Source organism: Chelmon rostratus, chromosome 22 (assembly GCF_017976325.1).
Source record: "Chelmon rostratus isolate fCheRos1 chromosome 22, fCheRos1.pri, whole genome shotgun sequence".
Lineage (NCBI taxonomy): Eukaryota > Metazoa > Chordata > Actinopteri > Chaetodontiformes > Chaetodontidae > Chelmon > Chelmon rostratus.
Window position 1 is genome coordinate 15,414,250 of NC_055679.1, and position 143,216 is coordinate 15,557,465.

General features: G+C 44.3%; 7 protein-coding genes across 9 annotated transcripts in view; 4 read left to right on the top strand and 3 right to left on the bottom strand.

Moving 5' to 3' along the window:
* Positions 1-36,378: 36,378 nt before the first annotated feature.
* chrm2a (cholinergic receptor, muscarinic 2a) lies at positions 36,379-37,887 on the top strand. The gene has a single exon (XM_041964201.1). The coding sequence runs from the start codon at positions 36,379-36,381 to the stop codon at positions 37,885-37,887; it is 1,509 nt and encodes a 502-aa protein (XP_041820135.1).
* Positions 37,888-45,657: 7,770 nt separating this feature from the next.
* Positions 45,658-87,215, bottom strand: ptn (pleiotrophin). Its single transcript, XM_041964144.1, has 5 exons — positions 87,126-87,215; positions 58,925-59,019; positions 57,653-57,826; positions 54,413-54,574; positions 45,658-46,501 (listed from the first exon to the last, which is right to left on the bottom strand). The coding sequence occupies exons 2-5, from the start codon at positions 59,016-59,018 to the stop codon at positions 46,446-46,448; spliced, it is 486 nt and encodes a 161-aa protein (XP_041820078.1). The 5' UTR covers position 59,019; positions 87,126-87,215; the 3' UTR covers positions 45,658-46,445.
* A 21,316-nt stretch (positions 87,216-108,531) lies between these two features.
* Positions 108,532-111,270, top strand: LOC121625630 (E3 ubiquitin-protein ligase TRIM35-like). 2 transcript variants are annotated; one of them, XM_041963792.1, is made up of 7 exons: positions 108,532-108,620; positions 108,806-109,238; positions 109,399-109,494; positions 109,575-109,805; positions 109,893-109,915; positions 110,003-110,121; positions 110,215-111,270. In XM_041963792.1, the coding sequence occupies exons 2-7, from the start codon at positions 108,819-108,821 to the stop codon at positions 110,757-110,759; spliced, it is 1,434 nt and encodes a 477-aa protein (XP_041819726.1). In that variant the 5' UTR covers positions 108,532-108,620; positions 108,806-108,818; the 3' UTR covers positions 110,760-111,270. The 2 variants fall into 2 exon arrangements, with proteins under 2 accessions (XP_041819726.1, XP_041819727.1); XM_041963793.1 differs by having other exon boundaries at positions 108,572-108,620; positions 108,774-109,238.
* Positions 111,271-113,350: 2,080 nt separating this feature from the next.
* LOC121626096 (protein mono-ADP-ribosyltransferase TIPARP-like) lies at positions 113,351-116,419 on the top strand. Its single transcript, XM_041964457.1, has 5 exons — positions 113,351-114,201; positions 114,372-114,540; positions 114,687-114,874; positions 115,087-115,344; positions 115,972-116,419. The coding sequence occupies exons 1-5, from the start codon at positions 113,351-113,353 to the stop codon at positions 116,417-116,419; spliced, it is 1,914 nt and encodes a 637-aa protein (XP_041820391.1).
* Positions 116,420-116,635: 216 nt separating this feature from the next.
* zmp:0000000711 (tubby-related protein 3) lies at positions 116,636-136,816 on the bottom strand. 2 transcript variants are annotated; one of them, XM_041964305.1, is made up of 12 exons: positions 136,736-136,816; positions 130,240-130,281; positions 128,405-128,456; positions 124,047-124,209; positions 123,560-123,760; positions 120,264-120,397; positions 119,962-120,153; positions 119,723-119,835; positions 119,271-119,388; positions 119,085-119,183; positions 118,740-118,911; positions 116,636-118,643 (listed from the first exon to the last, which is right to left on the bottom strand). In XM_041964305.1, the coding sequence occupies exons 1-12, from the start codon at positions 136,753-136,755 to the stop codon at positions 118,510-118,512; spliced, it is 1,440 nt and encodes a 479-aa protein (XP_041820239.1). In that variant the 5' UTR covers positions 136,756-136,816; the 3' UTR covers positions 116,636-118,509. The 2 variants fall into 2 exon arrangements, with proteins under 2 accessions (XP_041820239.1, XP_041820238.1); XM_041964304.1 differs by lacking the exon at positions 136,736-136,816 and adding an exon at positions 132,594-132,749.
* Positions 136,817-137,355: 539 nt separating this feature from the next.
* rhno1 (RAD9-HUS1-RAD1 interacting nuclear orphan 1) lies at positions 137,356-139,490 on the bottom strand. Its single transcript, XM_041964306.1, has 3 exons — positions 139,361-139,490; positions 139,020-139,199; positions 137,356-138,794 (listed from the first exon to the last, which is right to left on the bottom strand). Exons 2-3 carry the CDS (start codon positions 139,182-139,184, stop codon positions 138,054-138,056), a joined length of 906 nt encoding a protein of 301 aa, XP_041820240.1. The 5' UTR covers positions 139,185-139,199; positions 139,361-139,490; the 3' UTR covers positions 137,356-138,053.
* Positions 139,491-139,627: 137 nt separating this feature from the next.
* foxm1 (forkhead box M1) overlaps positions 139,628-143,216 on the top strand; it is a 6,498-nt gene continuing 2,909 nt past the window's right edge. Inside the window, exons 1-6 of the mRNA XM_041963694.1 lie at positions 139,628-139,775; positions 140,920-141,411; positions 141,564-141,712; positions 142,199-142,390; positions 142,493-142,621; positions 143,127-143,186. Coding sequence (XP_041819628.1) covers positions 140,958-141,411; positions 141,564-141,712; positions 142,199-142,390; positions 142,493-142,621; positions 143,127-143,186 — 984 coding nt within the window. The 5' untranslated portion in view covers positions 139,628-139,775; positions 140,920-140,957. The remainder of the gene's footprint in view (positions 139,776-140,919; positions 141,412-141,563; positions 141,713-142,198; positions 142,391-142,492; positions 142,622-143,126; positions 143,187-143,216) is intronic.

Here is a 143,216-nt window from a genome sequence, read left to right on the forward strand (position 1 = left end):
GAAGTGTCAAATATGCATGAGGGAGTGGAGGTCTCTGTCTCATAATCCTCCAGGCAATTAATACAATCGTTTCCGGGGCCGAGCACCCAGATGCACATATCAAACCTCTCTCTGGGCTTGTTGAATTTTTTAGGTTGACTAATTCACAGGTACATTGACCAGAGGCTTGCTTTTATGGATTGGAGCCGTCTGGAAGGCGACAGCAGGCCATACATTGAGAATTGTCCAGGGTGATGTATGGGGCTGTGGGGGGGCGACCCAGTCACAGTGGAAAATACTGCTGGAAAAACTGTGCTCGAAGATTAAAAAAAAGCTCTCCATTCTGCACTAATTGAGCAGCGATGTGGCGTTGTTGTTTTTTTTGCGACGCTCAGTCCTGCGAGCGCGCTGCAGCTTTCACAGAAACGTCGGAAAGATTTCAGCATGTGTAGGCTCGACTGTCATAGACAACTGCATTTCTTTCTATCCAACGCATCCAATGTTTTCATCGTATTCCTGCTCCTCCTCAGTATACCACAAAGCATTTAATTCAGCCTCGCTTTTTGTTGTTGCTTCTGCAGATGTTTTTAGCCTCCAGTCAGATATTGATTGAAATGTTCAGCCTAGTGTGAGGAGAGGGGGGAGCTGGTATTCAGAGGTGCTGGGGTTCGGTGGGGAAGCAGTATTGATTGCACTTAAAGTGACAAGATTGAGGAGGCCCACTTTGACACGTTATCCCCATTGCCGCCAACAGACAAAGTGCGGGCCAGAGGAGCGGCGCGGATTGATTTCTGTGATCATGAATGGCCTGAGACCTATGAATCAGTCGTGCGAGCTATGCTGCTTGACAATAAGTCAACAATTTTTCATAGGGGCTGGGGTAATGTATGGACTGACGGCCTGTTTGATTTAGGAGGACAGGTAAATACTATGGTAATGAATAGGCTCGTGCACATTCTGACAAAGTCCTCGCAGCCCTGGCGATAATACCCGAGCGTGTAAAGCAGACTGGTAGTATATTTGAGGAGGCAGGTATTGCCGTGCAGCCGGTTTGGGCATCGAAGGGATTTTGTTGTGCATAATTCACTGGCGAGGCATGAAGCTGATACAGCCTCTCCCCCTCTTATGACCATCCATCAGGTGAAATTGCTTTCTTCTAACATTAGGCTGTCAAAGAGAAATAACAAATGTAGCCATGCAGAGCAACACATGATTACAGGGTAATAATGCCCCGAGGTCAGAGGAATGTGACCTCATTCAGAGGCGTTTGTCGAAGGGAGCGAGCGAAGTGCCCGTCGCGCTGGTGGATGAGTCACCGGGGAGCGGCTCACGCTCATCGGAGGTGGCCGCTGTCAGGCGGCCCGCTCTTCTCTGGCGTCCGTTCTCTTTTAATCATTGCAACTACATGTTTCACGTAATTGAAAATCAAGAAAGATTGGCTGCGAGGCTCGGGGAAGGGTTCGAAAGCATGCGGGGAACGTGACGGAAAGCGTTTACGTCACCCATCGTTTCTGGTGGGCTCTTTGACCGCCGCTCCAAAACATCTCTCGCCGCCGCTGCCGGTGGAGGGCTTTCCAGGACCCACCCTCGCTTTGATTGATAATGTGTAAATCCATTACGATAATCTTCCAGGAAATTGCACAGGCGTTTCCAGAGGTCTAATCGAGACAGACTTGAGTGGGAGTGAGGATGAGGAGGAGAATTAAGGAGGAGCAAGACAGATGGAGGAAGACCTGCATGGCTAAAACAGATATTCTGAAATGTGAAAAATCTGAAAATGCATGTAGAGACGGTCGACTCGAGCAGCACGGAATTAATAAGTGAAGAAGAAGAAGACAGAGTGGCTGGACGGGGGGAAGAAATGTCTGACATGCTTCAGTGATCTCAGTTTCTTCCATCCCAGTGTTCCCCTTCCTCTGTGTCGCCTGCAGGTCTCTGGTTCCATGTGCTGCATAGCCAATTACCCATGAAAATGAGAGAGAGAAAGCCGGTTGCGAGTGATTAACGCACACTAAACAGCGAGCGCCTCCTGGATTCACAAATGTGGACGCGCACACGGAAAGACGAACGTTCTTTATCGTAAAAGAATTTCCGCGATGAAGCTCAGTGCTGCATCTGTATTAGCGCCGTATTAGAGCATTTAATCAAAGCGCTGCGTTTTTGCCCTCATGTTGTGCCAAGTGAGAGAATATGAGGACAAACTGGGGAACCGGTTTATTGGATTTTTTTTCTTCCTTCTTTATTTAACATACAGTGTCGTAACAGGAGGCTCCACACAAGCGTATCACCACAGCAAGTGTTTGCGCATGTGGTTGCTGGGCTCTCTGTAACTGGATTGTGAGGTGTAGATGGTGTTGTCCGTCGCAGGGAGGGACTCAAAGGACGATTTAATGAATGCAGCTTGGGGAATGCGTTGTTGTGGCAGAGGGAGGGATGTATGCTGCGTTTCTGATGCGGAGATCTGTGCGCCGATAGCACGGCTAACGCCATTTCAGTGCGGTTAAGTGCACTTATTTTCGCACCTGATGCGTATTTATTTATGCGTTTCATGCTCTCTGCACAAAAAAAACACACGTCCTTCACCCTGACGACCAGAGCTCAGCTTATTGCCACCGTTGCCTGCGAGACTGAAAGAAGTGGCTGAGAGGCATGTTCCTACATGATAAGTTAGATGTGACAGCCGACTCCGCTCAGCCTTGGGTAGCTTAGCGTGCACGTGTTTGTGAACAAATAATGCGAAGATGTGCAAATAATATCAACACGGTTCCATTTTTTTTATTTGTTACCTACGTTTTTCTCTAAGCTCCTAATCAAAGCGCAGGAGGGGGAATTATGTGCATATATGCATCTTTAATATCAGGAGTGTGAATTTCTCTGACATGGTAACATATTTTAATCATCTGAGGATTTCGGTGGTTCAAATGAGTGGGGTTTCCAGCCGGGTGGGATTAGCGACGCTCGGCTAACCGCGTGTAGTCGCTTAACGGCGTGCAGGATCATGTCGTGTGCAAACGCTCGCATACTTGTGTGAAACCACCTTCCTGGTTTTAATTAGCTTGTAAATGTCAACATATGAACCAGCCTCGTCCGCCGTGTTGAGCGTGTGTGCAGTGTTTGCTTTGCCGGACGAGGGGCGGCTGTTCCGTCTTTTGTCGCATGTTGACTCGGCGGACAATCGGAGAATGTGAATGATTCAAAGGCAGGGCCAAGAATAGCTGCCAGAGGCGCCTCTCCCCTCCTGACCTCCATTCTTCCCAATGTGCATCACGACAGAAGCAGGAGATACGAGTCCTGGCAACCACCAATTAAGGCCACATATCCTTCACATGAGGGGTATTGCTTAATCAAAGCTCTGAGAATAATGAGCTAAAGTAAACAGTAATTACTGGAAGCAGGTCATTGATTACGGTTCTGTCTCTGACTGGCCCCGTGGGATTTCCAGGGAGGGGAACATCAACAAATATCCAGTTGATAGCAACATGCGACCTTATGGCCATCAATGAAACCCATTCATCTAGCTGATCTTACATCAAGTATAATTCATCCCCACGTGTTGCTAAATCCAAATGTATTCAGACACAGAGACTGATGACGACTCCTCCCCACTAAACACACACTCACGCGTTATTATTCAGCGTGTGATGATAAATCCATCCATTGTGCCCGCGCCGGCAGCGTGAATTATGCATGTCATATAGATTTGCCCTCTGTATGAAAAGGTGGAGAACGACCTGAGTGCGCAAGCTGCCACCGCATTAGTGAGAGATGAGCATGGATTTGAGAATAGCTGGTTAGTGGAAGGTGTATCAATCTAGGACTCACTTTAACTATAATTCAAGAGTGAGAGGTCAATAACAGCGGGTTAACGATACGGGTCAACAGCACAGACAATAAGGTTTTTCTTTTGAAGGTTATTAGCTTGTAGGAGACTCGCCACAACTGAAAAATAGCAGCATTTCATGTTACTTCCTGTGTTTGTGTGTCATGAGCAACCTCCTGGGTTGTCTTACCTGTTTGCCGACAGCAGCTTTATGAAGCCTTTCTGAGCCCCTGCAGTAACATCCCTTATCCAACCATGTGTTCACAAAGTGGTGAACCTCGCTCCATCCTCGCTTGTGAGCGACTGAGTCTTTCCAGGATGCTCCTTTCATACCCAATCATGACACTATCACCTGTTACCAATCAACCTGTTTACCTGTGGAATGATCCAAACAGGTGTTTTTGGAGCGTTCCACATCTTTCCCAGTCTTTTGTTGCTCCTGTCCCAACTTGTTTGAAACATATTGCTTCATCAAATTCAGAATAAGCAGATATTTACAAAAATCAATGCATCCCAAACTTGTTTTGGAATCAGTGTCGTTGCATTGGTCTTGGCACATTCAGGAATGGGGGGGACTCTAACAGAGCTGCTAATTTAACTGCACAAGGGAGACACTGCAGTCTCTTGATTGTCTCTGGGGGGAGAAGCGCAATGTTAAAGCTACCAGAGAGGGACATTAGTAGTGTGTCAATCCAAATGGCGTTCTGGTCGTACTGTAATGACAAAAGGTATTGAGTTATCTGTGCATGCTGTTTGTCTGCAGGGGTGGGGGAGGGGTGGAGGTGGTTAAGGGCCATTGTACAGGGTGGCAGGTTGTCTGCGCATTAGCAGTGGGAACACAATGCGGCCGGTCTTTCACATCATTACCATTCATCATGGCTATTATCATCAGAATAGATACTCATAAAATCTGCACATTACCTCTCACTGCAGACACACTATGGACTGCACATAATCTTCCATTACAAGCCATATTGCCTCCCTGCTAAATCAGCGATGGAGAGATTTTCGGGCGCCGAAATTTGCATACATGTTACGGCCTGTGTGTGGGTAACATGAAAAATGCAATTTTCTGGGTGACTTCTCACTCTTCGAGATGGCAGCTGAGAGAGAGAGAGAGAGAGAGAGAGAGAGACTGCTGCTGACATTTCTCATGATTTTGACTGCTGGTGCAAAAGGCTGAAAGTTTGTTATTGAAAGGGATCTTCCCTCAGTAAAAAAGAAATACTTCGCCATCCATAAAGTTTTTGCATCAGTCATCACTCATAGCCTGGAGTGCTGGACAGTAAAGCGTTCACATCAGTTGTAAAAAAATAAAAAATAAAGAAATAAAAAAAGGCCTTCAAAAGCGGCGGCTTCAGAGAGAGACTGACGATAACTGGAGACGTTTTTACAACAGCAAAATAAAAATCAAAATGCTCATAAAAATGACATAATCTTGGTCATTTTCTCGAGGTTATGGGCTGTGTCACTGGAGGCGCAGCTTCCCTTGTTGTTCACACTGGACACACCTCAGGATTACATCCAGTGCAGCAGTAAGCTGTATGTGTAGCGAGGTGAGAGTATTGGCGTCTTTGTGGCGGATGAGTGTGTGGCGCGTGATTTTTATGCAGGAAACCTCCTGTGACAGACCTGCAGTTAAGGGTTTTTTTTAAGCTAACTTTATTTTATGTATTTATTTATTTGAAAGGGACAATGTACATTAATGAACATCAGTATGTGAGTACATGTGTAAATGTGTCGGAGTTAGCAAGCCTGCTAATTTACATCCGTAGTCCCTTGGCAGGTGACAGACACATAGGAGGTAGACGAGTAGAGAAAAGAAGGAATATATTAAAAAAAACAGTACACAAACCACCATCTTTCCCAACCTTCAAGTGTTTTAGTTACTGTGCAATGCAAAAAGCAAAGTCTATGTAAGAAAAAATACATCAATCTATACTCTACCAAATCTTAGCCATATACTAGTTTCCCTAAGTTCTCCCTAACTTTAAATCTAAGGTATAACGTACTTGCCATACTCGGATATTGTAGAAATGCAAATTTAAGAACATTGCCGTTGGACGTATAAATGCTGTCATTAAATGTAAACCCTGGTTTTGCAGAATTTCCAATATAAACATGCTTGTCTAGTGGTTGAGTGGCATCGGGATGGCAGTGGACAATAAGGATTTTCAGGAGGGTTTTAGTGAGAGAACAACAGGGTATGGTTGAGATTTGGATTGTCTTGTGTGTTTTTCATGTGCTCTTACAGTGGGACTAAATGATTCATAGTTATGTGTTAAAGGCTTACGGTGCAGCTTCAGAGCGTGTAGCCGCTGTAGATACGCTGCATGGTTGCAGAGACATGGAATTACATTGTAGGAACCGCGGTTTGGCCTGCTGAGACCAGGCCAAATACAAGCTACATGGGTGTAACTCCAGTTCTAGAAGTAGATGCCCGCAGATGCTCTACCACCACAAAGTAAATGAATGAATGTACACACAGTTACTGTGTCGTTAGGCGATGCATCTGTCTCGTGTTGTGGTGAAGCCATCAACAGATGGACTCTAATGCTGATAATTCTAAATTTACAGGCAGTTCCTGTGTTTGCTATTGGCTACCAGGTTTGTAGAAACCAGGTTTCTTTGTTGAATTAACTCGGAAATTCCAGGCTCATCTTTTGAAGCACTCCAACGAAACAACAGTTCTGGGTGAAAACTTTCGTGTGCAACCGAGAAATCTTTGGACTCTGTAAATCTCTGAAGAGTTCAGATCCCCTGGAGGTGATTCCATTTTAAATGTCCTGCAGTGACTTCTCCCACAAAACAACCAACCAACCATATGCAAAACATCCCTTTTCTCTGACAGTAGAGGGGAAATGTTCCAGGGTCACATCTGGCTCCCTGATATTTTGTGGCTAGATATTCATCCATCTGAAAAATGCAAGTCCTCCAAAGGGTCCCATGATCAAGCACAGGAGTTAAAGCACCCCCGAGGCTGAATCAAACACATCGGTGACAGACTTTTCCTCAGTTTTTTTGCTCTACATTGGCGAACCTTTGATTCCCCGCATTAGATTAATGTTTTGACATGAATGCAGCTCCGCGGAGAGTATCAGCAGCGCCCAAGATGTTCGATTTATGACAACCCTCGCTCCGGTGAGGGTTTCGATTCAGCACATCAATAGCACTCAGTAATTTCTAAACAGAATGAATGAGTGGTCAGCGGGGAGTCTAGGAGGAGAGACAACCGGCTCCGCCACAGGAAGCTCGTTCTCCCTGTCCTGCTGAATTTACAGTGACGGGATTATTCCCAGCACGGTGACACACAGTAAATGCAACAGCCTCTCCGCCTCTGCTCCCTGCGAGGGGGCAGCCTCTAAGAGCACCCCTGCAGCACGTTTGCGAGAATGAAACTGTAATGATGTGGCCGAGGCACAGGAGTTTCAGCACGCTGCTTTTTGGATTTCCAGTGGACGGCCTCTGCTCTTTCCACGCGGTGGTCTTTCGACATGGCTCCGGCACAATCCTCCAGCTGTCAGATATTGGCGCACGACAACCAAAAGGGTTTGAATCTGCTTCCAGGCAGCCTCAGCAGGACAATAAACAGATTTTGGGCAGGGAGAAAAGGCTGCATGTCTCAGTCCTGAATGTGAGGTGTCAGCATTTGATTAATGCCTGACATCATTGTGCGTTTCGACTTGGGCAGGCTGATAAACTGAGAGAAATTGCTGATGGATGGCCACCTTCCTGCGAGATAAGGCTCATTTCTCTCCTTGGGATACAGGCAATGCAGAAACTGGAGGTTTCTATTCTGACATTGAAGACCTTCTGCGTATCACACTGGCGATCTTATTACCTGTTGGACCACTGCAACAAGATGGCCTTGGCTCTGTGCACTCTCTCATGAAATGGCTTGGACACAGGTAGATGCGTGCAGCGTTCGAGACACTGTTTTTTTTGTGTGTGTGCCAAATGATAAGAAGCCAGATAGGGAAGCACACGTGACAGCTCGTCTCAGCGGCAACCTAGTGTGCAGTGAGACCTCAAAGATGCCACATGGGCACATTAATGATTAATCAGTTTGTTTGTGTCACATTAAACACTGGTTCATTTAACATTGAGGTGTCAAGATTAATTTCCTCTCATCATAGCATGACTTAAGGGTAAACTAAGGCAAAAAAAAAAAAAAAATAGAGCATGAGACATGAATAACAGCATGAAATTTGACAGCAGTCTCAACAGTGTGGATTCCAAGTATGAAATATGCATTGTACAACATGAGCTGGAAGAAAACAACTCCAAAAGCATGTCAGTTTCATAAACACGTCTACCCAGAAGAATTACTTCCTAGTTTAGACGTAGATGTTAGCTAAATCACAGCTTTCAGCTGTATCGTATTCATATAACCTAATCAATACTTTGGATGGATGATGATTAGGACAGCCTGAGCAGGTGGACTGCTGATCAATTACATGTCCATCAGGTTCAAGCAGATAAAGCGTCCAGAAACCAGATGTGTCCTAAATGACTTCTCATGTCCTAATTCACTGGCTTTGCAATCACACGGACATTTTCATGTTTCATTAAAGGAAATGTCTGACCATCAGAACAACTCAACATCTTCTGGGTTGTAACACTTTCATTTACCCTGAGGGCAGTCCTGTTAGGGAGATTTACCGCATCTTCAGCTGCCTGCAATTGATTTGAGGTGAATCCCAGGGGAGTCGAGTAAATGAAATGTCAACATCTGCGTGACATGTGATGGAAATTAATGGTATCCCACATGGGAGAGGAGACAGCGAGGAGGTAAAAGTAAGCAGTCGACCATCACGTTCGGTGAGACGAGACTTTTTCATCCAAGTATTCATCTTGAGACGCTCTTTAAATGGTCAGTTCACCCAAATCACAAACATGTGTCCTAACTTAACGGCTGATGCTATCTGAAGTGAAAGGATTGTCAGCCGTGCTAGCTGCGTTGCTTTTAGGGATGGCAGCGTTGGTCAGTATGCCACTCTAGTCCAGACTCAAATATCTCCACGATCGTCGGATGGATTTCAATTTTTTTTTTATTTTATTTTTTAAGTCCCGATGTTCGTGTTCTCCTGAGGATGAATCCAACTGACTTTGACCATGAGAGTCGTATTGGTGGTTTTGAGTGAAATGTCTTAACTATTGGTTGTGTTGCCATGAAATATGGTTCACGTCCATGTCCTTGTCAGGAAAAATTGTAATCTGATTGGTGGTCCTGTAGCATTTAATTTAGCGCAATTATCAGGCCAAAGTTTTAATTTGTCCGATGCTTCGGTTTATGTGCTAATTAGCACATGTTAGCATGTAAGTGCTAACTGCTAACTAATGGTAATGGTATGGTAAACATACTTAAATACTTTCATCGAATCAGCGTGTTAGCATTGTCATTGAGAGCATATTAATATGCTGAAGTATTTATCTTAAGCGGTGCTGCACCAAAGTAGTGGGATGTAGAAGCTTTGTCTTGTTTATGGTGCCAAAACCACTTAAACTGGCATTTCAAAATCTCTCTCCAGGACATTGTTTCTTCTAATAATCCCTAAACCTCACTGGTCCCTGGTTCCAGTGTAAAATGATTTGGTTGAACTGGCCCGCTAACTGAAAGCCCGCTGAGTTTCATGCCCCAAGAGGGATAGAACATGCAGTATATGCTTGGCCTGTGTCTACTTTCTGAAACACACAGTACACATTGTGAAAACTCATCAAATTAAGCAACACGGTTGTAAACCCACTGAGGACGTTTTGAGCCGGGCGGAGGCATATTTTGTATGGCTCACTGGAGTTCACCTTTTCTAATCTCTGTCATACACCTTCCTCATCTTCTCACTGTAATTACGGGCTACATTCACCACGGTTGATTTGGCCGCCCTGGTAATCGTATTAAGTAATCCCACTACTGAATGGTAGCAACAGGACATTGTTCAAGAACTTTTTCTAAGATGCTTAGGCTGGCAACCTGCCAGACATGACTCTATTCCACCGCTGTAATTTTCTCTTTCTTGCTGCTGAATGTCAGTTCACCTTGATCTGGTCTGTTGTTGTCAGCTTGAGTCACAATGTGTAGCTGTTCTAGGAGCTGAGCGCAGGGCAGTAAAAAAGACAAATCCACACAAAAATACTATCGATAGCTTTTTTCCTTTAATGCTCCATGTGTGCCTGGGCCAAGTTTTATTGGTTAGTTGTCTTTTAGTCATACTGGTCTTTGCCAAATGTCATCTGCATCATGGCAAGTACATTTCCACTGCAGCTGCTGTGGAGCTGATAGCAGCAGTGGCTAAATTGAAAAAGAGAGAGACATTTAATGTTGCAGAATACAACAATGCCTCATATTGCATTTGGATATTGAGTGATCAATTGTAAAATGTATAACAATAGAGATAGCCACGGAGAAAGACTTGGGACTCCATCAAAGTGAAGCGTCCTCATTATGTGCAGTGGTTCGCAGAGGCTGAGCCGTGTTTGTCTTCTGTGGTGTGGCAGTCAGGGAAAAAGTTATAGTGCAGCCGGGGAGGAGTCGCTCACAGAGAGCACAAAAACAGACTGGACTCTGGATTTTAAGCGTTTGATCCATTGCAGACAGTGAAAATTTTCAGTCTGTGTTAGACTTTCCTCAGTGCAAAATGAAGCACACGTGAGGCACCCTGGGTGTGGATTACTCTGCAGGTGCACCTCATCAATCATTTAAGGCTTGATTGAACACACATGAAGCCAAGCACCAGCAGGTCAAGTCATTACAAACACACCAGAACAATACAACTCCGTAGCATGGACACACTGTCATACATGTACAAATGTTAGCTTGTTTACTGAGTATTATGCAAGCTACACTCTAGTTTATTCTCTTACTGGTACAGAAAGACAAGCTAGGATGTAGCTTGTGCCCATAGCAGTGCTTTATGTCAGGAGTAAGAACTGTTTAACATGCAGAAAATTAGTTTTCCAAAATAATTTCAGGCGTATCAACCAGGAAGCCGGTTGGAGGAATGTTCTCAAGCATCAAGGAAAGACCCTGAAGCACAGAACCAGTAAAACAACCATAGAGACCAGGAGAAGTTCACCACTGTTCATCACCTCAGAAAGTTGAGCAATGAAGTCGTCCGTGTCTTTAAGATATGAAGGGAGCTCGTCAACTGATGGTCTGATGTGATATTCAGCAAAATTAATACAGGTGGACAACAGTCTCACAGTTGAATCTTCTGGAACGAGTTGATCATGGTGGCAATGGAAGGTGACTTACAGTAGCTGCTCATTGGTTTATGGAATACATGCAGGAAGATGATTGGCCAGATATGACGTCGGAATGTGTGAATGCCAGGGAATATTGAAGCAGGGGGAAATAGCAGGGATTCACCAATAGAGTGATAAATGCAAAACATGCTCCGGTCAACTCAGGAATATCTATGCTGGGTTTTCAAACTACAATGATGCTCTTCTAGCCACCAGTGGACGAGGTCCAGTAGGTCTTAGTAGCTTCAACAATTCCTGGCAACAAGCCAAAAAGTCTGTAGTTCCTAGTTCACCTATTCTGCAGTACAGCATTATTCTTCAACTCCGTAAAACCTCCATCAGACTGCCAGTCTCCCAGGCAGTCCATTCCCTGGAGCCCACTGCAGCACACTGACCGGACTGCTGGAGGTAACTGAGGTGTTTCCAGAAAATCACTGAGCTTGTTCATGAGTCATTTGGGTTTGTTTTTGTTGGCCAACTTTTGACTTCCAAGTATTTTTCTGTTTACTCGCTGGGATCCTGAAGAGGAGTTTTTTGTGGAGATATGGACTCTTGCTGCTATCTGAACTGAGATAAGGCCTCATTCATTGCAGCTGAGCTGTGGGTTTTATATTGAGCACAGATTGTATAATACACTGAGGTGAACTTCAAATCCTTGTCTGCTGGTGCCTTTGAGATGTCTGTTGTTAGTTATTGTTATTCCAAGGGTACTGAAAGACATTGTTCCATCGTAGGGCTGACTGGTACATAACTAAAGAACATGATCTTTGTTAGACCTTACAGCGATGCACCACAGCTCCCAGTCAAAATGCTTCAATGTGAATAAACTTTCTGCAGCAGCATTTCTATTTTGAAGCAACGCTTGCTGCTGTAGAGTGCATAGGGAGCTCCAGCATGCAAGCTTACAGTGCAAGACACCTATCAATGCCAGTTCTGTCAGCACAGCAGCAGCTGTGCTTTTAAGCCCCAAGTAGCACTCTCTTCTCGCAGAGGACCATGACCAAAAGAAAAGGTTGAGCTGAACTGAACACCAAAAAATGACAATTTAAATCCACAACGCAACAAGATCCGCTTTGAGAATGAGAGCTGTTGTTTTAGGAGTCCTTGTCTCTTGGCTGACTTTGCTGCTTAAGGAAGTTTTTTGTTCAGTGCAGGCAGGGCTGAATTCATTAAATGTGATCAACGTCAGCCCACTTTGGTAATTTCTCAGACGCCCCCCCGCCCCTCCTCCCGTCTCTTCGGCTCTGGCATAATGGAAAATCACTGTTTCGCCCCACAGCCCCATGCGTCCCAGCCAATCACAGAGGAAAAATCTTCTATTTGATCAATATTCCAAGAAGCATATAAAAATTGGTCACTTTGACACTTTTCATTTAGCGTTATCAATAACCATTCTTGTTTACTTCAGGATTAATTGTTCAGATATTTAAATCATTACACATTTCTTTGGAAGCGATGCTTAGTGGGATTTATAACACACACCGGTCGTAATCTTGGCCTGTTGACAAGAGTACAGCAGATTTCTCATGTGTTTGTGTCACCAATAGCTCGGATACTGTATATTTTACTGTCAGCCGACTGGGATGTTTGAATATGGAGGCAAACCTTTAAGGCTTCCCCGTTTCTGGGAGTAATGGAGCTGTGTGTAATGGTGAATTATTCAAACGACACGCTGATGGGTGACTTTAATCACTCTTTGGCTGTCAAATGAGAATCAGAGGCCACAGACAGAATCATAACTTCATAACCACCACATAATTACAAATTACAGTTCTGAATGGGACTGTAAAATTGCCTTCTGCCTCTGACAAAATGGTGCCAAAGGGAGTAAAGTATTATTAGAAGTAATAAATCATTTTCATTTTTTCTTTTTTTTTTTTGGGGGGGGGGGGGGGGGGGGGGTCTTGACACAGCAGCAGTGAGGGAGTAATCCCTGTAGCGGGGCCATATACTCACATGTTTAATTCATATCTGTGTAAGTTAAAAAAAACAATCATGAATGTTCAAATGTGACCAAGCCAGAGATGCAAAGGAACGTAAATACTTGTGAGCTTGTGTACAATAAATACACGTAAGTTACAAAAATCTGGCTTTGCAAATACATGTGCTGAAATCATGAAAAGGCAACTCAATATACAAAAGGTTTTCTCAGTCCCTGTTTACAGTATACAGCCACACTGCAGCACTCACATTTTTCTTTATCAGGTTGGATATAATGTCCATTCAGTTTTAAAAAATAAAAAATAAAAAATCACATGTCACCGAGTGCTTGCTCATGAGGGAACTGTTGGCTCTCTGTAGATATCGAGTTTGCTCTGTACCAGCTCTATATGGAAAGTGTTCCTTCCAACTGCTGTTCTGATTTGGCGCTATATAAATAAAACTGAATCGAATTTTACGGCTGTCTCCAAGAATTTCAACAGTTTCAACAAATTAATTTCCCACAAACTTCATTTCAAGCCATCAGCGGTATCTTCAGATGCCGCACCAATTTGTCTCCACACTGAGCGACTCACAAAATGTGCACTTCTGAACTTCTAGCAATTACATCTGCACTGAGAAAAACCATCCTCGGATGACGGAAGCTGGCACAGGAAAAGGCGCTGAGGAGCTCTCATGCTACGAGTGTGCAGTCACCCATTGCTCGAGTCTGGCCTCTCTGGCTGTTCCTGTTCCCTCCCCAGTCTAACATGTGCAAAGTCGCTGCTTTTATTACTGCAGGGGTCATTGATAATAGCCCTTTCATGACTGTTTCTGAGAGCAGAGAGCTCTCGGTGCTCATGGACCATGTGGTTGTTCATTTCCATACGCGCACAGGAGGGATCTGATGTGCAGGACGGTGCTTCTGCACATACACGGGCTCTTAGTTGAAATTTAACATGCACGTTTTGCTCAAGGCCTTCCTCATTCCCTAAGAGCATCTCTCCATATGCACAAGAGGATGACAACCTCCAGCCTCCGATGCAGCTGCTAATCTGGGGCTATAAATCAAATTGGCAAAGCCACTCCCTCTCAGCCTCAGCCACACAAAGGCGGCGGAGCTGAGTGCAGCATGCTGATGCCAGTCCCTGGAGTCTAGCTGGGGCCGTCCAGCTGGACTGACGCCTGGCAGCGCTTCTGCTCGCTTCTTGCCATCGCAGGCGCACGGCGCTTAGCAGTGGTTTATCGAGCCCACCGCGCCATGAAAACATGACAGCGTGAGGCCCGCAGATTAAAACCACTCAGTGCTCCGTCATCACAAGACGAAACGAGCGGCGCTCCGTAACAAAAGATGTGGCAAAAGTCATAGCTCTGGGTCGCAGCCAGATGGAGTTATCGTTTCCTTTCCATTCGCCTCTGCTAAAAAAAAAAACCAAAACAATATTTGCTCCCAAAACACTGACAGCTCATCCAAATTTGCAGAGTTTGGTCCCAGCTGTTTGATCTTGCTGTCCCTGTTTCAACAGTGACACTCATCCATTCATAACATACTCAAGCAGTGCAAATCCAGATGGTCTCAGTATAATAGTGATAAAGATTTTTGCAATGGCAAATCCTCAACAGTTATTTCCTTTGCATTAAAATGTACCAAGTGAACATTTCTCAACAGAGCGTTCCTACAGCGGCACAGCTTTACTTTAACAAACCAGAAGGCAGCAGAAGAAATGAAGCCGTTACGCAACAACTGCAGCTCTTTTAGCTCCTGTGTGTTGGCTAACTCCTACGAGCCCTGCCGGCTCATGAGGGAGTAAACAGATCAATAGGCCCACCTGAGAGATGGATGCTCACCTCCTCCGAGCAATGGTGATCAAGCAGATTCTGCAAATCCCTCCTTTCAGCTGCAGCCTAATGACGCTAATGGGCAGCAATGCTCTCAGAGACCCTTTATTACACTGATTAGGCCAACAACCTCAATATAATGTCCTAATCTGATTAAGAGATGGACACAGCTGAGCACGGCGGGGACAGAATAGACAGAGAGAGGACTCAGATGGGTTTTTGTTGTTTATGCATCTAATATGCAAAGAACTGGCAGTGCCTGCATGCTGATGTATGTTAAAATGTCGTCTGTGTGAGGTTTATGGTCATGTGTTGTAGAAAAATTCTGCTGACGCTGACAGGCAGCTGTCTGCAAGTGACAGGAGTCCTGGCTGTTGTCAGCTGTAGACATCCTGTACTGGATCTGCAGTTGTTTTGTAGAGCTTCATGGATTAAATTGTTCTCAAATTTAGGTCACTGTGACAACACATCCTCTTTTCTCCAGCCCAAGTTAGCTCAGACCTTAAACGATGCCCTGTGGAGGAGTTGTTTACCTTCGGCTTCCCACCAAAATGCATTGTGTGCACATCCTCGAGGTACAACAAATAAGACGGAAATGCATTCAGCGCAACACATTTGCATATTTTAAACCGTGAATTGTTTACATCCATGTTTGCAAGCTTGCAGCTTCTTCTTCTTCACCGTCTTTGCCACCGCTGGTTAGCAAACATAGATGGAAACCAGGAGCAGAACACATGCATGCACGCACAATACAAACCAAACAGGGACACACTAAAAAAATTTGCTCCATAGCTCCTGCTAGTGGGCAAAAATATCCAAAAGCATACTTTTTTATGTCAGCTCTTAAATGTGGACTCCTCCTACAGCCTGATGGTCATGCAGAGTGTGATTCAGCCTGTGGAAACAGTCGTGTTTTGCTGCTCTGAGGGAGGTTTGTCACGTCTTAAGGAAATAACCCTAGTGATGTCATCAGGGTCATCTGAGACTGGAGATAAATCTTTAGCAGAAAGCTTACATACAGTGAGAGTCTAATGTAGAGACAGGGAATGTAGAGAGGGAATTGTAGGATCCAGCATTTTTGAAGCTTTAGCCATACTAAGGATTAAAAATCAGCATTGCTCACCTTCTTTTAACCATTTTTTTATGTCTCTTGTGTGAAATACTAAAAATCATCCCCATTACCTTTTTATTTTTGGCTTTGCTGGAGCAACTGTCCATCAGATTAACTAGCAAACACAGGCTGGCTGCTAGTTATTGGCCTGCAGTGGCTCATTAGCAAATCGCAGTCAAAAAGCTGACCATTAAGATACTATACTTAGCCATCCAAACACTAAATCAAGCTGCAGAGTACAATCAATTCTGTCCAGCTCAAAGTTCAGTTGAGACCCTACACTTCCACGTTCAGTGGGGTCAAATTCGGCCACAGCAAAGTCTGTTGCGTCATGTGAAACCTCCTGTTCAGATAATGGGTTGCACCATTTTTCATGCCTTCAGACTGCTTCAAATCCAAAAACGCACAATGATGCACCTCAGCTGTGAAATTTATCATGTGATCCGGCCAACCCAAAATCAGTCATTTCCTCTGGGATGAAACCTGCAGTGATGGATATCGCCCCCCCCGTTCGATGTGAGACAAGAGTGCCACTTTAGGTGTGTGTGTGTGTGTGTGGACTACACTTCATTTAGCACTGCTCCACAGGGGAGCCAGGGGAAATCACACAGAGACGCAAAGAGAGAATAAACAAACAAATCAAAAGCATTAAACCAACGTAGGAGGCTTTTTTAAGGACCGTTAAACCTCCATTATCCACCTCAAATTAAATGTCTTCTTTGGTAGACTCCTCTCATTCTGTGGGGAGGTACGAGCATGGTAAGCACAGGTTGCAGACGAGAATAAACAAACTGGCTGCCAGGAGCGGCGGCTTAAAACAGATAAACTGGATATTGACCAGAATCTGATCACACTTCGCCTCATTTTTAGCGTGAATGGAGAAAATGTGTTGAATTTCCTCAATATTTGCTCCAAAACTCCATTTTTCCAGCAAAAAAAGAGCAGAAATACTTCCACTTTGAGCTTTCTTCAGCGTGCAGATGCATCTCAGCGAGTGCGTGCTGATGTCTCACCTCCTCCAGTCTATATTTATGTGACCCCACCCACCATCCTACAGCTGCAGGCACTCAGTCGTTAGATGATCCAATTAGATGATACAAGCTATCTGCAGAGCTCAGAGCAGGTACAAATCTACTAGATCTACTGGTACTACAAGCGATCAGTGAGGGGACACACACACAGCAAACACAGATGATAATACACAAGCACAAATACATACAGATAGAAAAATAAAGATGTATAGCCGTATGTAGCATGTTTTCCTACTTTTGCTGGGAAATTAGTAGTTTTAGTTTTAAAGAAATACTCTTGATTTAAGGGAATAGTTTAACATTTTGGGAAATATGCTTATTCTCTTTCTTGTAGAGGGTTACATAAGAAGATGGCTATGACTTTCACGTCATGGTGGATATGAATCTGTAGCTGCTTAGTTTAGCGAAGCTAACCATAAAGATTTGAAAAACCTAGCTAAAAGTGAATAAAAATCCACCTACCAGCAACCACGAAGACCACTGATTGACACGCTAAATCGCATTTGTTTAAAACACTGCAGTGAAGCAACGACAACGTTCAGGGCCAGTAACTTCCTGGAGTCTCTGCTTGTTGCCAGGCAACTGGTCCTGGCTAAGCTAAACCCAGCTAAGCTAACCAGCTACTGGCTTGAGCTTCATTTTTACCGTGCAGGCACGAGAGTGGTATCGATCTTCTCGTCAAACTCTCAGGAAGGAAGTAAATAAGCGTATTTGCCAAAATGTCAAACTATTTCTTTAAACCAGTTGGCTGTTTGAGCTTAAAACTTGTGAATCCGACAAGATTCTGATTGCAAAATAATCTTGTTGATGTGAGGTGAATATTTCCTTTCCACTGGTTTATGTTTGTAAAATGTTCTATAATATTGCACAGTTTGTAAACGCCTGAAATTTTGCACTAAATGAAAATCACAAGATCTTGAGTTTTGCAATTATATGACTCAACTGGTCCATTAGGACTGATGAATCTCTGCAATTTGATACATGAGATCAGTATCTGTCCACATTATCCAGAAAGGAAAAAAAATGCATGTTAATGCAAGGTGTAAATGCGCCATCTGGCTCGCATTGTGTTCTTCTGTAGGTGTAAACACAATCCGTACAACATGCTGGCATCTGTACACAACATAACATTAAAACAGATTTTTTTGTTTTGGCTAACAGAATATAGGTCATTGTTCAAATTTAGAGAGAAAGCAGCACGCAAGAGAGACTGGCCTCTAATTATTGATTCTTTTCCTCAACAAATGACAAAAAAACTGATTTTTTTAAGGGAGTCTGGTGCTGATTTTGCAACCACCTCAAATTACTCACATGCAGGACAGAGATCCGATCCCACTTAGAATATGAGCATGTTAAAAATACCAGATGTGAACACAAAGGTTAGATGTGATCGTTTATTATCCGGATAACGTCTCCGTTCACAGATCCCATTTTAATACCAGCGGTAAATGGGGCGTTAAAACCACAATAAGTCGGCCTCAGCTACGTTGATTTTAACCACTTTTTGGAATTCTGTATCTCTTGGTTTATCTTTCCAGACATTAAATCAAGCAATCGTTCTGTCTGTGGTTATTCATACGCAAGAAGAGCAATGTGCTAGTCTTGTATGATGGTTGTGAGTAATGGATTGGAAAGTTTTGTTACCGTCATAAAAGGCCACACAGTAACGTACGTCGTGTTTCTTTTCTCTGCAATTAGTCACAGCTAAGAGCTTTTTCTCCCATTATATCTGAACGTATTCAGTGCTTAAATAAGCCATGTAGGAAAATGTGCAACTCTAATTGCAAATGTGATTCAGCTCTTAGACTGACTGATAGAACTGTATTGGTCCTGTCAGTAAGTTTATAATACACTCTTTTAATGAGGGGTATTCATGCATGGTGAGGACAGTAAGTTTACCTAAATATTGTTCTGGATCTTTTCGAATCATGAAGAGATTCAACACTAAATCACACCTGCTATTATAACTTGGCTGAAGAAACACAGTGTCTGTACTGTAAGCTGATTATCTTTGTTTAAACAACCCAACCATCGAGGAGATCTACTGCATTTCGGCTCTCTGTGGCTCGCTCACTCTAACTGGATCACCTGATGGCTGAGTGGCTTCAGCAGTGGGTTGGCTGATGGGGTCAGGCAGGGTGTTGACACGGAACATGTGGATCCGCTTTGGGAGTCCAGGCCGCGTCTTCTGCTTTGAGACAGTTCAGTGATCTCAGCTGAAAACACCTGACACAAGGACTTTCTGAGCTTGGTCGTCCCCTCCAGTCCTGTGATTCTCCTATACTGCTCCAAGAGAACCATATCCACCTATAACAAGCTCCTCTGAAACTCAGAGTTTATGTTGGCATGTGCATTATGGGGCTCAATCGGGAAATCTCTTTTAGTGCAGGTAGATACAAAGCTCCAGGTTGACATTTCAATTGAATGGATAGAAATGGCTATAGAAATTGTGAAGGTTACAGTCTAAAAATAGGCAAGAAAAGTCTTCAGTGCTTCTGGGTGTTGTATAGAAACTGAGAATAGGTTGTGGAAAAGAGATAATACGGATCACAAAATCGACAGGTTCTATTGTATCTAGCAATTGTCACCAGAAGTAAGAACTCAGTAAATATAACCTTTGCATGACTCTTTTTATTGCATTATGCTTGAATTTGAAGTGTAAACAATGATTAAAAGAACAGTGCAAGCCTCACTTTCCCAGAACTTCATCATTTATTTTGCTGCAAACAACTTTTCTCTTTTAAACCAACCAAAGAACCGACCATGCTATGCTAATAGCCTTTAGCGTTGCTTTTGCATGGAGCCTGCAGCACTCACTGCAGTGTGCTGTCTGCAGCCCTCACCCTCTTATTGCTTATTGGTAAAGTCAATATGCAGATTATGCAATTTGTTGACATGACGTACGGGTGAACATGCAGCGAGTGAACGTTAAACAAGATGAAAACAGGTGATATTTTCCCTCTGATCATCGTGTGATCAGTTTTGGCATGGACTAGTTTACTGTGGCTCTCTCCTGCTCTCCTACTTTCACCTTCTCCATTTGATTGACACCATGATTGCAGCATAATGATGAGCTGAGACAGATTCGAATCTATTCTTCCGAGACAAGGATGTCCTCGCCCTTTCACGCCGGCCAATTATCCTTTTTTGTGTAATCGGTCGTCATCTGAATCAAATTACAACAAAGGGGATCAAAATCAGCCCTTTTTCCCTGTAAATTATAGACCGTGACAGAGTTTGAGCAGAAACGTCGGATGAATCCATTGGAATTAATCTGAATTCGTCATTGTCGCATTTGCGTAGGCGCTCAAACACTCAAAAGCTGTGCTCAATCTGTGTTAGAAGCGAAGTTTGAAGAGGCTCCCTTTGGGTTTTCTTTATAGGTCAGATTTACTCTGCTGGGCCGGGAACAGGAAAAAGCTTTATCCCATTTGTAAAACAGAATCACTTAGAACCAAAACACTTTTTAGTGCCGATTATTAATGCAGAGGTTTCTGATCCGTCCTGTTCCACAACGCCTCGCCTTAATGTCTTCATTAAAAAGTTTTCCATTATAAAGAATCGTCCACTGAGGAACAACTTGTCCCAGCTTTTAAATAATTAATGAGTGTAAATGGTAATTATTTAATGTTTAGCATCGATAACACCCTGATCAGTACAATGACAATTAAAACAACAATGAAGTAAGAATTTGACCACACGTATACAAATACATATATATATATGTGTGTGTATATCTTTATATGGATATAGTCAAAATAAGGGTTTCAGTTCTTTTAACCAAACGGTAATGACTTGAGTTAATGACATTGTTTCCCAAATGCTACAGTTGTGCACACGGTCACACAAAAACCTGACTTTTGTTTTTTTAAACCTGCATTTTGGAAGGCCTCTTTACAAATCTCTTAGTCTTAATGACCTAAAGCGCAGTTAAGAACGAGAGACCAACGCGCAGAGGGAAAAAGTTCATTTTACAAAATATGCATATACGTGGCGTCGAGGCGTGGAGCAGCCGCGGTGCGTGAAGTGATCTGTGCGTCACGGATCAGCTGCGAGCCGCTGTGGTTTGCACAGATAAGTGTCCTCGTTGATCTGTTGCAAAGCCTCATTTACTTGTGAGTGTGTGTGTGATCATTGTCTGTTTACTTGCGCTGTCTTGCTCTGTATAACTTAATGATTGTTACCTGTTGGTGATTACAGAAATGTTTATTTCCCAGCTTGTTGGCAAATAATCCCTCCAATATATCCTCACCCGCTTCATTAACTTCCACATTTCCAATCAAGATAAGGGAAATTACACTGAGCGAACAAAACAATACAAACAAACATAGGAGCAGTGCAAGCAAAGCCCCTGCTCTTGCATTTCAGTTATCAGTGTGTAAACTTATCATATACCAATTAAGTTTTTATGACCATGAGCACCTTCGTGAAATCTCCAGTCAAGATGAAATAAAGCAGGAACGATATTTTTATTTATCTAAATAAAGAAACTGCCATTATATTAAAGGGATACGAGAATCTGGAGACCTTTGATGCTTCAAATTTGATCCTTATTTTTATCTTGTTTTTATTACTATTATTATCAAGTGGGTTTTATTCGCTATCTTATTTTACATTAATTTTCTATCCGTGTTTTTATGTTAATTCTTTGTCTTTTTTATGTGAAGCACTTTGAGCTGCAATTCTGAGAGGTGTTATACATTAAGTTTATTATTATTATTAATATTATGAGATAGCATCAGTCTCTCTGTAACGGTGTACATAAGCCCAAATTCTCCGGTGTGCAAGCAAACAGGAACTGAGGGGTGATTGCCATTTGTTGTGACTGTGTTGGATGGGTGTGGGCGTAGCAGCAACGGTGGAAATCTGGTAAGAAAAGAGCAGCAAATCTAAATCTGGCAGCACAAATCCTGAACATCAGAAAGCGTTTTGTTGAACTCCAGATCGGCTGAATTTCAGAGCGCCCCTCCGCTTCCTGCGGTGCAGACGACGTCACGTCGGCCGCAGCCTGAATAATGTGTGAACGCCGCGTTGCGCGCGAGACAGCTCGTCAAGATGAGCGACAAGTGCTGGGGCAGGAGCTTGATTAACGGACAGGGAAGCGCGGATGCTGCTCTCTTTGCCGACTTGAGGAGAAAACTACTGTAGCTCTAATGCCGAGGCTCAGCCACCAGCTGCGCTCAACCTCTGCACCACCTTTGAGATTTGACATGTAGGTTTGAAAAGGAGACGCGGCCGTACGGGGGTCCTGGTGTTGTTGGGTTGTCGGCGTGTATTAACAGCATATCATGTCGAGTAATGTGCCGTAATCTTGTTGGGAACACAAGTGCCAAAAAATTAATTCACCGAGAGCTGAAAGGCACTGAAACACTCAGTGACTGACTCTATTAACATCATTTGGGTGAATATGGGCATAATTCTCTAAATTACTATGGAACCACTGGTGTGTGTGCGTGCATGTGCCACCACCGTGTCAGCGTGAACGTGTTTAGCTGCTTCGTTGGGAGTAGCTGCATTCCTGGTGTTCGACCCAATCCAATAAAACAGACGCTAATCACAACTAAGTCCAAAAGTCAAACACTTCGAGCGTCTGCACGCGTTTACGAATTCAAAGCACTGAAGAAAGCTGATGCATTGAAAAAGACAAACTCGTTTAATCTGATTAATCGCTGAAAATATGAAGACAGTAAACCTCAATAGAAGCTTCGAGCATAAAAATATGTGATTCAGACCTTTTAATTGGTCTGAGCCAGACCTTTATGAAGTACAGCCATCAGCTCATGTAGGCATTCCTGAGGCCTTGTGGTGGAGCGTATGAGTGACAATCATCAAGGACCAAGGCAGAGTACTTAAGGTACTCCACTCTTAAAGTGTTTTTTTTTTTTTTTTTTGTCTAAGAACTCCTGTTCAATTGGAAAATGGTCTGCTTTGTATCATCTTATACCACAGAGCACGTACGGTCCAAAGATATAAATGTCTTCGTGTTCACACGATTTTATAATCTCTCCTGTTAAAGATGCGTTCAAATGCATCACGCAGCTCCTGCTACCATCCAGTTTCATTAAGCCGGCTGTCGATCGCACACCTGTCAGATGCGCATTCCTGCTGACAAGTACAAGACTCTATGAACTAGTACTGTTTTATTAAACATAATGTTTGCAGTAGGTTTCAGAGCAGGCGGCTGTTTGAGGGCTGTAATGTCAGTGGGGAATGACCAGGCACAGGAAAACGACAGGTAGTCATCACACTGATAGAGACGCAGATTTACAGAGAGGCAGCTGGGCCTTGATGCCTTGAGGCAACATGCAAATTACAACATGGAACAAAAAGGAATACAAACACAGGGTTTTTAAAAGGATAATGTGTCGCAGTGGAAGTTTTGACCAAATGTGCTGTGCATCAACTTTAACTGCAAATTCTTACATATTTAGCCTATAAGTGTATTAAATCTAGCAAACACCACAGTCAATGAAAGATGTTTTAATGTGTGAAAATGGGTCAAAGATTGGCCTTTCAATGGATTTTGGCTACAGGCGACACAACATCAAAATCGACCAATTAACAGACTCCGAAATGACAGCAAGTTTCCTCGGGCTGATCTCCTTTGCGTGCCGTAATGTCAGCAGAATGGCCGTCATCAGTGTCAGGTCTGCTAATGAGTGTTTAGTTGGAGGGATTTGATTGGCTCTAGGCACAATGTGTTGATGAGATGTGAGGTGCGCTGCGCTGCCGTTGCTCCCGCAAATGTGAAACACCAATTAGCCATAACTGAACGGCGGTGAGTGGCTTTTGAGCACGAGCGTCCAGCGGCACGCTCCCCCTGAAATCTGAAGCTGTCAGTCAGAGCGCAACGGGGACGAGATACTGAAAGCAAGGGGAGGACAGACGAACAAGGGCTAATTGCATAGTGACACCTCTAGCCTTCAGACATCCTTTTGCATTCTTTTTCTCCCACATTTCCCACAGTAATTTCACAACAACCGCTTTGTTTGGGTGCGCATCGCTGTGCCAGCATGTGTTTTCGCCTATTATTTTTAGGACGTGGCTCGATTAGATGGACGGGAATGATGTGACATATGCAGCGAGCGAACCACAATGTTGGCAGTTTGTGCTATCCCTGTTGCAGCACTGAGAACAGTGCTTGTCAGCGCCATCAATCCCACGTGTCAAGACCCACTAGAAAGACAGATGGCTTAAATAAATCAAACATGATGCAGGAGCATGCCTCTTGTCTCTCGCAATGCTTCATGCATCCACCAGCAGCGGAATCAAAATGCCTCTCACGGCGCGGCCCGCAGCGCTTCCTGCGCGGTCCGGTTTTCAGAAAACCAAACCCTGTGATCATTATTTATCTTTTTAAACTTCACAAACAGCATTTAACTAAGCAGTCACCATTATGGATGGTTATTCCAGGCGGGACGGCCTCTCGAGGCAATGCAAATAAGCGGAGGGCAGATAGTGAAGCTGCAGTATTTAATATACAACATGTATAATTGATGACAACGGCTGTGAAATATAGTGTGGATTCAAAGGGTGGAAAGCTTATTATATTTTTACTCTTGAAAGAAGCTGTGGCCTTCAATAATGTTTCATTTGGAGCGTTTGCACAAATTCAGTTATGTGAAAAACGTAAAAAAAAAAAAAAAAAGCTAGATCCCCTCTAGAAAAGGCATTGCCAAAAACTGCCAGTCAGTTATCACGTTAATCCACCTCTAATCTCTTTTCATCAGCGAACAAATGAGAGGCAGCGACAAGGTAATCAATTTGCGAAAGCCACATAAACGGGCGCTGTCAGAGCGGCCTGTCTGCGTGACAGCATTGCTTGACAGGCCATCAGGTTTGAGTTTGAGCTTCGTTCACGGGGCATCCGTTATTTGGATCAGGGTTGACTTCCGTGGATTAGCATCTGCCAGCTGCATCGAGAGCGCCACGGCTCGGCTTCGGAGCGCAGGTCTCCGGCGAGGATGCCGACGGCCACTTGTGACTGGCCGTGGCGCGTCGTGTTCCTGTCTTATCAGACTTCGCTGAAGTTTCCCCTTCTACAAGTGTTGAGACAGATCCCTCTGCAAGTGAGCAGCCGAGGAGAGCCTTCATGCATCGGTGGGTCGTGGACCGCGAGTCCCATAACGCTCCGCTGAAACAGACAGTTTGTTAGTCTCCTGGCTTTTGGTTCGGCTGTTGCATTCAAAGAACACAGGAAAGTCGAGCTTGGAGATGAGAAAACGCTCTGAACCTGTAGCACATACAGTGCTTTGCTCCCGTCAAAGCCTCGCATTATCCTCCCTGAATGCCGCTCTAGATTAATGTATACTGTGATGGAAATCATATGTGAGACTAGAACAGGTACTGTAAATAAAGCAAGCTGTCCAAGGGCAACATAGCGGTGCTTTTTATCACTCAACCCACAATCACAGGAGAAAGACAGTGTACAGGGGGGGAAGGGCAGTGAAATACAGAAACAATGAAGTGGAACAAATCCAACAGGCACACGCTTTATCTCCTTCCCTTCGCCTTCCCTGCCTTTTTTCCATTTTTGCTATCTTTCTCTATCTTAATGAGCACAGCAGCTTTCTATCGAGGGACGGTGCCGGCGCGATGCATCGCAGGCAGGACGCGTGCAGGGGAACGAGGACAGGACGGTGGCGGGGGTGACGGCGATGCTGCTGATTCAGAGCGCGAGCGAAAGAGCAGCATCACGCTCGTGGGAGCGCCACCCGCCGTCTCCTCGAGAGGAAAGCGTTGGAGGCTCCAGGCCCAGTTGAGTGTGCGTGAAAAAATGAGCCCGAGTCAGGACAAATAGCAGAGAAAACTGAACATTTAGACCGAAGGAGCAAAAATAATGATTGGAAAGTAAGATCTACCTTTAATAGACAGATAGCGTTCTTTGTTGATCCCTGAAGGGAAATTGTAGTGTTGGGGGAGCAGGTCACACATCACAAAACACACATAACTTACACTTAGCTGACCTGAGGTAAGCAAGAAAAACACTTTTTTAAAGATATGTACACACGTGCATAGAAACTACTGTACTGGATAGAAAATGAAATACAATAAGATGGAGCCCCAAAGTGTAAATTAAAGTTGAATATGCAGAACATAAGGCATGTCTCCTTGCACAGAGGGGAGTCATCATACAGAATTATGGGAGCGGGTAGGAATACTAATCAGTGCATTAAAGTTTTGAGCACATATTTAAGTACATAGACTACGTGCACTTCCTTTTTTTGGCATTGTGCAGCTGCCATATCAAAACTGACACCTGAATGCATGCTGCGACCACATTCCCACCATAAACCGTGCTCAGGGAAAGTGAGATGAATGGGCTGAAAGCAGCAAATAGACAGCACCGCGAGCATAATTTGAAAGAGGCTCCGACTGCATAAAAATCAAACACAAAAATTGCGCATATAGTGGATTCAAATGTGCTCCTACAAGTGGACAAACAATCCATATTTGTCAATTAAACAACCTATTTTTCAAAGGGGAGGAAAATGTGAGGTGGACTTCCCGTAGCAGATACTTCCAGTGTCCACGTCAGAACCATAATGAGACTCAAGTTGAACAGCATTTGTAACATCACATGACTTTTCCTGACTGATCCCCAGCCACTGAATACCAACTGTGTGCTGGACACCTTTTGGGAGGCTGTTAAACCTTTACGAGTGTCACACTGAGAGTGACATTAACAGGCTTATGCTCTTCTCGCTGAGCACACTCCAGTCAAAGGCTAAGTTCTAATTGCTCGTCGGCCTCAGTTAAAACGTCTGGTCATGAAGTCGGTCTGCGCCGAGAGCCCGGCGGCACGATCACAACCGCTCCGCTGTGCGAAGTCTGAGAGCTCACTTGTATAACACCGCCTCATTATTCAAAGGCAGCGTTGATAGAAGGTGACCTTTCCGTTTGTTTGCAACAGACGCTGCCTCACATTTTATTTTTACTCCTCTTAGCCCCGCTGTCTCGAACTCTTCAGCAAATCAAAATTGAAGTGCATATTCCTGTAACACTTATGCATCCTCTCCCTCTGAATTTCCATACGCTGTACTGTGACACCGCACGCTTGTTCCGCGGTGGCAGCTAAGGGCAGGGTTTAATTGAACAAAGCCTGCGAGAGGAAGCCCCAGAGCGGCACCGGCGGGGGCTCTGCTTCACCTGCGTGAGACGATTTACTAAGCCGCTACATACTTGCGGTGGCTCGGTGGAGGGTGCATCCATGTCTGTGCTCCATGTGAAATCAGTAATGAGCCAGCAACTGCCAGGAGAGACTAGCAGGCCAGCTCATTGCCATGCATCGTATGAAGAAGCAGGGACAGCAGGGGAGTCCCAGAGGCAATATAGAAAAGGAAACAGCCTATATTGTCATCCCAGTGGTAGAGTACATTACTTGGGAGATGCTCTTTGCTGATAGCAACGATAGCGTAAGACTCCATATTGCCACATATAATGTGGTACATGATGGCGTCCCTGGCCTAGCGAAGCTCATCTGTGGCTCCGTTTCTTGGATTTATGTGAATCAGAGCCTGAAAATGCAGCAGGTCTGTCTGTCGGTAGATGGGCCGTGGAGGAAGGCGAGCGCCGTATCGCGCGGGAACGATCATCGATGTTCTATTTTTGCCCGCGTGAGACACAGTTTAGATAATCAAAAATGGGCATATTTTTATCGGAGGAGAAATGGAAATGTCAATACACTTATTCGAGCTCAGAAGGCGGCGTTAGATCACCGCGCACAATTTATATTATTCCATCCGCAGCACTGGCCGTGCCCAAATACTGTGCAGGCTGTCTGTCGCTGGCGATGTCCTGCGGCGGTTCACCGGAGAGACGACTTGCCTGCCAGATGTTGCTTAATATGCCTGTCTGTTGATTATAGCTTGTTTCAGGGCTGCTGTCCTTGGTGCTCAGGGAAAATTGTTTGTCATGTACCAGCTAACGGGGACACCTGGGACCATTTCCACGAGGAAGAAGTCAAAGAGGCTATGTTTACATGCTCACTGTTATTCTGAATAAGACAATATTCCAGATTTGTTACTGGTCATGTAAACAGCATATTCCATTTATGCCACTATTATTCAGGTTGTAGGAGCATTCTTTGGATATGTATACAGCACATTTGAAATATGCGTCTAAATTGTGGTTTTTGCCTCAGTTTGCGCAGATCTGTGCGTTACCTGGCTGCAGCAGAGATGCATGCACGAAAGAAAAGCCCACATTTGTGGTCGGAAGAAGAAACAAACCTACCTTTAAATACTCTGAAAGACTTGGATATCAACAGGTTTTTTTTTATATGTGCAAATAACGCAACACAGATCTCTCAAAAAGGTGCCTGAACGAATTAAAGAGGGAGGCTGTGTTCGTTAAGCGTGCACAGCTGCATGTAAACGGGGACATTAGTTAGTAGGTATGTTGCTTTGTTTTCAGAATACGGGCAAAAAACTGAATGTTTGTGCATGTAAACATAATCAGTCTCCTTTAAACTCTCGTGCTTTTCCTGATCTGTATGATGGTTTTAGCTAACATGGATTTTTTTGTAGGTCAGACAGCGATAATGGTATTTTTAGATCAAGGTTGCTGATAATAGTGGACATTTGTGCTGATATTGGAAGCACAGCTGATGTTACTTAAACTATAATAAGACACTAAAACTCTCCACTGAGATTCAGACTAATGAAATTGTACCGGGCTCGGATCGCAGCTTATACCACTGCTTTTACTCCTGAGAAGCAATTATGATTAGAAATATGGAAATCTGCTAATTAAAGCCAAATCAACAGAGGATACACGGTGCGGGGTTTTTCAGTCACGGGTAAATTATTTGTATGAAATCAAACGTTTAATGTGAAGTGAGGGGCGAGATAGCGAGCGCTGGAGTAAGTAGCGTGACGGTGTTTGGGAAGCCGTCGCCGCTGCAGGGTCTCTCTGTATGACAGGTGAAAATTGACTCGTCTCTCTTACCTTGCTTGAGAACTTTTTTTCTTCCGTCGCTGGCTGAGTTCCAGCGTTTCTGCATCCCAGAAGGCTTGTGATATTTTCCAGACTGTGTGGCTTCTGAACTGACAACCACGGTTAGAACAGGAAAAGATCTTTCCATTGACCTGCATCTGTTCACAATACATTGATTTGGCTCTTATGGGCTGTTTTACTCTTTGCTCAGCAGAAGGCTAAAACATGCTTCCAGGACTTTTATCTTCAAAATGCGCATCTAACAGATTTTGGGGCTGAATATGGCAGTGAAGCTGAGTTTCTGGCTGGGCTGCCTGGCAGAACAGCAGAGGTCGTGTGTGACACTGTCATTTTTCACAGATGGTGTGGAGGCTGCCATAGCAAAGTAGCAGGAATATCAATAGGCTGATCTCAGAGCATCCTCTGACAAGGTAAGGAGGGGGTGTAGCCGGATAGAGGGCACCTTAAAATGACATTCCTGCAGCGCTGGAGATAACTTGCTGTAAATCAGTGTGGATATAATTTCTATGAAGTGGCATCTAAAGGTCACAGTGAAAGAATTATGAGCCTCTTGCTGTCAAGTCTCAAGACAATTCATCAACGGAAATAAAGAGGGAGTGGAGCAGTCGCTTGGTCTTGATTTGCTTGGCAGCGTTATGACTGAAAGAGTCCGGCCAAGAGCTGTATTCATGCACCCCCTCGCCGTATTCTTAAGCAAAATACGTGCACAGACAAAGACATGCAAATTCTCTAGTGGACGTTTTGATCTCATTCCCCTCACGCAGCGCACAGCGACACACGGCCACCTACAGGTTCTCTGGGGGATCTCCGGGTAGTTGACTGTTTGCAGATTATCACAGCTTGTTTTTCCACCCGCTTGGATGCCATTTCCTGCTCGTTAACTCTCCATTACTGACTCTCGCTTCGTGTCCACTTAACACAAGCGCTGCCGGAGAGGTCTGGGTTTGAGGGGCTCCGTCACACCTGCGAGGAAGAGGTTTCGCCTGTAATTGCATCCTCTCGTGCATAATGCCAGTGTCAAGTTATTCCATAAGGGTTTTGATAGATGCTCCCTCAATTAATCGGAGAGTTATCTTACTGGAGACGCTGTGTGCCCCCGTGACCCCGTGAGTTGTCAGGGGGCAAAAGCACCTGGTGGGATCTCCCAAGACGAATTAGCTCAGAAGGATGGAAAATATAGCACGTTATTGCAAGACCCACTTGAATCAGATTTAATAGGGGGAGCGTGACCTCCACAGAAAAGGTGGGAAGCCCCCTCCTAGGAGGAGGATGGGAACTAGATGCAGTTGGGCTCATCTCCACGCACAGCACGTGCTCTGGAGACAGTGCATGGACAGGGCCCGACTTCTTCAGCACTGCCAGTGGAGAAAAACAGCGGCCAAGTGTTTAGATGCTCCGCTGGGATCCGCTGTGTTGGAGCAGGGAGTGTGGCATCGCTACGAGCCTTCTGCCGCTTGTACAACCAGAGTGGGACCGATGTATGTGATCCTGGCAGCAGAGAAGCTCAGCATGGTTGGTGGAAACATGAGGGTTCCCGTGTGGTCGGTTTGGGACATGCCAGAAAAAGGAAACACCCACTTTATACAGTAAGGAAAGTAAGCAGTAAGCATGTTTTATGCAATTTCTGTCACTTTTCACATGCACAATGGAGCTCAAGACTCTGAATACCATCCAAATACCAAAAAAAGTCTGAAAATATTAAAATGATCATTGTGTTTCAGGTGTCTCTATGAAGGCTCACCCTTCCTTTAAGAGTTAAGAACAAGTATAAACACTTCTCATTTTTAGTATAGTGAGCCAACATGTACAAACCAGTTCTTTTCTGGCATAACCTGGCCCTAAGATAAGAGCGTGAGCCTGGCGGGCAGATGCAGGCAGTGTAATGGACTGTTTAGGTTAGGCGCTTTAGAGCTGAGATCTCATTTTACCTGGTGATGTACTTTCCTGGCATCCGGGTAATAACAGAAAGAGTGAAGTTGTGGATGGCTTTCTTCAGAGTGTGTCTGGGCTCAGCTGTAAGGGCCTACAGGGACATGGTTAAAAGCTCAGACATCCGGGGGGAGCTTCAAGTAGAACCCTTGTTCCTTTTAGTTCAAATGGAGTCAGTTTGACCGGAATGCCTCTCAATGGGGTATTCCCTGCGGTGGTATCCCCCTGGGCCTCCTCCCATGTGGAGATCCAGGAGGATATTTCATGCCAAGATTAAACAGCTAGGGCTGGAGGCTAAGGCTGGGGGAAGAGGACCTCTGGCCTACTTTGTTTAGCCCACTGCCACCGCGATCCAGCACCCAAACAAATGGCTGAAAATGGATGGATAAATGGCTTTGATCATCCCCTGTATAAATATTTACACCGAGTCTCTGCAGGCATCTGTCCGGCACCTGATACCTCTGAGATAGTGGAGAGACCTTGAGGAAATGAATGCAAATTTGTAATTATACCTCAGCCGCTCAAGATTTGAATTGGTCTGTAGCTCTGTTTCATCGGGACACGGGGCTGGTGTCTTGGTTTGATGGTTATCGGAAGCTTTTTCATTTCCTGCTAAACATTTCCTCAAATATTTGTACACATTTGTGTGTCTCTGTGTATCTCAGTGCTTTGTCAGTTTCCCTGTCTCAGTGACAGCCCGGCTGGAGAGTAGTTTCCACTCGCTTGGGATGAAATGAGTCAATATTTACCTAAGCAGGAACTTAACCTGAGAGTAGAGTCCAAAAAGATGTAGGAAATTGTCTCAGTGGAAAAAAAAACACTTCCACTTTATGTTTCCCAGCCACCGTTGATATGAACCAGTTCAAACCTCCCCACGTTGTCGTATTTCACCTCTTTTAACACCAGAAGCTGTCATCTGTGCTCGTCTGCGATAGGGAAGCCTTGAGCTTTGGATGAGCAAGTGAAGTGCAGATTTTTTTTAAAAAAACTTGCTCATATCCATTAACTGCAATACCGTTGGGAGGAGTGCTGAATGGATCTGCACCCCCTGTGGAGCCGCTGTACTGCAGCAATGATAGCTTTTGCATTCCAGTCATGCTTCTCTGCAAACAGAAAGTAAACGAAAGCCTAACCCTGCACGCTCCATGGAGAGGGCCAGCGATGAAAATGCATGTAATCATTGGAGGCAGGGGGCAGGTGCCCTGGGTTTTACCTTGGATCAGTGCTCAAAGATGGGGAATGGGAATCTGGACACTAGGGAGGCAGCCAAATGCATCGGTTTAAGAGCAGCTATGCAGCCGCCACATTTGGAAACGATGTTTCCTGCATTTATGCTTGAAGCTACACTAAGAGAAAGCTGGAACCTGTTGCCTGTCCCTGACAAAACCAGTGACCTGCATAAGCGGTTATTTAGCTTGAAAAATAAGGCAAAGCAGGAATTGTCTAATAAAAAAAAAAAAAAAAAGGCAGCGAGTGTTTCTTACGTCAGTGCGGTTACTTGAGTTTACTCCGCAGTCATCTGACCATCCTGAAGTCCACTGCGAGAGACAGCGAGGACAGAAGTTGTGGAGGAAGGCTGAGGTTGGCCCTCGCTGCTTCCCAGAGGGTATAAGCAATTTTCAGCTCTAGTGAGCCAGCTCCAGGAATACCTAAGTCCTGACCACAGAACAATACTCAAACTCATTTATTCATGTCCCCCCCATGGCAGCAACTGACTTGTCTCACTTTTTTTTTTCTATTCCACTAAAGAAAAAAGGGAAAATTTAAGATTGTGGAATCCACTGATATTCATTTAACTGCAGAAGCTAAAGGACGATGAAGATAAACCATGGCGCCGAGCTTATGCCGTACTTTACTTCAAGTATGTTAATCCATTAAAAAGTGATACACCAGAAAATTCTGAATATTCATCTCCCTCGGGATCGTAATGGATGTGTCACTCATGTTCTGATTGGGCTCTGTCAGATGCGCTGGCACCGACTGCAGCAGTGCTGAGACTTGCAGGTAAGCTCTGTGATTGATAGCTATGCTAAGAGTGCCACTGCTGCTCTCCCCAGGCGATGGCAACTGCACTCATGCTCAGCGGGCTGGGATGCCAGCACTTTCACCAGTCAACGCGACAGCGAAGGCGTCCCCCGTCTGCTCGGCGCGGCTTCCTCGCGACTGTGTGCTGTTTCTCGGGGAGGCGAGGTGTATGTGAGCATGAATCCTGCGGGCGAAAATCTGGCAAACAGATGGGTGAAATAAAGCGCTGCACCTTGTATCTTTTTCGCAGTAGGTTGATGAATCATGACTCACAATATGTGGATGGAAGCTTTAAAACAAAGGCTCCCCGCGAGACCTTTTCAGAGAACCACGGCTGTCCACGTTGAGCCAAGAAGGATTTGTGCATCTTTAGTCGCCCTGGCTGGAGTCAGAGATTTCAGGTGTGGGACGAGGCTTATGGCAGCTGGAGGTGGACAAAGAGCAGCTCGGGGAGTTGACTGCCTCCACTGTGCTATGACCATCTATACTGATCCACTTTACTCCTCTAATCCACTTGTCTCAAGCAAGCCACAAGTGTGTCCCATTTGTATTGTTGGTGTTTTTGAATATAAATCGGCGGACTTAAACATTTTATGGGGATTAGGCCAGCTTAGCTCCATGCCTAATGCAATGATTAGGGATTTCTGGCACAGCCGATATGTGAATGTTCACTAGCTACTCAGCAACTGCGCCCAAGACCTGAGGCCAAAATGGCAACGTCTCGGACAAGACGGCTTTCTGGCTGCAGCAGTGCGTCACCCATAACGCTTCATTAGCTCTGGCAGCGGGGTGACACGCCCTTTTCAAGTTGCTTCGCTTCATCAGGTGGTCTGTCTGATCTGTCGTCGCCATCCAGCTCAAACCGAGTGAGTGACTCACGTGCAGCATGTTGAGGCAGAGGTGTAATCTGAGGTACAAGAATTACAGAAGAAAAGCGAGCAGAGAAAAATAACTTTTGCAACAGAGCCTTACCTTGAAGGAAAATATCCTCAAAGTGTATGTGCAAACTTTTCATATTTACCATTTATCTCTCTGAACAAGCAGTTCTTGCTTCTTGATTAAACTCAAGATGTTGTCTGAACGATGATAAATGTATGTGGCTTTCCTCACGGGTGTATAAGTCAAATTGCTGAAATTTGTATTCCCTGCGATGTCGAGAAACTCATTGGACAACATATTGATCTGTCTTTTAAGTCACCACAGAACGGTGCTTTCAGAGAGCGTTTGAGGCTGAGCACCACAGGCTGCACAAAGTTTGATTAGTTCTTTCACGAAACAAACAAACAAACAAACAAACAAAAAGAAGCCCGAAGAAGAAGTTGAACCACTTCTCCAGCCTGATGATGTTGATGTCAAACTGAGGAGCGATAAGCCACCAAGTGCGCCATAAAATCTGACCCACGGCTCCAAGAGCTGTGGTCCAGCTCCAGACGCCGAGCAGGCGAACCACATAACTCCTCATATCAAAGGTTTGTGAGACGCAGGAGTGAGCGGTGTATAAATCAAAGCAAGGTCTCCGACACAGGCAAATGTTTAAGGTTAAAAGCGAGAACTAGTGGGTCACTTGAGGATCAAAAGAATTTTATAGTGCTGTATGAAGAGAATTTTTAAGCGAAAGTTGGAAATGGACCTTTGAAGATAAAATGCCAGCGCCAATTTTGTCAATAATTCCTTTTAAAGTTTTTATTGAACTCTTGGTAATATGGCCGGTGTGTGTGTGGTGTATAATTACGCTTTTCCTCCCTCTGCTTTTAAAGCATGTGCGTGCTAACATTGCATAGTTTAAAAAGCTATTACATCCAGCGCAAATGTAGAGGTTTGGGAGCACATTCAGAAGAGAGAAGAAATGAAAAGACAGTAATTGAAGCCATTAGTAATTCGTAGTCATTAGGCATTGTGTGGTTGAAAATGTATCCATCGAAGCGGGTAGGCAGACAAAAGCCTGGGGGGGAAAAAAACAGCTTTGGGTGCTCTGCATGAAACAATAAACATGAAGCCAATAACAGTACAGATGCACGCGCTTTGACGGGACATGCAGCATCACATGGACATTGAATAAACTCAGTTGTGCAGTCAGTAAACAACCTCCACCTTCGACTGACTGAGCTGCACAGTCTTTTCAGTGGTGGAGGAAGTATTCAGATCCTTTACTTAAGTAAAAACACTAATTCTACACTGTAAAAATACTTCACTACAAGTAGAAGTACTAGTGCAGAAAAATGTCCCCTGTGGCTGTTGTACTATGATGGATTGTACATCATCATTAGCTCTGCATTAACGTAAGAGCAGGAGCTCATTTTTAATTTGCAGTAGGACTGCAACCCATAATTACGCTCATCGTGGATAAATCTGCAGATTATATTCTCCATTGATCCATTGATTCTGTATTATAGAATGTATAGATACACTCATTTGAACTAGTCGCAATTAGTGGCTAAAGTTCAACATGACGCCTTGAAAATAATTCAGTTTACTGTCTTGAAAGACAAGAAAACAGGAAATTGTCACATCTGAGAAGCTGAAATGATAAAATGTTACATTTCTGCATGAGAAATGATGATTGATCGGTCAAAACAGTCACCTGACTGACAAATTAATCAACTAATTGATTCATGGAATAATGGTTTAAAATCAATCTGAATACATTTTTGCATAGTTTCATGTTTTTTCACAATGCATCAAGTCTTAAAAGCTCTTAAAAGTCATGAAATACAAGCACAAAGTAGCAAAGAATGGAAATGCAGTTTTGAGGTACTTGTACTTGAGTAAATGTACTTAGTTACTTTCCAGCACCGTGGGCTCGATGCCAAACGTTGCGCCGCCGTGCTGAGGCGTCATTGTGAGATCCTCGTTTGACTTGTTGCCTCATTTCCACCCATCTCATTCTTCATCAGCCGCTCATGCGCAGCCCCTCTTTAGTCTTCTCTCAATAATGAAGCAGGTGTCTAATGGGGGGATGTTATTTACGCAGTGATTATGAAAAATATCCGTGCCAGATATCCACGCTTCTAATTACCAATTTAATTGGCGTACAGCCCAAATTGTCACTGTTACTTGATGAATTGTTTTCGGACGAGCCAAAAGCTGTAACACGGAAAAGGTCACGCAGCTCATACAGATGTTCAGAGAGATGTATGGATCATATTTATTGATCTACCTCTGGATCACACTGTGACACTGATGATGGTGCATCTTTGGTGGCATATTTATGCTGAATATGACTGTAATTAATAACTGCATGTTATGTGTTAAAGTGCTGCTTCTTTAGATAAGATAATGAATTACATATATATTATACTTCTATGCTGCTTAATTGAAAAGAAAGGCTTGAGAGTGCTCCTGAATAAATAAAGCTTAATAGCATAATATAACCTGTGACCCTGCTGTCTGTATGTGCCATTCAAAAGTCTTCAAATGACTAAGACTCAGTCATCACTTGTATCTCACTGCAAACCTTCTTCTCTCATCTGTTCTCCTTTGCAGGTTCCATCTGAGTAGGAGGTGGCGACAAAAGACCAAATGCCATGGATGTATTCAATTTCACCTACTGGAATGCCTCTGAAGGCAATGACACAGAAGTCGTGGCAGAGAGCGACAGCGCCTACAAGACAGTGGAGGTGGTGTTCATCGTGTTGGTGGCCGGTTCCCTCAGCTTGGTTACAGTCATTGGAAACATCCTGGTCATGCTTTCCATCAAAGTTAATAGGAACTTACAGACTGTCAACAACTATTTTTTATTCAGCCTTGCATGTGCTGACCTAATTATTGGACTGTGCTCTATGAACTTGTACACGGTCTACATAGTAATCGGGTATTGGCCACTGGGGCCGGTGGTGTGTGACCTGTGGTTAGCCTTGGACTATGTTGTCAGCAATGCATCTGTCATGAATCTTCTCATCATAAGCTTTGACAGATATTTCTGTGTCACCAAGCCCCTCAGCTACCCTGTCAAAAGGACCACCAAGATGGCAGGCATGATGATTGCCGCAGCCTGGGTCCTGTCTTTCATCCTCTGGGCGCCAGCCATTCTCTTCTGGCAGTTCATCGTCGGTGGGCGGACGGTGCCTGAGAAGGAGTGCTACATCCAGTTCTTCTCTAATGCCGCAGTCACTTTTGGCACCGCCATTGCCGCCTTTTACCTGCCCGTCATCATCATGATTCAGCTGTACTGGCAGATCTCCAGAGCGAGCAAGAGCCGCGTGAAGAAGGACAACCGCAAGCCGTCAGGAGCCAATCCAGAGCCCCTGTCGCCCGGCCAGAGGAGGAACAACACGCCAAAACCCAACAATAACAACGTGCCGGGGGAGGACACAGGACGTTCCCAGAGCCAGAATGCTGATGATGGAGCTAACCAGCATGACGGAAAGCTGCAAAACGGCAAAGGGCCGTCCTCGACCACTGCCGAGGGAGACACCGAAGGTGACGACGTGGCGAGGGAGAACTGCGCTCCTGCAGAAGAGAAGGAGAGCTCCAATGATTCAACATCCGGCAGCGTGGCTGCGTCCAATCAGAAGGACGAAGAGGCGGTGCCCTCTACCGCTAACTCCAGCGCAGAGGCGAGCCAGCCACTCCCGCGTCAGCGAGCCAAGGCGGGCGGCTCCAAGCTGACCTGCATCAAGATCAAGACCAAATCACCCAAGGGGGACTGCTACACACCGTCCAACGCCACCGTCGAGATCGTCCCGGCCACGGAGCGGCAGAATCACGTGGCGCGGAAGATTGTGAAGATGACGAAGCAACCCCCCAACAAGAAGAAGAAAGCGGCGCCATCACGGGAGAAAAAAGTGACCCGCACCATAATGGCCATCCTGGTAGCTTTCGTGGCCACCTGGACTCCTTACAACGTGATGGTGCTTATTAACACCTTCTGCTCCAGCTGCATCCCCAACACAGTGTGGACTATTGGCTACTGGCTGTGCTACATCAACAGCACCATCAACCCGGCCTGCTACGCCCTGTGCAATGTCACATTCAAAAAGACATTCAAGCATCTTCTCCTCTGCCAGTATAAGAACATTAGGTCAGCCAGATAAATATGGGCCACCTGGGAGAAAGAGATGAAGTGTGAGTTGCCTGTGTGAGAGTGTACCATCCGTGTGTGTGTGTGTGTGTGTGTGTGTGTGAAAGAGGTTTAAGAGCATGATAAAGACTGCGAGAGCACATTCGAAATTACTTTCATTCATTAAATCTTTTTTTTTTCTTTTTCAATTTCTCTCTCAATAACCGGTTGTAGCACTTTACGCAAATTCAACTGACGCCAGTTGCGTTGAGATGTGTCGTGCAGAAGCAGCACAGATAAGGAGGGTTGTGAAAAATTCACGTTCATTCAGTGTCGTAAGCTCAAGGGGGGGGGGGGGGGGGGGGGGGGGGGAAGAAAAGAAAAGAAAACAAGGGCACGTAAAGCAGGGAGTGACACTGAGCTGATGAAAAATGAAAAGCGACGAAGAGCGGAGGAAGATCTGCGCTGTACGAAAAAACACAAGACAACTTCAAAATGGGAAAATAGGGCTGACTGAATTTACAAACCTCAGAAGTTTGAAGTTCGGTGAAGATACCTGTAGATAACTGTACATATCAGTGTATACTCAGTATTTATGTGAGCGCATATGTGGGTGTGCGCCAGCTGGGGGTGTGTGTGTACACCCATGTGTGCCCCCTCTGCCTGCCTTCTTTCTATCTGTCTGCGATCCTCGTCATGGCACTTCCGACCAGCAACATGTAGAATAAAGTGGGGCAGCTCGTGTAGATTGCCTCTGACATGGACACATCAGGGCTGGAAGCCATCCCATCTACCAGTCAACCCCCAGTGGGAACGAGTTGCCATTAATACATAATAGATATATAAATATATTAACGCCGCACTTGTCATCTTGCCAACCAGTGGCTATAAATAATTTCAAACTTAAAGGGTCGGTTCAGGCAAATCACAGGAAAGCATTTTCTCACTTACCTCTGCTGGTGGTGTTTAACCATGCAGCTGCCGGCTAGGTTGCTTTTATTGGGCCGGCTGATACAACATGCTGTGGATACTAATATGATTTTAAATAATTCAGCATCAGTCTTGTTCCTGGTTACACTGTCCGCACGTCCATCACAACTGCTTTCTAATGAAGACTTAGTCCCTGTAAGTGAGAAAACTCGCCATAAAATATAAAAATATACGTATCTAATGGACGGACACATACTAATCAGACGAATCAGTGGTCCGACTAGAAAATTAACCTCCAATTTGATTTGAATCAGTTTTGGGATATATACTCATTTGCTGTCTTGCTGAAGCCAAGGCAGTTAGCTTAGTTTAGCATAAAGACTGGGAGCATCTAACAAGTTATATCTTCTTTGTTTTATGCAAACAAGCAACAAGACCAAGTTGCGGTGTCAAGAAGTTTATGCATGGGACCGTTTTTGTCCGTTAGAAGTCAAAATTTTGGTTCATTTACGTAAAGCGATGGTGGTATAAGCTACGTTAGCATGGCTATGATAAACAGAGTAGAAGAAGAAGAGTGTTGAAGAGAAAAACCGAGAGGTCTGCAGAAATTTGTTTAGTTTGAGCAAGTTGTGGCATTGGACATGCTTTAACGTACCTGTTGTTACCTGTGCGTTATGAGAATATCCTGGAGGACGCGACGGCGGAAACAGCTTCTTCTTCTTCTTCTTCTTTGGGTTTTATAGTATAAAAAAATCATGTGAGCTATGTATGCTAAAGGTGTTTCCTTCTCCCATTTAGCCCTTTAAGACTTTTTCAAAAAAAGGCAAAAACCACCTAAAGTCAGAGTAAAAACCTTTTTTTGCAAAATTGAGCAAGTTTTTTGGGGGGAATTTTCAAAATGCATATAAACACCTTGATGGAAACAGGACCGCTGTGAGGAAGTCACTGCACCCGGCCAATAAAAAGACCCTCCCATAACCCCTGCAAAACCATGACTTGACGCTTTATCAAAGAAAATTCACTAAACGGAACCCACAATGTGCTGTGACACAGAAAAACCAGATAGAACAAGTCTAACAAGGAAAAAAAAGTGGCATGAGATTGTTCAGCGGCACTCTTTGATTTGCCAGCCGTTCATATCACATCATGTCAGCTTTTACACCCGCTGACAGGACGTTTGATGTGTGTTCTGTGGCAGTTATTAAGATGTTTATGTTTGCTATTTCACCGCGGCGAGGCACCTCCCCGCTCTGAGTGAAACAGGTGGCTGGAGCTCAGAGCTGTGGCTTATTTACGTCTGTAGGAAGGCAGTGCGTGGTGTGTTTTTATGTGTGTGTGTGTGTGTGTGTGTGTGAGACGTCATTTGCTGATTGGTGGATTGAAGTCACAGTCTCTTCTGTAACGCACTGCACTGATGATGATTGTGCAGACCTCTGTGTGTGTGTGTGTGTGTGTGTGTGTTTGCTCCAGGAGTGGAGTTTATTTCTGATCACAGGTCGCGACCTTGTGATTTAAATAAGGGCTAATTCCACGTCTTCACTGCACGTCTCTCCTTCTCGCCGTCTCCTTTTTTTTTTATTAACACTCCATGTGAATCATTATATTCTCGAAATTAAACGTAATAAATAGTTGTGCTTACTTTAATTATAAAAGAAATCAGAAAATATTAATTTTCTGTGAGACATGTTCTGTGCATTCATGCGTGTCATCCATCATTTCAGCCTGTTAGACAATTCTCAGTTACATTAATGTATGCTCACCAGTAGGACTGATGAATATGCATGAACGCTTGCCATCAGGAGGCTGCCACGGCGGCTGGTGGGGGGGCTGAGCGCAGAATTACGCCTGCGCTGAATACTTCCTCAAGGCTGTCTCCTTAAAGAGAGATCTGGGACAGATCCCATAATGAAAACTCACCATGAGGCTGATCAGATTACGGGACGATGTGGAACACCTACATTTGAGATTAAAGATTGCCCATTACACGCTCAGCTTCTGCTTGAATGCCACGCGCCCATGCCCCACTTCGTGCTCCACTCAGCCCTGATCCTGTTATAGTCTCTACCTCGTATGTGAGGTCATGAATGTAATGTAAATATCACATGTGCATTCATTAGCTTGCTCTGTCATTAATTCGCCTCCACTCATTCTCGCCTTCCTTCCTGCTGCATTACATTGTGTACGTTGCGTACGTATGTGTACAGCCAGCGCAGGATCAACGTTCTTGCAGCTGCATTCACATTTCAAAGTTGTTGTCACAGATATTAACACAATTTTGCATGAAGCTAACGTGCTAACATTTACATTTCTTTGCCGGCAACTTACAGCAAAATGGTAAATGCTATGTTAAAATAGCAGAAGCAAGAAGTTTTCGGATCCTTTCCTCAAATTAATATTATCAAATACTCCAACACTACAGACTAAAACATTTTAAACTCTCAAAAATTCAAATCTTTGGTCTTTCTTCATTAAATAAAACTGTAAAACCGTCACAAACTCAGCTGCTCTGTTTCATCGTGTCCGTGTGGATGTGGTTTGATCAGATTTGATTGGCGGGCGCCTGGCCAACATGTGCAAACAACCCAACGAGCCGCCAACAGTCATCAGATTTGATTCACATGTTGCTCAATTCCGAAACAATCACAACTCTGCTAACTTTAGCTGATTTGACCCCATGAATCCCACATAAGGACAAGTACCTGATTGAGAAAAAGTGTCGTCTGGGCCTTTAAGGTCTTGTTCACCACCTGCGCTAACATGCGACTTGGCGGTTTCAACACCACGGAAGCCGTGAACGCAGCACTGCCGACCTTCTCTCCAGCATGACGGCTAACTGTTAGCATACGGACAGCTTCTATCAAATGAGCTGAAAGCACAATAGCCTATAGCGCTTGCCTATGACTCACAGGCAGTAACAGCCTTGACAGTGACACAATGATTGATTGACACACATGCAGACAAATCAGTGTCGGAGTCAGACGCGTGGTGCAGTGTTGGGTTAGTAATAAAGAGTGGGACAGAACAAAATAAGCACTGACGACAAATATAATATTATAATTGTTAGTTTAACTGTGAAAACCGGGACAATTTGGTAGTGAATGTTGAAGAGTTGGGACCAGAGCTTGATACCAGACAATCCCAGACAAACCGGGACGTCTGGTGATTGCATGCTTGCATATAGTGTGACCAATACAAGGGACTGACAGCTTGTGAGCCCTCCAGAACTACGAAAGTGTAGACCTGAAGCGATGCATTATTGATCAATTAGTTGGCAATCATTTTTAAAATTTAAGCCAGCATGCTGGAAATTCATTGACTCCACCTCCTTAAATTAGAATTTTTGTTTCTTTTCTCTGTTTTATGTAATGTGAACTGAATATCTCTGGACTGTTTGTTGGACATAAGACATTTGAAGACAGTGAAGTACAAAAACTGAATATTAACAGCTAAATGTATTCACTATTGGGTCATTACAGCTGTCAAACTGAGTAAAAACTACATTATAATTGAAATGTGGCATTGACGAAGTGTAAAGTAGCAGGAAATGTCAAATTTAAGCACCAGTAGCTTAAAATTGTACTTCATAGCATTTGAGTGAATGTCGTTTCCACCACTGCTGCACAAACATGGATGGTCCTCCACGTTGATCTGTCTGAGCAGCTTCAGCAGGAACTGAGGCATCCACCCAGGTTCAACATCCGACCATCCGTCACGGTGATAAATGGAGCCGCGTCTGTCTGACATCTGTCACACATCTCAGTAGTGGGTAAAGAGCCTTCCAGAATATCTGATTAATCTTGGCTAAGCTGTCGTTTGAGTGATACCAGCAGGGGAGTAAGTGGCTCACAGCTCGAGCGGAGGTCCGGGGGTCCCAGTTTGAGCAGCTGCTTGGGTGTTTGATGGAAGGTGATGGCAGTTTATCACCTCCCGGAGCGGGAGAAGGCCATGATGCATCTTAAAAAACCCCCAAAAAACCCACAAACCTGCTTGCTGTGGTTATCTGCACGCCGTGCACTCCAAACATCAGGAGCAAAGTTCTCTTACACCACCCTCCCTTCCTCCTCCTGCTCCTGTTGCTGTTGTTGAGCAGATGAGAACAAAACACCATTCCTGTATCAGGCGTTGTCTTGTGTTGGAAAGTGAAACGGGGGGGTGGGGGGGGGGTGGATGATGAAGAGAGAGCGAGGAGAACGTGAAAGCGTTGTCGGGTGACAGCGGCTGTCATGCATGTGAGGGGAGAGGCGGCTGATAGCCCCTGAGGTGTACGCTCTGTGTACGTGTGAAACAGATAAGCTCGCCTTTGCCTGGGGGTGGGGGGGTGCAGGAGGGGGGCTGTCAGTGACAAAATCCATGGCTACAGGATCACACTGCATGTGGACCATGTTTGGAGAAGTCACAGCCGTGCTGGGCAGGTCAGCCAAGGGTTTGGCTGCAGGAATCTGAGAGTCCCAGACGAAACCTGCCGCCTGGTGTAAACACAGTGTGATACGCCGCTGTTTACCATCCCTCCTGCGCTTTTATTGCGCTTCATTCTGACGTTAAGAATCCACACAGTTCTTGCTTCGTGGTGATTGTGACCTTCACGTGTCCATAAATCCATTCTAATGCATATATTCTGATGTCCATCTGTCTACTACGCCTAGAATAAACATTGTCTCTGTTGTAAACAACGGATCATAATGTGCCGTCAGAGCTAGCTGGGCTCCTCTTCATACGGCTTATGTCAAAGGGCTACACTCCTTTTTACGGAGTACACACGACATGCGACGACTTTGAATTTACGGTTTCACTCTCGGGGCCGTCGCTGAGAACGGCCTTGTGCAGCCGTGCACGAGCGAAAACGCGGCAGCCTGCGCGTTTTATTGGGGAAAACATATATCGCCAGATTGTACAGAGCAATTTGAAGTGCCTTATCCGGAGCGACATGACCGAATTGCTCTTTTATCCTAAAATCCCTGTCGTGTCTTTGGTTGCGTCTGTGCTGAAAGTTGTGAATGGTGCTGCAGTGAGGTGCGAGCATGTCATCCGGCCTGCGTTTTTTTTGGTGAAGATATTGTGTTTCTCAGCTCTGAGCTCCCATTATTATAATTTCCATCTTAACAGCCGCTGCCTGATTGCAGAAGCAATGAAAGTTTGCGCTGAACAATCTAATATCGTCATGCCCTCCGAAATAATCAATGAAGAACTGTACAGTACACAGTCACAGCAGTGACATATTTCAATACTATCCTGGAGGCACAGCGGGCTATTTGGGTTGATTTTCCATCCAATATGTGTGTGTCTGGTGTGTGTGTGTGTGTGTGTGTGTGTGTGTGTGTGTGTGTGTGTGCTTTCACAATTGTCAGATGGGAAATTGTGCTTTGCTGTGTGAACCCTGTGTGTCTGTCATTATACCAGGATCAGTGCTGTCATTTGTGTGTGTGTGTGTGCGTGCGTGCAGCTCGCTGTGTGGTGTTTTATTTTTTCTAAATGGCATCCTCAGCATGAAGACATCAGATTGGGCAAAATATCATGGCACACATCAGGGAAGATGCACACAGTGTCTATTTCTGTCATCACTCCTTCCTCTTTAAACAGTCTTTCAATAGCAACAGGCTTCCAAAGACTCACTTCGACACAGCTTTGCGTGGTACTGGAATACATATGAATACATTATATTGTACATTTTATATCACATTTTCTATAGATCTGTTTATCATTGTACAAAGTACAGATGTAGTATTGCAAATTAGAATATGATAAGTGTACAGTATCTTTTTTTTGTTTTAAAATTAAAAATGTTGGTTAAAATCTATAAAGATATGAATATATTGGGTTATGGAGGCGTTGAAGTGTGAAGTGGAGGGTTTAAATGTATTTTGGGGGGCATGATATCCCAAGAAATGGATTCCTGGCCTGCAAAACGAACGGCTGGATCCAAGCTTTTAAACTTCGGTGCAGCGTTTCAGGGGATTTCAAGAGTGACTTTTGCAGCCAGAAAGGAAAAAAAAAAAATGGAGAGAGCAAACCTGGAAACCCAGAGGAGGACAAACGCTAAAACTAGTTTCAATGTGACCCAAAGGCCCAGAGGCAAGGGCTTCATTTTGACTTCACCTGTAAATTTGCAAGGCTTCACACTCCGCGCGGGAGGAAGCCAGGCGTCTGCTGTAAAACCGGACACACTTTCTAACTTTTGCAGTTTTAACGTGCTGGGGAAAAGGTGTTTTTCGTGGAGCGACCAAAGTGTCGTGGGTCGACCCCATCTGAACTTCAAGGGTCGCGATTAATGTGGATTTAAAACAAAAATCAGCAAACGGAAAAAAGAGAACGAAAAAAAAAAGAAAAATTAGTCGCCTGCTGCAAGTGTTAAATGTACATACAAGTGTTCATTTTTCATTTGCTTCTGTATGTAGATGTTCATTGTGTACTCACTCACTGTGGCTTGTGGCTTCTCTTGCAATAGGAAGATTTAAGAGTCTATTGTTTGCATTGTACATATCTATATGATAAGACATTATATGTAATTCGGATGTGGTACATTTGAAATGTACAGACACGTCTTTAATAGCTACTATCTGAATGTTTTCCCCTCCCAAGAATCCCTCATTTATCCTCCTCCCCCACTATGATACTTCTTGTACAGTAAAAATGTTATTGATTTCCTTTTTGATGCATTCTTGATTGATTATTTGTTCTGGACAATGAAGTGTTACTATCACTGGCCACCTACGACACTGTAAGATTAACTGCATCAAGTGGTTACATTGTGCCATATTCTCTCAGAATGAAATTCAAATAAAAATATATCAAAATGTGTTTGAAATTTCTTGCGTTTCTGACTGTCAGGAGGGAGAAGAGAGGACGCTTTTATTTTTTATTTATTTTTTATTTTTGGAAGTGTAACAGGAAACAAAAGGGGGGTGTTAACTCCAACTGAGGACTACAATAGTCAAGACTTTAATTTTTTACAGCCGAGAGCTGGAGAGTAAAAATCAGTGGGTATAAATTGAGGTAAAACAGAGCAGCAGAAGGAAAACAAACTAAAAACAGTTGGCACAGTTGTACAATAGCTATTTCATGCAGCCTCCAGAAAGAACAAGTTTATGTTTATTCTTACCGGAAATAAAAGAAAAATATCATATAGCACAGAGGAACGGGGGAAAGTGTTACCATTGAGCCATTTGAAAAACTGCAAATGCACAACTTTTATTTATTTATTCATTTTTGTTGCTCAAATTAATTAAGTGAAGATGTTTAGAGCTCCACTTCGAGCAAACTGCTTCGTTAAGTCGGGGCACGGAACAAAAGAGTTCTCCAAATTAGAGTTAGGCTATGCAACTGGAAAACAAATCCTATCCAATTTGTTCTTAAGAAAACAATCCTAGAAATAACATCATTAGGTGAGAACGCTAGAAAACAAATCTCGTCCAAATTCATTATTCATCCCTACCGCTGAGTATTAAATCTTCTATCGCGACATACAAGTTGTTTCTTATCAGGTGCTAAAAAGAAGAAAAAAGCAAAACATATTGTCACTAAAAGTCATATTTCCACTGGTTTTGTCAAAGCTCTATAGGCTCCTACTGCCAACCTACAGGACACATGAAGAGGAACCGTGTTGGAACAGGGCAGTGAACGTCTTTCCACCCTCTTCTTCCTTCCTCGCCGGGACAAACAACCTCATCAGTCCATTTGGGCGCGCTCTCGCTTCTTGCCTTCCTTCTTTTGCTTCTTTGCATCTGCGAGCACACAGAGACACGACAAAGTTAGAGGCCGCTGTGTACTGCAGACAGTTCCTCTGCCAGAGGTGACGTGCTTGGAAATAAACAAATCCCGTTGTGTCCGTGAAGAGCACAGATGCTCCGCTTCACTTTGTAATAATCAACCGTATGAGTTTTTAATTAGTTTTTTCTTTTTTTTTTGCCAGAGTGCAGGTTTAATGGCGTGACACTGCACGCGGCCCCTCCCCCGGCTCCCTCCAGGGGACTGATTTGGTGGCTCTGTGTGCGCCCCGTGAAAAACCCGCTTTATCAACTTCCTGCAACAGTGGATCGGTAGCTGGCAGACATGACAGAAGCCACAGTCCGTGGCTGCCTTTCCTGCTTTGCGGCCTCTCCGCTCTGGTGAACTGGAAGAGAGCACAACCTGCAGCGGTTTGGCTAGCTAGCTCCTGGCTAGCTGTTTGTTGGACTGTCAATCAGCGGTGCTGTTTGTGTGTGTGTGTGTGTGTGTGTGCTGGTCCGTATGCACGTGTGTGTGTGTCTTTTTATTCTCCGAACACGTGCCTGTCGCAGCTATGAGTCACATACTGCACCTAAATCAACATTTTTTCAGAGACATTTCGTAGTGAAATAAGACGATCCCTTCCCAATAGGACTATTTCATAGCCTATTTCATCAGGTCCAGTTTTCTATGATATGAATTTATTATTCTGGAACAAAATTATATTAAAATTATATTAAACACATATATTATACACTTCAAAGAAGGAGTAGGAAACATCATGTTTTGACTCATGTTTCTGAATCAGCCTCCAGATCAACAGAACAATGTCCTTCTGGGCTTATAACTGTTTCAGATTTCATGTAAATTATGCTAATAACTTAATAAAATGCCTCATCTGATCATTTAAGGATCAGTGCTCTCAAAATTGTTCACAATGGAACCATCAAACTACTGCTGCAACCCAGAGAAAGCTAACTGAGCTAGTTGTAAGCTAGCTAACGCTGTAGGCAACTTTGCTAGTGCAAGATGGCTACCTTTCCAGTATCTTTGCTAGTTGGTAGTTAGCTAATGCTGTATGTAATTTTGTGTCTACTCTGTGTTTTTACAGGTAGCCAAAAGTTAATGGTAAGCTTATTCACAAATACTGTAAACAGCTAGCCCGACACCGTACAGAAGTGACACCTGTTTTCAGTCCTTGCGCTAAGCTAAGTTAGCTGCAGAACGAAGCTTCATATTCGGATACTGACAGAGTGGAGGCATCACTCGTATCATGTAACTGTCAGGAAGAAAGCAAATAATCAATTTCCCCAAATGTGAACACTAACAGCTGTGCTTTTCCTACAATAACAAGTCAGAAAAAAGAGAAATATTGAATGAGAAAATGTACGGTGTGCCTGCAACCTCTGTGCTTTTTCAAAATACATGCTTCTGTTTGTATTTCTTAGATGCTCGGCACCACTAATCTTCCTCCTCGTTCCCACTAAGCGGTGTTTTCTAGCAAGCTTTTCAGATTATGACATGTTGAACAGAGATATCAGCCCGTATAATCCACACCCTTTTGTTTAGACCATGGACTGAATCCAGAGCAAGTTCCTAATGCGGCACTTGACACTAAATTTAGATCCTCCCACATCGCTTTTGTTTAGATTCACAACTCAACCGGCTTTATGGTATGAATGAAAGACGTGTCATACGTGAAGTAAACATCGGAGGCGAAATTAGCAGAAGTCGCATAAAAAAGCAGATTTGATTAACATGCCTGAAAATCCAGCAAAAGGAAATAAATATATGAAATAAAGCATCTTGGTGTATGTCAAAAGTATGAGAATATATGAAAAGACTATCAATACTTAAACCCTGAATTAATTTTTGTATGAATGGATTATCTTGAAAGGACACCTCCGAAACTCACAAATCCTCTATAATGACATGCCGGCAAGCGGTTCAGAGCAACGACAAGGTGTGCTTCGTCAATGAGATGACAACTGAGTTTCCACCCTTTAACATTCTGGACGAGCACCATGTGGAAATCTTCTTGGAAATCTGTTCTTGTCACCCCGGTTGCAAACTTCCACGGGCGTTCAGATTTTGACGTGCAAAGCGTTCTCACCCATGCAAATAAGGAAATTGCTCTTCCATCCCTTTTGTTTGCTTGTTTTCATTTGTTTGAAGATTTTCTCTCTTTCTTTTCTTTTTTCTCCTCTCCCCCCCCCTGTTGTTTTTGTCAGCATATTCGGCTCTCCGGGGAGAGAGATGGAGAACGGGATTCACTCTCGCTCTATCTGCTCCACATATGAGACGGGGACTCTCATATTTTTCTTTCTGCTGCATTTGCACATGGCGCCGCTCGCTCTCCTCGCTGCTTCTGACACAGACTCATAATCAGTTCTGTTTCTGCCCCTTTTAGCTCAAGAACAGAATCTGGCTTTTCGGCATTTGCTGTCGAATGTATTTGTCACCTCGAGCAACTTTGCATATTGACATTTTAAGTGCGAAACACTAAATCACATTATAAAAATGATGCACTGTTACAGATAAGACTACCAAACAGTGCAAAATGTAGTTAAAATTAGCTCCATCTTGACTAGCAGCAACATAAAATGCTGCAGAGCACATGGTTGCATTAATAACCCAATAATATAAGATAATCCAACAATGAAAAGGGCCTCTGACACATAATGAGCTCTTGTCTGGGTGATAATTAATGCAGAATTTTAGTTGTAATTTAGTATTTCACTGCTTTTTATTTGAGTGAAAGATCTAATGCTTCTTCCATCACTGCATATATTCAACCATTAAAAAATAATATTATGCTATAGTGATGTGTCATTTCCCAGCAGCCCAGGTGGCCTAAGGGTGAAGCCATGGACCATGAACCACAACATCCCTGGTCAGCATCTAGCTCGGGGGCTGCTGTTGCATGTTTTTCCTCCCTTCCTTTACTGTCGTTTCTCTACCATTATCTACTGTATGTTAAGAAGTAATACCTGAAAAATACCTTCTTTCATGTTTTTTTTAAGGAAGTATGGTGTAGCTGTCAGAGGGAGACAGCTAATGCAAGATAGGTGTTTTAATTACAGATTCATTTCTTATACTAACACTGTAAGTTCAAATTGACAAACAATGAGTTTTCTTTCCACGTTGCCATAAGATCCAGAGGCAGAATGTGGTGGCTGCCTTTGGACAATTTCACAGAGGTCACATCGTCACATAACTGATGGTCTGTCAGTTACATTTTAAGCAGTAAAATCAAGCTAAAAGCTCAAAAAAAAAAAAAAGAGAAGAAGCTGAAATTAAGCTATTACAAGCATCTGTTACAAAACTTCAAACCCTCTGTTCTTAACTTCAGAGTTTCTGAAGTTTCTCTCTGCCTTCGTCTGGCAGAAATATTGACTGAGTGTCATAATTCTATTCTCTGTGACTTGAATTAAAACCAGAACACCACCTGTCCGTCCAAAAAAAAAAATGCCACAAACAAAAAGGCTCCAAACAAACGCAGACATGCCAGAAATATCTCCACAAAGCCTTTTGTTTAACCTGAAAGCGACTCTGGCGTCCAAACGCTCCCTCTCGCGCGACTCGCTCCTGTTCTGCTGAAAGCGAAGGCGGGGACCTTGAGGCTTCTACAGGCATTCATAATGTTTCATTCCTGTCACTCTTTCTTCTCTCGTTCGCTCCGCAGGGTCTGCGCTTCACCTGGGCTCGACAGCAAAGACACGCAACTCTGAATCTCGGCGCGCTCCCAAGGCGCCTCTTAGCATTGTCTCCTCCAGAATCTGCAAATGACAGATGCTACCTCCATCGCAGCGACCTGCTGCAGTCAGGGGAAACCTATCTCCCAAACCCAAGGTGGCTGTTCAGACTTGCAGATTTGGCAGGGCAGATCTCTGCTCCCAGCTGGGGGGGGGGGGGTTAGATAGCCTCTCCTCTCTCCATCTAAGTCACTCCGAAGCCAAACCTTTCTGCTTTTTTTTTTTTTTCATAAGCCCTCTGATCCCGCTGCTGTGGACTGTATCTCTGCCATCCCCTGACACACACAGAAAAGCAGACATAATTCCCCTTCCTGTACACACCTCATTGTGCACAGCACCTCCTCTTTTTTCCTCCCAGTAACCTCTCTGCTTCCCAGGGCTTATCTTCCAACTGGCAGACATGGGAAATCGCAGCGCACATCGCGCACAACGCTGCTCAGAGAGCGAGGTCTCTCTTCCCGACCGCCTCCCTTCATCTCGGCCACTGTCATCCTCGCTCCGCTTCTCGGTTGCCCACAGCTCTCACGCCTCTCAGGCTGTCACTCCGCATCCGCACATCTGGCCTTCATTAGAATTGATGCGCGCAGGTACGCCACGCTGCACACATGGCTGCAAAACACGTTTCCACTCGAATGCGCATCGGCACTGTGTGAATATCTGCAAATTCATTTGCATTTTTTTGCATGAAAAGTTCATGATCTACATTGATGTTCCTGCATAATAAAACATGAGGAATTGCATTTGGAAAGCAGAATTATCAGTCTAATGTGGATGCATTCATGCAGCCTGGAAAGGTGTTGAAACCTGGACTTCGCACTTTCGTTTAGGATTTTCTTGCCATATATTATTAGCAACTAAAAGGGTGTGAATTCATTGGTTATGGCATATGGTTCTTTATATTACCAATTTTGCATAAGGTCTGTATTCCCAATACAAAGTCAGACATGTTTTCAGAAGATGCTGGACTCTGCTAAGATTCTCTCTGATCCTGTTTGTTATATCCACAAGCAGGATCTCAAGGTGTGGTGAGGACAGCGTCCGGATTGAAAACCTCAGCATCGCATCTCTGCTCTTTGCAGATGATGTGGTTCTGTTGGCTACATCAGACCATGACCTTCAGCACGTGGTGTGGTGGTTTTCAGCCGAGTGTGAAGCAACCAGATTGAGAGTCAGCACCTCCAAGCCTGAGGCCACGGTTCTCTGTCAGAAAACAGTGGATTGCTCTCTCTGGGTTGGGAGTGAGATGCTGCCCCAAGCGAATGAGTTTGAGTATTTCGGGATCTTGTTCACGAGTGACCGTAACATGGAGCATGATATTGATAGGTGGATCAGTGCAGCGTCAGCAGCAATGTGCGCCTTGTGCCAGACTGTTGAGCACTGTGCCATCAGGCAAAGCGCTCGATTTTCCAGTCGATCCACGTTCAAACCCTCACCTATGGTCGTGAGCTGTGGGTAGTGACCGAAAGAATGAAATCACAGATACAATCGGCCAAAATAAGTTTTCTCCGTATGGTGGCTTAGTTAACTGGCCATAGTGTTAAAGTGAGTGTGATGGACACGATAGGCTGGAGATCTTAGACATTAGAGACATTAGACCACCGTCATATTACAGCAAATGTTACTTGTCACACAAAATAAATGACATGTGTCCTATTCAACATTCATAAAATCACCAACACTTTTATACACCCTCCTAATATAAATCCATATGTTTCTATATGTTTTAACAGTGCCGTCCTGCAGTATAGACATAAGCTGAAAAGCAAGGAAAGAACACAGATGGCAAGTACAGTACAGCTCCTCAAGAAACTTCCTGTCACAATGCATTAATGATGTGCTACCCAGTGAAAAATTGAAGAGATTCCTCCTTTGAAAGTCAAATAGAGTTTGATATAAAAGAAATAAGACAAACAGAAGAGGCATGTTACAGTTGGCAGAACTGCAGCAGCAAACATCCTGTAGACAAAAAGTGTCTCAGAAGTGCTCACATCGTCTTATCGTGACAATTTGGGGCTTCGCCTGACTGCGGCTGTTTGACGAAGTCACAGTAAGGTTAAGCAAACTCCACGCGCAGGCCGTGTGTGCACACATGTCATCTGCCGAGCCCGATAAGGGCGCAGTTTATGACCATTGGCAGTAGCTCTGCACTCATTATAATCCTGTTTGGACAATGGGACATTCGCAGCGGGTCAGTTACATCCTTGTTTGCAAAATTAGCAAAGGGCATCGACTCACTTGGAATGAGTCGAGTGCTTCCTTATCACCGGTTTTACACCCATCTCTCCGAGCAGACTGTAATGTATTCCACATGCATCCACATAGTTATTTAATATTCTCCCATTCGTTCAGTTCTAGTGTCGACTCCAGTTTTCAGATAACTGTCCATTTCTGCAGAATATGAGAGGTAGTAGCAAAAGAAATCCCTGACTTCAGTGTCTTTGTCACGACTGAAGAAAGCTAAAAGCATGTAATTACAGCTGAATAGTGAGTTAACCTTTTCACCCCTGCTTTAACACTGTCACTCACCACTTCAACTTAGTACTTAAGTAGGTGGATTTCCATCATCCTGATGGTGGCTTGAATACGAATGTGAGTTACAGATTAAAATCATTTGCAAGGGGTTTGTTGGATTTAGCAAAGATGCAATCAGTCTGAGATGTACCAGGAGATAAACACCTATAATCGAACTTACACAGTGATTATCACAAAGAAGATAGAGGAAGTTCACTCTCGTGTACACCTCAATAGATATACTGCTGCTAATTTATCACAGCTAAAATGAAAATCGGATTATTTTATTTCAGGCTTTGACCTGTCAGTTAGAGCTAAAAAACACACTGAACTCCCAAAACAGCACAAAATATACAAGCATGTCAGGAGGAATATCAGCAGTTCAGCTGAAGAAACAGAGACGCCCAAGTGGCAAACATCCCTTCAGCTGTAATTAATTAAGCAAACCAACTAATCTAACATTCCCTGTAACTGTTTACAATGATTTGACAGTGCAATAAAGTACTGGAACGATTCTCCTCATAAATCATCAGTTTGTTTCTGCATGGGTCTTCCCTTTGATCCAAACCGACCTAATGATGTGATCTCTCTGGAGGGCGAATAATATTTACAGCTTTCAAACGAGCTCAAAAAGGCCACTGTGCTGCATTTAGGATGGTCTGTTTTAAACAAATCTGTCTAGGTTAATGAACAAGTCTTTCACAGACCTAGCATTGTCTTGGATTAAAAAAGCTTTATTGTATAGTGTTTCCGGATGGGGCCTTTATTCCTTAAATGTGATTGTGCCTTGGGAGGAAAAAGTCCTCTTCCTCAGGGCGAAGGAGGGAGTTACTTCTCCAAAATGTGTTGACACACCTAGAAGGAATCAAGTTGAGCATTATCACGTATACGCAATATTGGTCAGTAAAGCATTATAGTAATGTAAATTCAGTAATTACGTCTCTGTTACTGATAAGCTGTAAAGCAGCTTGTTAGCTGTCTAATCAGTTTGGTGTCTCTGCTAATTGACGGACCGGCCTGGTACGTGCTAGCCTGGCGCAGAGCGTGGGGGTGTACGAAGACGGTTAGCCACCACCAAATGAAAAACTCCCAGTATCACCAGTGTTGTCTCAGTTGTGTGTTCTTAGCTGGCTCGCTAATGCTAGCCAATGCTAAGCCTACACTAAATTGAATTAACACGGCAACCTGCAATCTACCAACTCCTGTGGGAAATTGCTAGCTCTTTAGCCGGTCTGTTCATTAAGGAGTCACTAATTGCGTTTGTCTGTCTGCAGTTCGGTACGGTGGGTTTTCAGAGCTTTTTCCCTGAAAACAGCTGCATGCTATGGCTAAAAACGACGCTACGAGAGCACTGAGCACGAACCAAAATGTCCGAGAGTTGCAGGACAGACAGCTAAAGAAACCTAGCTGATATTAGCTGGCGGTCAACGGTCAGTAAATTCCTCCAAAACTAAGATTGGCTGCTTGTTGAAACCACGTCTCATTTTCTATTCCTGATACATGCGTTGAATTTAGAACATGCAACACGTGGTTGTGTAGAGCAAGATGGATAGCTAGAAAATCCTGTACTGTTGAAGGGCCGGCATCTGTTAAAAATTCATCCCAGGGTCAGGCTCAATGTGTCCAGTGTGAGTTACATTTTATCTGGTGATTTATTCCCACCTTGCAGCTTGGTCTTGGGGATTTTCCCGCAGGGCTTGGTGGCTGTGACAGTGGCAGCGCAGGTCGCATCCATGAGTGCTCGCTTCAGCACGCCCGTCCTGTTCTTCTTGCCCGTCGCCAGGTCGCATTCCCCCCAAGCCTGGAAGTCGTACTTGCACTCCCCTGCAGCGCACAAAGAAATCAGATGCTTAATTAGGTGCTTTTGTTCGGTGAAGGAGCTCTGAGGAGGTGTGATCAAATGGACAACCTGTTAAAAAAAAACAAAAAAAAAGACACAATGCAGCTTCTACGTTTATTTTAAAAAACAGTCAATTGCAATCAGTAGCTGAAACAAGCCCCTTGAGCCGGAGGAGTTGCTTTTCATACACTTGAATGGCTGTTTGATGAGCGGCTTTAATTTACTTGGCTATTATCTGCTTCCTATCAATAGAAACCGCCCGAGATCCACAGACTGAGCTCTGCTGAAACCTCATCTCCAGACGCTCTTATTACCAGCAAAATAAAAGGTGCTTGTGCGAATGCGAACAGATGGCGCGTCACAGTTTTGATCTTATATTTCCTATATGATGAAAGCTGCTGACAGTTGAACGTAATCAAAAGCAGCCTGGCTCCTGTTCGTCCTGGAAATAATGGACAGACACAGCATCAGAGAAGTGGAAGTACGTCTTAGCAGCACCTCAAATGAATTTCACATATGTGCTTTCATTTGAGAGCAAATTTAACCCACCTTAAACTCGACCCCGGAGGATGCGAGATTGCTCTAGAAAATAGCATCAGTGGCTGGTGTTTATTATAGAAGCGTGTTTGAAGAGGAGTGTGTGTGTGTGTGTGTGTGTGTTGGTGTGCAGCACGTCCACGTCGCTCATATCTCCCTCCATTATTTTGTTGCCACTCTGGCCGGGCTCCCTCGAGGCTGTGACACTCATTCCTCGGCTTCCTCGCACATGAAAGCGTCCAACCGCTTGTCGCCGCCTCTTAGATCCCAGGGCGCTCATCAGAGGAGGGGAGGACGGGAGCCGAGGGGTGAGGAGAGGAGGGACGGACAGCGGGGAGGGGGAGTGACAGGGCCATTGTTGAAGGAATCCTACGGGGACTCGCTGAGCATCCAACTTTAAGACCCTCCGCCTCCATCATGTCTCTCCAGGAGAGAGCACCTCCTTGCTGCCTCCTGGGAGTTTGGCAGGGAGCCTGTGTCCTCCTTAAGGTGTCACATACACGCAGGTAAAAAGAAAAATGGTTGCACGTGGCCACTCATCAGCAACCCTACAACCCCAAACAGGGTCTGATACATGTGAGAAGATGATCTGATTATCTGATCATTTAGCATCTTGTCCTGCATTTGAAAGAAATTAAATCCAGTGTAAAATATTTGTTTGGCAGGTTGAGAAACTAGTTAAATCAGAGCATCGGGGCTTGGATTGAGATCATTGCAATATTTTAAGGATGTTAAGAATCTCCAGACGACTGACCAGTCTGAGAAAAGATGGATAACGTGTGAGCTTTATGTCTATCATCATTTATATTTCATACATTTAATGTTGCACACTTAACCCGCCATGATAATGATAATAATAATTATCACGGTAGCAAATATGATTATCATGATTATCTTTTTAACTCACTGTGTGTAGCTTAAAAAATGCAAGTTCTTCACATATTCGTGGCTTTTGATTATAAGCTTGAATGCTATTATTATAAATTTGCTGTCTCCGAGCTCAAGCTAATGCAACACTGATGACATGATCAGGGTTATTTTTCCAGACTTCCAGACTCCTCTAAACCCACAACCTGAGCAGCACCAGTCATGATAATAAACTGGCTCAAACGGGCCAAGTGCCCCTTTAATAAGGCACCCAGATGTCATTGTGTTGAAAAAGATTTCTATATTGTTACCTTTCTTTTATCACATTTACTCATTGCTTCCCATCTGTTTCAGGCTTTGTATGCATCCACCGAACAAGCATTCCTGTGGTCTATTGTATAGAAACCCATTAGCTGCACTGTTGGTCACCCACGTCACCTTCTCCACACAGTTGTCCTCTTTTTCGGGGTCATGCTGCAGGCAACCCTGGCTCTACAGTGCTGTGCACATCCTCCTATATCAAGTGTTTATACCCTGCCTGGATTGTTCTGTCGCACTCCTGTGAGTTGCTATTAGGGCCATGCGCTGCAAGCTTAAAACCACTGTTAACCTAGTTTCCTCTTGTTTGTTTTTAAGGATCATTTGGAGTTTAATATTGTAATCAGATGTAACAGTTTTCGCCAAATGGGATGTTTCATGCTCCAGATCGAGTCTGGAACAAGTCCCATAATTCCAAGGTTACACTTTTTTACAAGGTTCATGCATTAGTACATGAAGCCACATTATGTTGTTCCTCAAAGCAATATGTTTGGTACCAGTACTTAGCCTGCTACTCAAAATGCTTACTGCATCAATGACAGACATTTTTAATGAGCAGCACCGTATCTGAGTCCAGGTTTGGCTGCCAGGGTTGATTTGCAGGGTCTTTTCACACCAGTTCTGACGCATTTTGTGTAGGCACCAAATGTTACAGTACTCATTTATCTTTTTGATTGCAAAAATGCCCAAAATAAAAAATAGACACTGGCTCAGTTTGCAAGGATTTTCAGCCTCTACAACACAAGAAGGGCTAGTTAGCCTCTCTCTTGCTTTTCTTTTCTCAAGTAACTTTCGACAATTTAAAGGCCAGAGGCATGCAACTTACTGCCACTTCTGGAAAACTTTGGCTGCTATAATCTTTGTAGCCAGTTAGCAGGACCATTATTTCCTGCAGTGTGTTCATCACTCGTGACAGGCTCATTGCAGAGCAGCAGGCTCCTGCCTGACAGGCCTTACTGGGGGAACAAAAGTCCCTGAGGCTTGTCACTGTAAGACATTTCTGCTGTGAAGGCTGCACAGTCTCAAGCCCAAAAAAGCAAGTGACAAAGCACGGTGATTATTGCTGTGTTTTCCATGACGATGTACCACGTCCTCAGCAGACATTTCTGGTGTACCTCTAATTAGCTAGCTTACTCATTCCTATTGTGAAAATGGGACCATTGTTCGTGTGAATGACAGGCCAGCATACATCACGGGGAGGATGTGGGGTGAGACTGATGGGGGCCATGCAGCTGTACAGAAGGAATTTCTCTGGATCTTTCAGTGATCTTTGTTTATTTAAATACCATTAGAAAGCAGATTGATTAAGGTCTGGTAAAGTCTGAACCGTGCTCCCTCACCTCCAAACTTCTTCTTCCAGTTGCAGGGGATCTTGCAGCGTTGGGTCTTGATGGTCTGCTTGCAGTCGGTGCCGGTGCGCGTTCCCTCCCGGGTGCCGAGTCCACAGTCGCCTTCGTTGGCTACACAAACGCTCCACTGCCACTCCCCGCAGTCCGACTTGCGCTCCTTCTTTCCTGTGGGACCAAACAAACACCAGTTCTGTGTGACCTTGGAACGCTACCGCCACCGGTGAAGCTAGAGAGTTGCTGAGAAAGTCAGCTGAAACCAACTTGTTTGAGGTGGCAACTCTTGGTTTTTGAGGGCACGAGGCACGTTGACGTTGTCCTCTGAAGACTTGACTGCAAGTCCTTTAGACTAAACTAACCACTTTTCTTTAAAACCATGTGTTTACAGTTTTACATGGCTGAGAGCTCCTGTCACTGTGTAAGCTTAATAATTAAATATTCAGTATTAAATTTAAATATGAAAGGTGTGTGGCCATGCAAGGATTTCAAACAGACTTCAAGGTTTTAGCCTTCAAGTGTCAAGTCATGTATTTAAAGGGTCAATTTTCCGTCCAACAAGACACAAATGTCTCACAACCACATCTCTAATTATAGAAAGTGTGTTAGAATCTTAGTTTTTATTAAAGCAAGAGATGAAACCTGCTGTTTGCAGTGTTTATAAAAAATATATATATATTTACTCCCTCTTGGGCTTTTGCAAATTATTTCAAGGTAGATGTAATGGGTTTAGGTGCTTCTGCTAATTTCCAATGCAAATGAACTTTTTTTCCCCTTGAATATAAATGAGGCTAAATCTTGTTTTCTTTACCCAACAGAGAGTTATCCAACTTATTTTTGCCTTTCTTGCAAGATATTGCTATTTGTCTATGGTAAATTCTCAAAGGAGACAAATTGCTTCACTCCCACAGGCTATTTTTTCATTTTTAAAGAATTTTTTTAAGAGTTGTGTCCAACTAAATAAGTTAAGAGGGACATTTCTCACAGTGCAGACTTTTGGAGAGTAAAAGCACTGTATGTCATTGAGAACAAGTCATTTTTTTGTTAAAGGACATTGATTTAACAAGTACAGCAGCAGCAGTAAGTGCAGTAGAAGTGTCTTTCTTTAATGGCGGCATGTTAATGTGGATTTGGTTTCAAACTGAACAGCACGGCGCTCCTGTTTCACATGAATCTGCAGTATGAAGTAAATCTGAACTTGCAGAGACAGATTCGTTGTATAGATTTTTCCAGAGATGAAGAATCTGTCCTGAGCTCCCCAGGATTCACCTTGTTTCTCTGCTTTGCCTCCTTCAGCTGCCATCACCGTTAGGACCAGGAGTGCCATCACAGCCACCCGTGTCCACTGCTTCTGCCCATTCATTCTGAAAGAGAGGCAAGACGTTAGAGGAGAACCAAATCCGAAGGAGTTATTTTGGAAAGTGTCCCGTGTTGTTTGAGAACTTGTGACTTTCGAGGACCTAAAAATGTGCCTGAACTTGACACATTCAGCTGTTTGGTGGAACAGGAGGAGGGAGAGAAATAAAAAGCAATAGTTGTCCCATGTCTCATGAGACAGAGGAATCGCCTGGGGAATTTCCACTGTGCTGGATTCCAATATCAACATTTTGATTGTCTGCACTGCCTCAACACTGTCAGTCATGGCTGCATTTGCTGTCAATCTCTGTGAAACCTTGTCACTAGTAGATAAAGCAGACCAAGTTTGATTCGATTTGTCAGAACTCTTGTTTCTCCGCCCGCCTGAAGTTTGAAGCAAGACGAGAAGTTGAACGTCTATTAATAATGTTAATATTAATAATCTTATTCTGTTGTTGGACTGTAAGTCGACCCTTGTTCACAATAAGATTGAGGCTGCATTGCCTGTTAACAGCCCATCCTCACCAGAAAAACTGCTGTATAGGTTATTATGACCCATGCATATGTTTATTGTCAGGCAGTGACCTCTAGTGGCCGAAGTAATTATGACGGGAGGAAAGACGAAAGTCAGGTGACATAGTATAAAGAGCAAGAAAGTCCATATATGGAAGCAGGTGGGGTCTGGATGGATCAAACAAACACAGGACTTTCACGTATTTTATCTTACATAACGCACTTTCCCTACATGTAACCAAACTGTGATGGTTTGACATGTTACACATGTGATAACAAAAGAGTGTGTCCTTGCACGAGGATGCATGCAGTTTCACATCACTCAACTGACTGAATGGTGCTGCAACAACATGTGCAGTAAAGCAGAGCACAGCTCAGAAGCAAACATGGGAGTAAATAATGTGGTTTCAAAATGGTCAAAAATGTCTTTTCCAGTGTTATACAAGCAGGGAAATGCATTCAACATGTTTGTTCCTCAATAAAAGGCTTTGTGTGTATCCTAAAGGTGTTACAGTGAATAGAAACAGAAAGAAATCTCCACAGGGCACCTTGAAAGGTGTTGTTCCATCATGTCATGTCATTATACGTCTCTCTACCTTACGCTCATTCAGTCATGGTTGGGCTGAATGCCGCAGCAGTCCCTGGCTTCCTGTTGACTTCGACAAAAATGACAATGAGTTTCACACAGTGAGTTATACATATTTTAATCTGGAAAAAGAGAGAACCGGAATCGGATCGGTGCTCTGAGTTGAGGTTGAGACAGAAAAAGTAGGCTCATGGCAAACGTTTGAAGGGTGATTTAGGTGTTGTTGTGCGATTTTTTTCTATATATTCAACTGATGTTGAATTCACAAATCGGAAAGTAAATGACGACTATTCCAGCATCAGTTTTCACTTCTTTGAGACGCTTGTGTCCGAACAGGTTCACTGAATTCTACAACAGTCGCTCAACATGATATTAAACCTGCTGCAAGAGAGTGAGAAAACAGCAAGACGGCTGGAAGGGGTCTATTATTTCCCCCCTGCACAATGAGTCATCATGATAAAAATGTCTCTTTGTTCATGCAGAGCTGCTGACGTTTTTTAAGCAGGTTTAGCATTTTTTAAAAATCAAGACGTTTCATATGACCAGAATCAGAATTTCTTTTATTGTTTGATCCTCCAGCAGGAAGCTGTTTCTGTCACTGCCACCAGACCAACACGCTGTGATGAAATTATTGCAGAAAACCCACTCTTTCCCACTCCCCTGCCTTTTTTTGTTCTGTAGAGAAATCCTCTTTAGACGGCGCTGTCTGAGAGGAGAGACAGCTTGAGACTGATGCAATTAGGGAAATAATATCCATTTATCATTTTTAATTAATCACGAGCTGGCTCTTGCCCCCCCCCCCCCCCCCCACACCATTGTGGACTGAACTCACGTTCCCAACTTTTCATTTCACTCTGTGACGTCACCTCTGCAATGCGTTTTGGTTTCGTCCTCCACGAGGCTGCAAACCTCATCGGGCGCGTTTCAGAAGCAGAGCGCTTTGCCTGCTTGATTTTCCTGCCTGATTTTCTTGACTTGGTCATTCAGCCCCCGTTTTTGTCCTTCCTTCATGGGTAAGTGGGCTTCGTAAATTTCTTTTTTGTCTGTTTTAATTGCGCTGATTGTCGATGTACAATCAGGAGTCTGCACGGGGCATTTTATTTTGAAAGCGTACAAGATTCTAGACACCATTCCCGTGTCTAGCTTCCTGTCCGGCTCGATCCGCTCCGTGCAGATTGACACGTCGCCCATCAAAAACAGACTTGGCGTGTACTCTCCAGGATGCACCTGGTGGAATTTAGGGCGTGACCTCACCTGAGTCGCAGTCTGTCTTCACCTGAAAAATGACCTCATAGGTTGCGTGTTGTACTCATGATGTCAGGTGACGTATAAAAAGCAAGAAAGTTCGCCTTTGGAGGAAGGTGGGGTGGATGGATGCATCAAACAAACACAGGACTTTCACCCAGGGGACGAGCTGTTCGTGTCCTGTGTGAAACCGTAAGTTAGCATTGACTTATTTCAGCTTACGTATTGTACCTAAGTTAGGTTATGTACGTCAGTTAACTGTGAGGACGTGTTGTAAGTCTCATTCTGTTTAGACGGCGGTGAAAGCCTCTGAAATTAAAATCAGGTATTCAACCCACAGCCTATATTTAATTATTTGATGTTATCATAGTGCATTTTACAGGATTCAGCATCTCCCAGCACTCATTATGAGCCTCATGGCAGCGGCTGTAGCCGAGAAAAGTCGTCTGAATCCTTCACATGATTGGTTTCATACTTTTCCAGCTGTGGCAGCGCACAGAAAAACCTGTTTTGATTAAATACTTCAGACTCCCTTCTCCCAGGTTTTTTTTTTTATTATTATTCTTTATGTTGACTCGTTTTAAGCGATTCCAAACGATTCATCTCCATAACCCAAAAAATGAAGAGAAAAAAAAAATCACTGAATCCCAACAGTAAGAAGTGCATACAATGAGTTCTGAGGGTTTCTGAGAGAAAACCCAATGACGGCTCCCCGATAAAGATCCCTTTCCAAGAGGCGTTGTGGCCTTTCAAAAGATAAGAAAGCCTTTTCCTCAGTCAGTCACACGCAGAATGACGGTGCAGTGCGGCCATGAAAGGAGGCCGGGCTGATGCCTTTGAATGAGCACATGGCAGAGTGAGTTAAAGACAGGAATAAGTCTTGGAATTAAACTGAATTAACCATTTCCAGGAGAATCCTCCGAGACGACGTTTCTCTCCTCCTCTCCGTGTCAATAAATTAAATTGAAGTCTCTCCCAGCCATGTAGCTCCTATTTCCAGAGCATGACAGCACCTATAATGGATGACTGCATGGATCGGAGCTTTGGCTATCATTCAGCAGGCGTGTGTGCTGCCTGTGTAAGGTTTTGATAAGAAGCGGCGGGGATTGCCAACTTAAAGGACGTCTACTTGTGTCCTCTTCTGTAAACGCTCTTCCCCTCTTTTACTTCAGTACACAGAGAGTCAGAGAGCTCGACACGTCATGACGACGAGAAGAGGAGCTGGAAAAAAAAAAGAAGTCACCAACAGACGTTTTTTTCCCTTGGAGTCGTGGCCCCCGCCAACCTGCCGACGGCTCCTCGCTTCACTACTCAGACCCCTAAAGCAGCGTCGTTCCTGTTTCAGCTCCATTCACCACGTTTTATTTTGTCCTGCTTCTTTAACAGCGGATCTCTGATCAATGTTGTAAAATTATGAGACATAATTCAGGGTCTGCTCAAGTCGGCAAGCACAACAGAAAAAGAGTCATCGATCATTGTTCAACTTGTCCCCAGATTCTAAGCTAGGTGTCTCAGACAGGATATTACCACACCTGAAGGTTTAGTGAAGTGAAGCTCAAATAAAAGACAGCATTTAATGCCTCAGAGGTTGTAGTGACACTGTTAGTGAATATGGCTCGAAAAGAGACGGCTCTCATTCATCATTCAGCATCAGTTACAAAAGACATTACTTCAAAACAAAGAACACTTTATGTTCACACGTTCAGAAACTAGGAAGAAGGAACAGTTTGAAACACGATTGTGTGTTCACACATGTTATTTTCTAGCCAGACAGGTGTGTGAGAAATGTGAAATAAATTACCGCTCTCACTAATCTCCCAATAATCTTCTCAATTAATTCTTTAGTCTGTAAAACAATTGTGAAAAACGTCCATCACAGTTTCTTACTTAATCTTCAAATTGCTTGTTTGGTTCAATCGCCACTCGGGGAATGCACAGATGTTCAATTTAAAATCGAATACAGCAGCAGAAAGCAGCAGATTCTCACGTTCAAGAAGCTGGGACCACAGAAGAAGTGAGTGTTTGCAAACCTCATGCCGTGCATGGAGGGCTCGTGAGCTGGAACATCAGAAGCATCCAACGGCCAGCGTGGCTCATGAGCCAGTGAGAATTAGTCCTATCAAACCCTCAATTTGCCCCATTGATCCAGACCCAGCTGTGGGTTCCTGGCGAAAGGGGATGGAGGAGGAAAGCCAATACTGGCCACAAATCGATGGACCATCAGTGATCCCTTGTGTGGTCCAGCGAATAAACACAAGACGCTCCAGCACTCTGGAACGCTCGCTCTCCTCTGTCTCATTAGGACTGATGTAATCCCCGCCGACTGCATGAAGGAGCTCCTGTTTATATGTCAGGTGCTTCGCTTGCGTGTGATGGCGGGAGGCCGCGGAGTCGACATAAAGGAGAGCGCGGTCTAAATGAATCAATTATAAAGCCCAAGAAAAGGAATTACTGAGGTTATTATGTGTCCTGGCTGAGCACAAAAGATTTCCGCCATTCTCGCCCTGTGAAGAACGGGTTTTGGCTTCTTTCCGTTTCAACCATTAACCTCTCTAAATCCAGCTCATGATCACAGAACTTGTCTAAATGCATATGGGGAGTCTGTAATTATGCAACAGCCCCTGTGTGGTGTGTTAATGATGAACACAAATATTACCATAACACGCGTGTACGCTTTTAATATCACTTAGCTGCGAATGAATTATACATGTTTTTATAATAACTCTTTGCCCCTGGAGGTAACAAATCAAGGAAGAGGGTTCCCGAAGGCGGCTCGCTCTGACTTTATCACACAATACTTACAGTTGTGTCATTATGAGTTTTTTATATGAGCATTTATTGTAGTGTAGATGGCCATTGGCTTAAATCACATGGACAATAAAACACACTTTAAATAGTGTAAGAAAGCTGCAAACATTATTCAAAATACACAAATAAACTGATCTGGTTTTAGTGGGCACTTTAAAGTGGTCATACTCTACATTTTTCTAATAACAATAAAATGTGAAAGAGCTTGTAGTGATGAACCTACAGAGGATCATCAACCAAATCTGCAGGCCGCCTCGGCTTTATGGAGGTTTATATCACGTTTTAGCTCTTTACTGTCGGCGTTAGGGTCATCGCTCTCATGTTTGTCCATGGCAGGCAGCTGTTCTCGGAGAGAAGCTCAAAAAACCCGCTGGACACCTCCTGCTTTGCACCAAACATACGCTGTTCATCACTAGCTGGTGAACAAAGTGCAGCATTTTGCAGCCAAAAAGCCGGATTTTTAACTCAGGAGTTGGTCGAGACCAAAAAGAGAGCTAAAAGAGGGTGAATAATGAACTCAGATTTGCATGTATATGCTCAGCATTTACATGCCAGTAAACATGTGCGCGGTTGTGCATTGAGGCGGACGTATGATACACAACTGCTGTTCTGCTTCACTCAGCCTGTAAGTGGGAACAAACCCTGATAGCAGGTCAGACGGGAACAAGCCAACACTCTCCTCCTATCTCATCTGCAAAGTAAAGCGAGGGCCGACAGCCAAACATGTTCCATGACGTGAGGCCGATCGACCGCACAACACCGGACGGCGTGCCGGCGAGACAGAAAACACACCACCCCGTGAGGAGAAAGTCGTGGATGGCAGAGGCAGAACATGCTGCAATAAGCATGTTTTTGTCTTGTGCAATAAGCTTTCCTCCCCCCCGGCCTTTCCGCCTTTTCATCGCCACTCTCTGTTCTGGAGATACAGTTCACATGAAAGTGAAATCGGAAGGAAAGCCTGAGTCTTCCGCCCGCGGTTCTGCTTTTAAGTGGTAAACACTGGTCTCATGTGGAAGAAGTCGCTCAGGTCACACTATCAGGTCTATTATAAGACCTGAACGGAGGAGAACAAACTGGTCTTCAGCTGACTCACAGATCTTTGTCCCAGCATAAAGCACCGCAACACACACAGCTGAGGTAAGGACGTATTAGTAATAGACATGCAGCTGCTTCCTGAACTGTTGCTGTCTGGCCCTCTGCTCAGATATCACAGATATATCACATGCGTCTGCAGCCCCTCAGAGGGTTTTAGCATCTTTTCGTTCAAATTTTTACTGTTTTCTCATCAACCGGATCTCCAGCAGTGCCTTCAGCTTCTCACCTGCTGCCACCCCTTTCGTCTGCTCACCTGCTCAGCCAGTACTTTTCCACTGTCACTCTCCTTGCCAGCCACGCCCACCTGTCCACTCACCTGATCCTCATCAGCCCAGTATTTAAGCTGCTCTCGCTCACTCAGGGCCAGCTTGTTCTTCATACACACGACTCTCCAGCTTTCAACTTTGGCCTGATCTCTTGTTCCTGAACCTGCCTTTGACTGCACCTGGTCTTCTGTTCCCCAGTAAACACATCAGTCTTCTGTCTCTGATAAAGAGTTTTGCCCATCACTCCCTGGTTCCTCATTCACCTGTGATTGTTTGGTGTTCGCCTCACCAAACATTTCAAGAGATCTGCCTAAAATAATACTTTGAACTTTGAACTGCATGGCTGCTATTGTCTCTGGTGATTCTGAGAATAAACCAGTGAAGCTTGTCTCCCCGTCTTGAGGTTACTGCACTCCTGTTACGCCACATGGCAAAAAGATAGAGTTAGCTTGAGAACATCTTGGAGCATTTAGCAGATTGAGCTACTTTGGAAGAAGCCAAAATAACTGCAAGAGGAGTGAATACTGGTCTTTGAATTGATCTGCTGGCCAGACATCCAACTCAAATGAAGCTTACGTTTTACTTGATGTGTGAAGGAGGAACTGCTCCTATTTGCTGCTATTCAAAGCGGCTAAAAGTGCTTGTCTTACCTATGCATAAAGATGCACAGATACAATCGGGCGTACTGCGCAAACGCGGTTCGTCGGTTTAAGAAAATGCTCGACTGAAAAGGGAGGTGTTCAGTTTTGTTTGAAAGGAGCACAATGCTGGACGAGGTCTGAGGTGCAGAAACGCTGAATGCCATCGCACCAAACCCTCAGCACACAGAGGAGATTTCCACCTTGCTGCGATTGTAAACCTCCAGCACGTCTGAACTGTGCTATGGAGCCAGATAATGCGTTGTTGCATCTTGCTGCCTCTGCTTCTTGTTGCCGCCGCTCGCTATTTTACTGTCGGTGTTACTTTCTCAGAGAGCTGTCACACAGAAACATCTCGGCCGGGCCTTTTTCCTGCAGAGCTGATGACCCGTCTGCAAAATAAAGGTGAAATTACTGCAGAAACTGAGATGAATGCCTTTACTTGGAGAATCACTTCTGCTCCTGCTGAGACATTTCAGATATTTAGAAAAACAGAAACAAAAGAGGACTTTTTTTTCCCCTGTGTGGTTTGTTTATCTTTAGTTACAGGGAGAGAATACAGCACAATGTCCTTGGGAAAAGTCAGGCAGAAAAAATTCACATCTGAGCAGCTTTCCCATCTCAGTAGTTGTGATTCAGAAAAGGAGCGAACGCCTCACCTCGACACAGGGCACACTGAAAGGATTTATTTAGGAGTTTCTCGGCCCGTGTGTTGCTTGAGCGGGGCTTTTGAGAGATTCTAGCACAGATGAGACGAGGAGTGTATTGACTGCAGGACAAAGGAGGGCCTTTGAAAGAGACGGACAAGCTGGCGAGCATGTACAGTCGAACGGCAGATTACAGGCGGAGAGAGCCTGGAGAGTTTTGTGAAGGCTTGCAGCAGGAATACAGATAAATATATGATAAATCGCGTGAGAAGAAGCTGCTCGCTGCAGCGATACCTCCGGGTTTGATGATGACTGCCGGCGAAGAAGCGGGCGCCGTCGGAGGCTTTAATTGAAGAGCGCCGTCATTTCTCCTGTGCTTAGGTGCGGATGATTAGAGGAAAATGCGGCACATTTTCTGACTTGTGTTTTGTAAAGGTCAGACATTGGGGGGGTGGGGGTGGGGGGAGTGTGTGGAGAGGGTCCCTGCTATCTCTCAGAACAGCCCTGGAGGAGGCCCCAGGGAGCCGTGCTCCGGAACAAAAACAGCATGTGTGGCGCTCTGTGTGTGTGTGTGTATGTGTGTTGCGTTTGAGGCCAAGTGTGGAAAACCGAGCTCAGTTTGAACAGCGGTGCAGAGCGACGGCCTTGTTTAATCATAAAAACACAATATTAAGGACAAACAATGGCTCTGTGAGAGCACCGGAGCTGAAACGGCTAAAATTGAAGACTTCAATTTATGCATGATTGCCTCCATTACGCTGATCAAATCATATCTACGCCTCCAAACACCCACTCTGTCACTTATCCTCCCACTCATCTCTGTGCCCCCTTTTTCTTTATTATTAGCACCCGTATGAGGGCATTATGAGCCCCATACTGTCACTGGCACGACAAACCCCAGTGGTTATTAATTACCCTCCTTTTTTTAGGATTATAAGACTGCAATTCCACAAATGAAGTATTCCACTTTCTTTGCAAATGCAACTCCACTCCCTCCGTCTCTTTACATCACAGCCTCTTCAGCTGCGTTATATTTTAGCCATCTTTTCACATGGGGAAAAAAAAGGCTGCACAGAGAGAGCCGGAGGGGAGGGGGCACACAAGTGGATTAAACTTTCAATGAGGGCTTCTTTTCAGCGCAGACAGGTTGGGAAAGTACCAAAAGACGACACGTTTTTAGTGCTGGCTCAAGGGGTAAACATTTCAAACAAATATTAGGGAATGTTCAGCTTCAGGACGCCGTGAATGATGGCAGACGGGGGTTCAAAGATGATCACTGTTTGCATTTACTTTGAAATCTTTTCTCTCAGTTTCAACAAGTGGCCCAGTCTCCAGTTTCACCCTCCGCAGTGTGCTGAATGCACTTCAGGTCTGCTCAGATCTGTGTTGCAGAAAGGCAGCATTAAAAACACAGATGCAACATGAAACAAGAGTAAAAAAAATGTACAAAGACAGCGGGACATTTGGAGTTAAACAGGATGTATTAGAAATGCGACGAAAGCTGCCTCACAACGAGCAACAGCGAGAAAAAAAAAGTGCGAAGAACGCAGAATCATATCAACATGAGTTTGTTGATGAAGTTTATGTTTTGATTCATTAAACAAACTCGTGGTCCTGGAGGGTCCTGAGTTCTCCTTGTGGGACTAACTTCGTGGTAATTAGATTCGTTACATATTTATTTGATAATATGCACCACTGAAGCTCAATTAAAAGCTGAAATGTTAACGACTCCGATGCATTTTTACCCAGAGGCCCTTTCACCTCGAGGGGCCTTGGTTCAATGCCTTTAATATTCCAGTTTATATTCATGCTTACATGGAGCATATCCCTAAACCTACAGGAACTGGTTTATTTGGCCACTTGGGGGCAGCGGACACAATATTGTTAGAGCAGTTACACGCCCCGCTGTGATGGAGCTACATTGTCATTCATTTGGAGTCTAAGTTCAGCATCCACTCTCTTTTAGCTCTGTTTTTGGTCTCTACCAACTCCTGTGGGAAATATCTGACACTTCAGCAGCTAAATGCTCCACTAGCTTCACCAGCTAGGCGCTAACATCGTCTGTGTGCAGTGTGGTGCTGAGCAGAGTGCACGTGTGCAGTCAGTTTTGGCTGCCAGCTATGGCTGGTAATGACGGCACTGGAGCGATGAGACGGGATCAAAACAGGAAATTTGCTAAAGAAGGCCTGCAAAAAATAATGGCACAAATAATAATGACACATTCTTGTACTCACGCAGGCGATGCGACAGTATTCTTAAGCGTACGGCTTCATATGTCTGAACTGAAGGGCCTCGCGGGCTAAACGCTGATGGATGCAGGCCTCGCACGTTTGGAGAATGAGCTGAAAAAGGCGGCACAGCGTGAACTTTTTGAGTCAGCAGGTTTGACCACTCCAGGTCCCGCTGATCCGGGTGCGCTGTATTCATACGGTCGCCTCGTTTCATCCCGTCCATTAATCTCCACCCCCCTCGGTGCAGAGGTCTGCAGCTGAGTCACCTGTGTACCCGCCCGGCTGCAGAGGACGTCTGTCGGCCGCCCCTCGTCCCCTCGCCTTGTGATTTGCCAGAAATAGCTTGTTACCCCCCCGGCAGCCGCTGACAGCCCAGAAACGGAGCCCCGTCCCTCAAGCCCCACGCTGTTAGCATCAGCAGTCGCCCGCCTCCCCTCTCTCCTCTCTCAGACACGCTCTCCAAAGGCGCCAATTTAGAGGTGTCTGTCTAATTGAATAGGCAACATTTATCTTTCTGTGTGTGTGTGTGTGTGTGTGTGTGTGTGTGTGTGTGTGTGTGTGTTCCTCGCAGGAACCTGCTGAAAGCACCTTGAGTCACTTGTTCATTAAAGTATGCTGGATGAGAAAGCCTTTGCACACAGCGTGGGCAGCTTTGTCTGCCTTTTGATTAAGCCATCCTCCCTCCTTTTCTCCATCATGTCTGCACCCCCCCTCATCTCCACTCCTTACTCAAAGTATTTAGCCGAGGCGTTCGAGGGGAATTTGTATTTCTGTCCACTTCTGTCCGCTCATATCTCTGCGTATTTAATTTTGCTTGTAAACAGGCTGTGGATGTTCACGTTTGGAGTGGAATGGCAGTGGCGGCATATTAACGAGCCCAGAAATCACAGCCTTCTTTAAAGTGGGGATGCGCTTAATGTGCTGTGGATTAAGGTAAATAATGCTGTCGCAGATATGCCTGCCACTCATGACTCACTCATGAATAATACAGTAAAAGTGTGAAGTATGAATTTCATTTTGATTTATGAAGTTCGACACAGTTTAAAAGTCTGTTTCAGCTGTATAGATTTCTTCATTAATGTATGCACACCGATCCATACGTATATAATTAGACATTAATTAATGCACCACTTGCTCCCTGCTGTTAAGGTGACAGTTCAGCCACAATCTGTCAATGAAAATCAAGCATCCATCCCCAGGTGGGTTAAAAAAGGCTGTCAAAACTCACTCTCATTACATCATTGTTTCTGTGGATGTCACGCTTTGTCAGTAAGCTTTAAACCAGGAAGTAACTCGAACAATAAATCACGATTGGCTCCTCAGGACGCTTCGTTCAGCTTGAGGACTGCTTTAAGATTTGTTCATTCACGAACTGAACAGCTCTGCTGCACAGGAAATGGAGGCTGAGGTCCATTTGGATCTGCAGTTACAATAAATTCCAGCGTTTTTATGGATTAAATGGGACTACAAGTGTCCGTAGAAACTATTCAAACCAGTCTCTCAGCAGAATCCACTCCTGTCCTGTCGCTCTGTATGTTTCAGACACTCATAGTTCTGCTAAATGCTTCTGTCTCAGTACTGATGCACGACTCTCCTCAGCCTACAGAACTGACCTGTGTCATGAACAGAGTTCAAGACTGCTGCACATGAACATTATCAGTTAAACTGCTTTACAGTCTGTACACTCATCCATCAGCCTGAGCTCTGCATGCTTTGCATTTCAGTGTTTTATGTGATAACTGTGTTTATGTGCATATACAAAAGCATATTGAAAAAACACAGGATATTACAGCTTGCATGCACTGGTTTCTAAATCCCAAAACTGGGTGCAGCGCCCCACAAAATATCTTCTCAGAATCACAAAATATGTTTTGGCGCTGCCGAATGCCAGTTTAGTAGGTGTCAAAATCTGTTATAGCACTCACAAACTCCGTCATCCCACGACAACAATTAAAACATTTGTTGTAGTGACTGTAAAATCGTACAGTCCGAAGCCCAAATTTAAAAAAAAAATGCAACTAAATTCCAAATTGTGGTCCAGTTTTTGGTATTAAAAAAATTATTATGCTGTCCACAACCCTTCAATTTGGCATGACTTTGTCCCTCAGGGGCCCAAAACTTGGCGTAATAGTATCCTCAGACACACCCCATGTTGTTATAATACCCAGTTTTGTTACCATGCAGCAAAATTCCAAATTATATTGGATATAATATGGTGCTCACAAACCCAAAAGTCTACATAACATGTATGACATTTCTCATAATTTGTAAAAAAAATAATAAATAATACTTACTGTCCGCAGAAAAAAGGGAAATTTGAGACTTTTGGGGGCCATACTGGCATTATGAACACAGGAATAATCGGATTTGGGAGGCCCCTGGTTGTGAGTGCGGGATAATAAGAAGCAACATGTTTCCCGTGTGCAGGCTGATTTAAATAATAATGACATCAGGCTGAAAGCTTGGTGTACCACTACATACAGCATGACCTCGGATCCAGATCTGGACTCCATGTCGTGTACCACACACCGCAGACAGGATATTGCTCATCCTCTGGATTTAAACATGATTCCGGTCTCAGATAACATGCATCCACCACCTACACGCGTTTCCCCACAGAGGTTTACCACCCTCCTCCCCCAAACCAGGCGTCACACTGCGGGGCCGAGCGGGAGCAAGACTACAGCTGCAGGTGGAGAGATAAAGCCTTCAGTTACCTGTAATCCCACGCCGGCTTCTCACAGACGGCGCCACGGTCACAGCGACACGTCCAGCTGCAGAGGGATGACCAGGCCGAGAATGCGTGCTGCCAGAGCCACATACAGCGCTGTGTCTTTTTTCTCACATTTACTCCTGGAGTTTGAGCTAAAATCCAAAGAACTACAGCAACAGACGTCTGTCTGGAGCTGCAAATCTATGCCTTCATGAGCTGAGAGTGGGCCGAAGAGCAAAATCTACATTTATTTACACAAAAATGTCACTGATTATTACTTAGTAGGCACGCACGCTGCAAGGAGTTCAGTTTATCTCACCCACTGAGTTATGAGACTTGCATTACAGTACAAATTTGCATATGCTCTCATTCAGAAGTGAGACTGAGTTGTATAAATATATTTAAAATGACAGCAGCTACTGCTTTGTGTCCAAGTCGATGAGGCAAATGTAGAAGTCTATATGAGGGCTGGCCTGCCAAGCCACCTTAAAAAAGTGCTTATTGGCACAGAATTTAGATGGGAATATGCTCGGCTTTTAATATAATAAGGGGAAGATAAGCAGCCACACAAGCCAGATGTTTCTGTCAGTGTGACATCTGCAGGCAGAGGAAAGGCTCTGCAGTGTCACGCCCACGTGCGCTACAGATCTATGTCAATTAAAACCAGCCACAACTCTTCACTTATTACAGCACAATGGAGCTCCAAGGTCAGTGGTTGGAAATGTACGAGTGTGGAGGAGCCGTGTGCTGCTCTCTGCGGTCAGAGCGTCACGTCGGCTGCGTCATTTGGTGGGTATTTTTATCCAAAATGCATTACAGCGCAGTGCCAAACAGAGCGATTAAGCAGGTTTATGCATCATGTTTGTGCAAAGAAATGTTGAAGAATGTGAGGCAATGAAATTCACATGCAGGATAATCAACTTTTCTGCATTTAATTTCATTTGTTTCGTTCTGTTTTATCATCCAGAGAGTGTCGCCGCCACTGCGTGCAACTTGAGAGAGAAGATGTGAGTGAGGCTGTCAGAGGATTCGTTAATGCTCCTCTCCCTCCTCCTCCTCCTCCTCCTCCTCCTCCTCCTCGCTCTCCGCCTGCAGATCTCATCTCGCGCCTTGAAGGGAAGCCGCGGTGGCAGTGGCGGCGGCATTAGCTTGCGAGGCATGCTAAGCTGCGCTGTCACCGGGACGCGCTCGAGACGAGAAGTTCTGACTGTCTGACATCGACGCGAGACAATAACCGAGAAAGTGTGGGCAGATCGTGTTTACTCACTTTGGCAAAACAAATTGTGCTGGACAGCTTTGACAGCCGTTCCCACCATTTTGTGCCGATGTAATGTGTTTACAGTATTAGTGTCACACACGTAGATACTGGAGAACACATACAGTACATGCTGCTTATATTTACCTTTAAACTAGCGCTCTCCTGAGCCCACGGACTGTGAATCAGAGGTGCTTTCATGTCCATTGTGCCTTCTTGAAATAGATCTTAAAGGTGCACTTATGTGGTCTCTTATGTAGAATAACAAAGATGCAGCACGGTTTCTTTGTTTCCTGAAGCACGGCGGCCCTGTTGGTTCCCCTGTAGCCTGTGTGGCAGTGGAACAAAGCTTGACTGCAGATGACGAAAGCCTCGCAAAGGCAAACAGTTGCACATTTCCCTCCAGGCTGAGGCTCACCTCAGATCACACGGCAGCGGCCGAGAGAAACAGTTACTGTTCAGCATCTACGCGACGTGTCACCCCGTTCCCGGCTAAAAAAAAAAAAAAGAAAGCCTATTGATTTTAAAATAATAATAATAGTCGGTCCCTACAGCCCTTTGAGTCGCAGCTTTACCTCGATATCCGTCCAATTTCAGGGATGACTGCAACCGAGCGAGTTTCGGCCTTTTAATCACTAACCTGCGCGATTCTGTAGGCCAAAGTCGTTTTTCAACTATTTTCTCCCAAGGACACCTGGCAGCGACCCTTCAGTTTGCTTCAACGCATGCAGATTCCCTGTCATGCCCGAACCCTCTGTTCGATTCCCATCTCCTACTCGAAATGTCTGGCTGATTAATATTCACTCACACGCTGCTCCCAGGTGGACGACCCGCGGAGAGGCGGGAGTTTCAGGTGCGCCGCTCAATAACGGTTTGTGGATTTGTTTCTCTCTGCAGTTTTTCCTCCTCAAACACCCACAGCAGCCTGTCTGAAGCTGAAAGATTTGAGGTGAACTTGGGTTTTTTGGGGTTTTTTTTGTCCTTCCCAACATTATTCGCACAATTTGTGGCTGAATACAGAACATGTCAAATGGATTTTATTTCCTCTTGAGGTGAAATAATGAATACATTTACAGCTCTTTCACTTTTTTTCTTTGAATGAAATGGCTCGGGACATGAGAGTGAGGAGAAAAAACAATGAATAAGTAACTTAAATCGTTAATTTAAATGTCTGAAACTCATTTCTTTGTAATAACCTGAAAGAAATCCTTCAATATGGGGAGAAAGGTTTACTTTTAAAGCTACCTCATGTTTTGACGAAGAATTAGCAGCTAGCTGGTGAACGTGACGGAGCACTTGGCAGCTAAAGAGCTAGATTTTTCCTCCACGAGCTGGTGGAGACCAAAACGGAGCTAAAAGAGGGTAGATACTGGACTTAGATTTGTTCGGTGACCAGAAACAAGACTCCAGATGTTGCTCTGTGTCTGCTGAATGGGTGAACATGTACTCTCACGAGATGGAATAATTAATAAATTTACAGCTCTTTCTCCTTTTTCTATGAATGAAATGGCTCGGGACATGAGAGCGAGGAGGAAAAACAAAGAGTAAGTCACTCAAATCGTTCATTTAAATGTCTGAAACTCATTTCTACGGTGAGAGAAGTTCACTTTCTAAATTATTCACTTGAAATATTCTACTGTAGCTTGTTGTGACACATTTCAGTTCAGAAACAGGTGAATGTGCATCAGAAATAAGTGTTTTGACTCCGTTCTAGCAGCGAAATCTGTCACAGTTTGAGTAAAAATGAATTTGAAAGCCACGTGTTAGGCTGAACGACTTCTTTTGCAGAATAAAAAAACACAATTTGTTCCCTTCTGCAGGTTCAAACCTGTAAAAAAAAGGAGGCTGTGAGGTTGCACAGCTTCACCAGCAAAGGGTCAAAGCTGAAAATGAAATCAGCGGTCACTCGCTTTCAGCATGTTCCCACTGTTGTCTGTATCTCCTCCACACCTCCCCTTTGATCACTAAATCATTTCTTCATTTCTTTTACAGCAGTAGGTGGGTGTCTGAAATAAGATTTTAGTGCTAAATGATGATTAGAATTTCCCACTTCAGTTCTCCACATGAAGGGGAAAAAAAGCAGCTTATTTCTGATGACTCAACCACGGAAAATAATCACACCTATTCAGTAAAGTCTATTTTTCTTCTTAATGTGGAAGCAGGAGACTTTGTTTTGATGGTGATATTGGTTTCTTTTGATTTAGCTGTCAGTAGAGGGCTCTCATGATCTATCCACAATGGCCCTGACCTCTCATCTGCACTCTGTTGCAGTAACTGTATTTAATGGCACCCACCATCAACGTCCTCTCATGGCAATATTGAACAGAGCTTTTCTCCGCCGCTCGCTGTGTTTTTCTACCTCCAGTAATGGCGGGGATGGCTTCGGCGTTTACCTTACTTCACTGTCAAACACCGCGTGCCTCTTTGTGTCTGGCTGCTCGATGTGCCATTGATCCCCTCGCAGCGATTCTCCTGCTTGGACTGGACTAAATGATATCCATGCCCCTCACGCCTTCTTCACTCTGACCCCCAGTGAAGGTGTTCAAAAGCCTTTTTCTTTTCCCCCGTGCAGCTGTTATATCAGGAGGATGACCTCATCAGCTACACACTGGCCTCTACTGGGTGAAAATAGTTACAGCCTGGAGAAAAGGGAGGCAGAGAGAGGCTAGAGGGGGTTTTGGGGGAGATAATTTCAAAATGTTTTTTGTAGATTGAAGATGTCAGCCGCATTAGGGGTTCATGTTCATGTTGATGTGTAGTTTTGGAGCACGCAGCGGCGCTGAAGTGAGAGTTTCTCCGCTACTCCTTGTGAACTCGCGTGTCTCCTCATCTCCCCAAAACACTCTTTTGGCAGGCTTTGAATTACCTGCTCTCATCCCTGCCTAAATTGTTCAAATATGTTCGAAGTTGATCAAACAGAGAGGCTTTCGCGGAGCCCGGCCGACAGAGCTTCCCCTGTGGGCTGTTGGGGATCAGACATGAAAACGGGGAAAGAACAAAGGCTTGTCGGGACTGTTAAAGACGCCCGGACCAGAGCAGCCCATCAAAATTCATTCAGTGAAACGGGCATGAAATACCCGCCGACTGCAAGAACCTCTCAAACATGTCAAAGCTCCACTTCTGTCTCTCGGAAAATATGGTGTCAAAACAGGGAGATACTCGCATATAAGACACGAAGTCTTTACTTCACTTGCTGTTTGTCTCAGACATAATCATTAAACACATTCTCATGCTCTAACTATGAATACTTACCAAACATTTTGTTATTAGAGTCATTTTAACTGATCTGGGTGTGATGAAGAGGGTTGCTTGGAGTGACGAACCAATCTGAGTGCAAAAAGCTGCAGTTCCTCAAATGGCCACACCGAGTTATTTCCCATAGACCCCCATATTAAACTGTGCCACTTGACAGCAGAAATAAAACATGTTTACAGCCATAGCTAATTTCCCCATTCATGACAACTGTATGAGGGTGAATTTTTATGTAACGCAGTCACTTAAATCATATCAAGGCTTAAAGTTATGCATAATTATGGGCATGGCCGCTCTGAGTGACTACTACCCGCTAGGTTTCAGCAACCAGGCTTCATCGGCCGGCCTCAGCTCCACCCACGCTGCCTATTTTATGTCTCAGCCGGGGGTTTGACGGAGCCAGACACTGAGCTCACAATGTAGTCATGGAGACTGCAGCCATGTTTCATACAGCCTATGTGACAAACACACAGATATGTCAACAGACTCTGCAGTTGCCTTCTTTAAGCTAGTTTTAATGTTTTAATGTTACGTTCTTGCATTAATGAGCGTCGTTTCCAGCTAAAAATCAGATCTACCCACTGCAAACCACCTGGCCAGCACCAAACAGCAGACAAAGTTAGCAACTAGCTGGTGAGCATTTAGCCGCTAAAGAGCAGATGTTTCCTTCACAAGTTGGTGGAGACAAAAACAGAGCTAAAAGAGAGTGGATACAGGACTTAGATTTTTTTCTTTGACCAGAAACATGACTCCGAATGTTGCTCCGTGTCTGCAGGATGTGCAAACAGCCGACTGTTCGCTAACACGTTAGCCAGCTTGTTTCGCTGCTGCCTGAAACTCAACGTTTTGTTTCGTATTATTTATGTTTTTCGTCTTTGGTTTTTCATGTAACAATCATCCATTATAAATTTCAGAGACAAAAGAGGAGTTGCAAGGAAGCAAAGGAGGTAGAGACAGGAATAAGATGGAAGGGCTACACCTCATTATCTGGCTATATCCTCATATTCTGCACAGTCTCTGTGGTTCGGCTGTAATAACCTGTTCCTCTTGTTTCTCTGTGAGAAATGTGGAGAAAATTTCTCGTTGAAACCCTCCAACGACAAAGAGCGACTGCTATTTTTAACTTGTTTACTCCAGTTTGCAATGATAGTGTCACTCAGCTCCTACTCTGCCAGGGTGTGTGCAACCCTCAATGAATCAAACATCGCTTGCGACGCACTATATTCCAGGAGCCAGTGACAGTCTTATTTCCAGCCATCGAGGAAGCAGGGGCAAAGTTATTTACCGAGAATGGTGGACAGAGGAAGATTGGACATCCCAGATCTGTCAAGGACACGACTTTTGGCCGGAGCAAATCCTTCACTTTTATTGCATTGTCTTTGGGGCCATTTGGCACGAGGAGATGGAATTGGGAGGCTAACGTGGCGCATTGCCTTCATCCAGCACTGTCTCCCACTGCTAAGTTTCCTGGACAGAGATGAAGTCCAGTCTATGACCTGCAGAGTCCAATTCTTCACAGAGTGTGGCCTCGCTCTCCAGAGCCAAATGCTGATCTGAGACTAACACTCATTAGAACAATGGGTGTCAAAAAGCAGCAAATAATTGAAGCAATCAGCTATAAAACATCTCTGATACCACCTGGCTAAATGTTAATTGAACACCTGTTTTCCCAAAGAGTCCACACAAATCCTGCCTTAACACCAAACTAAATAAGCATATAAATCACTTTTTTATATGTGATGTTCTTGACTGGAGAGGAGAAAAAAATGGTAGTAATTGGCATGTAATTGGCCTGCAGATCCCAGGAGGCGACCAAACGGTGTGTGTGTGCTGCTTTTTCTGTGTGTTCGAATGAGAGTTGGAGTTTTAAGTGGCGAGCAGTCACCGAGGAGGGCACGTGCATCACCACAGAGATCCACCGCCTGAGGTCCTCTGACGTCAGCTGCAGAGGCTGATGGGAATTCAATACACAGGATCCACACCGCCTAATTTATTCCACAATAAAATGGGCTGCAGCTTGAGTCCCTGCACTTCCATCGACGGCCGGGGGCCGATGAACGTCACCGAAGTTGGCCACAGATTTTTTTTTTTTTTTTTTAGCTCAGGAGGTTTGTGCCAATCGGTTCGAATCTCTTCTCGCGTCTGTGTTACGCAGCTAAAACAAGTGCAGAATAACAGAATACCCTCTGAAGGCTGCCTGCTGCAGTGGACAACAACACAGGACATAAGACAATCCAATATTCCAATAAGCCACATGAACTAAAGGGTGCTGAAACATCCATTCTCGTTATAAAGGTAGCTGCTGCGTGATGTTTCAAAATGCGGCCCGTTGTCCAGCCGAACTCATTTAGTCTTGTTTCTCACACACACGCAGTACTTGCTGATGTCCATCTCACACATCCGTCCAATTCACCATCACCCTGCCTCTGCAGTGAGCTATTTCCAGACCCTCCAGATTTCCTGCGCGCCCGCTGCTGTCATTGTCTACATTCATCTGCACAAAACGCTATCTGCTCCAGCTTTATTTACCAAACCATAAAATGTGGCGATGCAGTGTGTGGCCTGATTTACAAATAAATAAGGGGCCCCATCTCGCTGCGTGGACACATCCAATCATTCCCGTTTAAAATGAAAACACAGCTCAGAGCCGCCGTGCGAGTGCCAGGAGCCCCTCTACGGCACGGGCTGCGCTCAGCTGTGGGGCGGCTGCGGGGTTAGGGGGTAGGCCGAGGGAGGAGGGTGTAAGGTGGAGGGGGTGGAAATAGCTCTCGCCCACAGTCAGAGCTCAGCATTAAACATGACCTTCCAGCTTGCCAGTGAGCATTACAGTCAGAGGAGACATCGAGTCCTGGTGTTCAAACGCTGCGGAGTTCGCCGCCGTCTCTTTGACTTTAATGTGTGTCACAAAAGCCACCGCGGCCACGGTAGTGTCACCCTGCGTGAGAAGACCGTGCAGGTGCCCCGAACTGACACACAGTCGATTCGACAACTCAAGCGCAGAGCCGGTCGTCCCTGCAGAGTGCACGCAGTCTGAAGAGCTGCAGGAGAAGCACAAGTTTGTAAACCGAAGGGTCGAAATGCAGCATTACTTGCACGTATTTAATTAGGTTTTGGACAAATAGTATATCATAAAGACGGTTGATGAATTACAGGAATAAATTGGTGGAGAAATGCTCATAACAAATTAATGCGCGCCAGACATTAAGGACAATGCAATAAAGATGACAAAAAGCCTACTTAGGAATAAAAAAATCTGATCTAAGATATTAGATTTTGAATTAATAGGCCCTCAAGATGGCCCACCATGAGGGTGCAAAGTCGTTTCTGATACCTAAAGTGGAATTTTCCTCCTGAATTAAAGGTGGCTCGGTTATTAAATATCATATTATTAAAGTCAGTTAAGGCAGCAGTCTGATTCGGGAACCTGTGCAGGACCACAGAGACCAGGTTCAGTTCCTGGCAGCAGTGCTTGACCCTGTTTGGGAGTGTTGGGAAGCTGGTGAGGGATCAAGTCCTCACCGCACTGACTTGTCCCTCTTGTTCACTCTACAGCCTCCACAAGCCGAGGGTGGGAGATAGAGGCATCGAGGACGGCCGTGTAGGGCGAACTGGCAGCTCTTTGATTTTCTCTGCATTCCCTGATGATTATGTTTAAAGGTCACTCGGGGTTCAAAATCTTGACTTGCAAGAAAGGATATTTTAATGTGCTTGTTCCGGGTGCAGCCACGGGGACAAGCCTTTGCGCTTTAAAACAGTGTAATACTGCCGTACGTTTTTTCTGCGAGCGCAGAGGTGAACAGCTGGTGTCCGAGGGCGCCTCACGGGACGCTCCCACCTGTTCCTGCGCCCTTCTTCAATGAGAGGAAACGGCGGAATAGCTGGCATGTTGAGAAATAGACTGTGCAGTAAAGACTGACGGTGGCCTCTTCTGCTGCATTAATGCTGCCACTCAATATTTTATGCCTCCACTCTGTCAAAAAGCCCAAAAAGAGGAGGCAACAAAACGAGCGTGGTGTTGAGAGGTGGTGCATAACTGCAACAACCATGGTTCAAGTCCAGAGGGGGCCCTTGTCACATGCCACCTCCCTCTCTGTAAACCATAAAGGCTGACAAGAGGGTACATTCGTCCCGAGAGGCGAATTCATTCATTAAAAAAACACAAACATCTTAGGTGTGAAGCAGCAGCTTGAAATGCCTTCATGTATCACAGTTACTCATGCTCCATTAATTATATAATCTTGTCATGTCCTCATGAATATTTTCAGATAAATGCAGTTAAAGTGCAGCGATTTGCATTTTGTTTGCAGCGATTTACATTTTTGCAGATATCTGCGGCGTTTTAATGGAAACAACGTCAAACATTCTGTCAAAGCCTCAATAGTTCAGGTTTGTGTGTCAGCTGAGTGCAGCCGCCCCCCTCTGGGAACGCCAGTGATGAGCTATAAGGTGGCAGGCGTGTGAAGAGCGGATGTCTCGCGGGTAGAAAGACGCCCCTAACGCCCGACAATGCATCAGGCTGGAGAGGGCGTCGACCGAAACCACTCGGAGGGCTGGACACTGTGAGTTCACATTGTGCTTTTGTCTTCCCTCTCCCCGGTCGCTGCCTTGTACTGTACTGTCCTCGTCGTGTACTGAACAGCATATGAACTGTTGCTTTACCAGCCCCGCTAACATCCCTAAACTCCAGCGGGGGACAGAGGGCAAGGCCGCAGCCCTGGCCTGGTGTTTGCGGTCGGATGGAATGTGAACTCCGGGTGAGAAAAAAGAGGGGAAGTAATAATGAGGCATCCCCCCTCTGCTGGTTGTTTGTTTGGACAGACCGGCTGTCTCACAGCACAAGCTGTGGATGGAATACTAATGGATATGACTAATGATTCTCTCTCGCCTCCCCTCTCTCGCTCCTCCTCCTCCCTTCCCCTCCATGTGAATGAAACTTTCGCAGATCCAACATGCACGATACAGTCACAACTGCAGGGGCAGCTGTGACATGCACGTGCATTTCAAGGTATTTAGGGCAAATAAATAACGCCGGACACGTTTTCTCCCTCGGGGCTTTGTTGAACACACCCCCACCCCTGCTGATCTGGGGTTCTAATCACTTATTGGTGGGCGGACATGAAACCATCCTTGGCTTTTTTGCGACTGTAGAGTGGGCTCGCCTAATCCTCTGCGCATCCATCTGAGGTGTTTAACTTTCCAAATCATACCTTCTGCAGAATGTGGTGCCTCGAGGGAGGAACAGGAAGACATCCCAGAGTTGCAGAAACTCTCCACTGGGCCAGATTAAAACCTGCTGAGATTCAACCAAGGATTAGACACCCCCTTTGGCATTAGGAGGCTGTATAAACTGTTTAAAATTATTTTGGTCTTAAGTATAGAAGATTTGGCCTTCAAGCAGCCTGGTAACCACTGCTTGGCCTAATAAAAAGAGCTGAAAAGAGGGAAAAAGAAGAGATTTTCCGTCTTAAACATATAATTTCATTGAATTAGCTGGAGAGAGTGAGGTTAAAGAAATTGGATGTCTCTTCCATTTGATCACTGCACTTAAAATAGAATTGAATTTCATGATAAACTGTGCAAACCCTTCTAATAAGAGGAGTTTGTCACCGCAGTACAACACTACCATTAGCAATCCAATTAGCAGTGGGATTGGAAAGGAGACACGAAGCGCCAGACGGCGTTCCACAGAGCGGCCCACGATCAATTTGACTTTCCATTCGACATCAGTGGCCACATCACAACAAACCCCTGCATCGCTGTGAGTAAGAGCAGCCGGCGGCCGTGCGTCTGATGCCGTCGTCCTCCCTTTTATAACCTACACGCTCTTTACACCTCGCAAGAATCGAGCTCTCTCTGCAGAGCTGATTATAATATTGCTAATAACTCTGCAGGCCGGGTCGAATCCACTCCCGGCGACGGAGAGGCTCTAAATAAAACGAGACCGCATTGATTGAGACAATAGATTACAGCATTTAGGTGAAGCTTTGGCAGCATATTGGCTGCATGTTATTTAATAGTCCCCTCAGGGTTTTACCTCTGGGCCATTTGGCAAGGTTCTGCAATGGGGAGAAAGTTTTCTAAGTCCATAATGTGGCTTACTTTTATTTCTGCTGCACCTGTTTTCAGAAAGCGCAGGAACAATGGAAGGACGACCAGATGATTGATTAAAAAGGATTTCATTGCACTCATATACTGCTAATTTCCAAATGTCTCCAATATGGTCTTGTTTTTATTTTTATTATAAACACAACTGAAGTCGCCCTGTTGGTCCGACTCTCCTCTTTGTCTCCAGCTTTCTCCTTTTTGCTCTGACGGCACGATGCTTGAGAGAGACATGGTCGTCCCTCAGTTCATTAGAGGAATACAAACACAACCCACTCCCCTGCGCTTCACACTCTGAAGCCTGTACACACACAACCTCGGGGTGAGGGCGCACCCTCAGGACCCGTATTCCCTGTATGACATTTGTTAAAGATACAGAACTGCTGCTACCACTTCGCCGCTCCCATCAACCTCATTTTCTCGGCAGCAAAAGTAACATCTCTGTTCGGCTCGGCAGAAATAAACCCCCGTGCCGGAGCTGCCGTGCATCAAACTGCACAATCAGGAACTTAGTGGCTGTCTGGAGAACGTAGTGCAGCATCTCGCAACTAAACAGCCGGATATTTCCCTCAGGAGTTGCTGAGATGTTGTCTTTAACAGAGCTAAAGGAGAATGAATATTGGACTTGCATGCATCAGTTGGACACAAGCACGGCTCCAAATGAATGCTAATGTTCTCCTTGTAATAAACTGTTAGCCAGCTTTATATGCGTATGTGTCGTCGACTAGGTTTGCACGCACAGAACATTCTGTTTTTTTCCCTTATTCCAAAAAAAAAGACAATATTCCTACGCGGCTGACGACAATGAATATTCCTCACATGTTCACAAACACAGCCTCCCTCTTTCATTTGTTCACCCGCCTGCGAGACTTTTCACCAAAAGCCTGTCGATATCCAAGATTTTCTTGGTGTTTAAAAGTAGGTGTGTTTCTCCTTCCAGCCAGAAGCTTTTCTTTCATGCATGCATCTTGAATGCTGCGTATTTGGAATAACAGTGGAATATTGGTGCGCATTTAAAAGTGTTGTGTTTGTAGGTCGTTGTTCTGCCCACAAGAGGCCAAAAAGCACACCTTGGCTCACTGTTTTTTGAATCAGTGCAACACAGCCGGATATTGTTTGATGTAATTTTACAACTTAAACCGGCAGCTGCTGATTTATTTTCATTCCTGTATGGTAAGAAAAACAATTGGCGGACTCATGTTACATTAAGCATCTCATTAAATTAGATTAATCACAGAGCTGCCTTTGCAATATTTCCATAATGGATGCCTAGAACATGTGAAATGATTAGTGTTGATGTGCAGTGGAATCATAGCAAAAGGGATAAAACTTGCAAATCCATAAATACGATCTTTTAAATCTTAATGTGCCGCAGACCAACACTGAAACCAATCAAACGCATCCAATTAAATGTGTCCAGTCTTACATTGCTGCATGTTTGCTGTCTCACTAGGTGCAGAACTTGTGTTCTTGCAACTGTGGCCTTTGCCCTCTCTTCTGTCAGTCACCTGCTGGCAGGCCTGGGGACAGTTTGCGCATGTTTGTGCACATGTCTGTAAGTTTGTGTGGGCGGCCGCGTGACTGAGCGGGACACTAATGAGCGGATTGATTACAGTGGAAAGCCTCGGGTTATCATTAGCTCTTCGAGGATCAAACACCAGATCAAGCCAGCGGCAGGGCGGAGGGACACAGGCCACAATTAGATGTTTGTTTTTCCACGGGAAAAGTAGAAAATCCTGACGAATTTAAGGAAGGAAAGAAATGAGCACCTTTTTAAAGCTGCAGAGAGAGATGGTGGGTTCTGATCAAAAAGCGACTGAGGGTTTCACGGTGTGCCTCAGCATTAAACAAAAAACCCTGACTCGTGCATATAAACTCATCCACAAAAGGCATTAGTAGCCCCATCAATGGGCTCCCCTGGACAATAGGGACCAACACCACACAAGAGGAACATTCTCTCATCACCGGCTTAGAGGTTCTGCAGACAGCTTTGATTGTCTCGTCCTCGCCTGTAATGAGATAGCTGCTCACCTGACGTCTCCATGAGACCGTCTGCGTTTCCACACATGACAATTAACCCAACAGCCTCGGGTGCCGGCCCCCTCGCCGGCCCCGCTCATCACCACAGCTGAATAATAGATTAAGTGAGATTTCAGTGGCAAGCTCAGGTACTTTAATTGAGAGAACCTCTGCATCGCCTGAAGAGCTGTAGTTAAAGGATAATTCTACTTTTACACAGCTGTTTTTATAGTATTGGGCATCATTTTTTATTATTATTATTTTTTTTATTTTTATCTGCTATTTAATGCTGTACTCTGCACGCACCTTGCGACACAACATCTTCGTAAAAACGAAGTGTGAGAGGGAAAGAACGAGTGATCAGACGATTGGAAAGCTTGTAAACAAGACAATAATTCCACCATTTTAATCTGAGGTAAAATTGAAGCTGGAGGCAATAACCCGTCATTTCATCTGAAAACTGCATATGCACACAAGTACGGCAAGCAAGTCAAAGCTGAACCAGGAAATTCAACTTCGATGGATGCTTAGTTCGGGTAGTTGTTTAAAGGAGCACTCTGCCGCTTTAATGCATCAAATTCAGTTTCCTTGTCACTGGAAATCACCCCTCAGCCTGTGAAAAGAGCTTTAATGTCTTCTTCAGACCTGGAGGAGACGCGGCAAAGTGAGAAAATAACCCTGAAGATGACGGGAAATGGAGTTTTGAAAGGCGCAGGAGTTTACCAGGAAGGGATGCTGACATTGAGTTGCATTATGGGAGGTGTAGGATCCAGTGGTTTTGGAGCTTGTCCCAGGATATCAGAGCTTCTGCTGCTTTCTTATACCTGTGTGACTGTTTCTGTTGGACCTCTTTTAGCCTTTTGAGATAAATAGGAATGGTGGCCAAAACTAAAAAACAAAACCAATAGCGAGCCACGATACGCCAGAATCCAACTCTACTTTCTTGCATCTCCTGCGATATGACGTCTACAACTGGATGCAATGAAGGATAGTTCCTTGACAGGCCTCTCTTCTGGCACCCCTCCCCTCCTCTTTTCTTCTATTCCTCTCTTTATCCTGTCCTCCCTTTCTTTGGAGGCCCTCTGGACCCCATCAAGGCTCAGTCTGTTCATCCCACATGTGAGGGGTCAGTGCGTACCCCACAAGAATAAACCAGCCACTCAATGTGAGGATCTTTGTGTATGTCCTCATCCCCCTACCCTCTTTCTCCCTCTCTCTCTCACTTACTTGTGCCCTATAGACGAGAATTGGCTCCATTCACAGCCCTTCCCTCCCCCCTGGAGCGGACTTCTCAGGGCCCTAACAGCGCAATTCTATGCCTTATTGCTCCGGCTCCTCCATGGAGAACAGCCTCGGCAAAGCATTTGTGAAGACACCGACGGAAATGAACTGGCTTTGTGCTGCTTAGTCTTGACATATAGGCCGGACCACGTGGTGAAGTCTGTGGGGCGAGCGTTTAACAAGAGAAAAGGGCAGAATGTGCAAAATGTCTCTTAAAGGGCCTCCAAGTGGCCATCTTGGAAGGAAAATGCCAGGATCTATTTAGAAATGACGCAGTTTTATGAGTTTGGCCCTGCTGGCTGTCCTCCAGCTTAATCCGCATTGTGTTCTGACTTCCTACGGACCAAAGCTGGTTTCTCAAGCTCATCTCCACCTCATGTTTAATCTCCCCCGGCTCTTTCATTAGGACCACACCATGTGTTGATTCTAAAGAAATGAAGCGGACACCTCATTTCGAGCAAGAATGAGCCGGAGAAGGCTTTTGTCTGCGGCAGGAATGCCCGTAAGACAGAGAGGAGCACTGTTTGGTCTGACTCGGGTTGCTACACCAGTGCTGAAGAAAGCCATGGCAACGCAAGCAGAAGGTCTGCCGGACCACATAGCGCTGATACAATACAGCTGCTCGGGGTTTGTCATTCCAGTCAGGCCTGACCCAAATTACGACATCCTGGGCAAAAGTGGCCCACTTCAACCAGCACACATGCACAGACATGCTTAATTGGGCTCGCGTATATTTGGCTGGCAGCGATAATAAACAAAACATATGGATGTTTGAAGTCTAATCACTGAGGAAACGGCCCTGTTAATGATTTAACACCACAGTCCGTAGCCCATGGCTGCTGGATTATTGGGACTTTCCAATTGTTTACCCAATGTGTCTACAAGCCACTTTTCCATCTGCACTTATAATTCTCAGCAGTTTAAGCTTAATAGTCTTTTATGTTTTCATATGTTTATTATCTCCTATCAACAGCCTCAGGGAAAAATCTGCTTAAAATGGGAAGAGCAACAAAAGAAGCGATTAGGGCCGTGTTTACAGAAGCGTTTTGGTTAAGAATAAAAAAAACCAGTAAAGTATCAGGAAAACTGCACGAATGCAAAACAATGTTTTGATCACCAGAGAAACTTCCACCGAGTTTCTTTTGCAACTTCACCCAAAGTTTTCTCACAGTGAGATTTAAAAAACAATGCGTACACAACAGGGGTTGATATTGACAGCTCTGGAATCACATGAATCCCACCCCCAACATTCACACAGATGCACGCAAACACACACACACACAAACACACACACACCAAGAATAACATCAAAAGTGGCCTTCCTATCGTCCACCAGCTCCGCTGCAAACTTTTCTGCTCGCCTGGCTGCTCAAGTGACCGCCTCGCCATCACATCACACCTATCCCCACACAGGACATGTATCAGTAAGTGTGCGCCCAGGATTAAAATAAAAATCCACTTACTTTGTTTTGGAGGTCTGGTAGTTGTATATCAGAGCTTGAAGAAGTTTCTCTAGACTCTTTTCATCTGCACCTCTGCCCCGCTGCCCTGCCTCTCCAATACTATTTCTCTTTGTGGGCTGAGCATGCGATAGCTGTGTAGTTTTTTTTTTTCCTCTCTCTTTTTTTTGTGTGTGTTGCATGGGGTGAGGGGGAGGGTGGCGGGGTGGGTGTTGAATGCTGGGTTTTTCCCGACTCGTGATCAGGAGCTCATTACCCGCAAGGTCACTCCAGGGACGCCCTGCCTGGCACTCACAGAGACACCGGAGAGAAGATGTGAGATGGACGATGGGAGTGTGGGAGAAAGAGGAAGAGAGAGAGAGAGCAGCTAAGAGCCAAAGTGCCCGGGAGATCCGTGGGGACGAGGGGGGAAAAAGCCCAGACAGATGAGAGAGGCAGGGAGACATATGAACAGCGAGAGAAGGGAGACGGTGAGAGTCACTGATCCAAACGGCAACAGAGGGGCAGAGATTCACAAGCAAACACAACAACAAAATGTGGCTGCAGGAGAGGAGCCCACAGAGTGAGCAAGCTGGGAACAGCAGCCCAGTCAAACACACAGAGTTACATAAAATATCTTGTTGATCCATGGAAAAGTGAGTCCGACCGCAGCGATCAATAGAATATTGACAAGCACCAGCTGGGTACTGGATTGGTTTTTCAGCATTTCATACGGGCCAGAGCTGCAAAAACATGCTTCCCGTGTCGTGTGAATGCCATCTGATCATGGGATGTTGGCTTATGAGTGATGTTCAGTGTTTTTGCCGCCCTTTTGAATGGTTATCTAGCGTTATCGAGCAGCTGTGTGTTCTCGATAAACGAAGAGTTTGATCTCTGTGAGGCTGCATGATTACAGTGAGCGCAGTTAAAGAAATCGCTGCTCTTTCACGATGACGGAGATGAATATTAGGCCTGAAATCTGCAATTATTTCCACCCTCGATTCATCTGATCAATTCACAGATTAAACGTTTAGTTTGAAAGTGTTTCAAAATGGAGAAAGTTTTGCAAGCCCTCAAGAGAACACCTTTGCTCGTTACAGTCAATCGTGCTGTGTGTTAGCCGGCTTGCTAACAATAGCCACTGGCAAGCTATGGTTCAGGCTTGTTTGAAAGGATGGAACTTGGCTCCTTTTAAAACACAATGTCTCATTTTGTCTTTTTACAAGTATTAACAACTTTAGCGTTAGCTTTAAGCTCAATGCTAATGCTAGCACGCCGTTAGAAAGTGATCTTTGCCATGTTTGCCGTTTTTGTTTGTTAGCATGCTAATAATTGCAAATTAGCACTGAGTGCATGTGAGGCTGATGGAAATGTCATGTAGTTCTTCATGCATTAGTCCTAAAAAATTACTGGACAATTACATTTTTGGCCTGATGATGGCGCTGAAGGAAAGTCATCAAAATTATTATATTTCCTCCTCAGTGGGACATTAATGTCAGTCCAAAATTTCCTGACAATTCATCCCAGAGCTGTCAAAACACTACCTAAAACCACAAACGTCAACCTCATGCCGGCTCCCAAGAAAAACAGGAGGATTGCCAAAGTAGGATGCAACATATGAGAACCATGAATATGAATATCTGTACTGTGCAAGTACTGGGTGTTGTACAAATCCATCCAGCAGATGTTGAAATGTTTTTCAGGATAAGTGAAAACCTTGTCTGGATGGTACTACATGAGAAGTCATTAGGAATCATCGTCTGGGGTCATTAGGAATCATCCTCTGGGGACCATGGATGTCGGTAAAAAATTCACGGCAATCCAACTAATAGTAGCAACAATCGGAAAAAATCTTACGTTCATGATGTAATTTAAAGGTGCAATATAAAATTCACAGTTATAATCAGAATTGTTTCCACTGATTCTGCTATGTTGACTACAGTAGCCCAGAATGGACAAACCAAACACTGACTCTAAAGAGGGCCATCGGCATTTGCAGGGGAGGGGGAGACGAGGGGTATTCAGTTGGTTGCAAGCTGCAACCTCAACACTAGATGCCACTAAATCCTACACACCAGACCATAATGAACGTTACACAATTTAAAATAGGTCAGTGTTGACTTTCAGTTTCACACAGGACATGAGGAGTGGTCTGCATGGGTGAAAGTCCTCTGTTTGTTTGACCCATCCACCCACCCCCCACCTCCTTACACTGCGTCACCTGATTACTTTTGCTGATGATTAATCAATATCAAAGTAATCATATTGTCAATAAGTACTTAATTAGTAATTGATTACATTGATTGATTGCATTTTCAAACAACCAACTGGCTAATTGTTTTAGCGTAAACCAAACTCCACGCTGAGTTTGAGTTGCTAATTCATCACCAGAACAAAGGCAGCAAACAGTAAACAAACAGTAACAGTTAACTATTAAATTTAGGCCCCTGTTTTATTTAGATAATTAAACTTGATGCTCGTTTGTATAGCTAATTAATCTACAATCTCTTCAATTTTAGCTGCTATTTGTGGCCACGTATCCTTTTAGAGGGAGTGTGGTAATAAGTTGTAGCCGCTCTCGGGGTGTTTGGAATGGCAGATGGCTGGAGATGACCCTTCAGAGCATCCCCAGCACTCAGCCGCAGCTGGACAAGCCCGGATTGACAGATTACAGCACACGCAATCAATAAAGTGTACCATTAGATCTGTCCACAAAGCCTTGTGCACAATACTGATGTCGGACCGCCACTGTAAACTCCCTGTTGTCCTCACACAGAGAAATGGCCTTATATTTCACCTTATAAGGCTGTCTTTCCTCGCTCGGGTTAGTGATTGAGTGCCTGGCACAAATTCATGCTGTACTAGAAAGAAAATACCTCACAGTGCCAAAAAAGTAGCTCTTCAGCTCATAATTATTAGATAACCCATTTATTGCCAGAGTCTATTGTTAAGGTGCTACTCAAAGCCATCCACAATGTGATTATAATGCACCATTTCAACACTTTAATGGTCATTTTTAGGTGGAAGCACATTTAAAAATCATTAGAGAGTGTGATGGAGACTCAACATTATTAATTCAAAGAGAGGGACAAAACATTAGCATTAATGGGGCCCAATGGTCAACTTTGCTCTTAAAGCTAATACCAAAATCGTCTCATCAGAGCTGTTTTTAAGTCAAGTTTCAATTGGAAGATGAGGGCAAGTCTCAGCTACTTTGCCCTCAAGGATTTGAAACTCGTTGCAAAGTTAAGTCTTCATAGGCAAATAGGAAGTCTCAGAGCGACAACCATTAAAACAACACAGAGTTTCATTTCAAAACTGGATTCAAAGTTGAGAAAAGTTTTTTTTTTTTTTTTTTCTGCAGGGTCGGTAGCTGCTCTGGAGCTTTTGATCATATCACATTATTTTCATCAGCAGGTGGAGTTTGCCCACTTTTTGCGACAGTGCGGATGTTCAAATTACATTTCAGAGCACCTTAAGGAGTTTTTGATGTTGACCTTGAAGCTGCATTCTTGACTTCTTCTTGACAATCTCTCGAGCTCGTCCTCACCATAAAAACATCTGTTGCTGCAAGTAGGCTATTATGGTCCATATTTACATTTATTGTTAGGTGGTGTCCCCTGGTGGCTGCAGTAATTGTGACGGGAGCGAAGGAAGAAGTCAGGTGACGTAGTGTAGAGAGCAAGATGGTCCACATATGGAGGAGGTCTTATTTTCACTTACATAACATCCTTAGGTTACATAACAAACATAGCAGTAACATTTTTAACCCAAAAAATGAGCTTTTCTTAAACCTAAACTATTCACAACATTAACCACAATGGCAACAAAAGAAGAGTTATTGGCAACCAAGTCACTGGAGACATAGTTCCAGCCAATACCTAATTTTACTGATGCAAGTCCAGTTCAAGTCCAAGTCTGAAGTGTAAAAATCTGCTTTTCACCATCACTCTGCAACTTCTTCCAGGTTGATATCAAGCAGGAAGACAGGGAGGTGCAGTAGTGAAGGGTGAGACTTGATGTTGTAAATGGCCGTCGCTCAACTACAGGTATTCAAGCTTCAAGTTCAAAAAGCCCGACAGCTGAAAGCTTGTCTTGAAAGTCACCCGAAAGGTGGCAAGTTGAAAAAAAAATAAAAAGTCGAAATTGCAGTAGGCCAGCCGCAAAATAATGGTTCATTAGTGGGGAGCCTTTAGGCTGTTTGGTGCATCGTCCCAGGAAAGATACATCCTCATCTAAAGTCTAAATTTAAAAGTAGAAATAAAGGCATTCAGTGCACACGTGGCCAAAGGGCATCAAACAGCAATATGTTCTCAGAAGCTCGACAACTAGGGAATGAAAATCACCCCGGCCTCCATTTTCTAGCCTGTTTGTTAATATTAACCTGCTCTTTGGTCCATGCTGATGCTTCCCAACCCTTGGATGCTGTGGTAGCGCTGCCTCTGTGACAGAGCTAACACTGCAGTTAGGCATGTTCAGCATCATGTTGCACTGTTGGGGATTTCAGCCTCAGCCCCAGTGATGGCCAGTAATTAGTATGACTCATACCCCATGCTGATAACGATATAGGCTGCCATTCCGCTGCTGCCGTCTCATATTCGACTCATTAATAATACATTTCATCCATTTGCGCCCCCCTTCAGCCCTCCCGTAAGTGTGCGATATGTTTTAGTGCCATCCACAAGGAGCTTCTCCAGTGATATCATTTCCCTCATTTGATTAAATGAGATATGACAAACGATGAAAAAACGATGCAAAATGATCCTCTCCAGCCTGTTCCGAGAGTTGATTTTCTGTTGCGCGGAGAGCACACAAGGAGCCTCCGAAAACAGTTTACTCAGATATAATAAAGGGCTTTGAGTGAAATATGATCTTTATATTAAATCAAACAGCTCCCTCGTTATTTTTGCTCACTTCAAACCGGCTGCTGTCATTGTGAGCCTGAACAGAGCCGGGGATGAAGTCGCCGTTAAGCCCCACTAACCCTGCTCGCTGAGTCTATGTCCACCGGCGGCCCAATAAGAAGACGGCAGTGACTGGCCCTGTCTGCGGCGAGAGTCTGATGAAACCAAATGAAATCGGCCTGTCGAAGTCAGCCACAGCATTTCTTTCAGACCACGGCTCCAGCGGCTGTGCCTCTCCACCCCATCGTTCCCTGACAAGAAACGCCACAAAGTATCCGCGCAGATGAGAGCGCCGGGAAATGGCAGAAAAGTCATTTTGCACACCTTTTTTTCCTTTAAAGCGAGCATTCAATTTGTGCAACATGTCTGGGAGGCGATGGAGATTGAATTTATGGCTGTGCGAGGAGGAGGGAAAATAGCTGTGTCTCAGAACATCCTCTCAAATCACTCAAAAGTTGTTTAGATATCAGATAATCAGACACAACATATACGACGGGCCCATAATAACACATTCCCAGGTCAAGGGCAGATGTGCACTTTCTTCACTGTTGCCATCCATGTGCGCTTCATTCATCATGTGAAGGCAGCACATGAGGACAAAGCGCAGCAGCAAAATGACTCGACAGTGTGTTTCACGGTTGCACCCCGCCGGGCCACAAGTCATATCGGACGCGGGACAAAACACACGTGCACACACACACACTCAACATCTGTGGGGCCGCGACCGCCATTTAAATCTGTATCCAGCTAAACACTGTATCCAGCTGTCAGCGGTACACCTAATGAAACAAGTCAAGTTTATTTATGTCGACCTTAATCACAAGTTGGTCTCAGAGGGCTCTGCAATCTGCACAGCATACAGCACACTCCATCCTAACACCCTTCAGATACAGAAGTACTTCACTGAATAATAAAAACCTTATATGGAGAAGGGGAGAGACGGACCAGGATATAGCTAGTAGGTGTAGGTATACACAGGTCCACACAGATTTATCAAAATTAATCTATTTTGATCATTAGATTCACTCATGGAGGCAAAGCAAATCTACACAATGAATTTGCCCTGAGTGAAGTCCAATATTCAGCCCGCCCTCACCAGAAAAACAGTCATATGGGTCTTCTGTGCAAGGAGGTTATTATTATGACCCGTTATTAACATTTTTTGTAAGGTGGCGACCCCTAGTGGCCTTTGTAATTATAACAAGAGCAAAGGAGGAAGTCAGGTGACGTGGTGTAAAGAGCAAGAAAGTCCACATATGAAGAACTTTTCACACAGCATTGACTTATGTTGACTTACGTAGCATACTTAAGTTACGTAAAGTACATAACAGTAGCATGTTTAACCAAGTATTCTTGCCTAAACTGTTTCACAATGTTTACTATGTGACGATGAAGATCCAGGACGAAAATGGTCCACAGCAATGAAGGTGCAGGACGATGATGGTCTGGTACGCCTGGCACTGGAACTCTCCAACGGTCATATGCTGTGTGTCGTTTTGTGATTAGCAAATGATCTATTCAGTCATTTAGGTACGAGGACATGTTGCAATATTCACTTCCATTTTGGCTCTGCTTTGGTCTCCACCACTTGTTCAGAAAAATGTCTGACTAGGGAAGCAGCATGCACTCAGTTCATCTGAGGTTTTTCATTGAAAACTGCTGCGACTGCATCTGCAGACTGACGAGAGCGGTGCAAGTATTAGTAAATTTGTGGGCCAGCAAACCTAACCAATGAGCTAAAAGAGGCTAAAACATTACATCGAGCTGAGAACGGCAGAATGATCCGTTGTTACTGCGAGAGATTAAAAGTCCCTTTTGATTCTCATCATTTTTCAATGGACCCAATCAGGACAGGTAATAGCACACGCTATTTTAGAATAACTCACAATCACAACACAACCACCTCAGTGAGGTCGATTCCTGTCACGAATCTTTATGAAAGCACAATCTTTATATCCTGATGAAGTTTATGGCTCTCATCTATTCAGCACGAGGTAATGAACGGTATCCCATTATACCCATTTAATTTCACAAGAAGCTCAGTTTCATTAATAAAGCATAAGCTCTCGGTTGAATATTAATATTTATATGCCTGTGCCCTAGCTAATAAAAGTAAAGACTTTTTTTTGCTTTTGAAAGACTATCCTCGGCGTTCCCTGTGGAATACGATCGACACGTTTTCTTCTTCTGTTGTTGTTGTTGAGCAGCTAGAAACTTTAGGCCAAGACTTTTACACGTTTTCATTGTGACGCCACGTAAGAAGCAAAGGTTTACCTCGACTGCTTCTAAGACTGCAGCCGCATTTGTTATTCAGGCCTTAATGCAGTATTTAATCTCCATTTAAAACCCATTTGATGTTAATTAGTCATCATACACTTGTAGCATCAGCAGTGTAAGGGTGAAAATGTATTGATTAGCAAGATAATCAGACTTAAAATGAATGAATGCTGATTTATTAGCCTGAGACTTTTGTATGATAATGTGGTTCCCTCCTATTGGAAACCAGTCCCCCTGCCCCCCAGGGGTCTTAGAGGATGTCAAGTTTTTAGTTACTCTTGGGTGTCAGACTGCGGGAGCTCCTGCCAGTCATACAAATGGAAATCTGATGCAGTACAGGGTTCATTTTGCGGCGTACAATGCCTCAGAACTTTTTCAGCTGCGACTCCAGCCAGATAAATCAAACATGTCCTCTCCTATACTCATGTATAACCATGTCAGTGAAAGCCCCTGTCCTGGCCGTCCTGTTTGAACACTGCAGAACTTAATTTATGACTGACAATTAATCTGAAGGAGCCCAAACACTCCAGCGTGGCCGGCGGAGCGTGACAGCGTTGACGAAAACAGCTCTCGCCCGATTCGTCTCCCAGCCGACAGTCTGGCCCCGTCGCCCAGCGTTTATCTGCCTCCATACGCTTCCCCCTAAAAAACTCATTAATCTCTAATGGCTTAATTCCGTGTTTCCAGTATGGCCTGCGTATGTTCTCATTAATAGCTTTTTCAATCTTATTCTATAGAGCAGAAGCAAGATTATAAAATGTCTTTTTCTTAAAAAAAAAAAAAAGGATTAGATTGGAAATAGAAAATGTACGTGATCCTTCTTCAAGTTATTTGATGGTGAGCGCTGCAGATAATCGAGTATGAGATCTGGTAGGAGGGATGATGACAGAAAATGAAAATGTATAAAAGCTTCAAGCAAGTCGTGGTTCAAACGAAAATTATGAACTTGTGAAAGACGCTGAAAGACATAGGGTGAGCTAAGTTGGTAGAGGGCGAGAGATTCTTTGCTGGAGAACGGTAGTTTGTCCGAATACCCACAGCTGGAGGAGAATCTGTCATATCTGAGCCATGTTGGATGTGTTTAAGAGACATATTTGCTAAATGAGCAGATGAAAACCACAACATGACACCAGAAAATGCCAAAAAGGATTGTCCAGAAGTCAGTATGCCTTAAAAAACTTTCCACACAAGGCACGTAGTCCTGGTATTTTGTTCCTAACCGTCGTCGGGATTATAGATTCTCGCTCTCCCCTTTGGGTATTTGCTCTGTGGTGAAATAAACACAGCCTTCCATATTTCATTCCACCCGGAGCATAAAAAACATTCCTCCTGATTACCGGGGTCTCAAAGGCGAGTCAACAATTCAGTCTTTCAGTTGTCAAAACAAACCCAAATTCTCAAAGAGAAAGGCGGCGGGCACGTGAATGCATCTCTCGCGCCTGGTACGCCGTCGCCTCGAGGCCAATTAGTGAGGGAATTTCTGCGAAAAAAAAAAATAATTCAAAGACAGAATGAGGGCCGGAGTGAGAGAGGTGAGGAAAACTTAAATGACATATCATCTGCTGGGCTGTGTGAAAGCGACTGTGCGTCATCGTCCAAAAAACACAGAGCTCTGTACTTGTGCTCGGAGAGTCTCGGTGTTCCCGGCAGTCACCTTTAACAATAGGATTAGTGCCAAGCTGAGTGGCAAAAAAACAACCCAAAAAAAAAAAAAAACAGCAGAGGGAGGGATGGAGGGAGGAAGGGAGGGAGGATAAAAACTGCCTGGGATCACTGCGATCACTGATGGAGCCTGAACCCCCGGGGGAGCACTCGTCTCTCTGTTTGATTTGTTCTCTGTCATCTAGTCTGTAGCCAGTGGGCTGGGGGCTGTTTGCCTGGCACTGCACGGCTTTTATCTGCCAATTGAGAGACAGAAGGAAGGGAAACAGCTCTGTGGCCAAATGCTGAACCTTCCTCCTCCTCCGAGGGAGCGCCGAAGGAAGCCGCCATTGACCCGAGGACGGTGCCTGGTGTTCCCGACGCCCGCGGGATGAGATGCGAGCATCTGATTCTGTTGCTCTGACCGTCGCCTCGCCTCCGTCTGCGTTATAAATATGACCCACCTGTGGTGCTTAAGTGAATTCAGATAGAAGTCAATATCCTCGTAATAAAACGCCTCTGTCTCACTCCAGCTGATCACCAGTTGTCAGTGTTTGGAAGGGCCCGCAGTCGCGATCGATGAGAAAACAAATTACCGCCGGCAACCTTGCCAGAGGGCTGAGGAGAAAGGTTGAGCCACAGCTGCAATTTCCGGAAAAAAAAAAAAATAAATAAAAGATTGAGAAATATTTTCAGTAATAAGACAGCATCTGGGTGATAGGGACCATATGCAAAAATCATGGATTCGTCCCAGTTTTTGACTCTGTCTTCTTTGGAGGATTTAGCAAGACAGCTAAAGTGTTTGTGATTGGCACCGGGGCCCTTCGGCCTCATTCCTCCAGTCGCGGGCTCCTCTCCGAGTCGGCCAAGCGTTTAAACACACATCAGCTTAGCGGGCGCCGGTCCTGCCCTTTGCAGGTGCTCGCCGTCAATCCAGGAGGCGGTAAAGTAAATAAAAGGCCGTCTGACAGCAAAGCTCGGATCATCTGCGGCCATCGGCGTGCTCGGTTGCTCGCGCTACAGCACTCATACTACTGAAAACAAAGACAGCAGGGAATCGTAGCGAGCGGTCAGTCTTTTAATTAAACTTGAGGATTTGCTCCCGTCCAGCTGCAGTATTTGATTTGCAGACTCTGCAAAAGTCAATTTATTCCCCTCGGTCTAAAAAAAAAAAAAAAAACGTAATCAATCTTGATTAACGTGACTCTCTGGTTTGGAAACAAGAGTTCGTCGACGTACGCTGAGACGCCGAGAGGGCGCCGCAGCAGCTCGAGAGCAAAAGTCCGGCTCAAGATTACAGACGAGACTCTGTTTAAACAGGGACCTAACTTTGATCACAACGCTCTCAGCTCATTTTGATTAACATCCATTTTTAATGAAGGCACATGCAGCAGCCTCACCGGGGATGTGCTTCAGCAGTGAACAAATTGTTGTGGATGGAAGTGGACATTCTTGCAGAGATAAAGCAGCAGGATTAGCCTTTGCATTGCAGCGCCCCATACTTAATGCTTGCTGATGAGTTTTCATCTATCACTAAGGTGTACCGATGCTGTATTCTCATTAGCAAGCATTAAATGTGGTGCATTACGATGCAGCCTCCCACATCGCCTCCATTATTGTAATTGGATGAGCTGGTTTGTAAATTTATCTACAAAAAGCAACATATTTTATCCACTTTTAATTTCCCCTAAAACTTATCTGATTTAAAAATTTGTTTTTTCAAGATAAGCCTTTAACTTAATTCTTGCTCGCGTCAGACTGCATGAATATTGATCACAGCATTAAAAATGAACCATTTTAAGCATATTTGCATCCACATTTCACATGTTCTGAGTGGCACCGTGTGGGAAATCAACCAAGCGAAGCCGCCGCAGTGATGTGTGTTTCATTTGTGTTGCATTTGGGTCAATTTCAGCCAAGCAGACGAAGCAGAGCGCCAGCCACATCGATGTCTCTATTAGTGTCTTCTGGCATACAGATGAGAGTGCGTCTCGTCTGAGAGGAGCTCTGTGATTTCCACTTAATGAGGTTGAGAATAGCCTCAGTCCGAGCAGGTAAGGCCAGACTGCGTTGACCTTTAACACCCCATAACCATCAGTCACAAGAGCCTGACGGATTGCAAACAACTGACCGAAGCGCTGACTCGATCATGCATATCACCCGCTGAAGAGAGGACATCAGGGTGAAGTCAGTTCCCAGTTAATCTCTATCTGGCTATCGAGCTGTTTTTCTATACATCACTCAGGACAATAAACTGCATATAGACTTACTGCGATTTTAAAAGATATAGAAATAAGAAGCTTTGATACACGGTGGAGGGAAAAGGGGACTTTCAGACAAAGACAAAAAACATGGCGCCAACACGTGCATGTAAGTATTTGCAAGTATATGCAAGTATTTGAGCAATTAATGCAAACATTTCTCTACGGGTTTGCACTCACAAGTGTTGGTTGTTGGATTCTGCAGAATTAATTCTGTAAAATTTCTGCCTTTTAAAGTTTGAAGCAAGCCTGTAACAGCCTGTAAGCGATTACAGGACAGAAAACGTAGAGTAAAAGCAGCACAAGTGAGCCAGTAGTCATGTCAGTTTTGCAGCAGTGTCTATCTGACGTTTGCTAACATTAGCTAACAGTAGCCACCATAAGCTACTGGTCAGTGTATTCAAATGAGAAAGGAACATTAGCTTATTTCTTCTTTCAAAAGCCGCACATTCCCGCTTTCAGGTCAACCTCAGCTTCCAAGCAAACATTTCTATTTGTGTTTCGATGTAATGGCGTCTCTGGTTCTCTCGCAGCGACCCCCGTGGCCTTAAATTCAATCTCCGCTCCACCTGTCCGCCAGCATCACGATAATGACACCTTACAAGCCACATTTACAACAGGCTGCCCGAATGTGCGCCTGAAAACGTTCTCCCTCAAAACAGACCGTCTCTCTGTATATTTATGGGCCGTTTCTGAATGTTGTAAAATACTGTATACCATCTGAAAGCCACAAACAGGTTTGATCGATAACTCTATTACACGTAACTGCATGGTTATGGTCACAAGTGCTGCCAAACGTTCAATAAGGCGCGACCTTCAGCGGAGGCGCGGCGTGGTCAGGCCGGGGACACGGCTAAACAATTATCCAAGCTCGTTTCCTCGACTGTTCGCCCGCCATACATCATTGTTTTATCAAAACTGAGAAGGCCCAGTTGTATACAGATACCGAGAGCTCCCCTGTCCACGGATCGATGGCTGATTATAGCTCCTGCTGTGGTTTAAGCGCCCTCCATCGCAGCCGTGTCGGTACAGATGGTTGCCGTGTTATAGGCTGCATTATAGCTATCACAGAAATGCAGCGGAGGCTTAATTCTGAGTTATTGTCTCTGCAGGAGATGTGAAAGAAATGCTGCCGTTCAGGGAAAGCCGCGCTTTCCCGTCGCTGCGAACGCACCTCGGAGCCTCCTTCAACTCAGATGTGACATTCATTAGATTTAGGCCATCGCAAACTTATTAATATTTGACAAGAAAGGACCACAACAAAGACTTCAAACGTGGCATTGTTCTGACTCGCCCACGCTAAACCTGTGATTTTTCAAGTCGAGAACTCAGCCAAGCTTCAGGATAGTCTCATTATGCAATTGCTATCATCATTTGCACTCAGTCGGGGCTTCACTTGAAGAGTTTGCTGTGTCTCCTCTTCTTAAAAGGGAACCGCAGTGCGAAAAGAAGGTCTCTTATCAGTTTCTCCACTCGTCCCGCAATCTGCAATTTTCTTGACGGCTTTTTTTTTTTCCTCCTATCCGCTGTCATAAGCATATTAAAACATGTCAGGACATAAAAATCATTAGCCCTTGTAGTCTGACATTTAAATGCAGCCAATTCTCTGAGTCATCTGGGGACACGTCCTCCTCTTGTAGAAATGTCAGACTAATAAGGTACAAACAGCCAACCGTAATCCGATTCAGTGTGCGTCTTTAGGCGTAAGATGCAATCGATGCATTCAGCCCTCTGGTATCCCGGCAACATGCCTGTGTCTCTCCTCCCGAGTTTCTAAATCTTTTCTTCTAACCTATACATGAAGGAGGAGGAGGGGGCAGGATGGCTACTGGGAGGAATGTGTGTTCGTTTCCGCGGCAGCCTCTGCAAACAACATGCGGACGTTCAGAGGAGGAGCACGTTGATGAAACTCAGCCATTTTAACGGGTCGCGGCTCGTGGAATATGTCAGCGTGGACCTCCTCTGACATTCACAACAGTAGGGATAATGCTAATGCAACCCAGGCCTGATATTTCTGAGGATATATTCTAGCCTATGGTCGTTGCTTCGCATCTCAACTACCAACTGGTTGGGGTGTGTCCAGATTAAATGTATTTAACTGTACAAAAAACATAGTCAAAATAGACTATGGAGCAAATATGCAGCATTTCTTAGCCAAAAGGCTAATTTGCCAACAAAACAATCCCAACTCAATGTCCATTCACTAGCTTTTCTGGAGCTTTCAGCTGTGTCGCACAGTCTTCATCACCATACTACCAATAAAAGTGTTGTTGAAAGTGTAAGAATATATGTAGCCCAGCACATGTGCTCACACACATACTAAAAAATACAAAGTCTCATATTCATACACCTATTTATACACACACGTATCTATGCTGCTCAGGTACACACTGATACCAGTAAATATATATTACTGTAGCAATACATATATTAACAGCCACATTCAAAAGTGTTCAATTCAGCTGCTGTATTATTAGTTATCTGAAGGTATAATCCTGAAGATTTTCACAAAATCAGACCCCGTTTTTGTTTCTATTTATGGTCCGCTTTGTTTCAGCAATACCTATTCAAGGTATTTACATTCAGTAATTATCTCTGTGTACAGTGGTTACTGGCAGTCCGCCATGCCCGTGCTGGATTCATACTGTATACCTCCACATGAGGGATTCACAGGAAACAAAGCGTGTGTGTAATCCAGCGTCACAGCTTTGTAATTGTGTGTCATTATAATGATAATAATGGAATTGACTGTCCACCTGCCCGTTCATCCTGGATAAACCTTTGACTGATTGTTGTTTTAAATCTTCTTCCAGCGTCCAATCAAACCTGCCCTATAGGTGAGAACAGCGACAGCTACAAAACGAGTGAATGTGAGGCGAAAACAGGAATGTTCAGAAGAAACGTGAACGTCCCATAAAGCATCGACTGAGCTCTCACAGTAGCCTGGTGGTGATTTCAGCCAAGGACGGCGAAATAAAGTGGAGCAACGCGAGGTGGGATGTGATGACAGACGAGATGTAGGTGGTGGTGTTGCTGGTGGCAGCTGTAGTCTTAATGGCAGTGCTGTGTTTCTGTTTCAGTCTGTGTGTGTGTGTCTGTGTGTGCTGTACATACTGTAGTAAGGACCTTTGCAGTGCTGCTGACTGCCCAGATTACAGGATTACTGCCGTCGCGGACTGTTCGACACCTTTAAGTCAGGCGAAAGCTCCAATCCTTTTTCTGGCAATGGGGATTTATATCATTCAAATCCTCCCTGCAGCCAAGATAAAAAAAAAAACCATATATGAATATTATCTCGCAGAACTGTCACAGGCTGAAATCATTCCGATGCGTGCAGCCCCGGGAATGTTAATTAACGCTGAGGTTACGAAAATGTTTGCCCAGCGGAAGCAGGGCAAACATTTGAGCCAGCGTAGGTGTGTTTGATTTAACTACCAGGACACACAGCCTCGAAAAAGATAACCCAGGCAGCTCTCATGTATCTTTAAAGAGGGCTCTGTATTCCGCCGCTGCTCTGTCCAGGTCATGGCTATCTGGTCATTTATCAAGCGAATTATGTGCATCACACACTCTTCGATGTGTTGTCCTGTGCTTTAATCACTCCCAGTAGGAGCACATACTCTCAGACACACACACATACACACAGAGAGGACTTGTAGCGGTCAATGGGGGATAGTGCTGCTCCGTCCAGCAATCCATATCTTACATTTGCCCCACCGTAGAGCCATCGAGGGCGGGGTATTTGTCTCCCAGTTCAGCTCTTAATGTGCACTATCACGTGACAGCAGGCCCTTTGGGTGCCATACTGGCGGAGCGAGCATATCCATCTGAGCCCTAAAGAGACCCATGCCTCCCTTCAGTGGATGAAATCAAGGGAAGCCCGGGGCCAATTTGTTGCTGGAGAACAAAACCACATCGGGGCTTTTGTTCAAGTCCTTAAAGTGGATTCTGACGCGCCAGATAAGGCCCGCCGTGATGCAGGTGATGATCGCGTTTGGTCGAAGCATTCCGCGGGCTTCGAGCTCGATAATGTCGCTCTGCCTCTTCGCCAGCGAGATCTCTGGCTTCGGCCCCACGGCCTATCTTGTCACGCCACGGCTGATTTGACACATCGATGCTGACAGGCGGCTCCGGCCTGAACCGGGCCAAATGACCCACTTAGAGATGTCGATGCGCGGCCCTTCTGGTCCTGCACCAGCCCCACACGGAGGCATCAAAACCATCCAGATAACAAGTCTTACAGCATCGAGAGCCATTCCATTAATATCCCACTTCAGCTATTCAAGATGATGCGAAATGTGGAGAAGATAAGAAAAAAAAAAGTGACACACGTAACTCAATTCCAGCTGGAAATTATTGTGAGCAATTCCCAGACGCGGGCGCCATTTCCTGACACTCTCTATACCATTTTTGATAGCGGAGGAGTGAAAAAAACCTAATAAAGATTTGGGTCATCACAGACAGCAGATTCATCCGGCTAAAACAAAATTGTCATCACTCTGCTTTGCTGAGCTAGAGCTTAAAGGGAAGGGAGGAAGCCAGGAGGGGAAATGGGTTAGCAAAGAGATGGAGAGAGCAGCTGTGTTGTGGTGTATTGCGCTGTCTCCGTCAGGCCGGGCTTATTGAATTGATGTCACTCCGTTAAACTCCGGCGGGTTGGGTCGCTGTGTGCAGGTGTGTGTGCGCGCGTCGAGGAGGGAGGGAGGGAAATACTGATAACTGTGGTTTTCCTGTGAATCTGGAGGACCTGGGGACCTTCCAGAGGCTCAAGGAGTTTTCTGAGCCCCAAGCTTTCCTGCAGCCTCTCCAGTGAGATCGAATTTGCCTCCAGTTCAGCACACATATGCGGTTGTGGAAATGTCGGGGTGCTTATGCCGAGGCTTTGCTGCATGCACGTGCATGTGTGGGTGGGTGTGAGCAACATGCCTGTGTGTTTGTTTCAGGCGACCCCCCAACACACCTTCAAATACACACACTGAAAATAGAGCTTGCAGGGAAAAGACCTAAACTTACTACATCACACATGCCTCGCAGTGTCCGTGTGAGATTGTTGTCAAAAGTTTCTCAGCCGTTACCGAGGGGAAGAAATCGATACGTGACCGAAAAAAAGAGAGTACCTGGTCTGTGCTGAGAGCGCCTCGCGAGCCTTAGTGAAATTGTGCATTTAATCCAATTTATGTGGAGCGCTCAATTCATGTGTGAAAGAAGAGACGAAATGAAAGCATCCTCTTATGAAATGGATGTCCTATAGTATCTCCCTTTGACGACGGTGGCGCTCGCTGCTCGTGAGTCACGATGTGAAGAGCATGAAAATGATTTGTCAGTGCGTCACAAGGATTTGGATCTGAAAAGATCAAATATTGATATGGAAGAAAGTATAATTTGGCTCTGCTGCCCTTGTCCCCCTCTCCTTCTCTTGTCTCTCGGCTACAATTACAATTATGACTAAACGAGGAGATTAATCTCATAAAGGCTTCTCCACACTACACACTGACTCAGCTGCTGCCTGACTTTTTTTTTTACTGCAGCAATTTCAGTATTCAGTGGAATGTTATTATCTGTCAAATATAGTAGGCTATGATAAGGTATAAGTATGGCAAAAAGCACTGTCAGAAATTTGGGTAGTAAATGAGGATCCTTTAAAAGTGGATACACTGAGGCGCAATGCCGCTAGCACAAAAGGGCAACCTCATATATGTGCAGTGAAACTGATGCTGGAGTGAATTTGGGAGGCAGCACAAGTCAAAAACATGATTCATTCAACCAATTTAGTTGCTACAACTTGAAAACAATGAGGCTTCATGACCTCAACTCATGCACAAGTGAGATAAGAAGAAAAGCAAACGTACCTAGAGGACAAAAACGGAAAGAAGTGAGGAGCTAAGCAGTCAGACGCTAAGCTCCACGCACACATGGTCCATGTGTACGGTGCTAGCTGGCTAGCTACAGCTAACGTCTGTACAGCTGTGACATTGTGGTAAATAAACACAGGCTGCAACAGTCTAATTCATGCAATTAGCACAGCACACCTTTGGAGGTTTAACGCCTGACACACAATGTTAAGGGCCAGCTTGTCAACATGGTGGAGAATTCAGCAGCTAAAGAGCCAAATGATGCAAGCTGATCAGATGGATCAAAGCGCTGAATGAGCACTAATCTTGTTGTAAATAAGCACCATAAAAAGTTCACCATATAGAAAAGGTGAGAATATGCTGTTTTGTTTACAGCTTGTTTCTGCTGCCCCCAAGTGGCCAAAACATGAATGCAGGCTTAATTAACTTATGTCATTTCAAGGGGCGTCAATTTGCAGCTACTTTGTTCATTAGCAATTCAATGACCATTTCAAAGGCTGTTAGTCACAACTCATAAACCCTCTATAAAGTGTGCATACTTAGAATGTGGTGCCTTTAATGAATGAATACGTTTTACCATTTCTGTGACAGAGATAGGTGTTGTGTAAGCATGCAGCCAATAATGATGTGGAGGGAGGACTGCTTGTCAACACCATCAATCCATATAATAAAATCTCTCCCTATCTCTCTCTTTACCGCTCTCTCGTTCCTCCTCCTCCATTCCTTCCCCCTACAGCCCCCCATAAGTCACCGGCTTTAGTTCACTTTTTACTGTCCGGCTTTACTGAGTAGCACAGCAGAGTAATAGACTATTGACTTTTTTGTCACATATTTGCAAATAGGCTTGTACAAGGGTGAAATAAATATGAAACCGCTACGCTTCACTGATGATGCTTTTAATGCGTATTCTCAGCTGCAGTCATTAGTATTTCCACTGTTAAAAAAAAGAGGAGCTCCGCGCATTAGCAGTCCGGCTCCGTCAAAGTGATGTCAGAGCGCTGCTGATGCTCTCAGGCGGCGAGACGGGTCTGACTGGGGTTGTCTCTGCTGTGTGTTAGCCTGCCTGTCCTCATTAGATGTTGAGAGATTGACACAGCCTCCCCACCCTTTCCCCCTTCCCCTTCAGCCCAGATGAAGCTCTGTGAGCACTAGCAGGGCGCGAGCAATAATGAATCACTATTAGCCTGGGTCACACTCCCTGACAACCAATTTAGAGAGCGGGAGAGGCTGCAGACAGTGACATCCAGGTAAATGTGAGCGTTTAACTGCTTCATCTTGAGGTCGCACAGGTATTTTCAAAGCATCACAGGAGCATAAAACAGATATCTTATCTTCTGATGTTTGGCTGTTTACCTTGGGTCATTTTCATGCAGAGAAATAATGACATTTCTGCATGAATGCTGCAGCATAAGTTCAGCAGCTTTTGGCGCTTTAGCCAAAAGTGGGTGCAATCTGACATCTAGTGGTGGTAAATAATCCCAACAGAGAAACGTGCTCATTTCAGCTCAAAGGCGCTGTCAGTTTTTATGACCCAAGCCGACATGTGATTAGAAAGCAGCAAACTTTTTCCCCGTTAAAGTGAGAAGCAAACTTGCAGCTGCATCCATCAGGAATGACAAATGCGTCGAGAAAAGCACTTTATTTATTCCATATGCTGCACGCTTCTGAGCCGAAGACAACAGATGATGTGACACATCCTGTTAGCGAGAAAGACAAATGTTGACTGGAGCAATGCTAGAGCGATAACACGCATACAATAACTTCATTTCATACCGCACAGTGTCACAAAATTCCACTAAGCACTGAAACCATCAGTCACAATCGCGCCATTATCACGGCGACTGATGATGCATGTGATAAATGCACTGATGTCTGATGCAAAGCACCGTATGAACATTGAAAGGCTCGCGAAGAGGTTTATGATGTCCTACACTAAACATCCAGAAAGTAAACGCTTTATTGGCCAACTGCAGCTGTGCTCAACATGGCTTAAAAACTCTGAGTGAGTCAGGAGGTATGTGAGGAAACATGTGCTGGAAACTCATAACCTGCTTTATGGACGACAGACAGACCATCTGTGTTGCCGGTGTCCAGAAAGCAAAGAGGGCACGATCGGCATCAACTGAAGAAAACCATCGACTGTGCGGCCTGCTGCAGCAGTCCGGGGTAAGACTGCGAGCTTCCATTTCAATCAATCAGTAAAATAACCTTCTGCAGCTCTGAGTCAAAATGAAAGGCTGGAGTCTGTGTCTAGAAAAAGTGACAGCGCGAGATTGGATTCTTTTTTGCAGCATCAATGTCCCGTCAGTTCCTTTCAGCAGGTTCCTGATCCCTGCCTGTTCCCCTGCGCTGACCGAGCTGCATCAATCAGCTAAAATGTAAATGTGGCTGCTAACCAGAGGTGGAGCGTAAGTACTGAGCTGCACTTTATTTTAAGCTGTCAATTAATGGAGAAAATGGAAGTTAAAATAATCGTTAGTTGGAGTTTTATGCAAACTGAGCTCCACTTCAACCAATATCAGAAAAAATCCTGCTTTTACATTAATGCATGAGTCATAATAATCTAATGATTTAAATTATAAAAGCATAACAGTGACAGGGGACATTTTTCTGCATTGAGTAAGCTTACTTTTAATACTTTAAGGATATCTTCCTGATTATACCTACAAACTCATACCTAGGTTTTCAACGCAGGACTTTTATTTGTATTCGATGTTATCTTACAGTGTTGTATTAGTACTTTAACTTAAGTAAAAGATCTAAATACTTCCTCCACTGCTGCAAAGAACGAATGAACTGTTAGATTGCTGCATGAATAACACATTAAATAAATAATGCATACAAATTGTGTTAATTAAATCTAATGCAACTACAATAAAAAATCAAAGATTAAATGTGGCAGAAATGGAAAAAAAAACCTATTATCACAATGGGTTTTCTGTTAAATCTTAATGTTAAACGTAAAGCTGTAAAGCAGCAACAGTTAACTAAAGTTTGCTACCATTAGCGAGCATTAGCCACTGTAAGATACTGGATACCAGACTATGTAAGGCTGTGGCTGCTGAACCTCTCAGTGTTTTCGACAGTGTGTCATTTCTTCACAGTCTCACTTCAAGCTCTCCTCGTACCACATTCAGACGCTGACTCATACCACAAATATAGCCTCTGCTCATTTCCTCTAAATGCACACTTGTTTTCTGGAAAACAAACGGAACCACGCGCGATTGGTCATGCCGTTGTTTTCCCACATTTCTAGAAACAGCTCTTTGATGTTTGAACGCCACGTTGGCAGGAGGATCCCTGAATAAGACGGCCGCGAGCGTTTTGTCTCTCTCTGAAAAGTTCCAGGCCTGGTGAGCAGTCCAGGACTCTAATCAGACACCAGAAAGGGACAGTAGGGCCAAACGCCGCTCGTTATCAGGCCTGAGCTCGCCGATGATCAAAGGATGACGAGGAGCTTCCACGGCATCGAAAGAAGTTTTCTGCCTGGCGCACTTAATCAAACTACAGGCGCAGAGGCTGTGTGGAGGCAGCAGATGGATACAACTGGACTCCAAGTGGACAGAATGAAAACTGAAGATAAATGGAGTCTGCACGCTGGCGCTCTGAAGCTGTACAGTACATTCATCAAGCAGAAAGAACCCCAGTGAGAGGACTCTATTTCTCTCTGTCTATTTGTTGTTTGAAGCACAAAAATAGCAGCAAACACAGGAAACGCCGCATGATAAAAGAGGATGGAAAGAAATATGAGAACTGCCTGAGCGTGACCAAGGACTTCAGCAGACAGATTAAATTATAAATTCATTTCATATGAGAAGTTTTCTTGTTCGCATTTTGACAGAATCAAACGATCTGAGCACGCAACAAAACTGCAGAATCAGTTTTTGCTTGTTGTCATTGGTTAACAGCAAAAAACAGCACAGTGGCTTCACTGCCCACTCAGCCACATGACAGTTGATATTTACTGCACACCGATCAGCCACTAGATGGCGCCCAATGCTGAGGGCTCTTTGTGCGGCTCAATGAAGCCATAATGAAGACAAATGAGAACAAGCTGCAGGTGTGGACCAGAGAGCTGCGCCCAGGATGATTATTCAATATTTCAGACTGAACATGTTTTTGTATTGGATTTGTGTTATTTAGAGGTTTTAGATTTCACATTCATACTTTCATCGGTTTAATTTATTGAATTTGAGCACCGACTTCATTCTTTCATTAATATTAAATGTGGATTATGGATCTTAGTTTAAAAAAAACATTTAAAACATCATTCAGACCTGTGGTTCCCAAACTTTTAGCTTGTGGACCCTTAAACTGCAGCAGTGTCTGCTTGTGATACTTTATTTTTTCTGATTTTATTTTTTATTTTTAGATCATGTGAAGGATGTTTACAGTCCAGAAGAGGTGAAAGTATGAAGTATTTCACTGGGGAAAAGCTGTGTTGTTCAGAGTTTGGGTTGTTAGGGGTTAAAAGTTGCTTCTCTGCCTCTGAGACTCCGCCTCCTTTGGGTGACTCAGCATAACAGGAAGCAGGAAGTGCTCACGTCCAAGCACGTATATCTGCCACAGGACTTTGGCTGCCAGGTACGTTCGCCTCTAACTTTTCTTATAGCGCTGACAGTTGTTCAGTTTGTGCTTTAAAGGCTTTAGAGACTGATCTTGGGTCAGTAGACTGCAGTCATGGTGACATAGCAACAGCTCTGGGTGTAAACAAGGCCTTTCCCTGTGCTTGATCAGTGCCTGCACCTTTGCCCCACTTTCGTTTCCAGCGCTGGTGTCAGGATGGCAGGCAGGCTCTCGCTTCCGGAGGTGGATCTCTCCTGTCCCATATGCTGCGAAATCTTCAAAGACCCGGTGGTCCTCAAGTGCAGCCACAGCTTCTGCGCGCCCTGCCTGCAGCAGTACTGGACGCACGGCCGGAGCCGAGACTGCCCTCTGTGCAGGACCCAGTCCGTGGACGACCCCGTTCCCAGCCTCACCCTCAAGAACCTGTGCGAGTCGTGCATGGAGGAGAGCGAGGGTCGCGGGGAGGCGGCGGGAGAGCTGTACTGTGATCCGGGAGAGATGTGCCCACTTCACGGGGAGAAGCTGAAGCTTTTCTGCCTGCCGGACAAGGAGCCCATCTGTGTGGTGTGTCACACCTCCAGGAAGCACAAACAGCACGACTGCTGCCCCGTCAGCGAGGCTGTGGTAGACGTGAAGGTAAATACTTCCAGATAAAACATACAACTAAGGTGGAGTAATGATATGCTTTAGCTCTGGGCTGTTGCTCTGAAGTTCCCCGAGTAGATGTTATGTTGTGGAAGCTCATGGATGAGCCGTTTAAAGCTTAATCTGCTTTTTCTCTTAATTATCCACTCAGGAGAAAATGAAGTCAGCCCTCAGCGCTTTGCAGGAAAAGAGGGACGCTTTTGACAAAATGAAGAAAAACTATGAGGACACGGTGGCATACATTCAGGTGTAGTACGATTACACACATGAGTCCATATGTGGACGTCGTGTGGACATTTCCGTGCATGCTTTCTGTTTTCACTCCAGGTCCAGGCTCGATTCGTGGAGAGGCGAACGCGCGAGGAGTTTGAAAAGCTTCACTCTTTCCTGCGGGCCGAGGAGGAGGCCCGGATGGAGGCGCTGAAGAGGGAGGAGGAGCAGAGGAGTCGAGCGATGGTGCAGAGGATCGAAGAAATTAGCGGAGATATAACGTCTCTGTCTGAGTCCATCAGAGTGTTGGAGGAGGAGATCGCTTTGGAGGGCATCTCCGTCCTTCATGTAAGTTTGGATTGTTTGAATAAATGCGTGCCGCTTGCGTAACAATACGAGCTCTTTTTTACTTTTTTTGTGCATTTTTGTTCTCAGACATGCAAGAGGACACTGATGAGGTGAAGAAAGCTTTTATCTTTTTACTTTACTTCTTTTTTTTGCTTTCATAACAACATACATAAACTGTGTAATTCTGCTCCCTGCAGAGCTAACTGCCCAATCGAAGATCCAGTGATGGCCCCCGGAGCGCTCATCGATGTGGCCAAATATGTGGGCTCTCTGAGCTTCCACGTCTGGGAGAAGATGCATAAAATCGTCAAATACAGTGAGTACATACACTCCAACCTCTCATTCCTGCGGTGGGGAAAAGGCTGAACGAGCCACTAAAGCAGCTGACAATCTGCCATATTTTCTTCAGCCCCGGTGACGCTGGACCCCAACACCGCCGCCCCGTGGCTCATCCTGTCAGACAACCTCACCGCCGTCTGTGACAGCGACGAGAAGCAGAAGCTGCCCGACAACCCGGAGAGGTACGACCCAGACACCGGCGTGCTGGGCCGCGAGGGCTTCACCTCGGGCAAGCGCGCCTGGGACGTCAGTGTGGGAGATAACACGGCGTGGGTGGTGGGCGTGGCTAAAGCATCCGTCCAGAGGAAAGAGAAAGTGTCTTCGGTGCTGAAGAACGGCTACCTGTGCGTGTACTTTTACCACAAAATGTACTTTGCGGGCACCTCTCCCTTAACCAGGCTCAACCTGAAGAGGAACCCGCAGAGGATCAGAGTGCAGCTGGACTGTGAGAAGGGCAGGGTGTCTTTCTACGACCCACACGACAACACACACATCTACACCTTCAAGCACGCCATCACCGAGAGAGTCTTCCCTTACTTCTGGGTGGGGTGTCAGCAGTGCCCTTTGACGGTGGAACCACTGGAGGTTTCCGTCAAAGCTGTGGAGTATTGTTGAAAATGCATTTGCACTTCACAACCTTTCCTCAGCACAAAAGGAGCAGCAACTGTTCTTGAAGTTGACACAGCGTGAGGGGAGTGTTCAGAATGTGAAGTGCAGGATTTCAGCACTTTCTTTCCAGGCTCAATACGACCTTTTCCACTTTGAAACATAATCAGTACTTACTCGTTTCAGTTTGATCTTTGCACTTTGGACTACAATATTATGTCCCGCTATTTCTTTAAAATGTGTTTATTGTTTATGTAAAACACAGTCGGACAGCATAATGTGTGTTTTAAAGTGGTGCAGGGTAGCCGGGAAAAGGATGACTGAATCCATCCGCAGTTTGCAGTGTTTGTAAAATGACCCTGATGGTTTGCATGTCAAACTCGTGTCATGTCGGTTGTTATGTTAGACACTAAATATGCTTTGTGTGCACATGTTAGTGATGTTACAGAAATTTGAGAGTGCTCATTTACTAATAAATCATTTGCAGATATCATGAGTTCCCTGTCTGTCCTGTCTGTCGTCTCCATGTTTGGCCTAAAATAAAACAATGGATGGTTCACTTCTCACCGTGGTGTTATGAGTACGCTACAACCATAATATATCATGATTACAGGGTAAATAATGTACAAAATCACTCGTGGCTGTCAGTCAGTTAGTCTGTATTATCACAGTGGACTTACTTGTTCGTTACAGCTTCATATCTAAAAAGTTCAGAAATCCAGTAAGTTTTTATTTTGTGTGCACTCATAGAGAAGATGAAGATTGTCTTTTATTTCTTACCACTGGTGAGTGAAGTATTCAGAACTATAGTACTAAGTAATAATAGTACTAATACTACACGGTGACAGCACTCCACTACAAGCAAAAGTCCTGCATTCAGTATAAAAGTACTGCAGTAAAATGTTCCCTGTCAGTGTTTTATTATTATATCTGATGTTTGTGGATTGATATTACTGCTGCATTCATGTGCATGTTGCATTTTACTGCTGTAATGTTTAGGGTTGAGCTCATTTGAACTACTTTAGATACTGTTGGCTATTCTAATCTACAGCGATGCATCACATTCTATAAGATCATCACATGTATGCAGCGTGGCTGTCCTGTGAGAACCACACATCTCTAAAAGGTTTCATGAGCTCAGAAAAACAGCCTGTTTTCAGCTTTGTGACGATGCATTTTCCAGCTCATCCAAGGGGCTTATTTAGCTGATGAAGGAGGATAATTTTCTCAACCCATGAAGTTCTCAAGAGCCATTTAAAAAACACTAAATTTGGAGATACGTGTTTTTCACTGGACAGGAAGGGTATGAATGATTGTCATCTTAAAAGTAACAAGTAACTAAAGCTGTCAGGCAAATGTGGTGGAGTAAAAAGTACATTATTTCCCTCTGGGATGTAGTGGAGTAGAAGAGTACAGTTGCTTAAAATTGAAGTAAAAGTACCTCAAATTTGTACGTAAGTTAAATTCCACCTCTGCATATAAACTACATATTAATTACGTTTGTATGCTACAGTATGTATTCTGTAAGTATAATCACAGCGGAAATGTTATTATTGCTTGTTTTTGTCTTTTAAAACTTTATTGAAGTTTCAACAGCACTCTGGTGTCTCCATCACACTCCTCCCTCTGAACCGTCAGTTTCCTCCTCTTCTTCACCTACAAACAGCTGTTTTCACCCCTGCTGTCAAACTTTACTTCACTTCTCTCATAAATCCTCAGAGTCACCTCCATCATTTTTCTGAGTCCAGGTGTGTGAAGCTGCTGATTCAACGCGACGAGCCCCTGCATGTGTCCGGACTGCCGGTAAGGTTAGCCAATTAACCGCCTGTTAATTAGCTAACTTTAGCTTTCCTGTCGGCGCACTAGCTAGCTAGCCGCAGTGCTAACAGCGAGCGTAGCTAATGGGCGAGAATGTGTTTTAAATCCACAAGTACGTTAACAAGTAAAGAGTTACGTTGTTAGTTAGAGGCTGGGTAAAGTTAAATTTACAAATAAATTATTACCTGCAGTCGGTGAAACGTCAATATAGCCACCAAGAAACAGACTTTTATCCATGAGCTAACATCAAGAAGCGCACTTACTTGAGTAGAAGTAGCAGTACCACAGTGTAGAAATACTCCGTAAGTATAAGTCCTGCATTCAACAGTACACAAGTGTCTATAATTATACTAATAAGAGTATAATAATTCATTAATGGATAATAGTATATAATAATGGATGTCTCAATTATAATTACTACCTGAATCTGTCAAGTAATTACTAACTAAGGTTATGAAATAACTGTAGTCCAGTGAAAGAATAAATAAGTAAAGTACAAGTACCTAAACGCTGTACTTGCTTTCCACCATTGATATGAAGTAATTTATTTCTATAATTTATCATCAATCTGGTAAAACTGATGTATTTGTGTTAAGTTTATACTGAGATTAGTTTAAATCATTTGGATATCTGTTTTTGCACATTGTGCTCATAAGATGTCAAAAGAATACAAAGAGATAAGTACTACCTATTACCACCTACTAATACTTAATCTCTCGCCTCCACTGTGTGCTGAATGTGCTGAAACTGTATTGTTGAGTGTTTTTTGCAGGAGGTCCAGGATGCCTTATGTTTCATCTAGCAGAGGAACAAAGAGAAAGATGGCGAACAGTGTTGTATTTTCTGAGCCTCCATCCAAAGCTTCCAAAGTGACCCTGCTGAGCCCGTCCCTCCTCCTCCTGGAGATCCCTGCTGACGCCAACACCAGCCTCCCAGTGTGGGAGGCTGTTAGATCCCAGCAGCTGGACATCACCTGGACTGTCAACCCCTACAGCATCAGTGTTCATTTAACCCCCGTGACCTCGGTGCAAGGCAAGGCCGCACCTTCCAGCAGGAGTGAAAGTGTCTCAGGCGGGGCATTGACCTCGGCATCTTCTTCCAGCGTCCCGTTGTCCAAGGTGGTCATCCAGTCTGTCGGTCAGCAGAATGCAACCTTCCAGAACACCTCCTCTGTCCTGCTCACCTTCTTTGAAAACAGCACTGGATCGCCAGGGCAACCTCAGAAAATACCCACAAACCATACACCAGCCACCTCCCTCCTCGTCTCCCTGCCTCTCATCATCACCCAACCACAGCCTCCCGTTCAATCCAGCATTCCTATGAAGGAAGTGGTCCTACCCGCCATCCAGACCCCATCAGCCACCCACACCAACCTGCAGGCCCGCTCCAAAGTGCCCGTCCGGGCTTCCTTCCACACCAAGAGCTCCTCTCGCATCCCGATCTGTGACGACATCCTCCTGAGTTTGTGTGACGCAGGGGAAAAGTGTGACATGCACCACACTCCCTACCCGTTTCACTGGCAGCTGAGGTGTGTGACCAGCCAGCAGTGGATCGACATCCCCCCTCACGCTCAGATCTTACTGGAGAGACACTACAGCAATGTCTACCAGGACTGCGTTTCTATCAAGGACGGGTGAGTCGTCAGATCTCTGATTTTAGCTTCACTGCATGCTGCTATAAGATGTTTAAAGACAATAAAACCACTAATATCTCTGAGAATTTCCAACAAATACATTCTGATTTTCTTTTCCCTGAGTCAAAATCAGAAGTTAACCCTACAATGTGGTCCAACTCTCCCTTTAGGGATGTCAGCTACATTCTGGACTTTGACTTGATGAAGCTGGACGATTCTTCCAAGTATGATAGAGTCAGACGACTGACTAACTGCGACAGGCTGGTCAGGAACCAGTTCTCTCCCAGCAAATGGAAGATCTACTGGTGGAACACTTTCACCTGGGAAGAGTACAGCAAGGTGAATGTTTCCTCATTTTCCCGTTTCCCGAGTTCCATGCGTGGCACATTTTCCTGCTCCCCATCGTCCTCTTTTGTTTGACCCCTGACCACTCTCTTGGTTCCTTAAGTCGCTCCTGGTTCATTGCTTGGTTCCCCTCTTCGTAGAGCGCGTCTGCCCTCCTGCTGAAGAAGATGAGTGAAAAGGAGCCCACGTGTTCCCTCAGCATCCACTCACAGACCTACGAGGTGGACTTCAGCGCCATGATCCAGACCAACGTCAAAACAAGTTTCCGGAGAGAAGTTCGCTGCAGACCCGTCTACCAATCCCTTGATTCCATCCAGCCTCACCTCCAGTCAGCATCTTTTCTCGTCTTTCACCCGCAAATGAAGTAGAACGTCTGCCTTAGCAATTTTGTTTGTGATTCTGAAAATAAATTTGCTTTCTGATGTAACTGATTAGATTCAGATCTGCATTAACAGCAAGCTATTTGTAAAAAACAGTCCTGAAATGGTCCCGCATCTCCTTTTCAGGACATTGATGTCCTCTCTGTCTCCTCATTCCCAGGACAGGACTCCAGGCTGACGCCAGTGATCCTCCGCTGGCCAACTTCAGTGTGGATCCTCTGGAGGAGTTCAGCTCCTGGTATCCTCCAGTGTGGTGTCTGGCCTCAGAAGAGGACTGCAGCCTGGTGGACGTTCCGGCAGGCACACGGGCTTACCAGAGTGTCAAAAACCTCTTCTACCAGAGCCTGCCCGAGACCGAGGTGGACGTCATCGGCATCCAGCAGGTCCAGAACCTCCTCCACTGGGACAAGTATCAAAGGTTCAGCTGCTGTTTGTGTCTTTTGTCTTAAAACCTCAAAGTTAAAATTACTAAGTAGGTTTGGATTGATTGTGGCTTTTACGTGACACCAAGAGTGATGGTTAAACTGGACCCCAGAGCACAAAATCTATGGCTGAAAATAGTCCCAAAAAACGCTCTTTTAACTCCTGTTTGATGGATTGGGACTTATTTTCAATAACAAGCACATATTTCCAACTTTATATCCAATTATTCTTCATGCTAACACTACCACTATTTGTCTGTTTGTATAATAAAATACATGAATCATGCAGAATGTCAAAAAAAAAAGGGAACAATATGGATATAATTTTCCAGAGCTGAAAGTGATGAATCCCTTTTTGCTAGCTAAATTACTTGGATTATAAATCAGTAAAAACAGGACCATCATATCAAAGGTGGTAAACACAGATACACACAGATTTAAAAGCTTGTTTCAGCACCAAACACTGGCAAACTAATATACAAGTACAGGTAAACGTAAGAGATATATTCAGTGTAGATATCAGTCCATGTTCAAGTTTCTATGTGAGTGAAGCACAAAGAGGCAGGAAACAGAAAACACACAAGCTGCGTCAGAATGCTTTGTGTGTGTTGTTGTGGTTGCAGGCAGAAGGCGCACATGCAGAAGCAGCACACCATGTCTGCGGGGCCTCTGGAGAGGCATCTCTTCCACGGGACGACCAAAAAGGCCTCGATGGACATCTGCTACAACAACTTCGACCCTCGCCTGGCCGGCGTCAACGGAGCGTTCTGCGGTTTGGGCTCCTACTTCGCCACCAGCGCCTCCCTCTCCAACACGTACTCCGTCGAAGCTGGGCCGCATGGGGTTTGCCACATGTTCCTGGCCAAAGTCCTGGTGGGGAAGGTGAGTGCGGGAAAGTCCGAGTACCGCCGGCCGCCGCAGCTCAAGTCCAAGACGAAGAAGCACTGTCTGTACGACGCCTGCGTGGACTGCATACACAAGCCCTCCATGTTTGTAGTTTTTGACAGCTGTCAGTGCTACCCATACTACCTCATCAAGTACAAAGAGCTGCCCGAAGAGATTAAAATTTGACGGGAGCTGATTCACGTTAATTGTTCAGACAGTTAAAAAGTGTCCAGTTGTGAGATGACCTGTTATCGAATGTCATCAAACGCAGTTGCAGCAAATGCTCCGTTCGCTCGGATAAAATGTACAATATATCGATTATGTCCAGTGAAGTTCCACTTGACAACAAAGACGTGTAAACAGAACAAACTCACAAAGCAGTGTTTTTTCAAAATGTCTTTATTTTGGTTATTCAAACATCTTACATCAATGGTAATAAGTACTTTTGTTTTTCTCTCAAAGGTGTTCTGAATCAAACTGACATCACGTTCATGAAGACAAACTGTTCACTGAATACATTCATCTCTCTGTGTCTCAACACGATAAAACAAGTTTGATCATCCATCGTTAGAGTTGCATCTGTTAAAATACAGAAATATACCTGACTGTATGTTTTTCAAATGCGTGACTGGAATGTGTTTCACCAGAGTCTCTTGTAGTAAAAGCATAGATATATTTCAAAATATTTTCTGGAAATCTTTTTTCTCTCTTCAAAACTCCATTGCACACAAAACGACAAAACTGGACTTTCATAAGTTCCTGGCACACTTTTATTTTGAAAATATTTGCGACAATTAATTAACCAGGTATTTGGATGTGTTGGTTTGCATGTTGAGCAGGATTTCTCAGAAACATTATATTCAAAAAGGAAGTACGATGTCCCACTGAACACTTTTTCTTTAAAGGATCCAGATTTAAAGTGATTGTGACAGAATTTTTACAGTTGGCTCAACATGTTTGTAGTATACTGACGTTTTTACTGCCCTCCACAGACATACAGTACAGTGAATTAACAAAACATTAGGGACATTTCATGATGACGTAAAGCCACATATAGAATAGTTTCCCTTATTGATTTCCCTTACGTTTCCCTTACAACTCATAAGGGAGCCGATGGAGACAAAGAGGCACAGGCAGTTATGTTTTTGAGGCTTTGAGAAAGTGGGGCAACATCTGCATGTGTGCAACAATGAAAATATAAGATTTGTCTAGTGTATTAATGCTCAACTTCTAACCATTATTTTAAAAGTTCATGTCTTAAAATGACATTTAGTATTTAATGTCTGCTACAATATCTTTAATAAGAGGGCATTACCTTGTCTTTTATATACAGTGTGTATATCCTTTCTCTTTAAATGTGCAATTCTGCGTTTGTTTTCTTTTTCATGATAATCCAACTTGTTATGACAAGAAAAATCACAGTCACAAGAGCAACATTACACTTGTTCACAAAAAAAACAAAAACCATACGACAGGCACCTTCCACACAATAGTAAAACGAGGGATGACAACATCATATAAAAGAACAACGTCAAAATTAGTTAGAAAGTAGATGGCAGATTAAACCGTGTAGCCACATTTAAGGATGTAAACAAGACTGAAATTCAGTAGCCACACCAGCGCCGAGGCCGTGATGCCCACTGCTCACCAGAGTGATTGTTGGATGGATGAAACAGAAAGCTTTACTTTTCTTGGTTCCTCATTACCAAATAACTCCTGAGGGTGGCGCCAGAGGAGTGGCCATGTTGTTACATAACTCCAAATGGTTTATGCTCCACAGTGACATCTATGCCAACGTTTTCTTAGAGCCGCGGCGCTAGTGTGGCAAAAAACACTGAGTGAAATCAAACTTAAAGGCAACAGAAAATACATCACTGATACGCAAATCGCTGCCCTTCAGACAGCGATGGAGTCGTAAGTGTGACATCAGTCTGTTTTGCACCAGATGTCTGACAAGCGCCTGTCTCCAGCACAGATGGGAGTGTTTTGCTTTGTCTTTTCCCTTTTAGTCTGTATACGTGTGTGTGCACATACGCTCTACAAAAAGGTTAAACTGGTTTTGAATTAAGCCGCCTGAAAGAAAAAAAAAACACCGCACAGGAACCAAGAGCACCAACGTCTCCGATCAGTATCCGCCTCTTTTTCCGTCTCACATTTGACTTCTGCGTGAAGTGATTCCTGATGAGCGGTGTAGCTGTCGGCGTCCAAACAGCCCCCGCGAGGAGAGGTTTGAGGGAGGGCAGGAACGGTGGCGCTGTGGAAGTCAAAGCGGCGGTTCATTCGCAGGCCAGCTTGCTGTCGAAGCTCGACAGGCCGATGGCGAAGGCTTGCAGGGCGCACATGGGGTAGTTGTAGTCCAGAGTGAAGATGTCTTCGGCCACTCTGCCAAACTGCATGACGATGTAGTCAGCTAGAGTTTGGGGAAGCAGCACAGCAATGTGTTAATCAGTACCCTCAGCCTGAGCAGTGCAGGGAACATGTGGAACAGTACGGGAGGGATGCTTACGGTCGTTGTCGTGAACTATTTGAAAGTTTTTCACCGACGCTTGGGTCACGCGGCCGTGGAAGTTCAGCACGTAAGACTGGGTGTCATCGTTCCACACAGGCGCCTTGTTGTGCAACTCAATCAGGTTGTCCAGTGAGTGATTCTGCCACCTGCTCAGGAGGCTCTCCTGCTCCTGTAACGCAAACAACCTCATGTTCAGGTTTTCACCCATTCAGCTTGATACATATTGATGTCTTTGCATTTACAGTGCTTAGCCATTGCCGGTGTGGGGGTTGTGCTAACGGCTAATGTTTAGAAAACGCTCAAATCTCAAGCACCGTGTGATCCCAGGACCACCAGACTCACATTTTGAGGCCTTGCCGGGACTCTTTCAAAATTCATGTTCATGCCCGGGATGATTACAGTCATCTTACGTGGTCCTTTGAATCCCAGCACGTTGGTTTCCTGCCAAAGAGTACAACATGGTAGAACATTATGAATGAACTGGTAACACAGAAAACATTTGCGTGTGTGTGTTTCTCATTCACTCACATAGCAGATGGCAGCTAGTTCCTGTCGAGTGTTGCTCTCTTCCAGCAGCGCCCCGGGGTTTTTGCAGGGATTGGTGCCGTTGTCGTACACCGTGAATTTGGTGCCCATGAGGTTGGACCTGGCAGAGCACACATTGGTGATGAAATGTTTACAGCGTGTCGCATTTGTCAACTGCTGGCAGCATTTTTAAAAATCTGAGTCCTGTGGAGTGGCAGAGGCAAAAGCACTGTGCTCGAAGCAGTTATTAATAGTCACTGCTAGGTCTCCAAAAGCTGAATTTAACAATCATGCTTGTCACAGATATTTGGATAGAAATGTGCAGAAAAACCTGAAGAACCAAGATTTTCAGGAGGATTTTAGGCAGATTTCAGTCTGAACATTTTAATGTAAATTCAGTGACAGTGCAGTCCCCCATGCACACGGAGTAGATGTAAGAGTAAGTGTGGTTTTACCTCAGTTTACCAATGAAGCTCTCTCCCTCTCGTGACAGATCAGTGGCATCCACTGAAATAAGGTAGTTGGATGTCTTGCTCTTCTTTCTCTTCCTTCCTGCCAGCAGAAACACCTGGAATGAGAGGCGGAAATGAATCTGTGCTGTACACAGATGCAATACTCCTGAGAGGTTCACGCTTTCATTACCTGGTTGATCAGTTTGCCATTTAAGATCAAGTCTTTGTCTGCCCACACTCACCCTCTTGCCATCCTCTCTCTCCATGTGCATGAAGTAGGTGGGGTACAGGCCGCGGTCCATGCCCTTCTTGTCCCGGGTGATTCGACATTTAACGGTGACGCCGCGCGGGGCCGGGCGAAAGACAAACTCCTCTAGATTGGCCACATCAATTAGTGCGCTGTCCGCTGTGGGTGATCCGGGGGTCACCGCCTCCTGGGTACAATACACATGGACTTTTGTTAAGATGACACAATATTTAGTGCTGGGGTTGGGATCATGTCGTCTTGCAGCCTGTTGGTGAGCACATTTGTTGGGACACTCACTGAAATGTCTTTGCCACTGGCGGCAGAGGAGGGTCTGGTGCCGTCTGTGTTCGGGGACAGAGAGCGCGTCCGTTCCTCCTCCACATCGTCCTCATGCTCGCTGGCTTCGTCGAAGTTCATGCTGCCAGACAGACCTGGAGAGGAGGAAGAGGCAAAGGTGTGAGGGAGCTTTGTGTGTATTCCCAAAAGAATCTCAAAGACTGGAAGACAATAGAAAAGGTCTTTTCTCTTTTTGGGTTCATTTGTGGTCTTTGATATATGAGAATACTTGCTCAAGAAAATTTAAGCAATCAGAAATAGTGCATCATACAGTTAAAATCACTCCCTTTTATTTTTATCTTAAAATTTCAGCAGGGGATTTCTGCAACACTCTTTAGGGGTAATCTAACAGAATCAATCCAAACTGCTTTCTATCAAACAGAGCCACATGATCATTCAGTCACACTGCTCAGCACTCACCTGACAGAAAGGTCACATGTGTGCAGTGGCTTCAGTTGAAGCCCTGCCTGTCACAAACAATGCAACTGTCTCAAAGTCAGTTTCTGCACTGGTGAGATTAATGTCAAGAGATGAGGCTGAATGTCCCTCTGAGACTCATGAAGACACAGCTCTGCGCAGTCATGCAGATGTAAAGCGCACTGCTCAAGACCGCTTGAGACATGTGTCTCTTCATTGGTAATTGGATTTATCTGCCAGGACGCAGCTCTTGGCTGCAGCTATAGCCCATTTGAATGTGCTGTCACAGAATGACAGTGGTCCACTGGAATGGAGACGTCTCAGTAAGGGGGGGAAATTGTTTCCCTACAGCTCTACAGTCTTAAAGAACAAAATTAGTACATTTTTTAACTGGGATTAAAATCCTCCTTAAAGTAATTGCATGACCAGATGTGACATTAATGATAATAATGTTGGTATAAAACTATAGAGCATGTTGAACAAGTCCCCATAATAACTATAATCTGATCTTTAGCTTTGAAGTGAATGAATGAAAGTCATTTTGGCCTACCATGGGTTTGTCTCACACACACGCTTGTTTTCGTTTCATCACTTGTGGGGACAATACACACACTGACATTCATTAACCCTCGTCCTAACCTAGCCCTAACTTAATTCAAGTCCTCAAGATAAAATTTAATGATTTACCAACAACTGTGTGCAGACAAAAATGCTGGACCCCACAAATATAGAAAGACACACTCATAGCATTTTCTACTTGGTGCACAAAATTCTGCCACTTCCTCCTTCCACTCGGACCAACAGGTTAGAGAATAGGAGGGCCGGGACTGGCCTCTGCAGTATTGAACAAGAATAATAATGTGACACAGTCAAACACAATATTTATACTGGGGTATTTACAGGAGATGAACCCAGGACGTGCAGCTGTCCCTGAGAGAAAGTGAGTACCATCAAATGTTAGCTTCCCTCTAACAGTGACTCCAGGGCTCCAATTAAAACACAGAGCAAGGTCGTGTGAGCCGGTGGCTTCTGAAATCATCCACCTGGAAATGTCACAGAGGACTCATGATGGGCTAACCACTAACCCACTAAACAAAACCACAAAACACACAATAATCATCATGCAGCAAAAATTCATCCTGCCTGAATAAGCTGATCAAAAATTAACGTCAAATTTTCCATTTCTTTCTTTTCCTCAGGAGTTGGGGTATGCAACGACAGAGAGCCAGAAATACCTGCCGGAAGTCCTGCGGACGTATTCTTATGCTAAAGTGGGCTGACGTTAACAATGAGGTCATGCATTATTGAGAGGGACAATGACATTTGCTACTATGGCATCACGTCACACTAAAGGCCAGGAACAAAGCTGGAGGATCTTTTGAATTTACTGTGGCTCTGCAATGCCAATATTTTGACATGTGTGGAGCTGCTTAACCTTATCTCTTCAAATGAAAGTTAACATGCTTTCAGGTTGGAGAAACTTGTTTTTCCCCCCTAGTGGCAGGTGGATCCGAAAGAGTGCACAATCCACCCCGCCGTCCTTAAACTTCACGGATCCCTGCCAGCTGGCTGGCGAGTGTGGGTGGCAGACGCTGTAATGGTGCCATAGATGAGCACTGCAGTATGAACAATGCCCTGGCCTATTATTAAATGACCCATTTCTCACTGCATCATCATCAATCATGCCACCGTCTGCACCCATATTTCATACTGCCACAGGAAGCAGAGTGCTTCTAATTTCAGGGGACGTCAAAAAGTCTGACTTTGCTGAACAATAGCTGCTAATCTGGAGGGATTTACAGCTACATTAACACAGAGTGGATAGTGGTAGACCGGTTCTCGCTTAGAAATGTCTGACTCCTTCTGTTTTTGGCCTGTGAGATGTCTGAGTGTTTCTGATGTGTTTGTGTGCAACTGGTGTGATCGGCTATGTTTTATTTATGTCTTATTTATTTATTCTGCTGCACTCAGGTCTCCCTCGCAAAACAGATCTTGATCTTAATGAGACTGCCTGATAAAAAATATACATATATACTGTATATAAATAGAGCTCAGATGATAGCCTGTCATCCTGATCCGACTAACTTCCCTTTCTCACTTCGCTTTATATTTTCTATTGTCTTTCACCTCATGTTACACTAAGTGTTGTCTGTAAAACCTGGGAGTTAATAAATACTGAGATTAAGCAGTTGCACACAGCGTATAATCTTTTATGCAACTTGTGTTGTGAAGCAGCATGAGTGGATTCCTCACTCGGCGATGAAGGCAAATAATTAAGGCGCATTAATGAAACCACATTGCCTCATAGCTTCCCTTAACACAGGATGAAAGTCCATCAACAGGATTCATGGATTTCAAACGCTTTAATACAACATTAGTGCCTCACTAATCCTTTATGAAGTAAATTTAAAGGGTATTTAAACCATAAACTGAAATTTCCTTTCAATTACTCAACATTAATTCACTGAGCCTGAAACTTACAGCTTTTTCTGATACTATGAGGTTGAGTGTAGACTACGGGTGTGACAGTCATATCATTTTGATTACAGCTGCTTATTGTAGATCACCATAAAATCCACAGCCTCCTCTCAACAACGACAGGTATGGCTCCAGCGTATGTGGATGCCTGAGACTCAAGAGCTGTTTAATGATGACTGTTGTGCTGTAGTTCCAACAAATCTACAGTATTCTTCACTGTATCTGACATGGTTGCCATGTTTGAAGAATAGAATTCAAGTTCAAACTTATTCCTTCACAAAAACGAAGTGTGTTTCCTCTTAAAAAGCCAGTCTTTATTCAAGGTCAAAGGACCGTGAGCATGCAGCTCTGCCAGGACTCACCTTGTTTCTGCAGTAACTCATGGATATCTTTCTTGGGCTCCAGCAGCGTCTCAGTGTCTCCATCCCTCTCAGGCTCCTCGGCAGTGGGCGACTGAGGCTGTGACTGGAACTGAGTCTGGGACTGGCTCACTGACAGGATTTGGACTTTCTTTCCCAGATCAGGGGCTTCTGAGCCCAAGAAAGCTGCCGGGCCATCGATACCTAAAGCAGGGGAGGACAGTCAGTTTGTAGTTGTATTGCGTCACATGGCATATTTCCGTGAATATTGTATTAATACCTATTACTTCATCAATATGTTTAATAAATCAGGCTGTGGAGCAGTGACACATTATAAAGCTGCCTTTCAAACACATAATCCTCCTTCTTCTTCTTCATATACACAGAATGCAGCCCATCAACGCCTACTTTGACCGTGTGAAAATGGCCGTCTGCGTGGTTTTACGTGACCCCCACCATTAAAACAACAGGTAACAGGTGTTTTCCTCACCATCCATGATAACATCGTTGGTGATACTGAGTTGAGACTCCACCAGAGGGGCCTGCTCCTCGCCACGCCGTGTCCTGGAGCGCCGGGGCCGAGCCTCTGTGTTGGGCTGGACCATCAGAGGTTCCTGACGCTTCCTCCGCTGCTTCTGCTCCAGCAGTGCCCTCTGTGGACCAGACAGGGAAACTCAGCCATGTATACATGTGCTAAGTGCTCAGTGACTGGAAAATCACTGCATGCATATACACCAGGCTTCTAATAAATATTACAAGAGGCTGAGAACATTTAGCCAAGCTGGAAAACACCGACTCTATGAGCTGAAGGTAATTACATTAGTATGCATGATAAGGTACAACCTGTGCCTATCAACAGGTACTGCAAATGGCCGGGGGGACAACCTTAAAGATAAAGACCCTGTTAAAGACACATGCACAAATGCACTGCCAAGTTAGATTTATTAGGTTGAATAAGCACAGCTGATGGGGATTCGGCTATAATTTTTAGAGGTATCTTGCAACAAACAAGACACGGTTTTCTGCTGGCAGATGATAAATAGTCAATAGAAGTTAATAATAGGTTATATCGACCAACTAAACCACTGACCAACACAGCCATTTCAAGATCCATGAGCTGGACAAGTCACATAACAGCCTACAGTTTTTGTAACTTTCCTGGTCCGACAGACGTAGGAAAGAGGGCTACATCCTGTCTAGACCCATCAGGCAGCAGGATATATTCCGTCAGAGCTACACGATGGAAAAGTGACTCAATGTATGAATATTTCACATAATAGAAATGGTAACCTTGAAAAACCTTAGAAAAAAACCTTTTCGAACACTACAAATTGATTTTATATTGAAAAACATCCAGAGTGTATGGACAAAGCAAACACACTGTACAGTTGAAGTGAATGCAGGAAAATAACCTACAAGTGAAGCCAAAAGAGACGGGCAAAAAATAAAGCCAGAGTGAAACCCAACGATCGTGCCAAGGCCAGAATAGTGCAGTCGATGGGTTCACTGGATGGCTGAAACAATGGGTGCTGTGAGAGTCTCATTTGGTGTTGTGCCGTATTCTACATTGAAGAATGGCGAACATCACCCTGTGAAGACTTGGTGAAGAAATGAGGCAAGTCTCTGAGGACCCAACAAAATGTGATCCATCCCTGCTATATTTGCCTGATGACTACAGAGAACTGGTACATGCTTTAGGTAGTGCAGTGATGAAGTTTCATGCCGGCCATGCTGTATCCACTCCTGCCCTGAGCCCCAGTCTTTGCGGTCAAAGCAGCCGATGGATTACGCAAGCGAATTAATGAGCGCGTCAAATGCACAACAACAAGACCTGTTTAGCGATGCTGTTTAGCGAGCTGGAAGAGACCAGGAAGGCCTTCTCTCATATTTGCCAGACCAAAGGGCCTTTCATAACTCGTCAGTCATTGCGCACACTGAGAAAATAAACGTCTCCAAGAAACCTGCCTCACTGTTTCCTCCCCTCTGTGCCACCACAGCTACATCTGCCGCCACTGCTGACTTATGTGACTTATGTGACATACGCTGGCCCCGTGTGCAAAGAGGCAGTGCATTGACACCAGATGGGACGACCCTACTATTCACATGAGCAAGAGGTAAGACAGAAGAGAGCTAAGCAAAAAGGTTTAAGCAATAGAAACGGAACAGTTCTTTGCTGCACACGTGTATGATCCGTTTTAATATTCTGGATTTGGATTTGTTTTATCATTTCAAAAGACTCTGTGTTAAGAGGACCGGGATTTGCATACCAGCTTTATGGCTATAAATAAAGGCGACAAATGAATAAAACATAAGGCCGGATTATCATAATGAACATCATTACTATTAGTGTAATAAATGGATGTGAACATACGACCAAATTACAAGATGCATAACAATGGTGAAGGGGAAAGGTGTGTTTAAAAATGAATGTGGCCTGAAGCTGTATTGAATTTAAAGAGTTTCTTGATTACAATTCTAGTTTTCTCCAATCGGTGCAATCAGACTTATTCAACATTTTGTCCTGACTACTGAGTGAAATGAAACTGCATCACACACAACTGAAAATGAGATTAAAGTAAGACCAGTTTCTGTTGCCTTCCCTTTTGGTTGCTATTTTAAGCGAATCTATTGTTATATTCCATTCTTTTGTAAAGAACCGGGACTTGGCATTTTGAGACCAGGATGTGACTTCATCCCGTCTTTCCTGTATCAGCCAAAACATGAGAGGAAGTACATTTAAGTATAAATCTGATTTTAGGAGACAAACTGTATATAACTGTGTGTGTCTTTGCAAAGAATTTGACAAAGAAGTTGATTATAGTTAAGGAGGGATTACTGAATATCAGGCAGTCTGATAGGAGGACCTGCATCACTCATACAAACTGTTATCCTCAGACAAATGACAGAAAAAATAGATAAAAGAAGTTACAAACCCGCTCCATTGACATCCTGAACAAGTGTGTGCCAAAGTTAAGAGGTTTCTCAACAAAGTCCCATTTGTCCTGCTGGTCAGATGAAACTATGTTCTACCCGAAAGAGCAGCACTCCTGCTGGGCATGACTCTGTCTGCCTGTCCCTGAGTTTGACAATCGATAAACCAGCAGCCTCCTCGGCACTGCGTGGTCCCCTGACAGAAAAAAGGTCTGTCTCTGTCCGTGTGTGTGTGTCTGTGCGTGTACGTGCGGCCACCGTCGCTAACTGAATCAGCAGTCATAAGCACTCCAGCAAGAGAGAGAGAGAGGGGGAGAGAGAGAGAGAGAGAGAGAGAGAGAGAGAGAGAGAGAGAGAGAGAGAGGTGAGCTCAAAGTGAGATACGGTCACAGCCACAGTGCTCCGGATATTCTTGTCTGAATGGTTTTCTGAAACAGTGGGAAACACTGAATTGAGCGAAAAGATGGATTTCGTTTTTATTGTTGAATATTTATTTATTTCCACAACCTCCATGTGGTGCCTCTCTGGGCATGAGTAGGCATGAGTGTTTTGTGAGTTATGTAAGAGCAGAAGACTCTCAAGTGAGGCTGCTTGGACTCAGCTGAAAGTATGCTGCGCAAATGAGCCACAGCGGGACCGTGGGACACACACACACACTCACACACACACACACACACACAAAGCCAGGCACCCTGCACTAAATCCTTCTCTCTCTTTGAACTCGCCAATCTGGCCCTAGTGTTCCTTTCCGTCTAATGTGTGAGATAGTGGAGTACGGCTCACAGCTTAAATCAAAGCTCTGCACCGCAGCTCTTCAGCAAGGTTTGGGATGAAGCGTCTTACAGGGACGCAGGGTGAAAGGAGAACAAATGTGAGACGGGAGAAGGGCCATGTCAGGTAATGGGTGGATAACAGGAAACAATTCCACTTCAGGAGTAAGCAAGCATTAAAATTCCAAGTGACTGGGCAGGTGAAAAACAGGAGATTTCCGAACAAACGTTAATCCCTAAATTGCATGCCACTGCAGTGATGCTGGAGCTACTCCTGCCAGCGGCAGACACCCCTCGGTGACACCGGAGTGGAGGAACACAAGGTCATCTCAGCCCTTTAACTATACCGGATTCATGCAAACTCTTGACAGGTGCTTACAAATACAACAGGTTAGCTCTCCACCAAAAGCACAATCTATGACCTTGACTCCAAAAAAGTTGCTATGAAGGCTGCTATCTAAAACATAAATAAAACATAATGTGGTAATTTGCTAACCCTTTCTGACATCTACTCACCTGAAAACAGCACGAAGTCGATATATTTAATGTTTGACCTCATCTGCTTCATTGATTTTTGTAAATATCTGCTTATTCTGAATTTGATGCAGCAACACGTTCAAACACGTTGGGACAAGAACAACAAAAGACTGGGAAAGATGTGGAACGCTCCAAAAACACCTGTTTGGAACATTCCACAGGTAGACAGGTTGATTGGTAACAGGTGATAGCATCATGATTGGGTATGAAAGGAGCATCCTGGAAAGGCTCAGTGGTTCACAGAGAGGATGGAGTGAGGTTCAACAACTTGTGAACACATGATTGGATAAACGAGATTATTACATGGGCTCAGGAACACTTTGTAAAACTGTTGTCAGTAAACACAGTTTGTTTGCAAATGATTGCATTTTGTTTTTATTTATGTTTTAAGCCACGTCGAAGTTTTTTTGGAATCAGGCTTGTACGTGCGTAAGAAAGCTTAATAGGACTAGAAGTGCAGCAAATACTTGTGAACTACACGAGAAAGTAAAGTACACTCACAAAACAGACATTAAAGTCTTAGGGGAATGATATGAAGGAACAAACAACAACAAAGGTGTGACCTGTCAAAAACGTGTTGTTCATCTGTGAATGCGGTTTGGCTTCCTACCTGTTTTTCCAGCTTCTGCTGCATAAGACTGGCACTGTCATCTTCAATGCCACTACGGAGAAAAAGGAGAAATCATTCTTATAGAGTTAAAACATTTTCTCACAGCATTAATGCTGAATCCAATTTTCCTTATCAAACCAGTAGAGGTTGTGTTAATACAAGCAAATAAAGACTTTGCATCCTTTATAATGCTGTCACGATACCAGAATTTTAAACTTCAATACAACACTAGTATAAAAAACGATACTCGATACCTCTTTCAATGCCACAGTAAAAAGCATTAAACACTAATGACACAAAAAAGGATGACTTTTTTTTATCTTTTCCATTAGCAATCTGCACACAGTGCTGGCAGAGAGTGATGACTTTCTTTCCTGTTAACTCATCAGGGTCAGCTTTGGGTTGAAACTCTAATTGTAGATCTGTTTTTCTTTATACTATCAAATGTATAATTTACAGAGATTGTATCTTTTTAAACACATGGTATTGAATCAGAATTTCAATAAATCCTGTATGAAATAAACCAATGAAGGCGCCAATTGGGTTTAATAACAGTAGTGGCAGTGTTAAAAGTGTAAATCAATAATGTAGGTAGAATTAAAAATATCTAACCTGCAGTGTAACTAAAATAGCAAGTAGTGACCCCATGTTCACTAGAATTTAAAATGACAAATCTACAGGGTAAAAAGTGACCTTCTGAGCCTGCTGGAGAAACATGGCATGACCCATTCTCTGAAAATGACAGAAAGAAAGCAAGTTTGAGAAAGAAAGAGAGGGGGAGCACGAAAAGGAGAGAGGACAAAGCTCCAGCTGAGAGAATGCCTTGCAGTCTGGGTCCTCTGGGCATTTACCCTGGACACCTATCTGAAGGGACTGGGCCCGTGTTGCTTGGCTACCGCGAGGAGAAGGGCAACAGCAGGAGTCTGTACTGTCTGAGTCTCAGTCAGAAACGTACAATGTCTCTACCTATGTCGTTCTGTCAGATAGACAAATTCATGTCACTCCCATACACTGATTTAATGTGCAGGTCACAAACTCAACCTTTCATTTCTTTCATCTTTTCATCTCGTCATCTTTAAATAGCGCACATTCTGCTGGGCTGAATTTAGGGTTTTTTATAGACAAGAATTAAATATGTAGGATGAACTCACGCTGCCTATCTCTCCATCAGGCAAGCTTATCAGACACCTGATTCGCTCATTCTCACTCGTTATTTCCATCTCCCTCAGTCATTCTCACATCCTTTACAAGGCTCCTGTGTGGAGGTGATGACACACACTACTTAAGGAACTCACGCCCGATGCCGACTGACATCAAAGCTCATCTCTGAAGGACAGCCGCTGAATGCCAAAAAATGATGAGTTCCAGAACCTCATTGAAAGTAAGAAGAACTCGAGTGCTTTTCTAAGCCCGTTCCACTCTCATTAAGCCCGGAGCCTCATCATCTGCAGCCCAACAGCCAGCGTGGGCTTGAGTCACGATCGTTCCGATTCGACGCCAGAATGAGTCATCTCGCACCGGTGTGTCATATCATCAGTTTTAATCCCTCTCCGAGTATCCCTCACTGTTGGCACTGGCAAACACATGGGTCTGCTGGGAGGCCACCTGAGAACAGGTGCTGGTGACAGGGAGGAGGGCTAGAGAGTGGAGGATGATAGTTTTATAATTAATCAGGGGAACGGGAATGTCGTTTAGGGCAGGAAGGAAAGAGATGGGTGAAAGTTGTGCAGGTGAGCGCGAGACCTGGGAGCAGTCACGATATATGACAATACAGCTTAATGTGATCAGAGGAAAGTGGGTTGTGAGTGAGTTTGGGAGTGTGCATTGCTGCCTACCTTGCTGTTGAGTTAGAGGAGAAGCTGGCAGAGCTGGAGGGTCTTCAGGGAAAACGGCAATTTGGCACCAACGCAGCCAGTAGCGCAAGACATGTGGAAAATAAGAGAATGGGTTCAGCAACAAGATCAGAACAATGATGTATTCTATATGGTGCACTTCAATCTGTTGGGGGGTTGGGGTTGGGAGTCCTCTACCACAAATGTTCCTAGAAAACATGCGCATATGCACACACACGCACGCATGCACGCTTAGAAAGTGCCTCATCACAGCTGTGAGTGATCAATGTTTCATTAGTCCATCACAGCTTGGGTGACAAGAGAAGGACGCGCCACTGTTGTCCCTTCCTTGTGTGTCACCAAGGTAACCATGGAGATTTCAGCTCCGTCAACAGCGCACCTCCACCAGCATTGATTAAAAACCTGCAGCCAGTTCTTGGGCTCCACTGTAATTGGAGGCCTTAGCATTGTGCTGTGAAGATTTACAGAGTGACAGAGGGAGTGCTCTGCCGAGGCGTGAAATTTGTTTTGAGCTGCACATCGAAATATTTATTCAGACAACATTTGGTCAGATGCTTTTGTGAGGCAAATATTAATGTGGAATATGATATTTGACTTACGAGAAAATGTAGACTCTGATATGATTTTATTGCTATAAATGATGAAATGGTAATAACTGTCAATCACACAACTGTTGCAAAAGAGGGACAAGTTGGCTTGACTTGACAACAATATCACAATGAACAAATGTTTCTTTATTATGAAAAGAAGAGCGGTGGAGAAACTACATACCATTAACCAGAGGAATCTTATGGGGCCACAGTCCATTTTGGCCGTTGTATTTTTTAATTCAAAGCCTTCCACTTTGCCACTTCAAAAGGGAATTTGAAAGTTGAATGAGTATAACTTCACGTCTGCCATAGGCAATTCAGCTCCCAACTTAGAGAGGATGCAGAATGAAAGGAGGACTGATAAGATTAAGTGCTTTATTCCCTGTGTGTCAGCACTTGGCAACCAGAGAGGAAAATTATACCAAGATGCGTGTCGAAAGAATGGGAGAAGGGCAAGCACAGTATCTGCCCTCTCCCAATGTGAAGCTGGACGGCACCTAGTGGGCTCTGGCTTTTCACCTAAATAGTTCACTTACAACAGATCAGCCACAACTGCGACTATTACCACGTCCACACACTATGTTGTTTGTTTAGTACTGAGGACATTTATTTGGCACAGGTCTCGGTGTACAAGCATGATGGTACCAAACCAAACCTGCAAACGTCATTGTTAAGAGAAGAAACTGGCTGTTGTTTGCCATTAAAAAGTTACAACACATAACCCCCTGTATTGTCATTGTTACATTTCTGCTTGTGCGCTGACTACTCAAACAAGATTCAGCCTGTTAACTTGTGAGTGAAAGTCAGAGATATTGGGCTTTTTGAACTTTGAGCCAGGCTAGCTGTTATTGCCCTGTGTCCAGTCTTCATGCTAAATGAGGCTAGCCATGTGTCTTGACTCCAAACCTAAAGCTCTGATATGAGATTAACATCAACCTTCTCATCTCACTCTCAAGGCTGAACAAAGTCTTACAACTTTCGGGCTTTTAATGTGAAACAGCTGCAGGAGGTGTGAAACTTTCTCATCTTAGGCTATTATCTTAACTTAGTTGATAGTGAAAGAGTTAGATGCATTAGGTTTATATATATATTGGGCCCTTAAGAATTGTCTCTAGCATATCCAAATGCAATCAGCAAACTTTAGCTGAAATCTTAACAAACTGGATCACTATTAGTTAAATTCTGCATACCATAATGCCTTTATATTACAATCTAGACATTACTGAGGCTTGACAAAGAATATATTAAGAGGCCACATATTACATTCAGTCATTCCAGCTGTTTCTGCAATCAGCTGGATGGATATTCCAAACACATCCTTTGTTACGTGAGTGGTCCAATCAAGCACCAAACAGCACACACGTAAATCATCAACTCTGGTTACAGCGCACAGTCACAGCCTCGCGCTCTGAATAAGTAACGACATGGTGGCAGAAACATGAGCGAGAGGCACATCTTTGACTGCGGGTCAGCCATTCAGCTGGCCAGAGGGAGAGAGCAGTGGCTGGAAGAAACATTATAGTAGCACTGGCCTCTGTCCTGGCACAGGCCGCTCCAGCAATTCTCAATCCTGAAAAGTCAGCTTGGGGAACTAAAGCAAAAATGTGTTTGTCCGTGAGTGTGTTAATGCAGGAGCCAGACGTGCTACTGGAACAAACACACCATAAGTCTTGGGGAGCACACAAGGAAGGCTAGTTTCAAACAACTGCCTCTATAGTACCAAGATCATAATATGTGAGCAACTACCTGTATGACCAGCGGCTGTAGACAGGCTGAGATCCCCCATTCTTTACAGTGTCCATGGATGCGGCTGCAGGAATGCTAGTCCTTGGCTCTCCTATCTACGGTATCAGAAAAATCTTCATCTACACTGGAGCTCAGAGTTACTGTGCAGCCCTACCTAACAGCAAGCCCTGTAGGCTCTAACATCTCTGCTATTACGTGACTGAGAAAGAGTCGCTACGTCCCACCCAGGGGAGTGACAGCTACCAGTGCTGAGGGGCAGACTCAGGCTGAGAGGCTTGGGGCTGTTACCATGACTTCACACTTCAGATAGCGAACAAGGATTCAGCTAGAGATAGGAAGAAAGCGACAGGCCTAAAAACTAGATTTGCAAAGACCAACCTTAAAAGAACAAACTGTGAATGTTCTATGAACTTCAGTAAAGGTACTTAGCGGTTTGAGCCTGCTTATATTTTTATTTTATGTCACTCCAGCCAGTGACTGCAAGCATTTCTAAAAGAAAATCAGTCAGACTACTTGCTATCACCTAAGTTCCCTTATTTTACTGTCCGACTCCTTTCCAGTAACTTTCTGAAAGACTCAGCGATCAGTCTCAGCTCATTTCCTCTGACTCACAATGGGGCTCCACATATATCAAACCACAGATGCACAATCTGTCTGGCATCTCAGTTATATGCAATAGTTGGAATTTATTGAGCTTTAAATAGCCCAAATCTCTTCTAAAAAGTAATGCCTCATCAACATTACTGGATTACTCTATGTTTGACCATCAGCATATGAGTAAGACATTCCAGCCCCTGTTCTGCATGATAATACTGAAAAGCACATGCTGTTTTAAAAAGGTAACTCAATAAATGGAAACCTATAGATTACCCTTTCTAAAAACAGACACGGTGTGTGGACCTTAATCTAGTTGCTAGGAAACCAGAGTCTCCCAATCGTTTTTTTCTGTGCTTATTTGCAAGAGCGAGAAAAAGACAGCACAGAGAAAAGGAAGAGTATGTTTGTGTATGTTTGTCCTGGGAGACAGCAGCAAAATGGCATATAAGTCAACTGATGATGAGCAGGGGAATCATTCACCAGAGGGAGTAATTACTGAGCTCAAAACAAATGATGGAAATAAGCTACAAGAGTTGATAATAATACCATTTCCCTAGGGGACCGCAAGGGACACACTCCACACTTATGCTTTGCTTTGTATAGGCAGCTTTAAAGGAACATCAGCTACTGGCCGTTAAGTATTTGGCAATCTGAATCTTCTTATGCTAAAAGAAGCCACTTGACACTGATCATAGCACATTTAAAACCTAACTCTAACATACAACAGAAAATATAGCTTCAGCGAAATTTAAGCACTACTGTAGCATTCAACAAGGAGTGTGAGTCCATTACAAATACCAGGGATGTTTTTCAGCATCTCAGTGCATGGGAAACAGAGTGGATTACTCTGGCCAACTGGGCCATATGTGTTTGGAATCCACTGGAAAACCACAGTAGATCACAACTCAACCACAAGCCATGCCTGTAGCTGCAGAGGTCAACCGCTATCCTTGTGGAGAATTTTTTTTAATTGATTGATTTGTAATGATGGTCAACTAAGGAGTATTGAATTCATCTTCATACATCTATTCCTCTTGGAGGCCAGACATATTATACATTTGGCAGTTTAGCCAGCTACATTTTCCGACTGGGGTGACAACTGACAATTGCTGACAACTGACCACTGTTGTGTGTTTTGCAAAAAAGCAAAAAGTGTAGTCAAACAACTAGTTCCTTGCTAAGTCTTATGGCACTGGGAAGCTTATTGGTTATCTTCTTGACCTTGTTCAATACTATACTCTGTAACGACTGTACACTCTATAGGACATCAGTGATATTATTCTGCGTAACTGCTGTACCCAGAACCAAAGAAAAGAAGAATCCACTGTGGTAAGTATTAAAGTGCCTTGGCAGACCTGGCCTAAGTTTTCATAATAAGGTAGGAAATTGTTATCTATCATTGCCGTTCAGCTGATGACTCCAGGCTGAAACTGGACATTTTAGGTGCTATTAGATGTCAGATGTCCCATTTCTCATTTAGGTTATGTGCTACATTCTTATCGCTAACCCTGGCGATAACAGTACAATGCAACAAAGGACAAAAAACATTGAACAGCCTCCCACTTTCAACACTGTCCTTGCAACCCTACATTTGTGACGCTGTTAGGAAAACTGTCACATTTCAGCTCTCAGACTCAAGGACTTCTTGCTTTGGAAAAAAAACACTGCTATCAGTAATAATAAAACCATTAACAGTAATTAATACATTTGTGAGACATTATTAAAGAGAAAAGAAGTGAAGAAGAGGCCCTTATTCAGCCATTTTTGAAGGTTGATCATGACAAATGCTGAGTCAGCCATCTGTGAACTTTAACACAAACCCTCTGGATTAGTTGACCCCCCCAGAGCAGTGTGCATCACAGCTGCTGTGCTAATCAGGAATGAGTCCATTGCTGTGTCTCACATTACTAAACTGACACAATTCATAAAGCCAAGAATTTTCTTAGCGTAAAATCACACTGTTTATTGGAGAGTAGGGGAAAAATATGACTCAACTGACACTGACTGGCCCCACTCAGGCTATGGATTCATGTAGTGCAAAGACAATTTAACAAGAATATTCCTGGATAAAGCACACACTTTGAAGGGCAGTACTCAATTTAAAAATGTATTACTTTCACTATTTTTCATTATGTGTCTATGCCTTAAACGACAGCCCTTGCCTACAAACGTTAACAAAATCAAGTAATCAGACGGGCACTGTAACAGGAAAGGGTGGGAGCTGCTTTGATTTTTATCTCCCTGCAAAATGAAAGCAGACCTCTGCTCAAGTGCTTGATTGTGTATGGTAGCTTCCTTCATGTATGCACACACAGTACATCCCCTTGCCCAACACGTGTTTACATGACCAGCACAGTGGACATCAGAGGAAAACTGCAGGAGGCACTATGGTGCATTATACTGAGGTGCATTGCGTGTGTTGAGCCTGACTGTGGCCATCGTGCTTTGAGGCTATCTTTACATTCGATCCCTCTCTCCCTCTACTTTCAATGTGGAATGAATATCAGAAAATTATTGTTTTGCATTTCCTGACTGACTTACTTGTTTACCTATGATAAGTACATTAGGTATATAGCTTTACTTGGTCATGCAGGTGGTGAGAATGTATGCTGCTTTACAGGAATGCTTTGACAGCGACTACAGAAAGGCATGCACAAACATGACATGCAAATATTTTCCTTATGCCTCTGCTTCATTGTGTTCAAAGCTAAACCCAGTCAGGGTGCCTGACTGTGGCTACCACCATCTGTGATGTAGATCATTTCATACATTGTAATTAAACAGACAGTGTTGGATTCCGTCTCGTCACCCTACATCCCAAAACTCGACGCAATCCTACATATTCTGGGAATTATTGTATCCCAAATTGTATCGTCTGAAAAAAGATCAGGAAATTGCTCGTCAAAATACGCAAATGCGCTAATTTGTAACAAAAACAATGCATTCCTTGCCCGTTACGCAGATGTGTATTGTTAACTTAACATACATGAATCGGGCTTTGCATTATTATATAAGATGAGTTCGCTCACTATTCCAGAAGTGCCATATCAAGGATACGTTGTTTATCACCTAGCAAGGTAAACTGTATTAAAGCACGTTAGCCTCTTGTCGTAACGTTAATGTAGCGTCACTTTCTAAGAGTCAGATTTCTTTCCTTTTCAATTGTTGAGCTAAAACGTTGAGCAATTTTGGGAAGCGATCTTGTGCTTTGACACCACGACCGTTAGCTCGCTTACCGAGCTTGACACTGAGTAACATATCAGTTACATCGTCAAAATGAGACATTTAGACACGATGACTGACATTCGTGTTTTAACGCCAGCTGTGGAATATTATAGCTAGCTTGTTACAATTACAAGCTAACGTTAGCTGCCTCAGCCCAGCCTCTACTGTACGCAATGGTGCCTTTATAAAAGTTGTGGGCGACAGTTAAGTTTTTCGGGTTACAGAAAGCGATTAACTACACGGGCTAGCGTCTCATTCCACAGCTCACCAAACAGAACAAATACTAGCATAACGTACAAGTACTGCAATCTTTGTTTTACCTTATACTGTAGTAACTCATGTTTATCCACGGTTGCTAAGGAAGATCCTCGTGCAGCGGTACACTTTTTGTGGACGCGGTTGAGAAGAGCTCCGTAAGTCGGTCCTTAGTTACCAAACACACCAAGAACGGGCGATCCTATTGGTCGGCCGATTACTTAGGTGGAAAGTGATTGGCGGATAGTCTGCAGATGGGTGTCGAGTTGTCCCCTGTAGAGAGTTGGTATTTTTTCCTTTTACCTTGAATTATGCCTTTGCTTCAATTCAAAAATACCTCACAGCCATGAGAAGCAAACCTACTGTTACACAAAAGATGAAAATAAAAGAGTTTGGTACAGTGATCAGTAACCATGACAACAAATAGTTAAAGCAAGTCAATGCATCTGTTTCAATTACTAACGTTCCTCCTCTCTAATATGGTCACAAAATATTTCACTTCTGAAACCTCGAAACAAAATCTTACCCTAAAATATTTTAGTTGTATAGATTGGACTTTTTACTTTTATTACACTGCAGAGAGAAGTACATTCCCCCTCTGAGTTTCACTATCCCTGCCACCCCATCATTAATTATAGGCTGGGAGAAGTCTTAATAAAACAAGAATCTAGCTTTGAACTTATACATTTATTCCATACATTTTATGCAACACATCTAAAAGACGAAAGGGTATTTTAAGTTACAGCACATTGCTCACAACCACCAGCAGCTTTTAAATGATCCTCCAGCAGCACCCTTGGTTTTTACACCAGTGACTTCAAATAGCATGTCATTGAAAACATTATATAACACTTGCTAGATATTGGGTTTATGGTATGAGCTACAGTCCATATGGCCACAATCTTTTGTTATTTATCTGCCAGTAAAATGCTGAAGCAGAAGCATAGCAGACTATAGGTATGTGTTGCTAGACGTCACGACTGGATTTGAATGTAAGGACTGCCTCTGATTTGCGACATAATCTGTAACAGTACAGTATAATTGGGATCCAACCCTAGACAAGTTCTCACCTATTGAAAAAGCTTGCAACGCGGATATTGCAGTAATTATTGCATTTATGATGTATTATTTATTTTACAGTTAATACCTACCCGGGCTGTGCAGAGAGGGTGGGTGACATTATTATTGTTATTTCATAATGGGATTGGCTTATTATTATGAGGTTCACTCAAAGTGAAAAGAAGCAATGTGAGCGAACTCAAATGTCATAATAATTTTACAGCGCAGCAGTTCCATTCAGGGCAATAAAAATAGTTAACAGTCAAAGAAAAGGCCCAATGAATAATCAATATATTTTCTCTGTTGACATTGTTGCCTAATCCTTTAACTGTGAATTAACACATTTAAATCAGAGAGGTGGCCCCTCTCTTTTAAAAACAACATCAAACCCCTCCTCCTCCTCCATGTCACCTTCAACCCATAATCCCTCTCTGGTGTGTCAGCCACCAAAATGTCAGGTGGCTGATTACATGGCGGTGTACATGACCGAGGCTGTAGCAAGTGTAGAGAGGTGGGGGAGGGACGACTGCTCCCCTCTTGTATTACTTTTGGAGTGTCCACATCAGGTGGTGGATCAACACTGCCGTCCTCAGTGGTGCTGAATTCATTGGAGGCAGGTGTTGAGGCACAATCTGCTGGGATTCTGCATCTCTCTTTCACTTGAACAGATGGAGTTTCAGGTTGGTCCGAACGTCTGCTGGAGGATGCAGCACTGTCAGAAAACCTCTCCAAATTTCTTTTTCTGATTGAGGTCGTCTGTCTCTTTGGCGTGTCTGTGTTCTGGGCACCTGAAAGTACCCCTTTGATTTGGCATGATCCCTGTGGTTGATTTCCCGCATGAGACACCACAGTACGCTCTGTAGCTCTCTTTGTGCGTTTGCTCTTTTGTTGATGAGGCTGGTCTCTTGACCTTGTCTGAAATGTTAATGAGGGGAATTTGCACACGCTGTTTTTCCTGGAAAGCTGACTGCAACTGTCAAGGATGCTTGTGGCAGAGGGGCATTTTCTCCTCCCTCGTCTCACTGGAAGGGCAGCTGCTACTGAACTGTCAAATTGAGGGTTTACCTAAAAGTTTAAAAGCACAGCAAACAAAGAGCTGGATAAATAAATCTTGAGTCACATATAATACTTACTATTCTGTGACATAACTGCACAGGAAGGTCAGGTTTATCTGCAGACCCTTAACGCTGTAATTCAGTGACACACTCGAGGACACATCAGTTGTGGGCTGTTATCAGTCACAGAGCCATGCTGTGCCCCAAAAAGTGTTCAAACGGATGAACCACGTACCCAAGAATTAAGAGCTGAGCTGGAGCTTTCTTGTGTCTCCGTGAAGAATTCTCTGGGGTTGAGTGCTGCTCGGACTTCAGGCACATTTTGGACTCTGGCGCCGCACAAAGTCCGCTCCAGGAACAGCAGGGGAGGCCTTTGTGTCTTTATGGCTTTACGGGGCATTGATAGAAATCATCTCTGAAAACGAAGTGGAAAGAAAATATCACTAAAATCATGTCTAATTCAAATATTACTGTTACTGTTGGCAGACTCAGTTTATCTAAGGTTCAGATGGCTACAGCCAGTTGTTTACCTTTGAATGTTTTCATTCGCGGATAACAGCCTGATATTATACATACCTTAATTTGGTACTTCGCGTGAGACATAGCCACCATTACAAAGAATTATTACATGTAGAAAAGTTGGTTATCGCATTGATGTCTATTACACAGTTTTTCGTTTCCCGTCTTCTGGTTACTTACTATTTCCTGGTTCCCACTATTGTCGTCTCTGATTGGTGTGTCATTGTCCTTCGTCTAGCTGCCATTGGTTCGAATTTATATCACGTGATCAATGTGGCGGAAGCAGCGCCCACAGCGCCAAAATTCAAAAACGTTTCTGAATCGACCTGACGGCATGTAAATAACACTAAATGGAAGAATATCATGGATATCATGGATCCTTTTATTTAACACTGAATATGAACAGAGTGTTTCAACTACTAGTAGGAGTCCAGCCAAGCGGAAATTCCTGAAAGATTACAGTAATATGAAGGTTTGGCTTTATCTAGCTTTGTTGGTCGTTACAATACACTAGTTAGCTAGCTTGCTGTTACGGGATGGTTAGCCACCTAGCTAACTTAGTTGAGCTTCCAATCAGAGCTGACGTTAACGTTGGCTGAGAGAAAGTTGTAACGTTTGTAAGGCTCACCAGGTTCAATGGTTAATCTGTATTTTCTTAAAATGTTTTCTCCAAATAGTTGTAATCTTTACGTCGTACCCCGATGCGTGTCATTCATGTGTGCCAAATGGCTGTCATACTGAATTCAACTTAAGCAATATGGCACTGTAATAGTTTCCTGGCTTTTTCTTCAGATGTGCATCGGTATTAGAATCATATGAAGGGTTTTAACAACAGTTACAAACAACTCCTCAGTTCGGCATACCTCACACAAACAGTCCAGGGCTCGATTTAACAGAGTTTGAAGTCCATAAACGCACCTCTTTTTGTTACCACATTTAGCGTTAGCCACAAGAGCGTTAACTGTTTGCTAACCAACGGGCCATAACGTTAGAAAGTAGTGTGACTCTGTTGTATATAATATGGTGTTCTTTTTTGGGGGGGCTGCTGCTGTCTGGCGGGTTATCTGTTAGCCGAGAGTTTCTGAGAGTTTTTCTAAAGAAGTTAAATATGAATCCATATGAAACTTTGGATGTTTGCCAGACAATCAGCGGTAGACGTTATACAAAACACGTCTTCAACCGCCGGCTGCTGTCGCCAGGGAACGTAACCAACTGATATCAGAAAATAGGCTCCTAAACTGAGCGATTGCACAACGAAAAAACTAACACACGGACGGTGTGGAGCTGAGTTTCATGTTGAGGTCCATTATTAGCGTATGGCCGTCCCACCGGTGTAATTACAGTATATTCTGACTGGTGTTTGATTTCAAGTGATAGCATATCGATCATCGTACCGAGGAACGGTTTGAGTGTACAGTCGGTTAGCTTGCTAGCTAGCAACTTATTATCGACTTCATCCTTTCTGTCAGGTAAACGTCAATCTAACGGTAATTATAGTCATCATGGTTTGTTGGTATGCTGTAGCTGGACACTTGGAAGTGATAAGATGTTTTTTTCCAGTATTTGGCAAGCTTTAAAACAGTCTATGCACTTTTCTTTGTGTTATTTTTGTACAGATTGCCACTGAACCCCAAGGAGCATTTTCACTGATTTGATGACCATGAGACGGAGCCCAAGGAGACCCCTGATCCTGAGAAGAAGAAAGTTGCCGTTTCAGCAAAATGATCCACCAGCAGCTGAATCGCAAAGCCGATCTGGTGAAACTGCTTCCAAAGAACCCTCCGAATCCGGTGCCAGTCAGTGCTTCCCCGATGGGATCCGCATTATGGATCATCCCTCCATGTCTGATGTTCAGGTGGTTGTCATTCCCAAAGCAGCAGATCTTCAAAGTGTTATTGGGGCCCTCTCTGTCAAAGGCAAAGAGTGTGGTGTCCAGGGACCGAACAAGTTCATCCTTCTAAGTGGGAATGGAAGCCAGGAGGATGGATTTTTCTGCCAGCCTGCTGCTGAAGGGGATGACGTCTCTATAAGTAGTACAGCTGGTCAACCAGTGAAAGCAGAAACGACGCCCGCTCCAGATGCTAAACCACTCACTGCAATTAAAGCATGTATGGAAATAAGTTTTTCTTCCAAGATGGTGTTTCAAGTACATTTGTGGAGATTATGATTTATTTTTACCTGTTTAACAGCACTGACTTGGTTAACTATCTTTAATCCTTCCTTTGTTTAAGCAATCATGGTTTTTGCTTTTCTTTATTAGTGAATAAGGATCTGGACTGTGGTCCTTTAGATGACAGCCTCACCAATATTCAGTGGCTGGGCAGAATGAACACATCCGCCTTGGAACCAAATCCTGCGAAGCAGCCGACCAACGCGGAGAACAAAAACTCAACTTCACAGCCTTTTCAGGTCAGCTGCTCCTTCTCGTCATCTCAGTGTGAATGATGTGAATTCATTTGCATGTGTGGAGGGATCAGAGTTCTCAGTCATGTCTCAGCATGTCCCCCAAACATCATCCTTTAACTGCTCTGTCTCAAGGAAAAGGTCGCATCAGCGTGGTGATGTGAATCTCCGTAGTATTGGGATTCCAGCGTAGGATTTAGGGGACATATTAGCAGATCCTTGAAGCTTTATTTTACCAGGCAAGACAGTAAGAACGATTTCTTATTTACTATGACGACCTGCAGTTTGCATGTGTGCAGTCTGCAAAGCTGCAAGTTGCCCACCAGGTTTTCCATTCATAAACCTTCCAGAAGTCCTTCCAGAAGTCAGATGTTTCAGCAGAAATCTCTCTATTTTCAATACTATGTTTAACTGATCTAGAATAATCCACCTACATATTAATGCACATAACATGTGTTCAAGCCTCTATTTCGTTTTTCATGTCTTGCACAGGCACAAAATACACACATGGAAGCAGAAGCTGTCCAACAACCCATGTCAGAGAGGCCACCATACTCCTACATGGCCATGATCCAGTTTGCCATCAACAGTCGGAAGAACAGGAGGATGACACTGAAGGAGATTTACACGTGGATCGAGGACCACTTCCCTTACTTCAGAGAGGTGGCCAAACCAGGATGGAAGGTACGCCAGAACTGAAATATAAATGTGTGGTTCACGGGCACACATAACATATAGCAGATAGCATCACTTACTGAAAGATGTCTTTCTCATTCATCATTGCAGAATTCCATCCGCCACAACCTTTCGCTCCACGACATGTTCATTCGTGAGACGTCACCAGATGGTAAGATTTCGTTCTGGACTATCCGGCCTGAGGCGAATCGGTGTCTGACTCTCGACCAGGTGTACAAGGTGAGCGCAGCTGACTCCTTACTGCCGTCACCCTTTTCACATCCTTAAACCTTTATAATGCAGGACGCCCTGAAGCTGAATTATTATTAATCCTCATTCTGCACATTTGATATCATCACCATCCGTTGTGTTGCAGCAGTACACCATCATGGTATATTGTAGTAGGTATACCAGGACATAATATTTGGTGAGATTATAATAAAACCCTTCTGTTTTCATTCCTTTAAGGGTCATTGTAACTAGTAATAACAATAATTGTGTGATACTTTCTGCAAAGGTTACCATATTGTGAGAATCTAATGCCATTGCAACTCTAGTGTCACATGATATTAATGCTGTTTTGTGTGTTTTTTCCACACAGATAAGAAAGATATGTTAGGAGAAATCCCTAATCTTGTTACTTTTTAAAAACAGTTCTGAAGTAACCATGTTCTTTAACAATTATCATGCCCCCCTGACCCCAATCTTGGTTTTCTGCCCTCTCATTCTGCATTTTTCTCTACAGCCTGGCTGTGACCCAATGACTGCTCCTGTTCCAGTGCCAATGCTTTTCTTTCCCCACCAAGTAAGCTGGATTTACCTTTCTTTCAGTTAT

Excerpts from the sequence above, each read along its gene's own strand:
- chrm2a (XM_041964201.1), top strand. The coding sequence starts at position 36,379 with ATGGATGTATTCAATTTCACCTACTGGAATGCCTCTGAAGGCAATGAC.
- ptn (XM_041964144.1), bottom strand. The coding sequence starts at position 59,018 with ATGAATGGGCAGAAGCAGTGGACACGGGTGGCTGTGATGGCACTCCTG. Across the intron at positions 54,575-57,652 it reads CTGGAAGAAGAAGTTTGGAG|GGGAGTGCAAGTACGACTTC; the intron begins GTGAGGGAGCAC and ends TGTGCGCTGCAG. Across the intron at positions 46,502-54,412 it reads CCCCAAGACCAAGCTGCAAG|ATGCAAAGAAGCAAAAGAAG; the intron begins GTGGGAATAAAT and ends GTGTGCTCGCAG.
- LOC121625630 (XM_041963792.1), top strand. The coding sequence starts at position 108,819 with ATGGCAGGCAGGCTCTCGCTTCCGGAGGTGGATCTCTCCTGTCCCATA. Across the intron at positions 109,495-109,574 it reads ACACGGTGGCATACATTCAG|GTCCAGGCTCGATTCGTGGA; the intron begins GTGTAGTACGAT and ends TTTTCACTCCAG. Across the intron at positions 109,916-110,002 it reads TGCAAGAGGACACTGATGAG|AGCTAACTGCCCAATCGAAG; the intron begins GTGAAGAAAGCT and ends TGCTCCCTGCAG.
- LOC121626096 (XM_041964457.1), top strand. The coding sequence starts at position 113,351 with ATGCCTTATGTTTCATCTAGCAGAGGAACAAAGAGAAAGATGGCGAAC. Across the intron at positions 114,202-114,371 it reads TGCGTTTCTATCAAGGACGG|GGATGTCAGCTACATTCTGG; the intron begins GTGAGTCGTCAG and ends CTCTCCCTTTAG. Across the intron at positions 114,541-114,686 it reads CCTGGGAAGAGTACAGCAAG|AGCGCGTCTGCCCTCCTGCT; the intron begins GTGAATGTTTCC and ends CCCTCTTCGTAG.
- zmp:0000000711 (XM_041964304.1), bottom strand. The coding sequence starts at position 132,649 with ATGGACACTGTAAAGAATGGGGGATCTCAGCCTGTCTACAGCCGCTGG. Across the intron at positions 123,761-124,046 it reads CAACGATGTTATCATGGATG|GTATCGATGGCCCGGCAGCT; the intron begins GTGAGGAAAACA and ends CCCCTGCTTTAG. Across the intron at positions 119,184-119,270 it reads AACTAGCTGCCATCTGCTAT|GAAACCAACGTGCTGGGATT; the intron begins GTGAGTGAATGA and ends ACTCTTTGGCAG.
- rhno1 (XM_041964306.1), bottom strand. The coding sequence starts at position 139,184 with ATGCCCCGTAAAGCCATAAAGACACAAAGGCCTCCCCTGCTGTTCCTG. Across the intron at positions 138,795-139,019 it reads GCTCAGCTCTTAATTCTTGG|GTAAACCCTCAATTTGACAG; the intron begins GTACGTGGTTCA and ends TTAAACTTTTAG.